At 42.6% G+C, this 115933-nt stretch overlaps 1 protein-coding gene across 3 annotated transcripts; it reads right to left on the reverse strand.

Annotated features, from left to right (window-relative positions):
• Positions 1 to 2379: 2379 nt before the first annotated feature.
• Positions 2380 to 114410, reverse strand: MYOM1 (myomesin 1). 3 transcript variants are annotated; one of them, XM_066622809.1, is made up of 40 exons: positions 114121 to 114403; positions 107069 to 107464; positions 99184 to 99306; positions 86940 to 87153; positions 84820 to 84977; positions 79463 to 79555; positions 69523 to 69611; positions 69314 to 69376; positions 67464 to 67628; positions 64045 to 64206; positions 61140 to 61281; positions 53297 to 53496; positions 51652 to 51708; positions 49542 to 49666; positions 47762 to 47945; positions 44063 to 44237; positions 43660 to 43781; positions 41638 to 41955; positions 39323 to 39519; positions 38384 to 38510; positions 37343 to 37527; positions 35430 to 35544; positions 33705 to 33861; positions 32644 to 32750; positions 32416 to 32460; positions 30446 to 30582; positions 29770 to 29914; positions 29310 to 29369; positions 28846 to 28913; positions 27788 to 27901; positions 27393 to 27480; positions 25868 to 25906; positions 25669 to 25774; positions 24136 to 24299; positions 22601 to 22637; positions 22221 to 22243; positions 20998 to 21053; positions 12911 to 13178; positions 7203 to 7304; positions 2380 to 4236 (listed from the first exon to the last, which is right to left on the reverse strand). In XM_066622809.1, exons 2-40 carry the CDS (start codon positions 107431 to 107433, stop codon positions 4100 to 4102), a joined length of 5232 nt encoding a protein of 1743 aa, XP_066478906.1. In that variant the 5' UTR covers positions 107434 to 107464; positions 114121 to 114403; the 3' UTR covers positions 2380 to 4099. The 3 variants fall into 3 exon arrangements, with proteins under 3 accessions (XP_066478906.1, XP_066478908.1, XP_066478907.1); XM_066622810.1 differs by lacking the exon at positions 2380 to 4236 and adding an exon at positions 4258 to 4451 and having other exon boundaries at positions 114121 to 114410; XM_066622811.1 differs by lacking the exon at positions 41638 to 41955 and having other exon boundaries at positions 114121 to 114400.
• Between the last annotated feature and the right edge of the window lie 1523 nt (positions 114411 to 115933).

Below are 115933 nucleotides of genomic sequence, written 5' to 3' on the forward strand. Positions count from 1 at the left end.
TTAAAAGAAGTATATAATGGCAAAGAATATGAGAGCTCCTTGCATCAAACTCTTGTTGCAATCTGTGCTGCAAATGCTGCTTAATACGGTCAACGCACGTAAGCATGCAAAATGATTAAATTATTCATTCTGTTTGATGCTAACGCATCATCCTATTGATATAAAATGAATGCTTGGGAATTTCAGCTTTTATTTATTGGAGTGTCCAGCCTGGCTCTCTCTCAAGTGCTGCTGTGGTACTTGCCTCTAATGTATCTGGGGCTTGAGCCAATGGAGCACTTTCAATATTACAGCATACATTTGTACCCGTCATAAATTTAGTGAAATCCTTGAAAAATGTCATTTTTTAAGGACTTTCTACCAAATGGAAAATAAAAATCAAAAGTGATGGATATTTTAAACCTTTGATTTTAAGCCAGTTTCCAGAATTTTAAATCTGACTCTTGAATTCTTAATACCTGCATTTGATAAGTACTTTACAGTTCTATTTTATAAGACTTCAGAAGACTGGATTTTAAATCTGGTCTTTATTATAGTGCTTCTTTAAAGAAAAACCCATATAGCATGGATGTTTTAGCTCAGTGTTTAGTCTTATTGCATCTCAGTTTCTTGATACTCAATGAAGCAGAACATTCCATAATGTAGGAAAGCAAGTTGATATAGTGGTGTGTGAAAAACTTTGCTGGGGACACAATTACATTATTTAAAAAAAAAAAAATCCTTTCTATGTGTAAATAAAAGTGAATGCATCCATTGATCAAGAGTCACCTTTTCTGTGAAACTTTAGGAAGAACTTCCCAAGCCCTGCAGGCCCATATGTGGCTAGCCCAGCTATGAAGTGGCATGATGTGGCTTGCTTCAAGGAGTGGCAGATTCAGGGTGCTCTTCACCCTGAGTCTGTCATTCTAGCCACTGCAGATGCAAGTGTCATTGATTCACTCCCTGCTTGCTTAAGTGTGAGCAGGAATCAGATCATTCCCTTCTCATACTTTATCCTTGCACAGAGTCTTAAAGGGAACACTGGAGGAAGATATGTTCCCTTTAAACTTCAAACTCTGCACAAGGACAGAGTGCAGTGAGAAGGTCAGGAGCCCCACTCCCATTCTCTCCAGCACTGCTGGAAGAAGAAAGAAATGGAAAAAAGTCTACCCACTCCTGATCACCTGTCCCCAGCTACTTGGTGGTTAGGAAGTACCAAGTAGGCAGGAACAGATGATTTGCAGTCTGCTCACCTTCCTTTTAGTCTGATTACCAGGAGCGCAGCCTCCCTGCTCCATGCTGCTGCAATTTGATATGAAGGGATGCAGGCTGGGAACCCACACTGACTGCTTTGATTCATATCAGGAAGAAGCAGCATGGAGCAGAGAATATTGTATACTGCAATATGGTACTTACCAATCTGCACTATTGGTAAGTAAAGGGAAGGAGCGATGGCCATTGTTTGCCCATTCACCCACCCAACCCCATCCATGGGAGTCTGCACATCTCAAAGGCAGCATTTGGGGGAGATTGGGGTAGTGCAGAGGCATGCTGCCTCAGGCACTGTGAGGTCTTAGGTGCCCTGTAAGTGCATGTAGCTGAAATAATTGCCATGAGCTTCAATATACATTTCTGTTATGAGAAAATGTGTTTTCCATAAATAATTGATTCAAATATTTGAATAAAATTAGAGGTATTGAGCCAGGCACAGACATTACAGGAAACCATGACTTCCTGCTACATGAATGAGTCCTGTAGAGCTGTGGTTATGCATACTTCCCCATTCTCTTACTTCTTGACTCCATTACGTCAATGTTTGTTTCAACTATAGTGCTACAGCTTGTGTTTCAACATCAAACTGTGGTGTCACATCCTGGCTTGTACACCAGAGTAAAACCATAGTTCTCAGCTATGCCAATGCTGACGAGCTGTGGTTTAAATACATCCTAATTCCCATCTGCAGAACCTAAGGGGTTACTAAGAGGGAGAAGAAAATGGACACAAACCTGAGGGTCTCAAGGGACATGTTTTCCTAGTGGGAAACTATGGGTTTTCATTTTATCTGAACCAGCCCATTATTATGTATGTGCAGTTCAGTATTATGGAGCAGAGATTCCTATGGGTTTAGGCACACTTAACTATGTACAGGATTGAACTTTGTTAGCCGAGATACCTAAAGCAGTGTCATGGCAAACATATCCAGTGAGAAAAACATGGCAGATCAGATTTCAAGTATACCAGTCTCCAACATTCTGTTTTTATCCCAAGTGTTCTGCGGCTATGGTCAGAGGGGCTTCAAGTGGAGTCCTAAGCAGCTTTGTTTGGAAGTAACTCACTAAGATCTGTAATATAGGATCAGAATGCCAACAAGCTTAAATGCAAAACTTGACTAGCGTGGAGTTCAGGATGTGACTCTTTATTGGAACAATGCTTTTTTAAAAATTTGGTACAAGCAAGCAACCGTCTCATAAATGGCTTGGTTAATGTTAACAGCACAAATATATTCCAGCTGTTGTAGATTTCAAACACAGCTACCAGTTCAAATTGGATGTGAAAGAACTTCTTTCTGCTTAACTGTTATTTCAGTGTTTACATATTCCTTGCACAGAAAACATTTACATATAGAAAAAAGCATTAAATTTAAACGTGTGATTATTGTATTTGCAGAAGTGAGATTGTCCCTAATCTATGCATTAATGTTGTGTTTTTTTAATTCCCACATGGTAGCATTTTCGGTATGAGAAATGTGTAATGTTTGAAACCATCCACTATAGCAACAATGGTCCTTCTAACCAACGGACAACCTTTACTGGCAGAAAGAATCAAATCCACTTTATCCAGGCTTTCTTAGTATTACTGTCTGAAATCCCATACTATTTCATTTATTATTTCTACTCTAGTTCCTGGCCAACATAGTCCAACATGTCTGTATGTGAGTTCCTCCAATCTGTGTCCAGCAAGCCAATCCTATGCATGTTTACTTGGATTGAAGTTCCACTTTTATCTGCTGTGCTTACTCATAGGTAAATGTGCATAGGATTGCACTGCTGATCCCACATATCCAAAACATGCTGCACTAACTGAACTAAGGCCTCTTCTATACAACCTGGATGTATTTGAATAATATCTTTCTATATACATAGCTGTATAAATCAGTTTATGGCTCATCTTTTCTTTCATTGGGAACCAAGTTAAATTTTAAACATTGGCAGACAAAAACAGTAGTGTATGGTCCCATGAAAGATTTTATTTCTCAGCCATGATTTCTTTCTAGCAGAAGGAGCTTTAATAGTTGACTGAAATCTCCTTTTTGCCTTATTTAGTAGGTGCCAGGGGGGAGGAAGGGTAAACTAGGTTCTCAAAAGTCATTCTTAAGCTAGATCCTATTAAAACATTAGCATCCACTGACTAGCTACTCAGAAGGCAGAAAAAGCTTTGCTGTCAGCTAGTACAATAATTTGCTTTCATCCACAGAAGGAGGTTTTCCTCAGCACATAGGTTTGTTTGAAAATACTGCAGATTCTTCATAGATTATCCTCTTAATTTCACCATCCAGATTGCTGAACTATTTGGAAAACAGGAAACTTTTCTCATGTTGTGCCTGTTTATGTTATAAAAGAGTGTGCATACACATATGTTTATGTATAATATTTCTGCTTCTCTTTCTTTCACCATTAAGTTGCCCCTAACGGTCTGATGCTATTTTATGTATCCTAATTAATGAATACAAATAATAACTGGCAAATTCTAAATACATTGCCATAAGTCCAATGTTGTAGCAATGTGTACAATCTTTGAGTTGCACAGGATCTTCTTAGCAGTAAATGGGAACTCCTACAACAATAGAAGTTGCTTTCAGAAAACCTTTTTCCAAATTTTTGTATCCCTTGTGCTTTCAGTCTGGCATAGCAACAGTTAACACCGTGGGTGATATATCCGAAATATAATGCAGTGTCAGTGAAGTCTTAGGTGGTAAAGTGCATTGTATTATACCATACTGTGGCATGAAATAATACCCTATCCATTTTGTAATAACAGTATAGACCACATTTTTACTTTTCTGCATCAACTTCTCTACACGAATCTCAAGAATTTGTCTGGCACGTTGTTCTGTCTCAAGCTAATGGGAATGTCCTATGATCTCTTTTGTTTGCCAGCTGTCTTTGGCATCATCTCCATCTTCCACAATTGGATTTTCATTTGGATCAGGAGTCTCCTCTGTAGCAATAATCTCTTCTACTTGCGGCTTAATGAAATCTGATTCAAGAGAAATAACATTTTTCCCTCACAGATGAATTCTTTGCAACAATGATGTACAACTGTACATAGTGTGAAAAGACCTAGACAGGTATTTTTAGATCATTGCAAGCATTCGTCTCAAGGTCAGGAGAGTGGGGGGAAGGGGAAGGCTGTTGTCATAGAGCAGGGGTGTCCAAAGTTTTTGGCAGGAGGGCCACATCGTCTCTCTGACACTGTGTCGGGGACCAGGGGAAAAAAGAATTAATTTACATTTAAAATTTGAATAAATTTACATAAGTTTACATAAATGAATTTATTAAAGATGAACTTATATGAATGAATGAAGGTCTTGCAATAGCTCAAGGCCTATAAAAGGCCTTGCACAAAGCAAGGCTTGCCTTTCCTTGCTGCCACTGCTGCATCACAGATGTGAAACAGCAAGCAATGGAGGGAGCCCTCATACCACAGCTCATGTGAAAGGTCGAACAGTTGGCCGTCATGCTGAGAGCAGTTGCATCGGGCCAGTGTGGGCTCCAACAAATCTCAGGAGGGCCAGAGGTTCATTGGAGACTGGGGGCTCCCTGAGGGCCGCATTGAGAGGCCTCAAGGGCCGCAAGTGGCCCCCGGGCCGGGGTTTGGGCACCCCTGTCATAGAGGTACAGGTTCTTCTCAGCTGCAATGTTGCCACAACCATGAAGAAATCAAGAGATAGGGTTGGCTTGGCTTGACTTGGCTTGGCTCTGCCTCTTATTTGCTGTATATGGCATTGTCAAGGTGGCATAAACGTTGCACCACTATTTGCCGTGCCAAGAGCCTTCCCCTTGCTAACACCATGAAAGTGATAGGCATTTAACTAGTACATAAATAGTAAGAATGCCCATGTCAGTCTGAATTAAAGATTAATTAAAATTTTAATTAAAATCTCCTAATTAAAAATTTTATCCAATTTTTGCCCAGCCCACAGGTGTACACATGTGGTCCCTGTTGCGTATATGCAACATTGGACAGAAATGGCTTAACTGGGCTTACAGGTGTAGTCTAGAAACCTCCATTTACATTTGTGATTTCAAATATCAAAAGCCCAATGCATTTCAGGAGTGTAACAGAATAAACTATGTGCTGGTACTATATAACAATAGAACAAACAACTTTCTGGACATTATTGTTCCTCTGCAAAAGGAGAATAGATGCCTTCATATAAAGTAATATTGAACAAGTTTCAATTTTACTTTTTTATAGACGTCGAATTGCTTCTTATTTGTATACTTTATTGCTCAAAACAAATTGAAGGTAAAAAGACGTTCAGTAAGAGCCAAAACTAGATATTACGAGGGACATGCACGAAGGCAGTGGTTCCCAAACTGTGGACCGGGACCCACTGGTGGGTTGCAATCAGATTTTTGGTGGGTTGCCTAAGGGTGATGGAAAGATCAGTTAACTAATTGCCTCAAGCCCTGAGGCTATTGAAAAATCAGATACTGTAACTGCTAATTACCAGGCTAAGAGCTCAGCTCTTGCAGTTTGCAAGATAGCTGCTAACTGCCTTGCAAGGAGCTGAGCTCCTGCAGTTTGCAAACATATAGAGAGAGACAAATGTTTGACGGTATTTTTTCTGGTTATTATTACTTACAAATAAATATTATTGTTCTAGATGTCCTTTTTTTAAAAGTCTGGTAAACCTAGGTGGGTCCTGATAGAGCATTGTTTTAAAAAGTGGGTCCTGGTGCTATAAAGTTTGGAAACCACTTTTAGTTTGGAAACTAAAAGGTTTTGCTTCTTTTAGGAGGGGGCTGATCTGTGAGAGAGGAATTAACTCTTTCCTGCCCAATGTTTTCCCAATGAAAGTTATTATCCTTATATATGTAAATAAAAAATTTGAGCACACACTGTGCCTACCCTATGGCTACTTCCTGGAACAGTTTCCAAGACAGACATGTAGTCATGTAACTTCCATTGTGTAGATGCAAACATGTAAATGGGTGCTAATTTCAACAGATTAATAGCTGGGGGGAAGAGTTAGATAGGACTGGGCTGTAAAGCAGATTAATTTACATCAACCCACAAACCATTTGAACAGGATTGAGGAGAGGAGCGGAGGCAAAATCACTGGGGCTGGGGCTTCCAGGGAACCCAGGCCATGACAAAGCAAACAATACAGTAACTATTTGGTAGGAAAATTAAGGAAGGGAGGCTGATCAGGCATCTTGCCCTGGGTCCATTTGAAACCATCCCTTTTTGAAGTGATTCTATTTCAACAACCATAATGTAAGTAATTTCCAAATTATAGGGCCTGCTAGGATATATTTAGCACAATGCAGGAAACAGCCAACTTGAAGGTTCTCTGGATGAATTTGATGTCATGAAGAACTTGGCAGACAACTACTTTTAAGGAAACACATACTACATGATGAGATACAGTGATATTTCCCACAATGTTTCCTTAGCACTGATTCATTACAGCACCCTTTGTTCCAGCATGATTGACAACTATTCCAGCCAATGCGTTCTGGGAAGCGTGGGGGCCAACCAGTGCCAGTTTTCTGCCTTTATTTCAATGATGTCTTCTACAGCACCCTTTCATACAGCATTCAACTTTCTGGAATAGGTCATTTGCATTATGAGGGGCAGAGCAAGTGGATAAAATGTCACCATTGAGAAATCGCAAGTTTTCCCCCACTATGCACTGCATTTATAATGAAGCTGCTAAGGGCAGAATCCAGGCAAAGTCAAGCAGTTTTAAATGGCTTGTTTCAGTGGAAGAGCAAAGCACGCATTGAACTTTGTCCCACTGAAATAACACAAGCTGCATTTAAGCTTTGCCTTGATTGTGCCCTAACAGCTTGTCAAAAGATTGGACTAAATGTGGTAGGCTTTTAACATCGGAAAGTACCTTAGACTACTTAGCTGGAAATAATCTGCAAGGGGCTTCAAAGGCATATTTTTCTTCTTGAAATTGGATCAGTTGTGCAGCGGAATATGCTTACCTTCTTTATTCCCAGAGGCATTTTTCTTCTTGCCCAGAGCTACTGTATCTAGATGAGCCCCCTGCACCTCAGCAACAAGTGTAGCCAAGTCGGTCTGCTCTTCTGTAAGAGATACAATAAGCTACAGCAAAGCAAAAAACAAAGACAGTGCAAACAAGAAGTGAAGAAATCCACAATTCTGCTTTGTTGTTCAAGGATAGACTCATAGCTCTTGGGTGCATGAATAGTCCTTTGAACCATGGCCTGGGTATAGAAACGTGTACAATGGCCTACATATAAAGCTGGGCAGCCCAATCATAAGGTGACTGAGTGTCGGTGCTGGTGCTAGGTTTCTTAAAAGTGCTGTAAAGCACTTTTTGAAACCTTGGGAGTAAGCAGCGCTGGTGGGAAAGCCCATGGCCAACAGGGTAAGTGAGTGCTGTGTCTGGTGTCTGTGTCTGGTAGTGGGGAGGGTAGTGGGGGACGGTGTTTCAGAGGCAAGGAGGGGGTGTTTTGGGTTGGGGGAGAGGGGAGGGACTTTGGAGCAGGCTTCCACTGCATACTAATCCTCTTCACAGGCCTGAAAGCCCTACATGGGGCTACTTAGCCAACATGGACCCAAGTAGCCCCAGATTTAGCTGGCATAGACCTAACTCCATTGAGCAGGCTGGAGTGTGACACGGGTAAGGGGATAAATGTTCCCTTTCCCAAGGAGACCTCCCGCCTGCACAGATTCAGTGCTGGATACATCATGGGCCTGGCGAGCCCACTACACCAGCATTGGATAGGACTGGGCTGAAAATTTCACTGAAATAAAGGAAAAAGAATATGGCCATTTAAAAAATATTCTGTGCATCTAATATAGCACTGATTGGTGTATAGTACAAAACATAACTGTTCTGAGGTTATGAGGCAGTATTTAATACTTTTTAAATGGCTTCATGCTGTATTAGTCAGAATATTACTTTTCTGACACGGATGGTGCAATCCTAATGAAGGCCTATACCAGTGATAATATATTGAAGTATTAGGTGATATATTGTGTGTGATGAACTGGAATATAAATGTTATTTTGTGTGCTCTGTGATATACTGGGTATGGTGTTTGTTTTTTTTGTTTTTTTAAAGAAATTTAGCATATTTCACCTTCCAACATCCTATCCCCATTATTCTCTCTCTGAATACTCAGAAAACAGAAGTGGAATACTCAAAACCATACAGGAAAAATTATATTGCACAATCACAATCCACTACTAAGATTAAAACTCATAATTGAATTTCTCTCATTTTGGGGGAGACCCGTAATGGATTTTTGTAACCCATAATTGATTTTTCCTCCAGAAACTTGTCCAATCCCCTTTTGAAGGCATCCAGGCCAGACACCATCACCACATCCTGTGGCAAGGAGTTCCACAGATCAACCACTTGCTGAGGAAAGAAATAATTTCTTTTGTCTGTTCTAACTCTCCCAACACTCAATTTTAGTGGATGTCCCCTGGTTCTGGTGCTATGTGAGATTGTAAAGAGCGTCTCTCTATCCACTCTTTCCATCCCATAATTTTGTATGTCTCAATCATATCCTGCCTCAGGCACCTCTTTTCTAGGCTGAAGAGACCCAAATGCCATAGCCTTTCCTCATAAGGAAGGTGCCCCAGCCCCGTAATCATCTTAGTCGCTCTCTTTTGCACCTTTTCCATTTCCACTATGTCTTTTTTGAGATGTGGCGACCAGAACTGGACACAATACTCCAGGTGTGGTCTTACCATCGATTTGTACAACAGCATTATAATATTAGCCGTTTTGTTCTCAATACCTTTTTTAATGATCCCAAGCATAGAATTGGCCTTCTTCACTGCTACCGCACATTGGGTCGACACTTTCATCGACCTGTCCACCACCCTAAGATCTCTCTCCTGATCTGTCACAGACAGCTCAGAACCCATCAGCCTTAAAGTTTTGATTTTTTTGCCCCAATGTGCATGACTTTACACTTACTGACATTGAAGTGCATCTGCCATTTTGCTGCCCACTCTGCCAGTCTGGAGAGATCCTTCTGGAGCTCCTCACAATCACTTCTGGTCTTCACCACTCGGAAAAGTTTGGTGTCGTCTGCAAACTTAGCCACCTCACTGCTCAACCCTGTCTCCAGGTCATTTATGAAGAGGTTGAAGAGCACCGGTCCTAGGACAGATCCTTGGGGCACACCGCTTTTCACCTCTCTCCATTGTGAAAATTGCCCATTGACACCCACTCTCTGTTTCCTGGACTTCAATCAGGTCTCAGTCCAGGAGAGGACCTGTCCTCTAATTCCCTGACTGTGGAGTTTTTTAGTAGCCTTTGGTGAGGGACTGTGTGGAATGCCTTCTGAAAGTCCAGATATATAATGTCCATGGGTTCTCCTGCATCCACATGCCTGTTGACCTTTACAAAGAATTCTATAAGGTTTGTGAGGCAAGACTTACCCTTACAGAAGCCATGCTGATTCTCCCTCAGCAAGGCCTGTTCGTCTATGTGTTTTGAGATTCTAAAGATTATGAGAGTTTGAGATTATGCATGTCTACTCAGAAGTAAGTCCCATTGTGTTTAGTGAGACTCACTCTTGGGTAAGTGTGCATGGGATTGCAGGCCCCTTGTGCTCATATTTATAGGGATATACACACCAAAGGAAGTTATTGAATATTTCCCTGTAGTACACTTACCTGTCCAATTGTCTCATATCTGCTATTATTATTTCAAGGATACACATGGATAATTCCAAAATCTAGGAACTCCTAATAGCTTAGACGTGTGCATAGAAGGATGTTAAATGTACAAAAAAGGACCAAACACAAGAGTGAAGTTATGCTTATTAAAATATTGAAAGTCATGTAAGTTCTAATGATATGGTGTGAAAGGCATGCTTACATAAGATATTGTTAAAAATCAGTTTAAGAGGATCTAGAGTTTAAAAATTCTATTCGTTTCTGAAATGTTGGAAAATAGCAACTTTGTCATCTATCCAAATCAGTCTGTTCTCCAAACAAATTTATGCCTGATTCCTTCAGCCTCTCTCTGCCTGAGCTCCCAATCTGTAAATCAGCCATTTTCAACCACTGTGCCATGGCACATTGGTGTACCGCAAATGGTCCCCAAGTGTTTTGCGGGAATTTGGGAGTGGGTAATTTATTAGTAGGCCCATTGGGGAATGTGAGCCCCCCCACCAGCAGCACAGCGTGTCTTGTCAAAAAACTGATGGTGTGCCTTGATCATTTTAGTGCCTTCCCAGGGTGTCGTGAGATGAAAAAGGTTGAAAATCACTGCTCTCCATAATCTTTGTTATTTCAAAATCTTCAATACTTGTAGTATTTTTAAAAATATGGTGACCCAAACTGGAAGATCAAAATTCCTACTGATGCCTAACCAGTTGAGTAGCGCAATACATTTACTTCCTATCTCCCTGATATAAAACTTTGCAGTTCACAGTGCAGATCAATGTACACTGTCACTCTTTCCCACTCCATTTCATAGCAGGAACATTGTAATTCAGTTTCAAGCAGACTTATGTCAAATGATTAAAGTACATAACATTGAATTTAATTTTAATTTACCAATGCTATATAGAGACTGACTAACTGAACTGACTGGCTGAGGTGACCTTAGTTCAAATTTTACCGCAGCCATTAGCTTATTAGCAAGTCAAAGTCAAAGCAAGTCACTCTCTATGAGCCTAATCCTATGTTGTCTACTAAGAAGTAAGTCACATTATAATAAATAGGGCTTGTAAGTGTCGATAGGACTGCAGCCTCAGGCATTACACAGTGCCATGGAATATTTTAACTGTCATTTGTTCAAGAAGCTAGGGTTAGCATCACAGAAAACCACCAAATCCTAGTTTGTTACATTGCATCCTAGTTTGCTTTGGTTCTGCTCCCACCTCCTGTTCTGCAATGAAGTTCCTGAATGAAATCTCAGCCCCCTCATTTCTTCCTAGGTGCTGGTACTCTCATCAGCTACATGCTTGCAATTGGTCAGAAGAGGAAAGAAAGGCATTATACACCAATCACTAGCTTCTTCAGAAGTACAGAGCATGGTTCTGGACCCCTGCCCCTTCAGAGAAACATTAAGTACTTCCTACCCATTCCCTGCAATGAATATATTAAAATTCTCTGAGGATAATGAAATTTTTGAAATGACAACTTTAATCAACTTTATTCACAAGTTACATCTACTTACCACTTTTGAATTATGCGGTTTAAAAGAATAAGACTTAGGGTGAGATGGTTTCAATTCCTTTGCATTTATTTGTTGGCAACTACAACTAAGTAGTGAGGTTGTGAAGGGATATGTATGAGTAAAGCTATCGCTAGGCAGACAAAGTGAACAGAAACCATTCATCAAGACTCCCAGCAAGACTCCCAGCAACTAACCTCCCAGTTAGGTTTCAACCTAGAGTGTCTCTCTTTCCCTGTTGATTTAGGCTAATGTCTCTGTAGAAACCAGTATTGTGAGGGCAGAGCAGCAGAAAAAAACCACATTGAAGCTAGGATTCTTGGTTTGGGTGTAGCATGGTACCACAGCTAAGGCAAAATCTGGTTAAGCAAGCCAGCTTCAAATCATGGTTTCAGATTGTGGCTTACAACACAAGTCTATGCATGTCTACTCAGAAGTAACACACACTAAGTTCAATGGACCTTACTCTCAGATAAATGTGTATAGAACTGCAGCTTTCATCCTGGTTTGTTTGTATGAAATAAACCACAGTTAGTTGAAGTTTCCAGTTCAATCAAACAAACCAGTTATATTAAACAAACTATGGCTCTGCATAATGTCTAAGTCTCAGGCCCCTGCAGCACTTCCCAGTAACAACAAGTTAATTGCCCATCATGTTTAGTGCAAGTTCCCAGGCAAGAATTACCAAATGCTAAGGTGTTTCTTAGTATTGAAAAGAAAGGCTACAATTTCACTTACAACTGTTCACAAGCTTAAAGGTGAAATGCTTCATCTGCTTTTTTAATGACCAGAGCAGGCAAAGGTTAGTACATAAATAAAATGACAGTGTTGAGGTAAAGACCAAAGTGAAGATTACTAGAGAGGAAAAAAAAAAAAACCCTAAGAAATTAGGTGAATGTGAGGAGTGAGCAAGTAAACATGACACAGATATACAAGGTGAAAGGAAAGTGTTTGTTTATTTCTGAACACTGAGGAGGGTCAACTTTTTTATTGACATTAACGTGTATTAATATCTTGGCAACACAGACATTTGTTTGCTTTAACACCCACCTTCTAGTACTATGCTACATACACTCAGTTGACACTAGATTACCAATAAGATCAAAACTAGACTCCTGGTAATAAAAGCATCTCCAGTATACCATCGTCATTACCTATCCTTTCACTCCCCTCTTTATTTCCCAAATATCTTGCTTGTGCCTCCTGAGCATTTGGACTATCAAAAATGGCCAAACTATGATTGTCATCTGTGCTCATTGACAATTTGCCATGACTTAAGATTGAGGGCTGAGATAAGTGTTACAAACACGTGTATCAAAAAAGGGGGGCACTTTAACTACTTTTGTTTGGTATGAATAAGCCACAATGACTCAGATAAAGGGAGTGGAAAGAATCTAGCTCAATCTTCTATGCAGAGGAAAAACAGTTTACACACACTTATTTCAACAGGTAGGATTCTAACTCTCCCCAACATTTGCCCTTAGTTTTAGTTTCATGCTTTCTTTTTCTTATCTCGTTTACCAAGTTCTGGTTGGGGGATCTCAGCCCCTTCCTCAGGTATGAACACACTTATAGTTAAATCGCTTGTCTCTGTGCCATACTGGTTTTTCACTACAAGGCTGTATTTCCCTGAGTCAGCTGTACTGACAGAAGTGATGGTGAAGCAGGCCTTTTTTCCAGATTCAAATTTCAGGATGATGTGGTCATTTGCCATCAGAAGCTTCTCATTCTTCAGCCATGAAATCTCTGGGACAGGATTTCCCCAGACATTGCAAGTAAGGTTAAGTGCCTGCAGAAAACACACCAAAGGTCTATTAAGTAGTGGCTGTAAATCGATACCTTGAATATGCTGTTTTTATCTGTTTTATATAGCAAAATAGATGCATACACAGATCCAAGATCTGCATAGACCTGACGTTATTCTAGGGAAGTGAAGGAACAGAGTTATGAATTGTTTATATAATCTTTCACTATTTTATAGATGGTATCCAATGGTTGTGAGTCATCACAAACTGCATACTGATTTATTATGCAAAGCTAGATGTAAGGGTTACTTGAAAATGTTGCTCTGTACAAAGCAATAGTCCTTTTTTCTTTTTAAGAGGCTACTTCTATAATAAATGCCACAAAAATGATTGCAAATCTACTTTCTAAATCCCAATAACAGTTCAGAATACAAGAAAACTGTGATTAAAGAACTCCTTATCAGTTTTGCTGGAATGAGTGGTTTTATAAATTTCTATTAAAGCTGCACATCTAATTGCTTTTCTTTAATTGGAAATCAATACTTTTTTCAGGGACAGTTTCTAGTTTCTGCTGCTGATATTGAAAGTTCAAGGACTATATGTGCCTGTGAGAGCAAAATATGGATCAAATAGGAAACAAAGCATTGTCATCACCCATTTGTTAAATAGCAAAACCTTCCAGCTGAAAGTTACTTCAGGAAGAGAAGAGAATTACATGACCTAGTTTCAAAATTCATGCCTTTTCTCTCCATCAGTGCTACCACAAGAATAGATTCTTGTAAAGTATTCAGGTACAAGTGCTTTCAGAATATTAGGATTAATTTAAATCATAAATACTAATTAAAACACTAGTGTCAAATTCAATTTAAACAAAGAGTTCATAAAATCTTTACTATAGAGTTGTAGCTCAGCCAGCATAATATTCAACATCCACCAAAGTAATCAATTGCTTACTGCTCTTGCTCCAAAGAGCTAGTGGTACTAGTGATTTACTCAACCCCTACTTCTAAATTATATACAAACTGTTGCATCTAAAAGTTCCCTTCCTCCAATGGAAAGAAGAGGAAGCTTCCTCCAGAGGAAGGTCTTTGGATGCAAGCCATGCAATTTCTTCAGTCATAAATCCTTTTCAGACGTTCTTTAACTACACAACCCCAGCATTACTGTCAGCTGAAAGCCTGCAGCTCACCCTAGAGCTGCCAGGACAAAGACATGGCAGCTGGTGAGGTTCCGTGGTGCTTGACAATGAAGCAAATGCCAAGCACTGGCAAGTCCAAAGAAGCTGCCGGCAGCTCAAGGGCTAGGAAAGTGGCAGCTGTCATGGAATTTTCCTGGGAGGGTTGGCGTGTTTGTACTACTCCGTAAAAGGGGAGGAGAAGAGGACAGACAAGAGAGCTAGAAAAGATGGATAGGAGAAGGTGAAAGGAGAAGACAAATGGAGGAAAGAAGATGGCAGAAAGGACAAGTGGAAGGAAGGCTGGGAAAACACAAAGGAAGGAGGAATCCCAAGAGGCAATGGTGGGGTGTTAAGGATGAACAGCAACCAGAGCAGGAATGGGAGACAAAAGAGAAGAACTGGAAAGCCAGAGGGCTCCTCAACCAGCCAACAGGAAGAACCACCTCTGATCTGGGCCCACTGGGGTTCTAGATGAGTCTAAGGAGATCAAAAACAATAGAGCACCAAACAAGAGGAGAGCATTGTGACAGACTGATTGGTGTGTAAGGCCTTGTTTACACATATGACATCCATGCAGAGTCTGTTATAAATCATTCCATACAATGACTGTTATCTGGTAAGCCCTTAGGGTAATTTACACACTTTTCTTTCTGGAGTTTGGATTTGCAAGTTGAAAACTGACAGTTGACATAGTGAGCCACTTTGCAAAATGCCTTACCATGTGATAAAAGCTGTTATACACTGCAAACACATTAATAATATAATCTACAGACATTTTGAACACATTGGTGCTTATGCTGTGCAGTGATGACCTTTGTATAAAAATGCCTTTATTTGGAGTTAGAAACAGCTCTAAAGTGCTCAGTGGAAGTAGACAAAGGCAGCATTTCAACCTTTGTTTCTAACTGGCCAGAAAGAAATGTGTTTCTAATTTGCTAACTGCATAAAAGCTCCCTGTCAATAGTCCTGAATGCCAAAAGCCAGGCTGGAGTGAATTTTTATTCACTAAGCAGGTGGTCCAAAGATGCACACTATAATGCCAACGGTATGGCCCTTGCTAAGTTTTCCATTACCACTAACATGATTTGGCTTAATGGTCTAAAAGAATTCCCCAATGCTGATGAATTTACTTTTGTATCCTCTCATGGCGCCAGCGTTGTGGATTACATTTTGGTATCCACTAAAATGAAGCACCATGTGAAGGATTTTACTATTGGGGATGTAACCTATAGTGACCATTTACCTTTAATCTTGGTCCTTGACCTCCATTCTGGGAGTGTTCCATCACAAGCTAAGGTAGAGCCAAATCTAGAGTGTAGGTATAAAATTGTGGCTAACAGTGCTCTTTCTTCAAACTTCCATCGTTTATGTACGGAACCAGCAAGCAGAGATTTTTTATCGGCCATTTGACAGGACTCTGATCCCTTTGTTCAAATCAAATCCTTTGAAGGTTTTATTGGATACATTTTTAAGGCCCTGAGTACCAGGCCCATGTCGGTTAAGACATGCAGTGCTTTTGACAAAAAGGAATGGTTTGACAGTGAATGTAGGGATCTTAAGATGTGTATCAGGGCTTCTTATTTAGATTTTAGAAAGTACAATGACCCCAGTTGTTTAGTTAAACACTCCATTCTCAAAAAACAACTCAGAGTTTTATTGACAGAGAAAAAGAAAAAGTTTGTTTTAACTCAATGGAACAGGCTGCATCAAGTGATTCAACACAAAAATAATAAACAATTTTGGGCAGTTGTAGCGGGTTCATGTAGATCAGAAACATATGACCCTGCTATTATCCTTTCGTCCACATGGGTTCAACACTTTACAGATCTTTTTTATGATAAGAGCAAATCCCCGGACACCTACCCAGACTTTACCTCTGTGGATCTGCCTATCTGGCCTTGTGTGACCCCTGATGAAATTAAAGAGCTAATTATGCAATTGAAGCCAGGGAAGGCCGCAGGGCCAGATGAAATACCACCCGAGCTTTTAAAAGGTGACCCAGAATGGTGGGCCCAGTTACTTGCCCACTTTTTTACAATGATCGACAACTCTGGCCTATTACCCAATGCCTGGCTTACAGCAACAGTCGTGCCTATTCATAAAAAGGGTGACCCTACCATACCAGGAAACTTTCGGCCTGTTAGTTTGCTTTCTGTACTAGGTAAGATCTATGCTAAATATCTTTGCAATAAACTCACTCTCTGGGTTACTTCGCAAGGCATCTTAGGCCCCGAGCAATCTGGCTTCTGTCGGGGCAAATCAACTTTGGATAATTGCCTGATCCTGTCTCATTTGGCCTATAAGCAGGTCAGGATATGTAAGGCTCGTCTTTTTGTAGCCTTCCTTGATTTGAAAGGAGCCTTTGATTCTGTGGATAGGGAGCTTCTTTGGGCCAAGTTGGAAGACATGGGGATTGATAAAAGATTACTGCTGCTGATTAGGTCCCTCCATCTAAATACCTCGTGCAGGGTTAGATGCTCCTGGAGGGGGAATCTAACTCACTCCATCATCACTAACAAAGGGGTCAAACAGGGCTGTGTCTTGGCCCCCATGCTTTTCAATCTATTTCTAAATGATCTTGCCCCTTCCCTGAAGGAAGTAGATGGCCATTGTCCAAAGCTTGGCGCAAGCCAAGTTCCGCTACTTCTGTACGCGGATGATGCAGTACTGATATCTCGTACTAGGATTGGCCTGAAACGTCTGCTCAATTGTGCCACAGAGTATTTTTTGACCAACAAATTGCAGATCAATTATGCTAAATCTAAGATAATGATATTTGTTAATTTCTAGGTCTAGCTAGGATGCAGGGCTGGGAGGATTCAACCATGCTTCAGTCTCTCCTTTCCACTCCTGATCCTGAGACTCTGGATAATGTTGCTTCCTTTTTATCTGGGGTAATAGCCAGGCAGAGCCCTGGGACTCTGGGCAGTGACTGATGTTTATGCTTATGTTGTGTTGTGTTGTCTTTGTATATTCCTGTTCTGTTCTTTCTCTGTATTTTATGCCAATAAAGGTCTTACTGAACTGAACTGAACTAATTTGCTAACTGCATAAAAGCTCCCTGTCTATAGTCCTGAATGCCAAAAGCCAGTCTGGAGTGAATTTTTATTACCCACTTATAGAGTTTTGAGAGCACTGTTTCATTATGTAAGTGCTGCCATAACTAGAATGAGACTAGCAAGGTAATGCATCTGTATAAAAGTATACAGTGCTGACTGGGGGAAGAGCAATGAATAAACATCAGGCTGTGTTCCTCTGTTCTGCTCCACAATCATTATCAATGAACTGATGAGCACCAAACTAGAAGTGACACATTTTTTACAGAATGCCAAGAAGGAGGAGGATCAGGGCAAAACAGCTGTGGGAGATCAGGTTAACCCTTTCTTTCCATGCCATTTCCCTGACTTAACCCATTTCTGCCGAGCCCACAGGTGTACATATTTGATCCCTGTTGCGTATATGCAATGTTGGGTAGAAATGGCTCAGGTAGCCTCCAAAGTTGCCATTATACCCCCCATAGTAAGGGGGAATGAAAGTACCTGTATCTATCAAATTGATTCTATCAATTTAATATAGGAAGTAAAACATGATGCATGCTTTAAAAACTACTTCTTTTTAACTAGGTATATCCTATGACAGTCACTCAGGCCCAGCAATGACTCCTGAGCTTTATGTATTTCTTCCATTTCTAACAGAAGCTATAGCTTAAAAAGGCAAAACCGCAGCTTGGGGGTTCTCCTGGACTTGCAGCTCCTCCTGGATGTCCAGGTGTCAGTTGTGGCCAGGGGTGCCTTTGCCCAGCTTCGGCTGGTGCGCCAGTTGCGGCCGTACCTGTCTTGGGCGGATCCGGCCACGGTGGTCCATGCCATAGTGACATCAAGATTAGATTATTGTAACGCGCTCTATGTGGGGCTGCCCCTGAAGACGGTCCGGAAGCTACAACTAGTGCAGAATGTGGCGGCTCAGGTAGTTGTTGGGGGTCGGTGGTTTGACTCCATCACGCCGCTACTCCTGTGGCTGCACTGGCTGCCCTTTCGTTTCCGGGCTGAATTCAAGGTGCTGGTTATGACCTTTAAAGCCCTAAACAGCTTGGGACCAGCGTATTTGAGAGACTGCCTTCTTCCATATAATCCGGTCATCAGAAGGGGCCCTGTTGGTTGTGCCATCACTGAGAGTGGTGAAGGGAATGGCGGCCAGAAGGGCCTTTTCGCTGGTGGCACCTGCACTATGGAATTCCCTCCCCTTTGAATTGAGAGCAGCTTCCTCATTATTAAAGTTCTGGCAGGGCCTGAAGACTTTTTTATTCAGGAAAGCCTTTGAGGCACTATAAGGGCTGTTTTTATAAATTTATAACTTATGTCTTTTACTGCGTGCTTTCAGTCTGCTGCTAGGTATTTTATCTTGTTTTAATTGTTTTAAGTGTTTTGCATTTTTAATGTTTATATGCTTTGTATTTTTTAACTGTTAGCCGCCCTGGGTGCCCTTCGGGGAGAAAGGCAGAATACAAATCCAATAAACAAACAAATAAACAAACAAATAAACAAACAAATAAACAAACAAATAAACAAACAAACAAACAAACAAACAGGTAGACATTCCATAATGTGCCTATTTGGGCATAATCTAAGCAACAATGATGTGTTTATGTTGCAAGAAGAACTAAAGTTACATGTTCAGCAGATTTTCTTCTGCTTTCCCTACAATGTGTCCTACTGTATCTTAGTTTCAACTCTGATTTCTCACAGGTCAGCAACACTGGGCAAAGGCCCAAGATTGGTGACAGGAAGTTCGTGTTCATAGATCTTATGTAAAGTAGACAGAAGGCAAAGAGAAGTACTAAGGACATCACTTGAAGATAAGTAAACATGTTGAATTATTTCTTTCAGGGCATTTGAAGGGTAACTCTATTACTGCAATCATAAAACACAGCTTATGTTTTGTACTTATGGGTCCTTAATTAATTTATTACTATAAAGAGTACTGAACTGTGGCTTGTCTTTTCTGTGCTAAATTGTTATTATTGATCATAATCAGAAGCAGGCAGTTGTATAACGATAGCCTGAGTTAATGCATGTGATGATGGAATCCAAAATCTTATCTAAAAAATGAGCAGTAAGCATTTTTTGAGATTGCCTTAATTGGATCACCAGCATATCTACTCTGTCCTCAGTAACTATACAATGTTTTGTCATGAGACTTTCCAAAACAGTTAACGCCTCCCTGTAAAACAAATTCAGATGTCAACAATTTTGGTGAATGGAATTAAAATCCATAAGAGAATATAGATTTCACCTGAGTTATTTGCTCCATCACAGTGTTGGACAAACCATTTCTCCTTGTATGTATGAATGCACAGAATGAAACTGGGCTTAATTTTCACTTAATGAAGCGCAAATCCTAACCAACTTTCCCAGCACTCACAGCTGTGCCAATGGGGCATGCGCTGCACCCTGTGGTGGTGGGGCAGTCCTGGAGGCCTCCTCAAGGTAAGGGAATGTTTGTTCCCTTACCTCGGAGCTGCTAGAAAGTTGATTATGTTTGCGACCTGAGCAGGATAGTGCAGTAGTTTTGTGCTGTTTACACTACAGTCTTAAACATAGTTCCTTGAAAGTAAAAATGGAACGTACTTCCAAATGAATATATTTAGGCCTGGAATGCTAGTCTCATTGTTTACATTGAGCTAACACTTCTATACATAGTTACTTGGGCTCAGAGCCTATTATACTGCATGCTATTTATTTCTGAATAAACCTGATTTCTGCAACTGTGCTGCAGATCAGCTTTAAATGCCAGAATAATTTTTTTAAAAGTTAGGCTGTATCTCAGAATTGTGTCTTATGTCACTTTATAAAGAACTTGTGTCATCACATATGAAATGTACATATGTGGCGGATTGGCAAGGAAAGATTTCAAACTAATGTAATGATTAACTTTATGCATAAAGTGTGATTTTTGTAAAGATGCAATTATTCATAAGTTTCCTATGGAGTTTATTCATAAGCTTGGAGGTCTAACACAGAGATAAGCACACTTGGGGTCCTATCCTGTCCAGCTTTCCAGTGCCAATGCGGTTGTGCCAATGGGGCATGTGCTGCATCCTGCAGTGCAGGGGCAGTCATGGAGGCCTCCTCAAGTACGAAAACATCTGTTCCCTTATCTGGGACTGCATTGGAGCTGTTTTGGCACTGGAAGGTTTGTTAGGATTGCATTGTTAAGGTAATCAGAATCACTGGACTTAAGTAGATACAGCTCTGTGTTGGACATTAGCCTGAATTGGCACCCTCATTGCTTTTTCATATCCTGCATAATAATGCATGTGCCCTAGACACATAAAGAAAGCCTGTTTTGTGCACTCAAACTCTGTTATCCACATAAAGGATAAATGAAAAATGATATCTCTTTATGAAAACCAGAGTCTAAGGACCAAATCCTATCCAATTTTCCAGGGCCAGTGCAGCTGTGCCAATGGGGCGTGCGCTGCATCCTGTGGTGGGGAGGCAGTCACAGAAGCATCCTCAAGGTATGGGAACATCTGTTCCCTTACCTTGGGGCTGCATTGTGACTCCACTGGCACTGGAGAGTTGGATAGGACTGGGCCCTAAGTAATTCACATTATCTGCTGGTTTGCAGGGAATTGCTGGTTTTTGGTTTTTGGTTTGTTTTTAATTTCAGTTAATTTACTGTACCTTGCCTTCTTGGATAGTGACAACATCGGGAAGACCTCCAAGCACCCGGGCACGATCTGAAAATACAATTGACATTTTTCACTTTGTTTTTTGCAAAATAAGCTCCAAGTTTCATTTCCCCTCTGGTGCCTTTCTTTTATCTTATTTTCACAGAAGCTGCCGTGATGCATGCAAACCGAGAATGATATTCAACATTTCTGTATCCACTCTACTTGAAGTTAAAATAATGTCAAAAATACTGTGAATTGTACATCATTAATATCTGCTGTCGGTTCATCTGTCTGCTCCACTGATGTACAATCATTGAAGCAAGATATATGTGATGCAAATAATATGGTTTTGGTTCCATGCCTTTAAATTTAACAGCTGACAATGCAGTAAGTGAAGGCTAGACTCACCAGAGTTATTGAAGTAAAGCTGTTTGAAAGGTCATTCATTCTCCATTGGTCTTCTTGGGGAACAACTACTCTTTCTGATAAAACAGTAGCAACTTCTTCTTCCTCTTTTAACATGTAGTGCAACTTACCCTATATCCTGGTGTCACAATGTTCTACATTTCCTCACCCCCACTTCATATCACTCACTGCCATTTGTGGTGCTGGAGGAATGCATAACATTGTGACCTCAGGACATGGGTAAGTTGTACTATACATTTAAAGAGAAAGGGCAAATAAATTGACACTGCCTTTAGGGGCTGCCAATTTAATGTTTACCATATGTAGTTTTCACTTGGTCTCAGAGTGAAATCATTTTCAACATATGCACAGCCTCTCCACTAGCATATTGTAATTTCAATAAAATATTGTTATAATCTTCATGCTGCTCCTTTGATGACTGGCCACTAATAATGATTAATGGGCAATCAAGATCAGTCAACAATGCTGGCTGCAAGCATCTTTTCTGCATGAGTGAAGAATGAAGGAAACAGATTTCCTTAATCTGATCAGAAAAAGAAAATGTGAGCTTCTTGCTGTTAGTTGGAAAGAAGCAGTTTTTGTGGGGTTGCTTTTGCTTCCAAGCTAGTTTTGCCTCTCTGGACACCTCCTGCCTTCTCCCCAGTCCACGAGTATATTTGTGAACAGGTATTACAAAACCTTACCCCATAACAAATTAGCCCTGTAAAAGGCTGCCCTGAAACTTACTACCATTCAGGGACATGGAAAACATGAACCAGTATATTCTGCTGATGGCATATACAGCAATGCAAATGAAAGTGCACTTACTTTTCTCTGCAACAGCAGCTGCTCTGTAATTGAAAAAGACAAAAAGAATATTCACTGCTATTTCATGCTAAGGTACATGATTAAAAAGCTAAGGTACATGCTAAGGTACATGATTAAAAACCAGTTGCTCCTTGTGCATGTCTTTAATTAATTGGTGAAATTCTTCCTACATAATACTTCACTCCGGTGATGTAATTATTTTTCTCTAAATGGTAGCATTAAATTCTAATCAAGATGAAAATGAATGCAGAAACTACCCTTAATTTCAATAGGAAAGAGAATTGCATACAATATGTGCTCAATAATGAATGAATTTCCTGCAACAAAAGCCTTATTACAGGTATCTAATTTAAACTGCAACTTCCATTTATGATACTTACTTTAACCTCTGGAATTCTGCAAAGGCTTCATCAAAGGCTTAAAAATAATAAGGTAGTATTAATATTAGTATATATATAGACAATTTGTGGCATTCTTTCTGTTTTAGTTTTGCATGAATTTCAAACCAATGAAAACATTTCTGAAAACAAAATGTTGAAATAGCTCAAAAGTAACAGTCTGATCTATTGTTATTGGTAGATAGGGTCACTCTATAATACATCCTAAGGAATGTCTATGCTTTCACCTTAATGAGATGGAAATATGTAACAAGAAATCACTGGAGTTTGGGGTGACTGAAAGGCAAGTGGGACAGAGCGGCATGGCTTAATGGTGAAATATAGAAGAGTCAGAAGTTTCTCTTTAAATAGAAGAAAGTAGAAATGTTCCTCCAGAAACTGGGCAAACTCAAAGGAGAACTTCATTTTTTACTTTCTGATAAGACATTTGCTAGGAATAAATCCAACTGAGCTAAATGGAATTTCCATCCACCTGCAAAAAAACTTCAAACCTATGCGCATTCTTTGGAGTAATCCCATTAAACAGTGAAAATTGCTTCTGTGTAAATATGCATGGGATTGGGCTACAAAATATGTCCACATCATTGATCAATTTTTCAAGTGATTCCGATCCCAGCAGATCAAAAACACAGAGTTCTTTAGCTTGTGCTGGTTCACACAACTGATAGTCCAGCTTGCCTTGGTTTCTATCTGCATGGCGGTCTTCTTGTGGGGTAAAAGGACAAAACCTTATGAAAAAAATATCTGTCTTCTTTCAAGAACACTTGGTTGTGGACAAAATCATGCAACATGTAGAATGGGGAAGGTGCTGAAAGCAAAATGGAAAGTCAAGAAGGCCTAAAGGCACAAAATACGGTGTGTTACTCCAAGAGATTAATCCTATGGTTGCCCTGCACTGCCAGAATTCACATTCTGGCAGCACAAGGCACTTTCTGACAGTCCAAAAGCCATGCCACTGCCGCACACTTACGAGCTGTTGCTGCAAACAGGCTGTGGTGTGGTGCACGAAGGTGGCCTACAAAACTTCTGTCAGCACCAGTACGTTGGTGGCAGAAGCATGACATAGGTGGGAAGGAGGAGGGAGGGGGAGTTTTGGGGAGAACTGAGGGAAGACAAGAGGAAGAAATGGGTTGATCTTGGTGGCACCAGCGTACACCAGATCTAATCCCCTCTTTCTCAAGCCACCCTGTTCCTTCTCTCTCTTCATACATACACCAGCAGAATGGCTGGTATGTGTCAAAGGAAACCAATAGGTGATCAGGTAGCCTATTGCACAGTAAACGAAAATTATTTTTACTTTCCTGGTGGCTGTCCAATCCTCCCCACTCCAACCATTGGATGCAGCATGTTCTCCATCAGCGCAGCTGCATCGGTGCCAGTGGAGGAGGATAGGTTTGGGAAGTTAAAATAATAAAACCAGAAGGATGAAAGATCTTGTAGCCAGTTCTCATGACTTTTCCCAGTTTTTGCATTAAAAGATATACTGGTGGGGCAATACAGGTAGTTAATCTATTTACCTTGTCCAGAAAGATCCACCATTTTTTTGTGTCCAGTTTTGCCATCAAAGAGCTCCAATATATACTTCCCCTTGTCATTGGGTGTTGGCTCATTGATTTGCAACCAGATTTGCTCTCCAGTGACACCAGTCTTAACTCTTTCTGTATATTTAATTTTGGCTCCACTGAAAAGAAGATACACCAGCATTATCTTATTTTGATAAAGCGCTATTGAATGAGGTGGCCTCTTCACTCAGGCATGTGTTGGCAATTTTAGTAAATAATTTTCAGAAGTATTACACTAGTGAAACATTAAATTGAATGTATTCATTCCTTGAATCAATAAGGAATTTTTACAGACACATCCTTGCTAAAGCAACCTAACTGTGGGTCAAGGCACAAAACAAGTTTAAGCAGCTTCCAGTACAGATAACGATCTGTCAAAACAACACTTCAATTTTAGTTGTGCTTTCTTCCACCAAGAGACAATACCATATGCTTCAAAGGAATTTTTTCTAGGACTGCTTCAAAAGATTGCTTTAAGCCTAAAGCAGCCCTGCTTGTTGAATTTCAGCACAGTTTATTCTCTCATTGGACCATGCACACCAAATCAAGAGTGATGATTAAAAGACTGACTTTTAGACTATGACAGTAGCATTGACTATGAGTAAACTGTAGGTTGCATAAAGGCTTTCAGGAACAAAGGCTTTGTCAGATTTCCCCCTTTCTGTGCGCCATGTGACAGGAAGTTTGCAGCAGGGTTATGATGGATATTTAGTATCTTGTAAGCTGCAGCTGTTGGCAGGAGTACAGCAAGGTGCAGATCCTGAACAGACGGCTTCCTTGCACAAAGTCTACACATAACCTCTCCACACAAAAATGTTTTTTGTTTGTACAAAATCAAAACTATTGGTCTACTCATACTTCTTGCTTCTCATTTTGTGAAGGAGGTAATGGGAATTTGTAGGCTGTTTTGTGTATAGAGTGCTAGTCCATTCCTTCAATGTAAGTGACATTTGCTGAGTTAACACTTTGGCCCAAAGGCATAATCTTTGAATTTTTACTGAAAAAGCTCTGGGGTCTTTCATAGTGGTGCTACTCTGACCCATGTGATTCCAAATTCTGATCCTATCTGTGAACTGCTTGTTTTAGAACTTGTCATCAGCAGGAGAACTGCCAGGTGATCTGATTTTGCCATGCTGATAGCAGCCTCCTTCCTTTGGAACTCTTCTTTTGGGACATGTTTCTGAAGCTCAAGGGAGAAGAGTTGGTTCAACCCCTTCTGTGTGTAAGGTGGTACACACACACACACACACACACACACACACACACACACACACACAAGTTAGATCTGGCTCAGACTTTGTGCAATAGCAGATAATCACTGAATATCTGAACCATCAAATGAGCGGCTGTATTGAGCCAATTCAAAACCAGGCTGTATGCATCAGTGTAGAAGTGATGCATTAAACCTCTATAGAATGTTCCTTAAACCTCTATAGAATGTTCCTGTTGAGTATTGTGTGTATCATTGGCAAGAGTTCGTTCACTTACTTGTGTTCCCAGTTTACTCGTAGATCTTCCAAATAGTAGTTAACAAAGGAATATAATCTGATACCCTCTTCTGTGCTCTGGATTTTCAGTTCTGTTGCAGACAGAGCTGAAAACACAACACATTTTTTTTATAGTCTTACATTCATTCATACAGTGGCACAAATGAGTCATTCATCAGGAGGGGGAATTAAATACTCACCAATCACTTTGCACACTTCCGTCATCAAATCTGCAAAAGCTGTGGAAACAAATCCAGAGACCGAGACTCACTGATCCCAGATCAAATGTTCCTGGTTATGACAGAATACTGCCCTAGAGTTCCCTGGCTAATCTGAAGCATGCCAGCAAATAGATTTTTTAGGAAATCTAAATACCTTTAAAAAATGTTGTAAAAGTATTCTCAAGAAGTTTACACATGCCCTGTCTGGTTTTAATATCATTACTGTTAGCTGCCAAAAGAGAACCTAATAGCCAAGAGAAACAAAGAATATATTCATTTATAGTACAGTTAGAATTGGAAATCTGTACATTCTATGTCTAGTGAATTATGTTAAGGAACAGATTATGGAATCTTTGTTTGAAACATTAATGCCTTCTTTAGGGCTGCAAAACAATCCAAGTGAACTACTGAGGACACCACAGCAACCAATCTTGGATCTGTCCTCCAGAATCCTCTGTAATGTTTCAGAGGACACTGAATTACAATTCTCAGATTGTGTGCTGAACTTGCCAACTGAATTATCAAATCTATGATGTGAATCTGAGGATCCCCTATGATTTCATTCCTTGGACTGAATGATACAGGCCCAGAAGGCACCAACAAAACTTATGTTTTCACAAACACCTTCGTTTTCTTCTAGGGCAGTACTTCTCAATCTGTAGGTTGCTACCCGAGGGCAGATGGGCTGCGAGTTGGGCCCACATGCCTATCCTTCATTTAGGTCCAAACTGGAGCCAAATGGACATGACCTGAAGCCACTTATGGGGTGTGACTTGCTCAGGATGGCCTCCAGAGACTTCCCTGGGCCTTGGAACGCCTCCGGAAGTGATTTCCAGGTCAGTTCTGGTTTCCTGGATGCAACCGAAAGTTGCATTCAGAGGCATCTCTGAGGCCCACAGAGGCCTATAGAGGCCGTCCCAGGCCCGTCACACCTCTGGGGGTGAGTCATGAGGCCAGCACCAGGAAACAAGATAGGTTGCAGCACAAAAAAGTTTTAGAACCACTGAATGATTATTTAAACCAAAAAACTACTAAAAGGTCTGAGACCACAAAAAGAACTGTAATTTTTCTTCTACAGTAGTAGATCTTAGTCAACCTGGGGCCCAGTCCTATCCAACTTTCCAGCACCAGTGCAGCCATACCAATAGGGTGTGTGTTGCATCCTGTGGGGGAGCACTCATGGAGGCCTCCTCAAGGTAGAGGAACGTTTGTTGACTTACCTTCGAGCTGCATTGTGGCTGTATCTGTGCAGGGAAGTTGGATAGGATTGGGGCCTTAGTAGGGATATTGAAATAATGTATTAATGCCAACACTTGCAATGATAATATGCAATCAGACAAATCCTGGGGGGGGGGGGGGTAGGAGACATGCAATTCATTATGACTGTAAGGCCATAATGCTATATATACTTATTTGGGAGTAAGCCAAACTGAATACAATGTGACTTACTTCCACGACAACATTCATGGGACTGAGCTGCACATTTTCAACCTGGCACTCTTACCTCCCTCCAAAAGCTTCAATATGCTCTTGTCCTTTCCTCTGTCATCTTTCAATATTACTTCATAAATGCCAGCATCTTTCTTAGAAAACTGAACAAAAGAATATCAGTTACTAAAACTAGGAAAAATATCATTCTGGACACTGTATGTTGGTTATGAAGACTGCAGAAAAGAATTGAAGAAGACATCAAAAGACACCATTCTAGGAGTACTGTTTTCCCATTATTATTTCTATACCACTGAAAAGGTTCCTTTTTGCTTGGCTTCATTGACAAAACAACCCCGTTGGATGGAGGTAGGATGAAATAGTGAGGGTGGACCTTCACATTTTCCTATATGACAGTGGATGGTCTTTTTAGAAAATCTGTCACATCTCAAAGTTGAAAGAATCACTCACCTCTGTTATCAGCAGAGTACATACACCATCCTGAAAGTCATGCTTTTCATCAACCATTATCTCTCTTTCATCTTTGTACCAAACAACGTGTGTTTCCTTCTTAATATTAGCCACCTAAAATGAAAGAAAGATACGCTAAGAGGGTCTTCTTAATTGCAGAAACACAATTAGCTATAGATCCGTCAGATAGCCAGCTCTGGGTAGCAAAGTTCCATTAAACTATGCAAGAGGTGGAGAAGGATGGTTTAGATCAATTGCTCACTCTATCTTTGACCTGTTTGTAAAGGATCTATCACCAGCTCATTTCATCATAAAGTGAAATACAGTCACCATAGGTTAAACATTACTTAACCCGTAAGAGCATGTTTTCCCTCTTTGCCATCTACTCTTTGAAGAGATGGAATATATTTCCAAGAATGGATTAATATTTTTGAAAATAATACTTACAACTTAATCCTAATTAAATTGCAGTGCAGTGTGTGAGTTACACTGTAACCAACAGGGGATTTTCAGCTGCTGGAGATCTCCTCAGGGTAAGGCAACATTTGTCCCCTTATCCTGGGGTAAGCCCCAGCAGCCGCAATGTGTCAGCTCAAACCTGTGCGAACAATATCTTTGGTGCAAGTTCATATTGATCCATGCAGGCAGATCAGGCCTGGGAAGGGAGTCAGAATTGGCATACGCCACCAGCACTACCGAACATGCCCCCTCCTCAACCAAATATGCCCACTCCTGCTCCATCTCCTCCCCATTCTGCTCGCCACACCAGTGGGCCTTCGTTGCCCCTTAGGTGTACACGGGAAGGCTCTGGCTTTTCTGATGATGTGCACTGCTGCAAAGCACTTTACAGTGCTTTTGCAGCAGTCAGTGCCAGCCAAACACACTTTCCTCAGGTGCTGCCCTAATCTGCGATTGTGATCATCAGAAATAACAGAAATGCAAGAAAAGACGTATCATTGAACCTTATCTATACCTAAGTGCAAACCGATCACTAACACCCCCCATAGCTACTTTTGAAGTCTCTGCTACACAGTGCTCAAAATGCAGAAGTTTCTTACCTTGCACTTCAATAATACATTGCATTCAGGAGTCACTTCCCATCCAAGATACTCAACAAAATGTGGACCTGTTTGAAATGATTTCAGAATAAATCCCCTCAGAAATGATAACACAGAACAAAATTAAATTGTCATCTTCACTATTTCACAAATATATTTATATCCTCTAGATTTTTGTTGTTGTTTGGGAAAAAGAATTAGGTTACCATTAAATCCAAAATAGACACTACCCCATACTAATAAAATCAAGTGATCTGTTTCTACAATGCTCTGCATAAAAACATAAGAAAAGCCCTATTGGATCAGGCCAACAGCCTATTTAGTCCAGCCTCCTGTATCTCACAGTGGCCCACCAGATGCCTCAGGGAGCATGCAACAGGAGACCTGCATCCCGGTGCCCTCCCTTGTATCTGGCATTCTGAGGTAATGTCTGAGGTAATTCTGAGCAATTTATGTAATGTCACCTTGTTTCCTGAACCATTCCTGCCTCTGGAATTCTGCTTCTTTCTGTAATTTCTGGAACACTAAGGATTAAAAAAAAATAAACAAAACTTGATCAGAATATAGCCATCTATGTAAGACTGTTGCATTTGTACAAATTCAACACCCCAAACCCACTAAGAAGATCCACACACTTAAGTGGGCTTCTGTAGACATATCACTTGCTAGATTAGGAACTGGGGCATAAATTAGACACACATCCAGATATATGTGTGTGAGGGTGTGAGAAACACACACAGGGGTGGTGACAGGCATGGGGAAGAGGGCAGAAAAAGGCAGCAGTGGGGCAGGGGATGGGCTGATCAGGTATGGGAAGGGGGTATGTTCAGTGGCACCACCAAATCCTAGCCCCCTTCTTCAATCCGATCCCATGGTGCAAGTTCATCCTATTTTCTAGTTCAAAAACTAAATTTCAGATCTTACCATCACCAATAAGAACAAGACTGGATTGGTTGGTTGCTTTTCCATCTTGAAGTTGAAAGGTGTAAGTGCCTTCATCCTCATCTTGAAGTCTATCCATTACCATTTCAACCAGACCACTACTATGGTCAATTTTCATTTTATATTTCTTCAAAAGGAATCATGAAAGTGAGCAGAAAAGTTTTCTTTCAAAGTCCCAAAGTTCAACAATATTTCCAAAACCTCCAAAATACTCTTCTGGTTTCCATGAAATCCAAGTTGGCGCAACAGTAATTGTCTGACCTTTGTGTCAATTATGAAGCCATATTCTACCTACTTGGAGTAGTTTTTAAAGTATGAACAATTGCATTAAAAATGTTTTAACAGCCCCATCCCTGCACCAAACATTTGAATAGATAAACATGTAAGGCAGAACAAGGCATACAGTCTACCTGAAACAAGAGGGAAGAACAGGAAGACACACTCATAATTTGATCTGGAAGCTGAATTGTGTCATCAGAGGAGGGGATATCTGCATCAGGAAAGCTCACACCTGTTCCTCCTGTTTCCAGGTATAACTGTATGTTTATTTAGATATTTTCCTCTATAGTATTTAAGTAGCATGCAATATTTTTCACTGTACACGCATTTAAATAGCAGCAACTAGTCATTTTCAGATGATAAGCAAGCATTGGCTTACCTCTCCATTAAAAATTTCCTTGTCATTAAACACGTAGTTGACTTTAGCATTCCCAGAAAGTTTCTCAGCCTGCAACCAGAATCGCACCTGTCCCTTCTCCAGAATTTCAACTGCCAATTCAGACTTAAGGGGAACAGCTGCAAAAAGAAAGGCTTAAAAGGATCTTTTTTTATATGTTCACAAGTTCTGCCTTTTTCAATAAGCCTCCTGGATAGATTGATATAAGCTCTGGCTTATTTTAGCTTACTTGCTCACTCAATGATGGAGGATAGTTGACAAAGAACTAAAGGCTTTTCAAAAGAACAAAAGGTTGCTAAGAAATAAGCACATACTATGTAGATGGTTTTACAGGAGTATGGTTTAGAGCAGTGAAATTATTTCTACAGTCAACCAGATATGCAGGATAAAATTGCCAACTTGCTATAGCTCTATCAGCAGATGATAGCTCTTTAAATAATAAGAACATAAGAACAGCCCCACTGGATCAGGCCACAGGCCCATCTAGTCCAGCTTCCTGTATGTCACAGTGGCCCACCAAATGCCCCAAGAAGCACACCAGATTCAGTATACAACATTTATCACAAGTTTCAGGTAGGCTACATAGAGAATTTTATCCTGCAGAAGTAGAACAAAGTAAACTGATGAAGTCCCCAAATTTAGATTCCACTCAACATCACATCTCCTTGGAAACTGTGAAGCACAGGCTGGGAAATCTGCCATAGCCCTGCTATTAAAACATCCAAGAGACTGAGGAAGTAGGACATTGGCAGATTATTATTTCACATTTGTTTGCTCTTCTTTGTGATCCTTTAGAAATCAAACATGAACCAAGAAGAACATGCATCTTAATTTGTGGTCTGGTTCTAAATAAGAATAACCCTATAAATAGAGTCCATGAGACAGAGGGGGAAACAAGGAAACTTCCATGACAGAAAGCAAGAAATTCTATGCTCTTTCCTTCTTGCCCATTTTGAAATGCCTCTTAGTGAAAGCTATGTGTTGTTATTATCCTATCTGAACTGGAATAGGAGGAGACAGTTCCAAGACCTTACATAATTTCTAAACCCAAACATGAATTAATGCCACGTGTGCCAGTGATGGCATCAGCACTTGGGTGTAAAAGAAGACATTCTGCTGCTGCTTTTGTCTTACTGACAAGTCTGTGGCAATTTTAGGTTCTTGTATGTAATTAGCTGTGAATATTTTAGCCTAAAATAGAACAGAAAGAAGCATAAGGCCCAGAGTCTAGGGTGGAAAGATTAGAATGACTTCAAGCCATTCACTGTTGTGGGGGAGCCTTTTCCACTTCAAAATGGAAAGGGCCCAGTCCCCTTCCACCCACCACCACTACAAATGTAAGGACGAGGAGGCTTCTTGGAATTTCATTCTGACACTGGGCCATGCTGATAGGGGAGCATACATTGACCACCCTAGCATCCCCTTCCAGATTCAGCTAGCAGATCCATTTGTTGAGTAAATTTAATCTCTCAAAAGATGCATCAAGCTAACCAGATTATTCCTTATGCTTACTTATGACATTTTAAAGATTTGATTTCAACCACTGTTTCCAAGTGTGTGTGACAGAATTTTTAAGATAATAACAAGTTAAAACAGCTTAAAAATAACATTAAAAAGGTACAATAGAGACGTTTATCTTCCCAAAAGCCCAGTGGAACAGAACTGTCCTTGTTTGTGAAACAGCAAGAGAGACAAGAAAATACCTAAGAAAGAGAGTCCTAGAGCTCTGTGGTGATTACAGAAAAAGCCCTGCTATACAAGAAACCATCTGGTGCCAACATAAAAGTTGAAACCAGCAAAAGTGCTTAATTGGATTATCTCCAATCATGGAGCAGAAGAGCTCATAACATTACCCTGGAGCTGTCATTTGACAACTCCTTTTCTAAGACATCCCAGAAACATTTATGCCACATTATATCCTCTTCCCACTGAATGCATTAGTTATCACTTACTTGGAAATTTGTGCTCATGACTGAGTGCAAGCAATCGCTTCATTTCTGCAAAACAATTCAATAAAAAGTATGAGAGAGACCAAACATATTCTGTTTTATATGTACATTCATATTTTATTTTATGCTCCTTCGGGGTCTTCCATTTATATTGCAGAATCTCTCATTTGTATATGAGATAAAAAGCAAATGGAACACTTGACTTACAGTTAAAATAACCTTAATGCTCACCTTCCTCATCTATTGTATAGCTTGATGAGACACCATCTGTATCTGTGACAGCACAAGAATAAATGCCCAAATCTTCTTCACTGAGATCTTTAAAGATAGCTTTCGACCTTTTAGACAAAACAGAGCTTGGATTAGACAAGAGAAATGACCCCCAAACAAATATCAGAGAAGGCCCCCATACACGCCTAATAACTGGTGCATATGTTCAGGGGTGCACTGCTAAGCTCAGCATTATAATGGATTCCAGTTGTTCTGAAAGAATATTCCAAGTAGTCAGAACACTATTATAGGCTTCACAAATTAAATCTAAATTGTAGCAAGTAACACAAAACTAGTGCTCAACTAGAGATCAAAGCAGTATTGCACTCACAGCATGTGTCACTGCATTCCAGCTGGGCTTCAGCTCTCTGAACTACCTATACCAGTGTTTCTCAATGTGTGTCTCCTGGAGCCCTGGGGCAGGGCCTAGGAGAGGGGGGTTAAGGGGGTAATTTGTACCCGGACCCAGGGTCTAAAGGGGGGCCCTGTAGCCAAAGGAGGGGGCCCAGAAATTTCCTGGGATGTTATATTTTCCTATCTACTCAGACATGTTGCCTGCACGGGATGCTGGACACTACTGGTGCCACATGGGTTGGTAGACCTAGGCTCCAAAGAGCTCCAGACAGCTCCGACTGTCTCTACTCTCCCCCTACCCTGTTTCGCCCCTCCCTGCCCCTATTCTGCTTGCCGTCACCACTCTCCCCTGCTCTGTTTCGCCCCTCTCTCTTTGAAAAGGGGCCCAAAAGAAACTTTGTACCCCCTGATAAAATTCCTCTCAGAGGCCCTGCCCTGGGGCTCTCCAAGACCATAGTTAAGAGTGGAAAGTACTCTACAGACCAAAAAGTTACACTAACTTACACTTTTTGAATATACAGACTGACATATAACTGGGGGAAAAACATCTAATTTGCACATGAAGAGAACGAGTAAATATTGTCTTGATGAGGTTTAAAAGATACCATATAATGATTCCTTTTGTTTTTAACTATAATACGTATGCTGTCTTTAAAATAATTTCTTACTTTCCACCTTTGGTGTCAATGGTCAATCGAGAGTCATCTTCAATTGGTTCATAATTCTTTGACCAGATAAATTTAGAGTCTGAAGTCATCTGATCACATTCGAAGTTTAATGAAATGACTCCATTGTCATCTACTTCAACCACAACTTCTTTTGTTCCTAGAAGATCAAAAGAATGCATAAAAATATTTCGTACAGACATTGTTCAGCTATTGAGCTCAAATAAGAATTTCTCTTACAAAAGCTGTAGAGAAATTGACTTTGGCTGCAATCCTAACCACACTTTCCTGAGAGTAAGTCCCACTGAACAAAATAGGACTTACTTCTGAGTAGTCCTGGTTAGAATTGCACCCTCCTTTTCTAACTCTGGTCAGACAATCTCACCACTATAAAGATCAGAAATGGGAAGCCTCTGAGCTAAACTTGGCCCCTGTTGTCAACTCAGAAGCAAAAAAAAAAAAAAGGAGCAAGGGTGGCATTACCCCTCCCCCTTTCCGTGACATATCCCAATCAGAGAAATGGAGTAAACTTGGAGGGCTCCTCTCAGTCAGTGCTGTCTGGGAACATGGAGAGCCATCCTTTGCTAACATTGCTCTCCAGCATTTCCAACATGGTTGGGGCTACAGAGAAGAGCAATCTGATATGATTGCTTATATCTGTGTACATAAGTGCATGCATACAAGGGTTGGGAGGAGCACACCCAGAATTAGCCTGGCCCACGGGCCCCCCAAACTCTAGTGCTGGCACTGGAATTGAGAGCAATATGAGGCTTTTCAGTAGCCTGTCTTGGGAGGTGAGATTCTGGGCCCTGGTGTTCCACCCTTTACTTTCAAAGTGGATCTCCAAGAAATAAAGTTGCTGACTACAGTTCTAGCCGAAATAAGTTGAAACCATAGGATTCAAAAGACCATGAGAGAGATGGAAGCATTTCAGTGTCATTTAGGATATATAAGTGAGTAGAAAGATCTGTAGTCAATCTAAATCTTAGAGGATTTTGTTTTGGTTTTTTTATGAAAGAGCATGTTCTTTCACTTGAGCACCTGGTGAATAATATATCAAATAACATTTTTCCACTTTTGCAACTGTGGGCGCAATCCTAACCCCTTATGTCAGTGCTTTCCAGCACTTTCTGAGCACTTTCCAGCACTGACTTAAGGGCAATGCAGCTCTGAGGTAAGAAAACAAACATTCCCTGACTTTGAAGAGGCCTCTGTGAGTGGTACCCAACTGCAGGATGCAGCACATGTCCCATTGGCACCGCTATGCCAGTGCTTGGAAGCACTGATGTAAGGGGTTAGGATTGTGCCCTTACAGCATGTGTGTTCACCCCACTTTATATTCTGAATATAATTTGAACAGATTAGAATGATCCCCCCTCCAAATAAGAAACTACTGATTTTTAGTGGAAGAGAATCCATGTAGGTCTGCCCTTCACTTTACACCACCATCTGATGAGGAATACATCAGATACATGAGAGGTGGAGTGTACTATATTTTTATGTGCCATCCTCTGTATGTGCCATACAATCGAAGAAAGAGAAGAGAGCACATACACTTAAGACGATACCATATGGTTACTGTCTGCTTGAGGGTAACCTCAATGCTCTGGCTTTTGCTTAATAAGTACAGGCTGATTGAATATTGAGCGTACTGCTTACAATCATGCTGATATATTTGAATGCTTTTATTTTCTTCACATGGGAAACAACAACAGTATACAAGCAAACCTGGTCGTGTTTCAGCTATTACAGGATCAGTGGAATCTGAAGGCTTCCCGACACCAGCTTTGTTTGTTGCCCGTACACGGAACACATAACTGGTACCTTTCTTTAAGCCACTGATCTAGATTTTAAAAATACAGAACACCAGTGAATAATTCCTTCTAGAGTGTGTCTATAGGTTAGTCATAAAGACATGATGGTGGTAATGTGTTTTAAAGTTTTGTTTTTAAGTTCTTAGTAAACTGATAAAACATTGCAGGCAAAGATTATGTGGTCACTTATGCTACCCATTGTCAATCACTGGGGGTGCAATCCTAATCCACTTTCTAGAACTGACATAACAGCAATGCAGCTCTGAGGTAAGGGAACAAACATTACCTTACCTTGAGGCGGCCTCCATGACTGCCACCCAACTGCAGGATGTACAGCTATGCCAGTGCCGGAAAGTTGGTTAGAATTGGACCTGGGTTTGTTTGGCAAAGCAAAGCAGGTGGATCTCCTATGCAATCTGGAAGCAGTATAATTGGGTCTTTGTTCCAAGTTAACCCTAATCATCTATTCTTCTAATCTATAATCCACGGGAGAAGTTGTACACAAAGGCAGACTCAACCCCATCATCTCATGTTCTCCACTGCACTTCTCACTGCAGTGTTCCTGTATTATTATTTATTATTATTATTATTAACAGTATTTATATACTGCTTTTCAACAAAAAGTTCACAAAGCAGTTTACAGAAAAAAAATCAAATAACTAATGGCTCCCTGTCTCAAAAGGACCTACAATCTAAAAAGATGTAACACCAGCAGACAGCCACTAGAAAAGACACAGACTTGGGGTGAGGTGGGCCAGTTACTCTCCCCCTGCTAAACAGAAGAGGAGCACCCACTTGAAAAAGTGCCTCTTAACCAGTTAGCAGTTAGTATGCAAGGGGATTAGATATTAATCTTTCTTGTTTCATTTTCCCCAATATTGAAGCTGATATTTTAGTGTTGAATCTGCAGTTATCTCCAGCTCAGGGTGGGTTATGAATATTCAGTGAATTACCTTATATTTGCTACTCCCTAGTTTGTTTAACTAGCAAGCTGCTCTTCAGGGACATTACACGTATCTTGCCTTTCAGAGCAATCCAAGGCTGGTCCACCCATGAGGACGATTGTCAGGGTCATGTCAGCTGATTGGTGTGAGATGCCCACATCCACTGCTCTTCCTTCTTCCACTTCCTGGACCTGCCCCCCTCCCAGGCCCGGTCCTCCCACCTGACCACCTACCTCCTGCCCTCTCCCCACCCTAGAACATCCCTGAAGAGCAGTTTGCTAGTTACACAAAGACCTCCATGCTGGCCTGATTTGGCCAGCATGAATTCGTTCATCACCGGCACAGCAGGGACAGATTTGGCCTCCAGAAGCTGATGCATGTCCATTTGCCAGCCTCCTAATTCCCATGGTAGCACAAAAATGCCTTATGGCACTTTTGTGACAAAAGTCTAGACTGAGAGCATGTCTGGATTGCGCTCCGAGTCCTCATGTCCATAAATGTTAGAGCAAACAAGTAGGAACTTGGAAGATGGGTACACTGAAGAAAGGACACTTCCAGGGTTCACACTGAAGTGCAAAGGAGACTGCTAATACTTAGCTCAAAACCTAGACAGATACCCTGTCTCAAAGCTCCAGTTCAGATACAACCATCCGTCAGAAATTAAAACTAAACTGCTGTGGAATCTTGAAAGAACCTGGCACCCCACACAGGTAAGCAAGGAAGCAAGAACCCATATCCTATATATCCTCCTAACCTTCTATCGCCATGCCAAGCACTGCAAGAGCATTCAAATATTCATGGTCACAAGTGCCTTCCCCTCCCCTACCTCACAATATGAGGAAACCTTGTAGGCTTAACAACATTGCTGCCTAAACTGGCTTACCTTCATGAATGTGTTTGAAGTTGGCTTCTCATTCACACTCTTCCAGTGCTGATCTGAAGCATTTGTTTCTTTTATGTCAATATAAAAGCCAGTTACAGGACTTCGGCCAGTGTAAATGGGTGGTTTCCAAAGTACAACCAAAGAATCTTTCCTGACTTCACTTACTGCCAAATCATGGGGTGGTCCTAGGAGAGAAACAAAAGGCAGAATATAACTGAATATAACAGAATATAACTGAAGCTGCAAGAGCAATTACTAAATACTGCAAAGGAAAGAGTCATCATACAAAAAAAGATTGTGAAGGATCACATTGGGACCTAAATGTATCCCACAATACAGAATAAAGGAAAGTAAGGTACTCCTGCAGTATTCCTCTGCCTTTGTCCACGCTTTGTCACCATGCAACATGGGCTTACCCTTTTTGAAATATGCACACCTCATTTGCTTGCACACACATACTGGATAGCAACAGGAATGTGTAGGTTAAAAAGAGCCCTTGGACAAATTTGTCTGGCATCTAAATTTAGTTAATGAGCTAATGTTAAATAGTCTTTTTGTACAAGATACTCTACATACTTAACAATATCAGAAGCTGACTTCCATGGGAGTTAACTTAAAACGCAACATTTCTAACAAGTGCTTGGCACACACAGAATTAAACATATCTAATGATTTCAGGAAGTAGCTTGTGGGAGCAGGTAAACTATTATCAAGGTCTGTTTATTTGTTTGCACTCTCTCTCCCTCTCTTGCTATGTTCCATTTGGCAAACCATACAAATGAAGGCTGTTATTGCCTGTAGCGGTATACCTAGGGTGGGCAGCTGAAAGTGACGGGTAGACCTCACTTCCTTCTCAAGATAGCCTTGTGGAGACCAGTCTACTATCCACTTGAAATGAAGGGTAGATTTGGCTCCCACCTCAAGATCCCTGGGAGAGTCTACTGGCTGCTCAGTAATGCATTTGACACCTGGGGCAGACCTCCCCCCTACCCTACCCACCCTTGGTAGTTACTGCTTCTAAGGAACCCTTTCAGTTCTGACCTGGAACAGCAATGGTCCACTCTTCACATTTGAAGGGTCTGCTAGCCGAAGAAGGTTCACCAAGCCCAGCTAGGTTAGCTGCAGCCACTTGAAACTGATATGTCATGTTTTCCTTCAAGTCATGTATCTGCAGAAAGAAGTTATTTGGCTATCACATTTTAATGAACAAATCATCCACAATGTTCCTAATCATGTTTGGATCTTGTTACTTATTGTCCATTAAAAAATAAATATTGAGAAGATAGTAGAAATGCTGTGTGCTTGATGTAGTATCAATAAGAACATTTATCTCTTCTGCAAACTGGCATAAGTGCCTATAAACATTACATCTTTTTCTTTTTTAAAAACCAAGTAGCTGCAAGCCACATCTGGCTATAAGCCTAAGGACATTTTTACAGTCAGTTCTCTTTATATGAAAGTATGCATTTGTGAGGGGCAAAACTGCTACCTTCTCTTGTTATCTGCACCTCTGTTTTCATTATCTGCTATATAGAAACCTTCTGGAGGCTGCAGGCACCATCGAAATGGTGCCTGTGACCAGCCAGACCCTTTTAAAATGACCGACAGACGCTTCTGCTTGTCATTTTAAAGGGGTCTGTGCTGGTTGCGGGTGCCATTCTGAAGGTCCCTGCAGTCTCTGGAAAGTCTCTGCAGCATTCAGAGATATTTTGGCCCTTCTTGTTGCACTCCGCTGGTTTCCTGAAGGTCTCTGTTGGATTTTTCTGATGGCAAGGAAGGTACCCCTTCCTCCCCTTGTACCTAATCCCATTGATTCCATAGGATCAGTGGTTCATTATCTGCAAATTCACGGTCCGCTAAATTTTCCAGGAACCTAACCCTAGTGGATGAGAACTGACCGTATTTATTTATACAGCTAGAGAAACTCATATATACTGCTGATATATGCAACTTTTTGCAACTAGAAGATCAGTCTCTTACCCTGTAGGCCCTCTCACTGACAGGTTTAATGTTGGCTTCTTTCCACTCTCCATGTACTCCATCAATCACTTCCCGGTAGTTGACGTAATAGCCAGTTATTTCAGCCCCACCAACAGTTTTTGGTTGTTTCCATCCAAGAACCATTGAGTCACGAACACTTTCAAGCATGGTTATGTCATATGGTGGAGAAGGAGCGGCTGTTATAGAGTGAATAGTATATTATTAGGATACAATGATTCAGTTAGTCAATCAAATATTTGTTTGGATTCAGATTAAAACACTGACATTTTTTCCTCTCCTAGCAAAATCCCAGCAGCCCATGGACGTATTTCCTAGGTTAATCTAGTTAACTAGATTTTACTAAATCTGTGCTACATAGAGAAAGACATTTGGTATGCTGTGTCATTTTTAAAAAGTGGAAGCGTGTCACGATTGTAACTTTTGAGACGTGGTGTGGACAGAAAACTAGTACTCTGATGGAATTGTTAAAACAAGAAAAACATTACAGGTATCAACGGTTTATAGTTGTTTTTTTTCCTGAAACTGAACATTTTTTTCTCAAAAATTTTGTTCACTATTTCCTCCTCTGTAACTCATTTCTCATACTTGCTATTGAATAATGGTCTGCATTTGCACTCCCAGGTAAACCTACTTTGCTGAACATATGTGCACATCTCAAGTCACAGCAGACCAACTGGTGGATGACCACAAATATTTGGAGCAATGTTTTAAAATATGATAATAGAATAATACCTGTCCAGCAGCAGCATTTACACTTAATGTTCCTTTACCAATATTCCTTTACTTAATGTACCAAGCTCTTGTTCGTACAGAGCTTAATATGCCAAGGCCAGTTTAACAATGATGAAAAGGACATTTCACCTTGGATGTTGTAATATGATGTCCATTTGTTGTGGAACTTTGTAAGCCACCGAAGGTGTGGGAAAAGTAGAATATTAATATTAATGTAGTTTAGTTAGAATTCCATTTCTCATTTGATAAATCTTCTTTCAGAAGTACATTTGAACACATTTTAGTTTTAAATGGAAAAGGAAACTTGCCAGTATGTCAAAATTGCCTTTATAATGCATCTGTACAACCAGATTCATCAGAGCAGGTCACCTGATCAGCAGATGCCTTGTGGTCATGTAAATAACACCCTGCTGTGGTAGGCAAATACTTCTTGCTGGGGTCTTCATGGAATAGGGCCCATTCAACTGGTTTTTTAGATGGAGACTTTCTTGAATGAGCCAAGGCAACAGTTGCAGGCAACTATCCACTCCTAATTCCTACTAGATAACAAACTGCTGATATGTACAATAATTAGGGCAGGCACATTTTCATATATGACCATCTTTCTCCACTCAACTAATTGAAAACATTGAACCATAACATATTAACATACCAATTTATGCAATGGAGCTGCGCTGCTGGAGTGCATGCTGCACACTATGGTGCAGGGGAGGGGCAACAAGATGGCCCAGGAGTGGGAAATAAAAAATATTTTACTTATCTCTCTGTACCTCCCTGGCTGCCACTGGGTCTCTTCAGACCTACACCAGCTATTTAGCTGATGTAAGTCCAGGGAGCCTTAGGGGGCATGTCAGGCTGGGAAATGGGAAATAGAATCTTGATGTGTGCTAGTGCTGCTGAGATTCTCCCCCCCCCCCCGCTCTCAAACCAACCTCTGCCAACCCCACTCCCCACCTTGCTCTTCCTCTGACCAGCTCCTGAACCACACTCTGCCCATCCACTCCCCACCCCTCTTCTCCTCCGATCCTCCACCAAACCGCTCACATCACCACCTTACCTGTTCTGGTAGGGCTTCTGCATGCTGCTGTCACACATGCAGGGCCTCTGGCCATTTGTGCTAGAAGTCCCATAGCACACAACAGTGGCACACTTTTTACAATATTAGGACCTACGGCAGCAGATTCCAAGATCCGCAGCCAAAGTTCCACAATAGGATTAGGCTTCCAAATATTGATTTACTAAAAAGTTGACTTTGATACTCCACATGGTTTTGAAATAAATAATAAAGCTTAAGCAATACTAATCTAATCCAATTAGCAAATGAATGCAACATGCAAGCTTGTTGTTAGATGCAACATATATATGTGCCACAGCCCTAATCATCAGTATGTATCTATAAATAAAATAACCTTTGATGGAAAGCTGAGCATTTATTAGATGGAGCTGGTGAAGGATGTAGTCATGACAAGAATGTTCATTTGAAGCTTGGATGATCAGAGATGAAAACTGTTTGATATGAGGGTGCTGGCATGGTGAAATCACTCTACATGATCAAAGCTCACCTATATCACTTTTCTTTTTCTTTTTCTCCAAAGCTGAGGAATCTCCAGGACGAGACTTACTTGCCTGCTTGGTAGTTGCCTTTTGTGATGAAGGAGTAGGGGCTGTTTCACTCACTTTATTCTCTGTTGGACTCCTCTGCTTACCAGAGCTAGTGGGCACTGTTTGTCTGTTAGGTTTAGCACTGCGTTTTAACAAAGCATCTGTGTCAAAGATTGGCTGGGAGGACTCATGCATGCCTTCCCAGTTGATAGGGTGGTCTGTTAGTCCATCAGCTTTACCACTTAGTCCAGGACACACATCATGAAGCAATCCTCCCCCTATAATTGCCAGAAAATAACAAAGACATTTTGGAATTAGAGTTCATTCACTCCCAGTTCTCCATTATTCAACTGAATGAAGAAATGGACACATAACAAGACACAGACAGAACATTAAAAAGTTACAGGTACAGGCGGTGCGGTATGGTTGGATTTATAGGAAATTCACATGTACTATACCATACCTCTCAGCAGTTAATACTTACATGCTGTTAATACCTTTCTGAATGTTACATTGAACACTGTCCATTGTCTTGAAAGACAGAAGAAAGGCAAGATTCTTCGGAGGAAGAATAGTCTGTTAATGTAACCTCAGAATTATGTGTTACATACATAATTGTTCTCTGATATTGAATAGTACAGTTAATAGGATTCTTAGTGCACTGACCATGTCAAATTTCTCTGCGACAACATACAGAACGGAGATATCAGAACATTTAGAGATGAGACTAGTGGCATTAGTGGGGTCAAACAAGGATGCAAATTAGGAATTAAGTTAATTATCTTATTTGAAAAAGTAGCATATTTTTGCAAACCATTAAAGGTGAAATATATACCACATTATGGGATCAGCCTGCCAGGTCATTTCACAAAGTGATGTAAGGTGAACATAAGAACAGCCCCACTGGATCAGGCCATAGGCCCATCTAGTCCAGCTTCCTGTATCTCACAGCGGCCCACCAAATGCCCCAGGGAGCACAACAGATAACAAGAGACCTACATCCTGGTGCCCTCCCTTGCATCTGGCATTCTGAAATAGCCCATTTCTAAAATCAGGAGGTTGCACATACACATCATGGCTTGTAACCCATAATGGATTTTTCCTCCAGAAACTTGTTCAATCCCCTTTTAAAGGCATCCAGGCCAGATGCCATCACCACATCCTGTGGCAAGGAGTTCCACAGACTGACCACATGCTGAGTAAAGAAATATTTTCTTTTGTCTATCCTAACCCTCCCAACACTCAATTTTAGTGGATGTCCCCTGGTTCTGGCGTTATGTGAGAGTGTAAAGAGCATCACTCTATCCACTTTATCCTTCCCATGCATAATTTTGTATGTCTCAATCATGTCCCCCCTCAGGTGTCTCTTTTCTAGGCTGAAGAGGCCCAAACGCTGTAGCCTTTCCTCAATAGGAAGGTACCCCGCCCAGTAATCATCTTAGTCGCTCTCTTTTGCACCTTTTCCATTTCCACTACATCCTTTTTGAGATGTGGCGACCAGAACTGGACACAATACTCCAGGTGTGGCCTTACCATCGATTTGTACAATGGCATTATAATATTAGCCGTTTTGTTCTCAATACCTATTCTAATTATCCCAAGCATAGAATTGGCGTTCTTTACTGCTGCCGCACATTGGGTCGACTCTTTAATAGACCTGTCCACCACCACCCCAAGATCTCTCTCCTGATCTGTCACAGATAGCTCTGAACCCATGTAAGGTGAACATACTTTTAATACAGTGTTACAGGGAACACACCCAAGGAAATCTGGGATGGTGAAGGTAAGAAGTCTGTAAGTGCACAGAAACTGGATGACTGTGAAATTATGAAAAGTGAAACATCAAATATTACAAATGCATAGTCAATATGATTAAACAATACTGTGAATCAATATTACTAGTCAATCACATCCCTAAAATGGTCTTATAATAATTATAGTACTATTTTCTACTTCTGTCACAGGAACAGAAGGCCACTTACCTATAGCTGCCTTGACTTCAATTGCTTCTGACTCTTGTGAAAATCCACTGAGTCCTGCTGCATTAACAGCTCTGACACGGAAAATGTAGTGCTCACCAGTACTAAGCCCATGGCAAGTGAATCTAATGTAAAATGTTGACAAGAACACCACTTGATCAGATTTCACAAATCTTAGCTTCAAAGCTACTATGGTAGACTGTACTTTTGTAAGGGGCACAGAAATTTTAAAAATGGGGAACTGCAAAGGATATCTATAATGGAAGCAGAAAGTGCTGCTCCAGAGCCAAGAAAATTCATTGGAAGTCATTTTCTAGTATGGTGTTTTGCAAAGGAACAAATCTATCCAGCCATATTCTAATGCACAATAAACTGTAAATCTGCTTTCAAGCAATTTCTCTATTACCGTGAGCCTTTCACTGGATTATTGTTGCATGGTTCCCAATGACCTGAACCAACTTTGCTTGCTTCAATGTAGTATCCAACCAGTTCTTTTGCATCTTTGGACTCGGTCCAAGTAAGAACGACTGAGGTGTCTGTATTCCTGGTTGGTATAACATGACTAGGAGGACTTGGGATATCTAGAGATAAAGAACAAAAGTAAACTAATGGCAGTCTTTAAGGCTGATATTATTAGCACAGTGGACTTTTGGGGTATCTAGAGAGGAAGAACAAAAGTAAATTAATGGCCAGACTTTAAAGCTGATATTAGCACAATGGACTTTTGGGAAGCAATCCTGAGTGCTCCCTTTGGGAGCCATGGCTTATATCTTCCCTGGTCTCTGGGGAAGACTCAGTTCAGTCAGCTACTGGTGGGTGCCAGCTGAGTGGATCCCCTTCCCTTATCATGATGGTAGATGTATGTTTGTTTCGTTCTTGGTCAACCAGCAGAAGCAAAAGTGTCCTAGCCAGTGGCTGCTATCCACCATGTCTGGTTGTCTGCTATATAATGCATTGTGGAAAGAAAAGTATGGTAGGGAGCAGCCACCAACTAGGATGCTGCTGCAGGTCAACCAAGAATGAAAGAAATTGACAGCTGCTGCCTTGGTAAGGAGAAGGGAGGCCTCTCAGGCAGGATGGAATCCACCAAAAGACATCTTGCCAAAGCACCCTCAAAGCTGGAGTTGGCCATGCTACAATTGTTTACTTAAAACATCAGTTCTAACAATCCGTTATACTAATATACACCGATGTTGTACAGTGGCTAAATTGTTGGACTAGGAATGCCTGGGATCAGTGTGCATGCATGTGTGTGTACGAGAGAGAGAGAGAGAGAGGAGGAGGAGGAGGAGGAGGACCAAACACAGTAGTAATTATCATAATCACCTGGGAGACTCTGCTGACTTTCATCAATTGACTAATTTGTGGCAAATCTGAGCAGATTTTGCAAAGTAGCCAATTTACTTTAGGGTACCACAGTGGGCACCAAGGGTACATGCCCCAGGTAGGGTTGACTGGTAGTAATGGAACCCAGTGTGCTTGTTGGGTGTTTTATTTGCCAGGTTCCCTTTTTCTGAATAAAGGATACCATAAGCCAGCCTTTAGGGTCCTGTTGTATTCCTTTTCCTTTGATTTTTGGTCAAAAATAAGCTCTGCCAGTTGAACAGCCTTTATTAATGACTCAAACAGCATTTCATGACATAGAGATAAGCCACTATGACACAGTTTGAGAACCCACACTCTGCAAGAAGTGGCTGTTTGAAGAATGTGACTGTCTTCACAGCTTGCTCATTTAATGCAACAATTCTCTTTTTGAAAGCAGAGAAAAATAATAATAATAATAATAATAATAATAATAATAATAATAATAATAATAATAATAATAATAATTAAAAAAAACTTTATTTTTATCCCGCCCTTCTCCCTAAAGGGACCCAGGGCGGCTAACAACATATTAAAAAAACAGATTTTAAAAACATTAATACATAGTAGATAAAAACATTTAAAAACACATTACAGAGGCCATAAAAACAGCAGTCAGATTAAAAGACAGAATAAAAGAGCAAGTCACCGAGGAATCAAGCCTGTAAAAAACTAAAAGATGTATAAAAATGTTAAGAAGGCCAGAAATCAGAAGGCTTGTTTAAACAACAGTGTTTTCAGGCCTCGCCGAAAACAATCAAGAGAGGGAGCCATTCTCAAATCAAGGGGAAGGGAGTTCCATAATGTTGGTGCCACTACTGAGAAGGCCCTATTTCTTGCAGCCGCCCCCCGGACCTCCTTGGGTGGCGGCACTTGCAAAAAGGCCTTCTCTGATGACCTGAGATGGCGAGCCGGATTGTACGGGAGTAGGCGGTCTCTAAGATATCCTGGCCCAGAGCAGTATAGGGCTTTAAAGGTCAAAACCAGCACCTTGAATTGGGCCCGGAAATGAATGGGCAGCCAATGTAGCCCCCGGAGAAGTGGACTGACAGAGTCAAACCGCCTGGCTCCGGTGACCACACGGGCCGCCGCATTCTGTACTAATTGTAGTTTCCAAACCGTCTTCAGGGGCAGCCCCACATAGAGCGCGTTACAGTAATCTAACCTTGATGTCACCGTGGTATGGATCACCGTGGCCAGGTCTGCACGATCCAAGTACGGCCGCAGCTGGCGCACCAGCCGAAGCTGAGCTAAGGCCCCCCTAGCCACAGCCGCCACCTGGGAATCCAGGAGCAGCTGCGAGTCCAGGAGGACCCCCAAGCTGCGAACCTGCTCCTTCAGAGGGAGTGCAACCCCATTCAGAGCAAGCCGATAGTCCAGAACCTGCATCGAGGATTTCCAAACCAGGAGAGCCTCTGTCTTATCCGGATTTAATTTCAGCTTGTTAGCCCCCATCCAGATCCTCACTGCTTCCAGACAGCGCTCCAGGCCCTCAACCGCCACCCTGGAGTCTGGAGGAAAGGAGAGATAGAGCTGGGTGTCATCAGCATATTGATGACACCTCACTCCAAACCCCCGGATGACCTCTCCCAGCGGTTTCATGTAGATATTAAATAGCATGGGGGACAGAATTGAACCCTGCGGCAACCCGCACCTCAAGGGCCAGGTAGTCGAACAGGGATCCCCCAGCACCACCATCTGGGACCGACCCTCCAAGTAGGAGCGGAATCACTGCAAAACAGTGCCTCCAACTCCCAGCTCGGCCAATCGGCCCAGAAGGATACCATGGTCGATGTTATCGAAAGCTGCCGAGAGGTCCAGCAGGACCAACAGGGACACACTGCCCCTGTCCAGTCCCCGGCATAGGTCATCCACCATACTTCCCATAATGCTTCTTCCTTCAGTGCCAACTCATTACAGCATTCTTTGTGCCAGAATGTTTGACAGCTATTCTAGTCAATGGGAGCAGTGAATTCTGACCAATGAGTGCCAGTTTCCTACATCATAGACCTTTAGTGCTGTTTCACATAGCACTTGACTTTCCGAATAGATCCCCCACATTACAAGAGGTATTACTATATCCTAAAGTTACAAACTATTTGCACCAGTCCAATTCTTACCATATACTAGTCTGAATCTTATTAGCCTGGTCATTTGAGAGGCAAAGTCAATATAAGTTTTATAAGAAGGCACATGATTACTAGTGTTCAAAAACTCCTGTGATAGAAAGAACTGAATGAGAACACAAGATACTTTGACACAGACTTGAGTTTTGCAACACTATCAGTATTTGGGACCAAGCACATCATTATGTAATTGGCAGCCCAATCCTATCCAGTGCTGGTGCAGCAGGGCCACATAGCCCACGCTGTATCCAGTGCTGGTTAGGAGCAGGTTGAAACTCCCTTTGGGGTAAGCCCCAGCCTGCTCAATGGGGCTACTTAGATCTGTGCCAGTGAAATCACACATCACGATCTTTCAGAGCAGCCATTTTCAACCACTGTGCCATGGCACACCGGTGTGCCACAAATGGTCCCCAGGTGTGCTGCGGGAATTTGGGAGATGGTCATTTATCAATAGGACCATTGGAGGATGTGAGCCCACATTGACAGCACAGTGTGCCTTGTCAATTGTCAAAAAGTTGATAGGGTGCCTTGACCATTTTAGTGCCTTGCCAGTATGCCGCGAGATGAAAAGGGTTGAAAATAACTGTTTTAGAGCATCCATTGCTGACTGAACTTACCAAGTTTGTCACCAACCACAGTGGCTTCAGTTGCTTCTGAGGGTTCACCAATTCCAGCTGAATTACAACAGCGAACACGGAATTGGTAGGATTTTCCCTCAGCCAAATCGAAAAGTGCAAAGCGAGGGGATTTTACGGGGATCTCAGTGTTCACTCTCTGCCAGTTTTCTGTTCCTGCAACACACTGAAATCAAAATGTCAGAACTGGGCAAAATCCATCTCTCTCAACAAGAAACCATGCAGATCTCCAGCAGCAACGCTGAAATCATTAATTTTGTCTCAGTTTCCTGGTGGCCTGTGAATTCTGAAGATGTATACTTGGAACTTTGGGCTGTGCCACCTGAAAAGAGTCTTGTTCTTTTCATCAAAAGATATTGGATGCTGGGTAATTGGATAATTAAAACATTCAATTATATCCAATAATTGAAACATTGGATAATGTTTCAGAAAATAAAAAATAAAAAAGCATACTTGGTGGATAATTACGATTATACCTGATTAGAAATGGGCAATGGAATTATACTACAGTCATCATAAAACTACCTATTTGTCTTCTGTGATTTCATCCTTAAACCTTGTAAGGAAAGAATATTGGATAGGGAAGGCAGAAAAAGAATTGTAGAAGCCACAATGCTCATTTATTGCAATACTGTTAAAATAAAGAAAACCGCTGAGGAACATGCCATTACCAAGAGGATGCAGAGTATTGTAAAAAGCCTACACAAGAATGAGCATAATGAAATTAGTAACAATTAATCAAAGAGGATAATTTTGCAGTTCGTATTTTTTATTGGTTTGAAAAAAAAATGTTTAAAAATTAAGTATAGGAAACATATCTCAGGAAACAAATAAAAAACATGAAAAACTAGAGTCATCCATCACAAGAGATGATACTAATCAGATAGGCCCCAATCCTACTGGAGGCTTGCACTGCCGGAATTAGTGTTCCAGCAGTGCAAGGACTTTTATAGCGGCATGAAAAGTGGGCTGCTGTCATGTACTGCCAGGCCACTAATGGAAATGCAAAAGTGCAACACACGTGGCAGCAGCTCTGGAAGGCTCTGCAGGTGTTATTAAGTTGGTGGCAGGAGGGTATGGTTCAGGGGCATTCCAAGGCAAATTGGGGGAGGGCAGGGACAGGGAACAATCTTGGCAGCAGTTGCACACCCTGGATCCTAACCTAATTTTTTGACCTGCCCTACCCCTTTTCCCTCTAGGACATACACCAGCAAAATGGTTGGCGTATGACTAAGGAAACCCATAGGCAATCAGGTAGTCTATCGGGATTAAAGTAAAAATTATTTTTATTTGCTTCCTACAGCCAGTAGTCCACAGACTCCATTGGTGTGGCTGCAAACTATAGTACGGTGGGGATAGCACAGGGCATGTGGCTAAATAGGACTAAGCACAGGATAGGATTGGGATATGATATGGTTAAATAACAACAGACTTTCCACAGCTGCTCTTATTTTTACAGGATTCAAGTTCCGAATCTAGTTCAGTACTGCATTAAGAAAGGGGGGAGTGTACAAAAGGGGCTTGCAGAAAGAAAATCCAAATATTCCTTTGATGGAGACCTTTGCTATCTTATTTCATTCTTTCCTATTCATTTAATGCCTCTTTCAATCTGTTGTGAGCATTATCAAGGTTTTTGATTTTGATGTGGAGTTAAAATAGACTAAAATGAAAGAAGTCACCAGTCTGAAGTTCTTAGCCTGGGGATAAAACAGAACTTGGGAAAAATGAATGAGAAAATGTTACATTGACACTTTGATTTTACCTTTTCAACAAAGTACATGACACCCTCATGGCCCCGTTCACATGGAGGTTTCCAGCTAAGGACAACATAGTTCTTTGTGGCTTCTGTAACATGGAGGTCTGAAGGTGGTCCAGGAACTATGCCCTCTGGATAATAAGAAGAAAGAAATGCCTTTCTATACATAATGCCACTTAGCTAAAGCTAGTACAACTAGAGACAGAAGAGCCTGTAAAACTATTATGGCAGACTTCTGTAAGCTAGAGCAGCAGTTCTCAAACTGTGAGCCCAGGACCCACCTGTGGGATGTGACCCAATTTTGACAGGGCAGAAACGGACAGGCCAGATTAGGCTATGTGATCAAAGGTTAAACAAGCAGCTAGTGGGGGGGGGGCACTGTTGCCCAATCACCATTATAGCCACACACACCCAATCAGGCAGAAGCCTCTAAAAAGTTTGAGAACCACTGAGCTAGAGCAATAGAAAGGGTGGAGGCTGAAAATAAATAGTTCTCTAGTCTAACTTGGATTTTGGAATATTGTTTTCCTTGAGAAGAATTTTAAAATATTTTCAGTCTATAATCATTTCCATAAACATGTCTATTATACACTATAAAACTCAATATTATTATTGTGTTCAAAGAAATGTAGTCATGACTAAGTTCCATTAATGACTCATGGCTCATTTATTTCAGTGGGACCTAGTAAGTGGTGCTAGGGTGGTGCGGGCCACACTGGGTGACGCGCACAGGGAGTGACACGCACTGGGGGGGGTGATGCGCTAAAATCGCCGTGGTTAGGAGTAACTCCATTATATTATTTCGAGTGGAATGCAATGCAAAAAGCCAGAGTGAAATAACTCCTTTCTATCAAAAGTTATGGCCAAAAAACTGTAGAACAAAAAATGCATGGATCCCTATGGAAAGTGAAAGTGAGTCGTATCGCGCGTTTACTCGTGAGTAGGCGAACTTGCCTTAGTCTGTTGGAAAGGGCAGGCTGAGAGGAATCCAATGACACCAGAATGGTCCTGTTCCAATGAATGCAGCCCCCAAATACACCTGAGAAGGAAGTCCCTCCCTCCAAGCAGATGAATGTATTGAGCCCTATGGAATTCACAGTCGCGTTTACTCGTGAGTAAGCAACCGTGCCTTGGTTGGTGTGCAAGATCAAGTGAAGGACAGTGCAAGGCTGCCAGAATGGTCCTGATCCTAAGCACCTGGAGCTAAACAAATGCTCCAGAAGACAGCCTCCCCCCCCCCCCCCCACTAAAAAGGATCAAAGCAGAGGCTTCCACTGATAAGGTGAACTTTTTTGAGACTTGCAAAGCCAGGTGGATCCTAACAGTGATCTGGTTTAAACAGAAGTTCTTAAATTGAACTGAGCACTGGGTAGGGCTGAAAACCTTACTGATTTTGGAGGGGGGGGGGTGTTATTGCAGGCAGGCTACAGAGCAAATTCACTTGGTGGGCTGGCTTCTGCTTATTTAATTATTTGTTTCACTTTAATTATTTATACTTATTTTAATTTGCCTGATGATGTCACTTCCACCATGACATCACTTCTGGTGGGTCTTGGATAGACTGTCATTCTAAAAAGTGGATCCCAGTGCTAAAAGTTTGAGAACTGCTGCAGTAAGGTGTTAGTAAGTTGACACCCTTGGGGGGGGGGTGACACCACTAGTGACCAAAATCACTAAAATCATAATTTGGAAGAATTATACCATCATGTTATATAACCGTCAATGCGTAATTTCATGCAGAATGTGTTCTATCTTTATTCTATCAAATGGTACAGCCAAAAAACCAGTGGAGGCAGAGTGATGGTACATCACCTCCCCCACCACCTGGGGTGTTGCCCCGCCCACTGCATGGGGGGTGATGCGCTGGCATCCTGCACCGGGTGACACGAACCCTAGTGATGCCACTGGACCTAGTCACTAACTTTCTATTGATACAACCCATAAGGATTTTAAATAGAAGAAGCATTCTCCATCCCCTTGCAAAATAGCTGTAAGTAAGATTCTTTGAGGGACACCATTGCAAAGCACATTTAAACCTATTGAAGTCTGCAAAGTAGGTGTGATCTAAAAGCCAAAAAAACCCCATTCAGATCTTTCAGAAAAAATGTTTACTTACCTGAAGGTTCCTCTTCAGTGACAATAATTTGTCCAGTCCAGGGGGCAGAAGGGTGACCTGAAACAGTGGCACAGATCAGCCAAGCTTGGATTTACCTGGCAATGCACAGTCACTTTTTAACACAGTAATTTCTTAAACTTCTTTATCTGAACAAAAAATCCTAGCTACGTTCACAACATTTCAATAAGGAAAACAGAACTTACAAAGAGAAGACTATATAATGAATTCTCATTCGCAGACTGGTAAAGATCCTGGCTAAATGCAGTGCATTAAAATAGTAACCAGTATGGCTGCTGTATTGTGTTAATGCTTTGAAGGTCTACAGCTCAACCCTATCCAATGCTGGCGCAGTGGGGTTGTTGAGCCCACACTTCATCCAGTGCGGGATTACAGCAGGCAGGAGGTCTTCCTGTGTAGTGCCCCAGCCTGTTCAATGGGGCTACTTGGATCTATGCCAGCCATTTAGCAGAAGAATTCTGTGGTGGCAATCAGATCCGTGCTTCTAATACAAACTCCTCTGCTGCTGCATTCTTCCTATTTGCAATGTGCCTGCTGTCACAATGTGCAGCAGGCCTTTCAATGGGCCTGCTGTCATCTCTGAGCCTCCAGAGAAGGGAGGTGGTGGTAGGCATATTGCGAAGCTGCCACCTTCTCTTCCTAGAACTGGATGTGATGTCATGACATCGTGCCAGTGTATGACAACATGATGTTGCTTCCAGGTCCCCCTGGGCAACTCTGCCCTGGGTTCCCAGGAGTATTGGTCTGCCCCTGAAACTACTGTATCTTGTAGTTTGATAAGATTATTGCCTTTTAAAAAATCATTTTTAGTATTCCTCAAATCAAGTTTTCAATCCAAAATCTGAACTTTACTGAACTCTAAAGCATCTAAGAAAGGGGAAATCTGAATGAGAAGGAAGTAATATTGTCACCTCTAGGATAAAAGCCCATATATGCAACAATGAGATAAAGTGCTGTTAACAAATTTCAAGGCAAATAGGTGGGGTCAGAATAAGCTCGGAGATCCAAAAGCTCATCCAAGACTAGCCAAGCTTCAGAGGGGTACCCTCCAGTTTCCTCCCTCCTTCCTCCCAGGTCCAATCCCTCTCATTTTCCAGTTCAAGCACTCAAGCAAGGTGCAATATCCCTCCTCGCCTTTTGATGACTCCCACCATGCTCTATTATTGGGTTAGCTTGCAGTTCACTCTGGTAATCCCCAGTCTTCAACAGCAGAGGGTATTCCACCTGATTCCATCACTCTCCTTCCAAGAGAACTATGGGAATCAAGCTCCAGCATACTTCCCCAGGACTACGCCATGAATGAGAGCCTCTGCTAGGCTGGAAAAAAGCCTCATGCTAAACTTTATAGAACAGAGCTCTCGATTAAAATGGGGACCCCATTATCGTGAAATTATTTGCCAGAGTTTCCTAGTTGAGAATGTTTCAATTTTAGCCCCTATGCTTGGTTTCTCAGATAATAAATGTAAGAACACTAACTTCTCTCCTGGGCAAATCCCACTTTCAATGGTAAAAACTTTGCTTTGTTATTGCTCCCTCTAGAGGAATCAACTCATATTTACTCTTTACTCCCATCTTCCCAAAATTAAGATTGCAAATCTTAGATAGGATATATTAAGAAGGTTCTTACTTCTAAGCCTAGCTCTATCAGCAGGGTCCAGGGCTGCCACAGGCTCTGAAACACGAGAAGGAATGCTGATTCCAGAATTATTCACAGCTCGGACTCGGAAGATATAGGAGCGTCCTTCTATTAAACCTGTGACAGGGAAACGAGCAAACTTCACTGGAGTCTCATTGCACTGGGACCACCGGGTAGTGCCAACTTCACATCTGAAAAAAAAAAAAAACATACAAGAATGTTTTACTGACTCAGGGAAATTATGAACATTTCTCCAAATCTTTTCAAATGCCTGCTCATGTACTGTTGGTTCGAAAACACCTGGAGCATTTCATGGAGTGCAAACACAAAAAAAGATGCAAAAAAGGTGCTAGAGATCACTTATCGTGTGTGAATGCTGGCATTTCACTGTCCTTGAGAATGCCTGCCTTTCCATAAAGTTAAAAAAGGGAAAGGAAATATCTCTTTCTTCAAAATAATTTAGAACTAAACTAGCTGTGTTGTCAGTCACATCATTAGCCTTGACGTGCTTTCTTTTTCTTGTGTAAATAGCACACATGGGAATCTCACACATGGTCCCAATTTAGCCTTCACATGCCAACACATTTAGCCAACACATGCTATTTACACAATAAAAGCTTTCTTTGGAGCCAACTGGAACTTTCTTCATCCCTTGTGTGAACAGCATGCACCAGGGTGCATGTGTGTCCTGATCCAAAGCACACCAGAAAAAATAAGTAAACTAGGGCTAATGATGTGATTAACATCACATCTAGATTGATTTTATGATTTTGATTTTATGTCAGGTGATTATAGCTGTCATAACATAAGAACATAAGAACAGCCCCACTGGATCAGGCCATAGGCCCATCTAGTCCAGCTTCCTGTATCTCACAGCGGCCCACCAAATGCCCCAGGGAGCACACCAGATAACAAGAGACCTCATCCTGGTGCTCTCCCCTACATCTGGCATTCTGACTTAACCCATTTCTAAAATCAGGAGGTTGCGCATACACATCATGGCTTGTACCCCATAATGGATTTTTCCTCCAGAAACTCGTCCAATCCCCTTTTAAAGGCGTCTAGGCTAGACGCCAGCACCACATCCTGTGGCAAGGAGTTCCACAGACCGACCACACGCCGAGTAAAGAAATATTTTCTTTTGTCTGTCCTAACCCTCCCAACACTCAATTTTAGTGGATGTTCCCTGGTTCTGGTATTATGTGAGAGTGTAAAGAGCATCTCCCTATCCACTCTGTCCATCCCCTGCATAATTTTGTATGTCTCAATCATGTCCCCCCTCAAGCGTCTCTTTTCTAGGCTGAAGAGGCCCAACGCCGTAGCCTTTCCTCATAAGGAAGGTGCCCCAGCCCCGTAATCATCTTAGTTGCTCTCTTTTGCACCTTTTCCATTTCCACTATGTCTTTTTTGAGATGCGGCGACCAGAACTGGACACAATACTCCAGGTGTGGCCTTACCATAGATTTGTACAACGGCATTATAATACTAACCGTTTTGTTCTCAATACCCTTCCTAATGATCCCAAGCATAGAATTGGCCTTCTTCACTGCCGCCGCACATTGGGTCGACACTTTCATCGACCTGTCCACCACCACCCCAAGATCTCTCTCCTGATCTGTCACAGACAGCTCAGAACCCATCAGCCTATATCTAAAGTTTTGATTTTTTGCCCCAATGTGCATGACTTTACACTTACTGACATTGAAGCGCATCTGCCATTTTGCTGCCCATTCTGCCAGTCTGGAGAGATCCTTCTGGAGCTCCTCACAATCACTTCTGGTCTTTACCACTCGGAAAAGTTTGGTGTCATCTGCAAACTTAGCCACTTCACTGCTCAACCCTATCTCCAGGTCATTTATGAAGAGGTTGAAAAGCACCGGTCCCAGGACAGATCCTTGGGGCACACCGCTTTTCACCTCTCTCCATTGTGAAAATTGCCCATTGACACCCACTCTCTGCTTCCTGGCCTCCAACCAGTTCTCAATCCAGGAGAGGACCTGTCCTCTAATTCCCTGACTGTGGAGTTTTTTCAGTAGCCTTTGGTGAGGGACCGTGTCAAACGCCTTCTGAAAGTCCAGATATATAATGTCCACGGGTTCTCCCGCATCCACATGCCTGTTGACCTTTTCAAAGAATTCTATAAGGTTCGTGAGGCAAGACCTACCCTTACAGAAGCCATGCTGATTCTCCCTCAGCAAGGCCTGTTCGTCTATGTGTTTTGAGATCCTATCTTTGATGAGGCATTCCACCATCTTACCCGGTATAGATGTTAGGCTGACCGGCCTATAGTTTCCCGGGTCCCCCCTCTTTCCCTTTTTAAAAATAGGCGTGACATTTGCTATCCTCCAATCTTCTGGCACCGTGGCCGTTTTGAGGGACAAGTTGCATACCTTAGTCAAGAGATCTGCAACTTCATTCTTCAATTCCTTAATAACCCTTGGGTGTATGCCATCAGGGCCCGGTGACTTATTGATCTTTAATTTATCAATGAGGTCTGAAACATCTTCTCTTTTAACCTCTATCTGACTTAACTCCTCGGTCAGGAGGGGCCGTTCGGGCAGCGGTATCTGCCCGAGGTCTTCTGCCGTGAAGACAGATGCAAAGAACTCATTTAATTTCTCTGCCATCTCTAAGTCTCCTTTTATCTCCCCTTTCCCTCCCTCACCATCCAGAGGGCCAACCGCTTCTCTGGCGGGTTTCCTGCTTCTAACATATTTGAAGAAGCTTTTATTATTCCCCTTAATGTTGCTGGCCATGCGTTCCTCATAGTCTCGCTTGGCCTCCCCTATCACCTTCTTACATTTCTTTTGCCACAGTTTATGTTCCTTTTTATTCTCTTCATTAGGGCAAGACTTCCATTTACGGAAGGAAGCTTCCTTGCCCTTCACAGCCTCTCTAACTTGGCTGGTTAGCCATGCGGGCACTCTCCTGGATTTAGTGGAACCCTTCTTTCTTTGCGGTATACACCTCTGCTGGGCCTCTATTACTGTTGTTTTAAGCAGCCTCCATGCACTCTGGAGAGACTGGACTCTTTTTACCCTCCCTTTCAACCTCCTTCTAACCAGCCTCCTCATTTGAGGGAAGTCCGCCCGTCGGAAGTCAAGGGTTTTTGTTAGAGATTTGCCTGGTATTCTTCCCCCAACGTGCACGTCAAAACGGATCGCAGCATGATCACTGTTCCCCAATGGCTCAGTAATGTTTACATCTCTAACCAGGTCCTGCGTACCGCACAAAATTAAATCCAGAGTCACCTGTCCTCTGGTGGGCTCCGTGACTAGCTGATCTAAGCCACAGTCATTTAGCACGTCAAGAAATCCGGTTTCCTTATCGTGACCAGAACACAAATTGACCCAGTCAATATGAGGATAATTGAAGTCCCCCATGATTACAACCCTGTCCTTCCTTGTCACCTCCCTGATCTGTTTCCTCATTTCAAGGTCCCCATCAGATTTCTGGTCTGGAGGACGATAGCACACCCCCAGTATTACATCGCTGCTCAAGCCTGGTAATTTAACCCACAGAGATTCTACGGTGGAGTCGGACCCACCTTCAATCTCTACTTTGCTGGATTCTATCCCTTCCTTAACATAAAGGGCCACCCCACCTCCAACACGCCCCTGCCTGTCCCTCCTGTAGAGTTTATAGCCCGGGATTGCGGTATCCCACTGATTCTCCGCATTCCACCAGGTTTCCGTTATGCCCACTATGTCAATATTTTCCCTTGTCACCAGACATTCCAGTTCTCCCACCTTTGCTCGTAGACTTCGGGCATTCGCATAAAAGCATTTATACACGGAATGCCCCAGGATGGGCTGCTTATTCGCTCCTTTGTCCCCGCATCCTCTCATTGTGCCAAACTGTCTATCACATCCCATCTCCCTACCTTTCCCAATTTCTTCTCCTACCCTGCCTTTGTCTTGTTGTTCTCTAACCTCCCCATCCTCATCCCATAGGGATGAGGAGTCCCGAACCGGATGCCCCTCGGCTCCTGTCGGCCTTCCCCCAGGGATCAGTTTAAAAGCTGCTCTGCCACCTTTTTAATGTTATGCGCCAGCAGTCTGGTTCCATTCTGGTTCAAATGGAGCCCGTCCCTCTTGTACAGGCCCCACTTGTCCCAAAACGTTCCCCAGTGCCTAACGAATCTAAACCCCTCCTCCCTACACCACCGTCTCATCCACGCATTGAGACCCCTGATCTCCGCCTGCCTAGCTGGCCCTGCGCGTGGAACAGGTAGCACTTCAGAGAACGCTACCTTTGAGGTCCTGGCTTTCAGCTTCCTGCCTAAAAGCCTAAATTTGGCCTCCAGGACCTCCCAGCTACACTTGCCCACGTCGTTGGTGCCGACATGCACCACAGCCGCTACCTCTCCCCCAGCACTGTCTACTAGCCTGTCTAGACGAGAAGTGATGTCCGCAACCTTCGCACCAGGCAGGCAAGTCACCATGCGGTCCTCACATCCGTCGCAAACCCCCCTCTCTATGTTTCTAATAATCGAATCCCCCACTACAAGAAGCCCCCGACCCCCCTCCCGCCGAGGAGTATCCCGAGTGCGCTCGGATACGGGCCCATCCCCTGGAGAAGGGATCCCCCCTAGGGGATTGTTTCCCTCCTCTCCAGGATGACGTCCTCCAGTCCCGAGACTTCCCACCCGGGCAGCCGAGGAGCTGCACGCCTGAGGTTGGGACGAAGCCTGATCGTCCCCAGAAGTCTCCCCACGGTCCTCCTCTGGCTGCCTGCGCTTCTCCAGGTTGGCCACCAAGGCTTCAAGGGAGCGGACGCGTTCCCTGAGAGCCTGGAGCTCCTTGCACCGAGGACACACCCATGACTTATGCCCCAGAGGCATATAATCATACATGTGGTACTCGATGCAGAACACTGGATAGCCCCCACTCTGCTGCTGGCTGTCTGACTGCATAGCTTTTTTGTTGTTGTTGTTGTTGTTTTATTTAGGGGTCCTTTTAAAAACCGTACACTGGATAGCAGCCCTTTTCTCTAGGGAAGAGGAAGGGCAGTGTATGGGGCCCTGGCCTCCTCGCCCTGCTGCTGAACTCGCCCAGATGCTAAACTCTTGTGCCTTACCTGGCACTTAGTTCCCAGAGGCACCTGGTTCCCAGAGGCCACATGCGTCTGCAGAGAGCCTCACGCGATGGCCTGCCTAGCTTTATACTCCTGGCTGGCTCCTCCCCCCTCCTTCCTTCCTGATTGAAAGGGGGCTGGCCTTCCCAGGTGAGTTTACAAAAGCTCAGGAAGGCAAATGGCTGCTGATGGGCGTGACCTACTCTGCAGGCTCCTGAATGGACTGCTTGGATTAGCCCAATGGGGCTCTTAATGGGTTGGGAATTGGCCCTTCCTAGGTCCTTTCCCTCCTAGTTCTGTTCTCTTAGGCTGGACTGTTTTTGTAACCTCAAGCTAGTTTTTATTTGGGTTAGTTTAATTATTTATTGCTCTCTAGATCCTGTGTCCCAATTTACTGACCTGTTTAGGTTATGTTCTAACTTAGATTAGGTTTAACCTGGGTTAAGTATAGGTTTAATTTAAACAAGTAGAAAACCTGCTTTTCACTTTATCCTCCTCCCTTCCTTCGATTAAGTGCTACCTTAGGTGCAGCTAACTTTCAATTTTGATTTAAATGCCTGACCCTTGGGCACTTACTCACGAGTAGGACTCTGCTCTTACTCACGAGTAGGACTCTGCTCCTGCTCAGAGTAGCCCTATGTACCTCCCTTAGGTGCTAACTTTCAACTTAGGTTAACTTAGGTGCTAACTGTCAGGTGATCATATCCTAATTAAAGCATTTCTCATTGTTTGTCCCCTGCCACTTTGCATGGCCCACCTATTAGAAGCACCACCAGAAGTAACTGGCAATGAAGTCATCGCCAGTAACTACCAGATTGGGAGGCCAGACACAATGAGACAAGCACCAGTAAATGGCTCAGAGTAGATGGAAAGACTTTTATGACTTACTCAGCCTCAGCCCAGCAAGCAGTGGGGAAAAGGAAAGGGAAAAAGGAAAGGAAAGGAAAGCGGAGAAGTTGTGGAGAGGGAAAGCCATGTTGGGGGGGGGGAGGCTGGACCACCCATGCACTATGTCTGTGCACAGAGGCACGAATTCTTCTGGCGCAATGTGATTTTGCACCAGTCTTGGCACTACTGCTGTAGATCCTATATAGATGCCCTGGAAGTTAATCAATCCCTGTTGAAGTTAATCAATCAGGTGAAACAGAGGCCTTCATAGGCCCTGGGCATCACACTAGTTTCTTCCCTAATTATTATTATTATTATTAACAGTATTTATATACAGCTTTTCAACTAAAAGTTCACAAAGCGGTTTACAGAGAAAAATCAAATAACTAATTCTCCTTCTAATGGAAGGTGCATGTTTACCACTATGTTTACACAGATACTCATAGCAGGGGGATGTGGCCAGTTCTGACTCTTTGATGAGTCTACTTGTATGAAGAATGCAGCAATCAATGTATATTTATCATATGCTGGCTGCCACTGCCACTGGGTTTTGATGTGTATTTTATAGCTTTATGTGTTTTTTATAGTTTATGTATTTTATCTTTGATGTATTTTACTTGGTTGTTAACTGCCTTGAGTGTCCATGGGGGAGAAAGAAGGGGTAAAAATCGAATGAATGAATGAATGAATGAATGAAATTTGCCCAGATTGGAAAAGCTGAATAGTCTGGCCTAGCTATGTGGGCAACTGTGGCAGGCTCAGGGTACCACAAAGCCAGAAGCAGAAGAACTCCACAGCTCCATTACCATGGCAACAGGAATATTCTTCAAACCCTTGACTGGCCTGGATGTTTCACAAAGAATCAGAGATAGTTGGGGAGCAAGTGAAGCCTGCAAGCCAAAGTAACAGGATAGGGAGAGTTTCCCCTGCAACTTGGCTAGCAGTCTGAGTGTGGGGGAGAAGAAGTCACAGATTTCATCCCACCTTTCCTCTTGAGATATACACATACAGACATGACAGTTCTGTGTATGTCTCAAACCAAGAGTGTCACCCTCATCCCCTGTCAGGAGTATATGGTTTTTATCACCCCAGGATAAAATATGACACAGTTAGATAATGTAACATTCCCTATGCACTGGCTTTGAACACATCTCAGCAACACTTGTACTCTTAACCACATGCAAATTTACCTCCATAGTAAGAATTTAAAAGGACAATACGAGAGACAACATGGCAAACTGAAAAAATTTACCAATGTGGCTTTTATGGTGATATAATCACAGAGACAACAGGCAACAGGCAACAGGCAACAAAAATTTACCAATGTGGCTTTTATGGTGATATAATCACAGAGACAACAGGCAACAGGCAACAGGCAGGCAAATCTGCCCCCCCCCCACTCCAGGAAAGCCTGAATGAGCCGGTTCTGAGCTGAAGTCTGGGAACAGCTGAGATAGCATTCTAGGGAAGTGGTCAACGCTCATAGCTCTGGAATGTGTTGTTATGGTATCGTTATCAAAGTAACCAAGAGCAAACTGGTAGATTGTTGCAAAAGAGAATAAAAAGCAGCTAGGAAGCTTGTAAAAAACAGCTTTCCTTCCTGCATTGAATCTTGAACCTGTTTCTCGTCTCTTCATTGCTTCTTTGACTCCTTATTCTAATATAGCAGTCATTTGGTACCAAGGCTCAGTAACAGCAGCGTTGCTTCCTGCACTCAACTTAGAAACCTGACTTCTGTGTTTCTTGATTTCCTTTCTGTCTCCTCACTGCTTTCACTCCTTGCACACTATCAAGCAACCTGGCCTCGAGTCAAGTTTGCTTCCCATATCATTGCTACAGGTAGTAACTTCATTCCAGCATAAATACTGACTTGTCAATGAAGTATCCCAAGACAGGACTTCCCCCATCAACAGCTGGTTGTTTCCAAGAGATGATGACATAATCCTTGTTAGCATCCAAACATTTCACATCCAGAGGTGAACCAGGGGCTCCAGGCATTTCAGCATCAGCATCTATACAGATGAAGACATGCATTTTAATGTTACACATTATGTCTCTATTAGCATCAAGAATGGGAGGAGCAGCAACTGTTACACTGCACATGCCCAATCTTGTCTGATCTCAGAAGCTGAGTAGGGTCAGGCCTGGTTAGTACTTGGATGGGAGACTGCCTGGGAACACCGGGTGCTATAGGCTTATACCATAGTCTTTGGAGACTGAAGGCTGCCAACCAAGAATGGGAATTTTTTTCAAATCTCCATGAATGTACTATATTAATAATGAATATTCACAGAAATCAGGAATTTAAAAAAATCTTATAAAAAAAGCAAATTATAATCTTATCATAACTGTTCATGATAAATTATGTTCCTCTATGTTCCTTTTAAATATTCTCAATTATCCCCTGGATTTTTTTCTCTTTCATTTTAAAAAATAAAGCTTAGTATACATTTGCAGCATTTCTTATAAGCCTGTGTACAAGAATTCTTATACAATATGATATCTATTTGTGTAAGGAAGTGGAACTATACTGTACAGGAAATCTAAGAAGCAAAATTGTTTGTGAAACAGCATCCTCAATTGTAGCAAACCATGTCACTTTGCTCTGCATTTTACAAGGTTTTCTTTTATAATAAAGGAGGGGTTCACAAACATTCCGAGAATTTTGTATGTTTTGTATGTATTTATCAGGTTGTGCCTCTCTCAATAAAACTTTCCAATTAGTCCTGGCATTTCACAACTTCTTGTGAAAATGATACAATCATGCTAACTAAATTTCAGCTGATGGGCAATTTCAGTCACCCCTAAAAGTTTAATTTGCAGGATGTTCTAGAATCATGTTACTTCCTGAAAATAGTTTTCTAACTTTCAAGCTTTGTGGTGCAAAAGGAAAATGCTTTAAAATGCTAGATAAGTTCTTTAGAGAAAACTAAGAATGACTTGCAAGCAGAATATTCAATAGCTGATTCAGTAGCTTCTGTTTCTGCGAGGTCACAAATAACCAGCCCTTGGGAATTTTCTTCAGTTTCTGGCTACAAATACTTTGGCTCTGTTCTGCAAGAGGGCAGCTATCTGCACTTCTCTCAGTTCTGCTGAACAGGGCAAACAGGCGCCATTCTGAGCTTGGCCGTGGAGCCAAGAATGTGAAGAGTTGGCATTACTCTCTTCAGCTGCCTTCAGCAGCCGAGATTGATATGGAGACCGATATAGCATAAGCCAGTGAAATGTGATCACTCAAACACTTGTTCAAAAGACATTCAAGCACTTGTTGAAGGGACATTCTCTCCATGAGGAACTGTATGACGTCTCCATTGTACAAAAATGTAACGTAAATTCAAGTATAATAAAACTAAGAAACGGTCAGTTCATTTTAAAATTTAATCTGGGACAAACTCTGCAATTTGCCTTCATAACAAATATTTCTATAAGAATTTCAGTGCACTTGATTTCAGCGTACTCTAATGTTGCAGGGTAGGCTATAGCATCAATAAAGTAGTGACATGTTAAAAGTCAAACACCAGATTCCCAGCCCTGTAAGTGTCTTCTAATGCAGATTTGAGGATGGAAAGAAGAATTTGCAGAGGATAATCAATGGGAGTGGGTGATCACTGGAGTATAGGACTTACACCCACCTTCCATCATTTTCTTCCTAACCATTCTGTTTTCTCTTCAGCCATCCCACCACAGGAAATAAGCCCAATTGATAGGAAAGCAAACTGAGAGAAAGGACTGCAAACACGAATCTGTGGGTGTAGGGTGGAGGCACCCTTCCTTCTGTCAATTCTTCCAAGCAAATACCCACCTACTTATTATCATTAATCATCAAACTCATGTATGGAATACATTTTTGGCAAAGTATAATTCTGCTAATAGTTAACAAAAAGTAACACAGTAAGTACATTTTATTTGCAAGTTGTGTTGATGAGTATAATGGAATTTCTTCAAATTAAGCAGAGGTGATTAAAACTGAGGCCAGAGAGTAGCTGCCAATGGCACTTTCCACTAATTTAATTATCTCAGGTCACTGTGATTCTTTGCATTATACACTGAAGACTAAAGTTGTGATGTAATTTGGTTACTTCACAATGGTTATTCCCCGTTTTGGATCTGCATTGTGTCTGGACAAAATCTCATGTTTCTGGAAGGACAATCCTCAGGCTGATGACAGATAAATTTTGTGAAACCTATTAAGTAGCTGATATCTGTAAAATAATGGTGATGGTTGTGATGATGATGGTGATGATGATGATGGGTTAAAAGCATGCATTCACGTGCACCAGTAACTCTGCCCTTCATTGAAAACTGTCACAGGGTGTCCCAAAACTGCTATTTGCCCCATTAAAAGAAGATATACAGGTACCTGTATGCTTTCCCCAGCAGGGCAAACAGGTTTGAGGAAGAGATTTAGATAAGGAAAACACCTGTCTTCTTCCACTGCACACTCACCAACCACCCAATGCCTTTCTTTTTGTGCAAAACTCAGAGCTCTGGTTCACCCAAGACAGCAAATGAGAGAACAGCCTCATACAGTGAGTAAAAGAACTTCCATGGAGAAGTTATGATTATTTCAAACCACTGGAACAAACAGGAGTCTTTAATCCTGCCTATTTTATATACATTTTAACACTGACTTCCAATGCAGTAACTTCCTATAACTTCCAATGCAATTATTGCCCCATAAAATGAGGGCTGTATGACGTGTTTTCTCTCTCTCTCTCTCTCTCTCTCAATAGCGCTCCCCTACCCACTCATACTTTGGCAAGGTCAAGTCTTACCTCTAACAAAAACGTAAGCACTGTACTGTTCATAGTAGTCTCCCATCACCACACGGAGGGTGTAAAGACCTTCATCCTCTTTGTTAGCATGAGTCAAGGTTAATGTAGCTCTCTCTCCACTCCAGTGCATCTTGACCCATTTGGATGGCGTAACCAAAACTCCTACAAGTAAAAGTGATGCGATTGAACAAAACCTAATCCCATATAATACATGAGCAGAACTGTTCAAGCTTTCACAACTTGCAATGTGAAGGAACTACCAAAATTTAATGATCCAATTTTTTCCTATCCTACTTGTTTACATATATGGTCTGCAAAGTTCTGATTCCTTGAACAGATTTGTATCAGTCCCTGGGTGCTCACTTGGAAGAGAATCCAGGGAGGGAAACTTGCCAGTTCCAACTAATTGCTTCTCAGAGTAGATATCCAGTAGATACCTGTGACCAAATTCTGTGCTGCAATTACAGTAAGAAATTAATGAACCATTTTTCTCAAAATTTGGTATGAAGTACTGCAGGGAAATAGCCCCTTTTGTCCTCTAGTGCTGCTGGAGGAAGAAAGCAGAAGAAATACCTTGCCACCTCCTCACTCTCCTTACCAATCTGACTGCTTAAAGCAGTAAAGTGGCCCAAGAGAGGAAGGAGCAAAGCCTCCTGCCCCACCCCTTCCCTTTTCCACTCCCTGCTCCACTGTTCCTATTCCAGCACAGACCAGCACATTGGAAGAGGCTATGCCAAGAGAAGCCAAAGGTAAGAGAACAAAAAGAGAAGCGGCAGGTGGGTGGGCCCCTTTCTCTATCTACCTGGGGTAGCGGTGGGCAGGCATGAAGGGGTTTTTTTGGGGGGGGAATTGCAATACAGCAATTCAGGGCAGCCTCAGGCATGGCTGGGCCTCACTAAGGGCCTCCTATCTTTCCAGGCTTCCACTTGCATGTCATCTTCAGTGCCTTGGGGTGTACCAGCAGCTCTTGATTTACACAGGGGTTGCCCTTTTGACTCTGGGCCCACAGCAGTGGCGTCACTAGGGTTCGCGTCACCCGGTGCGGGATGTCAGCGTGTCACCCCCCATGCAGTGGACGGGGCAACACCCCAGGTGGTGGGGGAGGTGATGTACCATCACTCTGCCCCCACTGGTTTTTTGGCTGTACCATTTGATAGAACAAAGATAGAACACATTCTGCATGAAATTGCGCATTGATTGATATATAACATGCTGGTGTTATTCCTCCAAACTGTGATTTTAGTGATTTTGGTCACTAGTGGTGTCTCACACACACACACACACACACACACACCCCGGGTGTAAACTTACTAACACCTTATTGCAGCAGCTCTCAAAATTTTAGCAGAAATAAGCAGAAGCCAGCCCTGTTCCACCAAGTGAATTTCCTCTGTGGCCTGCCTGCAATAACACCCCCCCCTCCAAAACCAGCAAGGTTTTCAGCCCTATCCAGTGCCCAGTTCAATTTAAGAACTTCTGTTTAAACCAGATCACTGTCAGGATCCATCTGGCTTTGCAAGTCTCAAAAAAGTTCAGCTTATCAGCTGAAGCCTCTGTTTTGATCCTTTTTAGTGGGAGGGAGGCTGCCTTCTGGAGAATTTTCTGAACTTCAGTTCCATCAGATCAGGACCATTCTGGTGGCTTCACATTTCTCTTTGCCTGCCTGACCACCAGTTACGGCACATTTGCTTACTCGCAAGTAAACACGACCGTGAGGTTTAGTTTCACTTTCCATAGGGCTCAATACATTCTTCTGCTTGGAGGGAGAGACTTCCTTCTCAGGTGTTTTTGGGGACTGCGTTCATCGGATCAGGACCATTCTGGTGTCATTGGATTCCTCTCAGCCTGCCCTTTCCAAAGGACTAAGGCAAGCTCACCTACTCATGAGTAAATGCACAATACAGCTCACTTTCACTTTGCATACAGCTCCATGCATTTTTAGTTCTCCGGTTTTTTGGCCATAACTTTTGATAGAAAGGATATATTTCACTGTGGTTTTTTGCATTGCATTCTGCTGGAAATTCCACTTCCAACAGTATATAACATGACATTATTACTCCTAACCACCGCAGTGTTAGTGTGTCACCCCCCCCAGTGCGCATTACACCTCCAGTGTGCGTCACCCGGTGCGGCCGGCACACCCGTAGCAATGCCACTGGTCCCCAGGCAATGCTGATGGAAGTTTTCCATCAGCATAGTTTCACATAGTTTCACACTGTATAGTTTCACACTGTAAAATGTGCCAGATATCTATGCAGCCAGCCCCAACATACAGAAGAGTATACGCTCTTGTTAATGTTTTTATCTGTTTTTTAATATTATGTTTTAATCTGTTTTTAACCTGTTGTAAGCCGCCCTGGGTCCCTTTGGGGAGAAGGGCGGGGTATAAATAAAGTTTATTATTATTATTATTAAGATTTATCACAATGATTCAAAAACTGCCACAATCAAATCAGTGTTCTGGTATTAATTGCAAATTATGCAGTTTTGAAAACTGAAAAAGTAAGTCCACATTAATTTAATCAAGAGCTGCCTGAGAGCTACACATATTAAAGTGTAGGCCATACACATTATGATGGTACAATGATGGCAATGTTAAGCTCCTATCCCCTTTTCCCCTGCTCAAAATGTCTCCTGAGTCTCCTCAAATTTATGCTAGCTAAACAGCTAGTATAAGTTCAGAGTAAAACCTTTGGCGACCAGGCAACCTACAGAAAGGTGTGTAAGGAAAATTTTTTACTAAGGATATGCAGCATGTGCTCCGGCAGCAACGCTAAGTGCTATGGGCTGACGGGATATGATTGGGCTGTAACTCCCATGTAAGTATGCATAAGATTGAAAACTAAGGGCACAGTCCTAACCAACTTTCCAGCACTGGCATAGCTGTGACAGTGGGGCATGTGCTGCAGCCTGCAGTTGGGGGGCAGTCATGGAGGCCTCCTCAAGGTAAGGCAATGTTTGTTCCCTTACCTAGGAGCTGCATTGCCCTTATGTCAGTGCTGGAAAGTTAGGTTAGGATTGTGGCCTAAAATTCTTAAATTGGGTGGCACCTCTAAAGAATGAAATGTAATTCATTCTTTTATAAATAAATGGCAATTATTCACAAGTGCGAACAGTGCATTTTCTAAAGGCCAGATGTATTAATTTAACATGCCCAATTCACACAAATCGTGTTGTACCTGGTGTTTAGCAAACATTGTGGAACCTTCTTATTTGCAGTACAGATGACAATAAGTTGGCATGGGCATAATCATGTAAGCATGCGAAGAGCTATATTTGAATAGAATTCAACTTTATCACATTTTCTTTTCTTTTCCTAGGCTTCTTCCAATCACTTTTCTACAAAACAGACCCATGAAATGTCCCATGAAGACATACTGTGTGAAAATAGCCAAATATGCCTTGCTACACATACTTACCATTCCTATACCACTGGATCTCTGGTTGGAAACGTTTAATCTCAGGGCGGATGATAACTGTGCAGCCTAGACTCATGGTCTCTCCTTCTCTTCCAAAGGAAGCTTCAAACTTATCAACAAAATGGATCTCAAACCTGGAAGCATAGCCATGTGGAGTAACACCAACTACAAGAAGAAAAAGTATGCTGATTTCTTTTACCTTCATCAAAGCGATATCACTCCAGATAGTTTCATACGGTTGTTTGCTTTTTCTACCAAAGGGTCAAATTTTCAACCTCTCAGCAATGACTTCCATGTGTAAATGGATCATATGAAGGCTTGAATGTGTCCGGCTTAAGATAACATGACAGAAGTGACATCGTCTCTCTGGATTTTAAAAAATTTGTCAAGTAACCAGATGGTAACCAAAACTGTACTTCCATGCACAGTTATCATTGTCATACTAGATGGGTTACTTGTGAGTTGTATCTCTGTCTGGCAAGTATGGAAGTACATCCCACATCGGAAAGTTACCACCACCATCACAGCAGTTCCTGAAAATCCACATCTGAGATAAGGAGTCCCTTTAAAGCAGGAAGGGTTGATGCACAGGCAAATCACCATGCACGTACAAATGATGTACTTCATACACACAAGAGCAGTTGGGATACAACCCCATATTTCTGAGTCCTAAAATGCCCACTGTGGACAGCTTTTTTTAATTGTATGTGAGCGTGTTTAATTTTCTTTGTTTTTCAGTGTCTGCTACTCAACAACAAAAACTCCATATTGGCCCCATAACCTATTTTCATTCTACTTTAATTCAAAATCGTGTTATACAAATGCTTCCCAGGGATCAACAACCTTTTCAGGCAAAAGGGCCAACGTTTGGCAAGTATGACATCGCCATACTTCTGAGCTGCCAAGCTCCCTGAAGTGGCTATGTGAATCTCGGAAGCTCAGTCCCAGAGCTCACCCAATTTGCTGCACACTGGACATGGCATGACATGACAGAGTCACCAGCCCAAGCTCACAAAGTCCCTGTGCTGCAGCAGGTAGCTCTGCCATGCCTTGTCTGGCGTGTGGCAGATTGGGCAGGTGTCTTCACCTCCTGAGCCAAGCCCTGCATGGGTCGGATGACATTGGGTGGTGGGTTAGCTGCCCACTAGCCATAGATTGCTAACACCTGCTAACACCTGCTTTAGAGGAACATACTGATCTTCCTGCCAGACTACTCCAAGGTGTTTATACCTACTCTAATGAGGTGTTCACAGATCTGCCTTTTTTTGTAAGGGGAAGGGCATAGTCAGGCAAAAGTAGCAAAGTAGAAGGCAGGAAGTTTTAAAAACTAACTCTGTGCCTTCATTTTGGCCACAAAAATCAAATTTGTTCAATTCTTGATGACTCACAGTCCCACTGAGTTTTGGATCCCTCCCACACTGACTTATGGTACTTTACAAAGGAGATGATTCAAAAATGAATCTCATAACACAATATTTATGCTAGAGAAAGGCAAAAACTATTATGGGACCTTGTTAAGAAAGAATTGCCCTCTGCAAAATATCTAATCTATGTTTACAAAGAGAATCAGAATACAGGGCTGCTAGCTGGAGTATCAAAGGTGTTATCAGCCTTACAGCACAAACCTGTACACAAATATACTGAAGTCTTACTGAATTCAGTGGGACTTATTCCCAGCAAAAATATTAAGAAATATTATACTTGATACTGTTTAAAGCAAATACTTTGTTGCCCCTGTAGATGGCACACAACGTTGTTAAATATCAGATGCAGAACTTTCAAAAATTAATGCCACTCAATCCCATTCTTTAGTTTTACTCACACAGCACTTCATCAATTTATCAACTTACAGCTGAGGGGTAGTGTTACAGTTCCTGCATGGAAAAAACTATCATCAACTTCTCCCTTGTACCCTAGGAAAGAAAAGGATATGAAATCTGATTACTCATCACCTAGCAGGGAGTGCTATCCTGGCTGATATCTGGATAATTTTAGAACACTTTTTAAACACTAATAGAACTCCAAGAAAACCAGAAGAATGCACTTCTGGCAAACGTACTCTTCACCACCACAGAAGCATAGGCTGAAAGCTCTCCTTTTACATTCATGGCAGAAGCACGATACTGAGCAGTGTCTTCAAAATCACATCTGAAAAGAATGGAAGGATTAGGAATAATGTCAGTGACCCCAGAAGTGATGTTTTTATATTTACATTTTTAAAATCCGTATCTTTCAACATTGCTAGACAAAATGCTGTAAGGTATCTAAAAGCAGGTTTTTGTTTTTATTTTTATTTATTTGAAATATTTCTATACTGCTTTTCTCACACTCAAAGCGATTACTTACTTACCTACCAACTGAAATTTCTAACTAGCAGGGCTGGACCCAGGAGCGGCAGGGCCCAATATGGGGTGTTTGCATGGGGCCTCCCACCCTCCCTGGGGAGCTCCACCACTCACCATGCAATCATGGCAACTGCAGCTGTGGCCAACCAAGCACTGATGGTGTCACTTGCAAAGCGTGGTACCTAGAACTAGTTGGCAGCGATGTGCTGCCGTCATCACCAACTGCTTCTGGGAGGCCCATTTTGAGCCATTCAGGGGGGATGGCAGGCAGGAGGGCTGACACAGCCACCTGCTCACAGCCCCTCGGCGTGAAAGATTCCATGCCAGGGTGGTGGCAGCTCAGGACCCCTCTAAAGCATGGGGCCTGATTCCACCAAATTACCCAAAGGCTGACCCTGCTAACTAGCATACAAATTTAAAAACAATAAGAACACAGACCCTGCTTGCAAGTTTACAATTTAAGAATGAAGGCAAAACGCAATAGGGAGAAAGAGGAAGGGGTAAAAGGAAGAGGAGTCAATCATTGATAAGCCGGGTTGAACAAATATGTTTTAAGGAGGTAACTTGAGCAGAGGAAGAGAATTGAATATCAGCTAAAAAGGCATGCCAGTAATAGAAAGCTGCAGGGGAAAGGGATGCAGGTGAGTTATCTGATGATGAGTAAGAAGACTGGCACCTGCAGAGTGAAGAGTCCAAGGAGGAACAGATAGAGAAAGAAGAGGAACTAGATGTAGAGGAGCAAGACCATGGAGACATTTGAAAGTAAGTACAAGAGTGAAATGAAGACAAGAAATGAGAGGAAGTCAATGGTACAGTGTTGAAATTAAGAGCTAAAAATACCAAGAGCAACTGCATTTAGGACAGAGTGACTTTATTAAGCAGGTGGAAATAATTAAATAATTCATTTTGATGCTTAAGTAACAATAAAGAATGTGTTTAATGATTACAAGTAACCAACAATAATTTCTATACTATATTCTACTAAACAAAAAGTTTAGCAGAAGAGGACTAGGGCTAACTTTAATGACTTTGAAGAAATTGTATAGTATCTGGGAGAGGTATATAAGTAGGCCTTATGACTGTTTTTAAAAAGCCAAATGAACAAGCAACTTGATGTTAAAAGATTTAAGGGTTTAAAATTTATCCTGTTGTCAAAGATGTTCTGGAAACATTTTATCGTGTTGCATTAATATTTCATAATACTCACCAGTAACTGAGATGACTGTTTGTTTGTACAATGTATGACTTTACACCAGATACTCCATTGCTTTCCTTCTTGTATTTAAACAGCATTTGTAACCCTAGTGTGTGCAAACACCTCATAGCTCTACTGAATCACTCACACATCACCAGTACGTCTCACTAATAAGCAATTCTACTTTCTTTGCTGAATCAGAGTTTTGTGCACTCCAAAGTGTTTATATTTCTATTTATCAGAGGCTGAATGTCAGACAAAACTCTTCTGAACTATGGGAGGGTAGCAGGGATATGCAAGGAATGCAGCAAAATAGTTAGAGAGCTGATAAATTGGAAGAACACTGGAGTGTGTTATTGAAGGGTTCAACAGAAAGAGAAAAGAGAAAAGTGGCTGTTAAAGGGTTTGTCTTTTAGTTCTTTCAGCCTTACCTCAGGTTCTTAATACTTCCTCTTGGGAACAAATTTCTCCACTAAAGCTGTTTCTTGTGGAACACTTTTTCTTCATGGAACAATTTATGAGACACAGTTGTCTTTTGCCAATGAAAAAATACCATGGCACCAGGAAAATGTTTTCACATGGTCTTGTATAGTAAGAGCATAGTAAGAGTCATGTTACACACTGTTCTGGAGGGTCCCTAAATCTCAGCAAGGCTTTTCAGGAGTACAAGGAGCCGCAGAGCACTGGTGTACCTGGGAGGGACCCTGGGGGCAAATGCACTGGTGCCATCTGACAGAGGGTGCTGCTGAGATCCCCTATCCCCCTGCTTTTTTTTTTTCTTAAGGCCATTTTACTTGGGCCCTCTGAGGGCCAGGGAGGCTGCTTGCGGCCCCAAAAAGACTTCTAAGGCCTCTGGAAGGCCTAAAAACATCACTTCTGGTTTTTGGTAGAGACCAGAAGTTATGTTTTTTGGCCTTCTGGAAACCTCGGAAGGCCTACTAAGGGCCAGGGAGGCCACACATGGACTCTCTGGCCTTCAGAGGGCCTTAAAATGTCACTTCTGATTTTTGCGAAAAACCAGAAATGATTTTTTAGATTGGAGGGTGGCAGTTTGTGGACCTGACCCTAAGCGGCACAGGGGCCAGGATTGCAATTGCTGCAGAGGAAAAAGGAGACAAAAAGCTACTATCCACATGTGGAACACTGCACATGGTACCCTGGATCCAAAGCAACAGTTGCAATGATGCTCAAATTAAAAAATTCAAGAGATTTTTTGTTGTTGTGTTTTCACAGTTCAGGTTTTTGATGGGAAGATAGTTGTCCAAATCCTATTGCAGAAGCATTTATTCACTTAACCTTTGGGACATATCCATATAAACAGCATCTTCATAGTACCAAAACAAAGTTATGTGGATAATGAATTTTGACATAACTGCATGTGTACTGAAACACAAAATATAGTGAACCTATGGGATAAGAATATCTATTTTAAAAAACAACAACCCTAAGGCTTTGATGAAAGAACTATAGAAATGATTCTAAACATGTCAACAAAATCATGTCTGGCACAGGGACAGTGTTGGCCTGAATGTCATGTTTAACCTCACTGTTAGTGTCTATTAAGTGCTTAAAAACTATGTTCAGGTTAGTAAGGAAATTATTTTCTAATGCCTCCTTCAGGAAAGGATTAGAAATTGCCACAAAGATAAGGATGAACCAGCAATTATGATGGCTTACTTAATAACTTACTTGTTAAGAATGATGTTGTAGAAACTGTTTGGAAAGATTTCTTTTTTTAACTAGGGGGCCTGAATATGATATCCCATATGAATTATATGTGGATTATATGTGGATGACTAGTTCAGAACATAGACACAAAGAAGGCATTTGGATGTCAAATGCTGAAACAATTTCCTGGTCATGCTCATAGCCTGTAAATAAGTGGTTCAGGTTGTGAAACAATACCAGCAAGGAAGTTCTATTTCCTGAACTTCTCATGGCAACATTCCCCGTACTAACATTGTTCAGAGACTCATGGACCCAACATGAACTAACCAGAACCTGTTATTGATGTCCTCCTGCTCCTCAGTATTTTTGAGCTCTGTCAGTGCAGGATGAATATCAAGAAGGTGAAAACCTACAGGGGAGGGTCTATTGCAAAAACAAGCATTGTGCTCAATCCCACGTCCAAATACTAGGTTATCCCTTATGTTACTGTGTTCTGGATAATTTCTACAGCTTCAAACTGTAGATACTTTCAAACTGGCTAAGCAAGAAGTCACTATTTGGGCATACAGTCAGGCATAATGCTGGCCTTCTGTTGGGAAAAAATGTACTGGTCCAAGTCTCCCTTTGCGGACAACTGCATGGTTTGGACTTTCACATAATATTGGGAAGGAAATGAATTATTTTGTTGGCAATGTGGGATACTGCAACCCAGCTGCTTTCACCTCCTCAGTTCTGTGAAGAAAAGGGTGATGACTCAGATGTCAACTCCTTTACCAAATATTTTATTTAAAACATCAAGAAATAAGTCATTAAAAATCCAAATCACACTTGTATGGCAACCAAAACAAAACTGGGCTAGTAAACATTAATTCAATCTCACTAATAAATTCTGTTTCACTGTAAAATTTCATGCAGTTAACTGATAAGTCAAATGAGCAGCCTCCATCATCAAAATAAATCCAAGAAAGAAAGGATTTGAAGGTAGGTCTTAATTCATTGATGGGCAACTATAATCATTTTGGTGGTTTTGCTAGAATAGTACATTAAAGGCACAATCCTAACCCGCAGTTATGCCGGCATAGGTGGCCCTGGAGGGTCACAAACGTGCCATAAAGCACATTTGCGCCTCTGTGAGCGGGAGCCACGTCGGCGCATTCAGATGCGCCAACGCGGACCAAGGCAGAAGCCTCCACCGCGGCTCACACGACGCCACTTGTGTCGGCACTGCCGACACAAGCAGCAAAGGTCGGCGTGGGGGGCGTGGGGCAGGGGCATTACTAGGCGGGGGGAGGGCAGGCCCGGGGGCGGACGTGTGGGGAGCCGGGGGCGGGGCCATGACCCGGCAGTTATGCCGGATCCCAACCCCCGTCCCCAGGGCGAGTGGAGTGGCTTCAAGCCACTCCGCTCTCCTCTGACTTGTGCCACCTCCAGAGGTGGCGCAGGTCTGAGGAGATCCATAGGATGCACAGTCCTTACCCACGGGTAAGGGGAAGAGCCTCCCCTTGCCCATGGCTGAGCCACTGCTCGCTGCAAACCTGCGTTGGATGCAGCACAATCCTGGCTTGCCTGTTCCAGCGCGGGTTTGGATTGAGCCCTAAAATAAATTTATAAAGCTCTCTTGTGGCTAAGGAGAAACTGTAAATTTCTGTCCATAATATACTTTGGAGACCTTGCAGTTAATCTGGGTGTATATGGGGACATGATACTGCATTATTATGGTGCGGCTTCTGGGTTAATTCTAGCTAAGTGGTAAAACTAAAACCTGTCTCCTTGTTATTTAAAAATACTCTCTGTCTACACCATCTCTTCTCCCAGTCTCACATCTGCTTCACACATTACAAAATAACCAATTTCTTGTAGGCCTCAAAGTACAAATTGCATGTTGGTATTTTACTGAGGATGAAACCTATCTTTCTGTCTCTCTTCTACCCAGCCTTCCCTTACATTTTCCCTCACGAGGACATAAGCAAACTCCCCAATAATTTGAATGTAACTATTAACTTTCTCTCTGCTGTCAGGTCTGATCGGCTAAATGTTACCTACACATGGAACATGCTGGCTTAGAAGCTTTTTGTCCCAACTGTTCCATTTCAGTCTTTGCACAAGAAAGAGCATCTCCAAAATACAAAGGTGCAATAGTGTTTTTCTGCCCACATCACTTCTTTTCCTGTTCAAAATTTAAATGTTTCTGCACCTGCCATGAAGGCAGGTGGAGGATCATAACTTGCTGATGATGCACCCCATTCCAAAAACATAAGAACATGAGAAAAGCCTGGCTGGATCAGGTCAAAAGCCCATCTAGTCCAGTCTCCTGAATCTCACAGTGGCCCACCAGTTGCTCAGGGAGTACACAAGATAACAAGAGACCTGCATCCTGGTGCCTCCCTTGCACCTGGCATTCTGAGGTAGCCTACTTTAAAATCAGGAGGTTGCACATACCTATCATAGCTTGTAACCTGTGATGGACTTTTCCTCCAGAAATTTGTCCAATTCCTTTTTAAAGGCATCCAGGCATCCTGTGACTATGTTTGGACATAATATCAGACCACAGTGTCGTGTTACAGCAAGAGCCTTGACAGAAGCTTGGGTTTACATATCCTCCCCCTACCACACCCCACATGCTCAGAATGATCAGTTAATTCATGGGTTTTGGCAAACCATAGTTTACCATTACAGCCAAACCACCAAAAATCATTTGTGTGTGTGTTGCAAATCAGGGTTTGATTGACCAAGGGGAAGCAGAGAATATGTGGACTGTAGACATCTTCCAGGTTCATCCCAGTACTGCTAAACTGTGATCCAGCACTGTCTGAACTCTCTCTCTCTCTCTCTCTCTCTCTCTCTCTCTCTCTCTCTCTGTATGTGTTGCCCATCATTGATGAAAATATTATCTACTGTATCATTATCCAATTAGAAAAGTTTTTAAGTTGCCTGAGTTAGTTTTAAACAGTGGTTTCTATGAAAATGAAATCTATTTTCATATAATAGGGACTCAAAATGCAGGGGGGAAAACCAATATTTTGCATAATAATACATTAAAAACAGATGGTTTAATTCTACTAAAAATATTACATCAGTATATTTTAGAGTGGTTTTTAATGGTGGTATGCAGAAATGTGACACGAAGGGCGCAATCCTAACCCTTTATGTCAGTGCTTTCCAGCACTGGCATAGCGGTGCCAATGGGACGTGTGCTGCACCTTGCAGTTGGGTGTCACTCACAGAGGCCTCCTCAAAGTAAGGGAATGTTTGTTCCCTTACCTTGGAGCTGCATTGCCCTTAAGTCAGTGCTGGAAAGCACTGACATAAGAAGTTGGAATTGCGCCCTAAGGTACTCATGAATGTTGTTCAACATGCATTTCAAAATAGAAAGAATTTCTAGAACAATGTTTCAACTCTCCCACAAAGATAGCCACCTTTCATTCTAAAGAAAATACTGATCTGGAACTAAAAAGACACAAACCCTGTTTTGATATGTTCCCCTTGCATCATTCCCAAGTGATTGTAAAAGTAGAATGTTACCTCTGAAAATTTATGAACTTTCTGTCCCTGGTGGCACATCTAGTTTGCTACCAAGTTTAGGGCCCAATCCTATCCAACTTTCTAGTGCTGATGCAGCTGTGCCAGCAGGGTGTGCACTACAGCCTGCCATGTCATGGCAGTCATGACAGTCATGGAGACCTCCTCAAGGTAAGGCAATGTTTTATCTTGGTGCTGCATTGTAGCTGCTTTGGTGCTGGAAAGTTGTATAGGATTGGGCCCTTATTGGGATAGGTTATGCACAGGACCAAATCCTAACCAACTCTCCAGCACTGACACAGCTGAACCAATGGGCACAGCCAATGTGCTGTATCCTGCAGTTGGGAGGCAGTAAAGGAGGCAGTAAAGTAAGGGAATGTTTGTTCCCTTGCCTCAGAGCTGCAGTGCCCTTACCTCACTGCCGGAAAGTTGATTAGGATTGCACCCACAGTGAGTTAATTTTTATATTTACACAGCTTAGGATCAAATTCACAAACTAAGCTAGCAATCCAATGCATACTTATTTGGGAATAACGGAATCTGGTGAAGCTAATTCTTGGGTAAATGTGCACAATGTTGGGATCAAAGAATATTGCCCTTTTGTTCCTGGTGCCATAAACTTACTTTATATGAATTGTTTCAGCTGCAAACTCCTAAAATTTACTAACATTATAACATCACACTCTACATGGACAATTTTCTATGCTATCATGTGAAATATTTTTTAAAAATCAATTTCATTCCATTTAATATGAGAGTCACACACTGTCTTTTAATAGGCTAAGATCACCAAGATTTTGGTAGCTTCTGACAAACAAGTTGTTATTGTCCCAGTAGGTCAAGATATCATTGAATGCAGATGTCCCACATTTTCCAGGGTTACATCCCATAAACATGAACATGTTTTGTTCTTCTAGCAACATCATCCCAGCAAAGGTAGCTTGAGTAGGACCGGCAGGTTCCCTTGTGACCCCTGCAGTCATGGGAAATCAAAATTTGTCAAGGCCCTAATAACCCACGGGATCTGCTGCTTGTTGATCGTACTGTGGTTCTCACACATTTAACACCGGGACCCACTTTTTAGAATGAGAGTCTGTCAGGACCCACCGGAAGTGATGTTATGACCAGAAATGACATCATCAAGCAGGAAAACTTTTAACATCCTAGGCTACAATCCTACCCACACTTACCCAGGAAGAAGTCCCATTTACTATCATTGTTAAAAGAATATACATAGTAGCTTGTTCAGAGTACAGGTCTGTAACATTTCTCCAAATGCAGTCACATGCCATGGTAGTATAAAGTCTAATACATTAAAAATAAAATATTGAAATGAATGGGGACCCACCTGAAATTAGCACGCAACCCACCTAGTGTGTCCCAACCCACAGTTTGAGAAACACTGGTGTAAAGGAATGCCTCTTTTGTATCTACCTTTTGTAAGTTAAGAAAGTATAGGATCCTGCCTAAAATCAAAATGGAGTCATGAAGGACAGTTGGCCTTAAAGGACAGTATGGTGAGAGATGCAGGGCTCTAGAAAGAAAGGACACCCCCCTTCAATGCTTTAATCACAAAGTGCTCAAAAGTTTGGCAAATTCAATTTCTTTTATAAAAATTCAATTTTCCATATGAGGATTGTGATACTTTAAAAAAAATAAGCCAAAGCGCATTCATTATACCTAAGAAGCTGACTAAATCTGAACTCATAAAAACATTATGCTCTGATGTCTCTTCTGTATCAAAACTACAGTAAAGCCTGGAGCATAAGGCAGAAGGAAGTCTCCTGATCTGTGACAGATCAGGAGAGAGATCTTGGGGTGGTGGTGGACAGGTCGATGAAAGTGTCGACCCAATGTGCGGCGGCAGTGAAGAAGGCCAATTCTATGCTTGGGATCATTAGGAAGGGTATTGAGAACAAAACGGCTAGTATTATAATGCCGTTGTACAAATCTATGGTAAGGCCACACCTGGAGTATTGTGTCCAGTTCTGGTCGCCGCATCTCAAAAAAGACATAGTGGAAATGGAAAAGTTGCAAAAGAGAGCAACTAAGATGATTACGGGGCTGGGGCACCTTCCTTATGAGGAAAGGCTACGGCGTTTGGGCCTCTTCAGCCTAGAAAAGAGACGCCTGAGGGGGGACATGATTGAGACATACAAAATTATGCAGGGGATGGACAGAGTGGATAGGGAGATGCTCGTTACACTCTCACATAATACCAGAACCAGGGGACATCTACTAAAATTGAGTGTTGGGCGGGTTAGGACAGACAAAAGAAAATATTTCTTTACTCAGCGTGTGGTCGGTCTGTGGAACTCCTTGCCACAGGATGTGGTGCTGGCGTCTATCCTAGACGCCTTTAAAAGGGGATTGGACAAGTTTCTGGAGGAAAAATCCATTATGGGGTACAAGCCTTGATGTGTATGCGCAACCTCCTGATTTTAGAAATGGGTTATGTCAGAATGCCAGATGCGGGCGAGGGCACCAGGATGAGGTCTCTTGTTATCTGGTGTGCTCCCTGGGGCATTTGGTGGGCCACTGTGAGATACTGGAAGCTGGACTAGATGGGCCTATGGCCTGATCCAGTGGGGCTGTTCTTATGTTCTTATGCTATTTTCCAGGAATGCAGCAGTCAATGGCTCCACTATATCGGAAATGCAACAAACTACATGCTCAAATACCATATAAATGACAAATTTAGGTCAGAGCAATGTAATTCATCATGATTACTAGGGCTAGCCCAAGACCTTCTAGCACCTGAGGCAGCATGCCAAATGCTGCCTCCCTTACTCAATGATGTGCCAGCCTCTGCTCATTCCCCTTTCCAAAATTCTCCAACCCTGAACACTCTCTAACCCTCCACCTTTCCTCTTTCTCTCTCTTCCCCTTCCTTTTCCAATCCAGATAGTGGAAGGTGGACAGAGTTGGGCGCCCACCATTCTGCTTCCTAAGGTGACCACGTCGGTTGGGCTCATGGATGGGCCACCCCTGAGGATTTAAGTGGAAACAGATCAAGCAGGCGGTGGCAGAGGCCATCAAATCTAGCAAAGCATTTGTGATAATCATCAATAGAATCCACAGTATAGCAATAATTCACATGAGATTAATCAACATCCTGCACAGGTGAAGACCAGAATAATTTACCTTTTTGACATTGCTAGCTTTATAGCACCACCTCCAAAGGGGCATGAGTATATATCTACATTCATATATATTGAACAATATTAAACAAGTATAGAAACAGGAACAATGGCTATCAGCTATTCCCTTACGTGTTAATTTCCAGAGAGTGCATTCCATACCGACTTTCAATTGCATATTTGCCAGGATGAGTGTGGACATTGATGGGCACCTGGTTTTTATACCTATGAAACAACAGAAAATGCATGTATGATAAAATAAAACATAAAATATGTAAGAGTATTAATAAATGCATAACTTGTGATCCAAACTTTGAAGTGTGTAGCCCCAGTTAGATATTTTGCATATCAATCAGCTGTTTGACTGAAAAGAGTAGAAGACTAAATCCAACCACCTGCTTCTGAACATTCTGAACAGCTGATTGGCAATATTTAGAATATCTATCCAAACTATGCATGTCCAGAGGAATCAGGTAGAAGAACTGCATTCACAGAAGCCATTGATGTGCATGATTCCCTGTCTAGCTAGGGATATATATGGCCTCTAGCCAGAGAAGGGCAACAATGTGTTTGGCAAAACCTTAATGAGTGATGTTATCTTAATGTCAGTCATGGATACACTAACTGTGAGGTTTACTCAAATCAGTTATGCAATGGGAATGTTGTATAATGCAGAGCCCAATCCTATCCACAGTCCAGAATGTGACAGAAAGTATTTCAACCAGAGGCTTGTCACAGACTGCTTTTATCAGCATCATTGGCTTCCAGATTGTTTCTGGACCCAGTTCAATGTCCTAGTACAGAACTGAAGTCCTACGGACTTTAAGTTCTTAAGACCAATTTCTCTCATCTGAACAGGCTTATGGCCCAATTCTATCCCCCTCCCCTGCTGGTTGCACCAGTGGGGAGTTGTACCAGTGGAGAGTGTTTTACAGTAGTCACAAGGCAGCTTCTACCGACAAGCGTCTGCAGAGGTAAGTCTCCACAGGGTGTTGGAAGGAGGCAAGGGGTAGGAGTGGGCAGAACAGGGTGATGATGGGGGCAGAGAGGAGGGTGGATCAGGCCCAGAAGGGGGGTGGGATCAGTGATAGCGGCACGTGCCAAATCTCAACCCCATTTCTGGGCCTAATCCACTGATTTTAATGTTACTTGTTTTTATTTTTAAATAAGTTGGAAAACTGGGATATACATTTTTAAATATGTAAAATAGTAAATAGGGAAGATATGTCAATAAGATACATTTTATCTTATTTTTTATTTACAACCCAATCCTCTAGGGCAGCAGCGCTGGTCTCAAGTGTGCGAAACTGGCAACGGCCATCACAAAAATGCCATGAAGCACTTTTTGGAGACCAGGAGATGCCAGTGCGGACACTGGGCGTCCTCATCAGTTGGAGAGGCCCCAAGAGCCTAAGGCAGTGAGTTTGTCACTGAGCGGCATGTAGGTTTTCTAAGGCGGGGGAGGGGTGAAACTGAGCAGAGGGAGGGTAGTGCAGGGGTGAGAAAACCAGGCCCAGGACGGGAGTGGGGATTGCATCAAAACCTGCCACCAGATCCAATCCCCCCTCCTGGGCCTGAAAGCCATACACAGGGCTGGTTGGTTCTGCACCAGAGATTTATCTGGTGTGAATTCAAGTAGACCTATAGCAGCTTCCCTTACCTTGAGCAGACCTCCAGCTGCCTCTCTGCCTGCAAAGGACACAGCGGCAGCCATTTCGGCATCACTGTATCATAGCACAGGCAGTCCATTTAGGATTGGGCTGTTAATCTCTTAAGTTATTTTTAAAATGTCAGATACTCACTTTCATATATATATAAAACAATGAAGTAACACCTAGTTGGACAACAGTCAACAGGATTAAATTTATCTCTTCTAAAATAAAGTCACAGCTAAAGGTCTTCTATCAATCTTTCCACTAAAGGTTGTCAGCTCCTTCCATTATGGAGGATGAACAGCAGTCTACCCAGGTGCTTGTGTTAAATACAAATGGTGCAAAATTTTGACACACAAAAAGGAGATGATTCTATTAGCAAATTGTTTATCATTTAGTAATTATATTCAATTAATTCTTAGTTCATGCACATAAAACAGCAAGGCGTGAGTGAGGTGAGTGAGGTGAGTGAGTGAGTGAGTGAGTGAGTGAGTGAACGTCTTTAAACATAGAAAACTGGAAACTCTGCTTTGTGTGTCTTCCTCAACATGGGAGTGTGGAACCACTGCAGAAACATTAGACCTTCCTCTCCTACCTTTTAGTCTGCTCCATATGCTGCAGTGTATCTATATTCAAGTTAAGGAAATTTGTAGGGAAATAGTGCTGATAATCGAGAAGTATGCTTACATTAGACAGAGAAAATATGCTTGCATCAAATTTGCAAGCATATAATTTTTTTATTAATATAAGTCTTGTGCTTGGGATGCAAACTTCCATGCAGATAAAGAAGTTACAGAATGCCAACCTAAACTAGTCAATATTCAAAATCATTCAACATCAGTTATGAAGGTTTTTCCTTTTAACATATAACTTTTTAAAATGTAATCAGTAGGACACAAAGTACCAGAGGGTGTGGTTTTCACTGAGAAAATGGCAGAGAGGAAAGGGTTAATTTTATGTGATCCAAAACACCCAGCAGAAGCTTCCACTTGCTCTGCCCAATGATGATGTCTTCACCAGGCAGCAAACTGTCCCAAGATGCAGTCAGCAACACAAACCAATTGTGATTTCAGATTGAGAAGAGAATAGGGGGGGGGGGGACTTTAAAAGAGAGAAGGAAAAGTTCAGTAGGAGAAGTGAGATAAAGGAGAAGAACCAAGCAAATCTGGAAGAACAAGATAGGAGAAGAGACCAAAGATCTAAGTGTGGAGAAAGGGGCACAGAAGAGGGCTTGTAGAGAACAGAACTAAGGATGGGTGAATGAAAGAAGGGATTAACCCCTGCTAATTGGGTAAGAGGCACTTTTTCAAGTGGGTGCTCCTTTTTTTTAGCAGGGGGAGAGTAACTGGCCCACCTCACCCCAGCACTGTCTGTTCTAGTGGCTGTCTGCTGGTATTCTTTTGCATCTTTTTAGATTGTGAGCCCTTTTGGGACAGGGAGCCATTTAGTTATTTGATTTTTCTCTGTAAACCGCTTTGTGAACTATTAGCTGAAAAGCAGTATATAAATACTGTTAATAATAATAATAATAATAATAATAATAATAATTAATAACAACAACAGGATGATACTTTGCAAGGAGAAAAAGAAAAGGGGAAAGGCTGAAGGGGGAAACAACAGTAAAGGTTAAAAGACCAAAGTCATGGATAGGTAGGAAATGATCAGAGATCCCCAAGCCAACCCCACTGATTATCAAAGTATGGCTAATTCGGACCCTTGACCAGCTGCCACCTGAACTTGTGTTCCTAAGGACAGTCTGGTAGCTGTCAGGGAACACATTCTGAAAGGCAGAACCCTGAGCCAACGAAGGGGATCCACGTGAGTCAAACCAAAAGAAACCACCCCAAAGTCTCTACTGCATGAAGGTCAATGACAACAAATCTCCTGTCTTCCTCATCCAGTTAATCCTTATCCTGGCACCTCTGGAAAAATCATTCCCCACTACATTTTGCTCATAGTGGCAACATGAAGGTTCTCTGTGCCTCCATGTATCTTACCATGTCATTTCTCTCTCCTTATAATATGGAGCTATCTCTGTGGGGTTTATTTAGAAATAAGACCTACTGTGTTAGGACTTGCTTAGCTTACTTCCAGCTAACTGTGTATAGGTGTAGTTTCAACAACTATCACATGACATTTTAGTGTGAAAGCTTACCTAGGCATAAAAGGTAAACCATGCCATACAGTTACAAAAATGCTTATCACATTTTTACTTTGTCCTGGCTGCATCTAACACAGCCTTGCCTGTCTCGATCAGGTGGTGTTCACACATTTGCAGAGCAGCAGTTTGCATATAGGGCAGAATCTTCCTCACTCTGCTCCTCCCCAGAAACCTTTTCTAGCTTTGCTATTTACACAGTGCAGTACAGGTATTTCTTAGCATAAACAATTTAGGGCGCAATCCTAACCCCTTATGTCAGTACTTTCCAGCACTGGCATAGCGGTGTCAATGGGACATGTGCTGCATCCTGCAGTTGGGTGTCACTCACGGATGCCTCCTCAGAGTAAGGGAATGTTTGTTCCCTTACCTTGGAGCTGCATTGCCCTTAAGTCAGTGCTGGAAATCACTGACATAAGGGGTTAGGATTGCACCCTTAGGTAAACATCTAATGCTTCAGATACCTTTTATTAGTTGTTTTCCAATTAGAAAGAAATTGACATCTATTTATATGAAGAAATAAAAAGCCTCTTATTTAGGGACTATCTAACTATTGTATAGGCAACTTTCCAAGGAGACGCAAGTCATCTACTATGCAAGATGGCAATGCTTCCACTATAATTATGTGCTAATAGTTTAGACATATTGCTGAAGATCTCAAATAACCTGGGGTTTTCCATATCTTCTTTTCAGTGATGCCAGTAAAATGGCATGCTTAAATGAACTAGGCCACCATATGAGGATTTCTGTAGAAGAAGTTGCTGAAGCTTTCTTCATTCACAGCATTTGATTTCTCCATGTTCATATACATTTGCTTTAAGCAGGTTAATGATATTTGTTTAACAAATGATGAATGTTAGATCAGGTTCATTGCATTTGGTGTTCCAGAGCAAAATACTTGCTCAGAGACATTTTCTCATTCTTTCCATTGGAGGCTAAATCCAGATGTAATGGAAAACCAACTTTCAGTACATTATTGTGCTGAATGCTAGCACTTAACATTTATCATTGTTTAAATCTAGTGCAAGATCAGTTTATGACCTTGGATGCATCTGGACAAGGACAATTTAGGGATCATAAGGGTGGACATTTGAAAACACTCTCTCTTAGTAACTACACCTCCTGCAAGCAACAAGATCAATAGCATTAGAAGGTTTACTGGAACTAATCTATTCACCCTGTCCAGTGATTTGCATGCATTTGAATTTCAATATACATTTCAATGAGGAAGCTTATCTTCACACACCAATAATGTACATATACATATGCTTCCTTTACTGAGATGAATGGGGAAGATATTCTGTGCCTTCATTGTAGCTCCTTCACTTGGAATAGACTGCTATGTTGGAGCAATTGTGCTTTGCCTATGAATACACACAGTACTTTTGATCTAACTCCATCAAAGGTATTTTGCAGACCCTGGCAGGAACTGGAGTCAACTACAAATCATCCAACCACTAAAATCAAAGCATGAAATATAAAGAATTCAAATTCAGCACGGTGTGCAGCTTTGTACATTAAAAAAACAAATTGGGTAATGACCAAATAGGATACCTGAGACTTGAACCAGCCAAGGCTCTTTCAATGAATATGAGCAAACAGTTTTATTTTCAGCTTATGAATTCTGAATATATGTATACAACCAATGACTTTTAATGTCAGAAAAAAAGCAAGCCTACCATGTCACTCGAGGCTCTGGCCAGCCAGTCACAGTGCAATGTAATTTGACATTCTGTTTTTCCCAGACAGTGTGAGAACGAGGCTTGATAACAAATTCAGGAGCATGTAACAGACTATCCTCATTCAATTTTCTCCGAAATTCCTCTGTCTCTATTAACTGCAAGAAAATATTTCAACTTAAAATGCATTATCTGCAGTAGCACACAGTAACTTCATAACAGAGGGGAAAATGTGATCTGGGGCATCAATAAAATATATTGAAAATTTACATACATTTTACTTCTATTTCATAGATGGGTAATTAGATGTTACTGCAAAATGCAATTTTAAACTATTAAGAACGCAATCCTAACGGCACCCAGGGCTGCACAAGTCCCTTGCGCTGGCCTGGGAGGTCACTAATGTGCTGTAAAGCATGCTTGCGCCTTCCTCGGAGTAAGCTGTGCTGGCACACCGAGGTGTGCCGATCCACAGAGATCAGATCAAGCCTCTGCAGGGGCGGCCACAGGTGAGTTTGTGCTGGCCAAGCTTGGCCAGGACAATGGTTTGGGGTGTGTGTGGGGAGAGTGGGAGGTGTTTTGAGGCAGGGGGAGGGTGGGCAGCGAGCAGGAGGCAGTTATGCCGAATCCTAGCCCGTTCCTGAGCGGTGTGGAGCGGCACCAGGCTGCTCCGTTCTGCTAAAATCTGCACCACCTTATAAGGTGGCATAGATCCAATTAGACCCATTGGGGCCACTGCTGCTCTCCTTGGGGTAAGGGGAAATTTTTCCCTTTGCCTTGGTCTGAGCCTCAGCCAGCCCCAAATTTGCGCTGGATACAGCACAGGCCTCCTGGCCTGCCTGTTCCACCATAAGTTAGGATTGCACCCTAAGATGATTTTTCTCCCTTTTAAACAACACATAAGTATTACAGTAGTCAATATAACATATACATTGGAAGACAAAGAAAGCTTTTCTTTTTTGGCTTTGGATTTTTTCTTCCCCAACAGAGGGGTCAGGTTCTGTTTCTTCAATACAAAAATCCTGTGGCTTCTTCTACAGTTACCTGTATAACTGGGGAAATGGGAATGGGAAAAAATCTACACAAGCAGTGCTAGTGCCTTGTGTAACAGATGTGTGACATTCCCTATGGGTTTTTAAAAAAAAAAAAAAAATCTATTACTCTTTTGTATACATAGCTATTGCAATATGGATCCCTAATGACTTCAGAGCAGCAATAAGATCACAAAGAAGATGTATGAATTTGGTTTTAAGCAAGAGCTCTCCGCAATTAAAATGGCATCCCAGATTGCTTCAGCCCACTTTTTTTGCATATGGAAAAGTTCATGTAAATTGAACTTTAGTTTGAGGAGGCCACAAGGCCAGCCCATCCATGAGGCCAACTGAAACAGTTGCCTCAGGCAGCAGATTGGTGCAGGAGTTGCCCATCTGCTCCTCCTTCTCCCAGTCCCTATATTAAAAAAGTAAGAAGGGGACAGAGAGAAAGAGGAAATGGGGAGGGGACTGCTGAACTAGAACACTGAAGAGTGGGAACAGACGCTGGCACATCATTGGGCAGGCAAGGGTAACAGTTGGCAGCTGCTTCAGTGGGACTCAGGTTGGCCCTTGGTGGCCATACTAGTTTGACGCTAACATTTCCAACACCTGAGAAAGTACACTCTGCACAAAAAATTTAATTTTTCTAAAAAATGTTTTAGTCTTTAGGATGCCACAGTACTTTAGGTTATCTGATAACAAAGAACAGACACAGTGTTTACAAAATGAGAGGTGGATATACTGGTGAAATTATTACATTTTTACTAGTAAAGCAAATACAGACACTTTTTTTCTTGAGAAATGACACTCTCCATATTAGGTTAACTGAATAAAATAAACAATAGGCATGATCCAGCCACAGGAAAGGATTTTTATGTCCCATTTATTTCAATAAGCAAATCAAATGCATTCTTTTGTCCTTTGTATTGAAATCAGTAAGACACAAAGAGCACAAGCCTATGCATATTTACTTAGATGTAAGTCCCAGGAAAGTGCGTATAGAACTGCAGCCAAAATAATTAACTGTGGCTGGATCACACCTTTAAAAAACCACATGATCAAATGGATAAATTTGTGGTTTAGTACCGTTTTCTTTAGGGCTGTTCGTTCTGCTGTCTCTCTTATTGCTACTTTTCTTGACTTCTTCTCATGTGTTTCTTCTTCCACAGAAGATGAAGTTGCTTTTTTAGATACACTAATTCCTTCCCCAGTTGCAAAAAGGTTCCTTCTGGCAATATATGCAGCACTTTCCTTAATTCTTTCTTCTTCTGTGTCTGTAATTCCACTAACATGAATTTGTCTGGAAGAAGAAGAAGAAGAAGAAGAGAAGGAGGAGGAGGAGGAGGTTCATTATACACTGGAAGAAAGACAAAAGATTTTACATTTATAATACCTGAGCGTTATGGCCCATATTCTATGCCTAAAGAAATGGCCTTCCACCTAATTGCCTCTATGGCAGTGGTTCCCAAACTTGTTAGCACTGGGACCCACTTTTTAAAATGGCAATCCAACCCACATAGCTTTACTAGACAAAAACAGAAATCTAGAAAATAATAATTAATAAATTATTAATTAATAATAATCAGGGCACTGTGCTCCCAAGGCTGCTAGAGCCTTGACATATATTATGTGTGTGTAGACATTTGCTAACTCTCCCTAGAAATGGAGTTCAAGGGCTGCTCCTCCAAACCTTTACAGTCATTCCAGGGAACCAAAAAGGCTGCACTAGAGAGCAAGATATGCAGTTAGGGACTTTCAGGCTAGACAAAAGGCTGAAACTGGGTTCACATGTGAACTTAGGCATGCCAATTACTAGAGAAAATCAGAAACTGTGACATTTTAATTTGGGGATATGAAGAGTACCTCATACCACAGTTAGCATTCCAGCCACAAGAACAGTCTCTCCAGCCAGATTGCCTTCTGCTGCAATTATCTTCTACAAACTGGGCAAGCATGCTCACAATTTTTTTTAATATTTCAGAAATTTTTGCAGCCCACCAAAAATCAGCTCACAACCCAGTGGTGAATCTGGACCCACAGTTTGGGAAACACTGCTCTAAGAATTTCAGTTACAATAGGCCTTAATATTGCATTATTCTGAAGCACAGAGAGATACATTAGGGATAGCGGACTACTGTATATGACACTGGTAGAGGTGCTTATTTCTGGGGAATAAGATAGGTTTACAGCCTAAGTCTTAATGAACACAATGGGCTGACTTCTGAGTAAAATAAATAACATTGTTTTCAAACACCTCTATACATTGATCAATGTTTCCCACATTTTCAGTGCTGTACAAGTTTTATCCACAGCATTTACAGTGATAAAGTAGTAGATCAACAGATTGTGTTTAAGAAATCACACATATTTCAACTATAGCTTGTCATTAATATTATTAATGATATTTATATACCACTCTTCAACCAAGGAAGTTTCCAAAGCATTTATGTAGCAAAAGAAATGAGAAAATGATTCTCTGTCCCAAAGGAGCTCACAATGTGAAAAAAAAGACACAAGGAGATTCCAGCAAATATGCACTAGGAGGGACTCTACCCCAGGGATGAATAGGAACTTTTGCTCCCCCCCTGCTAAATAAAGAGTTACCACTTCAAGAAGTACCTCTTTGCACAGTTAACAGGGACCAGTATTAAAGGAAGTATTAAAGGAAGTGGCCCGATTCAATATTTATAAGCCTTCCTTTTATCCCTGGATTCCTGCTAACAACCGCTGAGAAAAATGCACTCTCACATTGTTTGGGGCGGTTTCATCTATACTGATTTCATATATTCCAGAGTTAAGCCCTAGCAATGGAAACGCATGTCAAAAGTGAGCCCCAACACAAGTTACCCTAAGTCATTCATTCATTCATTCATTCATTCATTCTTTCATCTATCTATCTATCTATCTATCTATCTATCTATCTATCTATCTATCTATCTATCTATCTATCTATCTATCTATCTATCTATCACATTTTTATACCTCCCTGGAATGTGCTGGAATCCCTAGCATGTATGCACTGCTGAAATAGAGATGCCTGCGTTGGCTCGGTCATGTCGTGAGAATGAATGATGGCCGGATCCCAAAGGATCTCCTCTATGGAGAACTCTTGCAAGGAAAGTGCCCTGCAGGTAGACCACAGCTGCGATACAAGGACATCTGCAAGAGGGATCTGAAGGCCTTAGGAGTGGACCTCAACAGGTGGGAAACCCTGGCCTCTGAGCGGCCCGCTTGGAGGCAGGCTGTGCAGCATGGCCTTTCCCAGTATGAAGAGACACTTGGCCAACAGTCTGAGGCTAAGAGGCAAAGAAGGAAGGCCCATAGCCAGGGAGACAGACCAGGGACAGACTGCACTTGTTCCCGGTGTGGAAGGGATTGTCACTCCCGAATTGGCCTTTTCAGCCACACTAGACGCTGTTCCAGAACCACCATTCAGAGCGCGATACCATAGTCTTTTGAGACTGAAAGTTGCCAACAACTCATACCACCCCTCCTCCAAAGAGCTCAGGGCGGTGTACATGGCTGCTCCCTTTTTTCCTCACAACAACGCTGTGAGGTAGGTGAGGCTGAGAGAAAGTGACTGGCCCAAGGTCACCCAGGGTGCTTCATGGCTGAGGGGGGATTTGAACCTGGATCTTCCAGGTCTGAGTCTACCTCCCAAAGCACTACACCACCCTGTCTACCAGGGCCTCTGAGATAAATTTTATCAGGGGGTACAAAGTTCCTTTTGGGCCCCTTTGCAAAGGGGGGGGTGACAGGCAAGCAGAATAGGGGCATGGAGGGGCAAAACAGGGTGGGAGGTGTATTGGAACCTCAGAAGATCTGGCGAGGAGGTAGAATGTGGTATCTGCAGTGTCCCCTTTAAGAGTTAAGGCCTGGCCTGTCAGCAAAGGGTGTGCTGCAGACCTGCAGCCACTAGAGGCAATGAGATCCCTAAGGATATAAGGAGCACTGAGGCAGGAAGTGGGTTGTAGAAGGAGTGCAGGTTGGAGAGGAGACTGACTGGGTTTATTGACTTGGATACTCTGACTGATTTACCTGGAATCTGACTGTGACTTGGCTTATTGACTTTGATACTCTGCCTTTCGGACTGACCTTTTGGCTAATTGATTATCTGGCTCACTGACTAATGGGCTACTCAAACAGGCTGTGGAGAGCTAAGGTGTGCTGCTATACCTGGAAGGACTGCTGCCTTAGGAACTGGGAGGAGGGGTCCCTGCAGTTTAAACAGGCAAGCTATCCTGGTGGTGGAGTCTAGCAGTACTGCTGTAGAGAACTGGGGCCATTGTTGGGGGAACGAGAGGGGAGCTAATTACCTTAGAGTGGGCATAAGTTCCCTAAGTGAGGCTTGGATCGGGAATCTGGCAGAACAGGAGGGAGGGTAGAGACAGCTGGAAAAGTCTTTGGTGCCCAGGTCTACCAACCTAGGTGGCATCAGTAGTGTCCCCAGCATCTCCCGTTGTGGTTGTTTTGCCTACATCCCATGCGGGCAACAAGTCTGAGTAGATAGGAAAATGTAAGATCCCAAGAACTTTCAGGGCCCTCACCTTTGGCTGCTGGGCCCTCCCTTTTGACCCTCAGCCTGTGTAAAAATTACCCCATTTACCCCCCCCAGGCCCTGATGTTTACTACAAACGTGTGATTACCAGTATGAAAGATGTCACTGAGTTATGAACACAATCCCCTTCATTTTATGACTTGAAGGACAAATAACCACATAGCTACAAAAAGAGTGGCACATCAATCCTATCCAGGGCAAATCTTGAGACTTCAACTGATGCTGTGAAAGCCACACCACCACCATGTGCTTCAGAGCTGCTGGCACAAACAGCCCAGAAACGCCTCCTCCCTTCCAACAGCTCCACTCTCCCTCCACTCCTCTGTTGCCCAGCGGATCAGTGCTGGCAGTGCTGGCAGCGCTTCTGCTGCAGACCAATCTTCTGAATGCAGTGTCAGTGGGGTGGTGCAGGCCTCCCCCCGCCCCGGCACTGCTTGCTTTGTGGGTGCTGCAAATGTACTTTATGGCATGTCTGTGACATTCTTGGCTGGCGCAGCAGCCGCTGCGCAGCAGAACCCGTGATTAGATTGTGCTGTGAGTCTGTGGCCTCTGTGAAAAAGGCAAATTCCATGCTAAAGGACATTAGGAAAGAGACTGAGGGCACAATCCTAACCAGGTCTACTCAGAAGTAAGTCCTATTTTGTTCAATGGGGCTTACTCTCAGGAAAGTGTGGTTAGAATTTCAGTCTGAGAATAAGACTGCCAGTAAGAATAGCAGTAGTAGAAGGTACTCATTGGGAACCCTCTATGCTCATTAATATCCAGTGTCAGTATTTCTTAAAGTGATAAAAAGCCCCTTTGATCCATTGTCACGTTTGGGTAAACATCACTGGCATAAAATCCAAGCTTTTGTGCCAGCACAGAATGTGCTATGTAATACCAATGCCAGCTATTTATTCTCTGAAGGATAATAGTCCAGACTCACTCAGCCATGTGCAAGTTATAAATCATATCTAAATTCTCCTGCAGGATCAGCTTGCAGCTTTCCATTGGCAGCTTATTTATAGAAGAAAGACAGTATGTTTTTAAAAATAAATACATCAGAGGGGTGTCTAGAGCTAAGACATTTGCTGCTCACTGTTCTGTCTGAGAGCCAGAAGGCTTGGATCAGAGATATGTGGGTTCAAAAGTGTAGGAACGCTCTGACAGTTCTAAGATCAAGGTTTTGGATATCTTCTTCTTGGTCTGAATCTGACCTCTTGGATCGACTGTAACAAGTGTGGTTATAGGACCCAATCCTATCCAACTTTCCAGTGCCAGTGCAGCCACAATTCAGCCCTGAGGAAAGGGAACAAATGTTCCCTTACCTTACTGGGACTGCTCCCCTACTGCTGGATGCAGCACACGCCTCATTGGTATGGCTGCACCAGTGCTGGAAAATTGGATAGGATTTGGTCCACAATCCTCTCTTCCCTATGGCAAGTGGTGGCTTCAGTGTTGTTACTCTACTGCCTCCTTGCCTATTTACAGGTAAGAGTATCCAATTTGTGCCAGCTGTTTTTACCATGCCAGCTACTGCAGGAGGGGAAGCCCAAGCAGAAAGAAACAAGGATGTAAATTGCTTTACTCAAATAAAGGTGTACAGATAAAGTGATTTTCATAGAAATGTGTGTTAATGAAAACATATATTAACTATACATATTCATCCTAATCTAACCAATTTCCCTTGTCTTTTGCTTTCCTGACCCTCAGGAACTGCCACTCAACTGCCATTGCTGACAACTGGGCCTTTCTAAAATTTCACATGGTCTAGAAGGCCAAACCTCTGGACCAATAAGCACCTGATATTTCCTACCAAGGAGGTTGGCTCCTTTCCTGCTGTCCCTGTAAGTAAAACAGAAAGTGCAAGGCATGCTGGGAATTATCATCATGACCTGAATTTTCTGTTTGATCAAGACCAGGGGTGTCCAAACTTTTTGTCAGGAGGGCCACATCATCTTTCTGACACTGTGTCCAGGGCCAGGAAAAAAAGAATTAATTTACATTTCAAATTTGAATAAATTTACAATAATGAATATATTAGAGATGGAACTCATATGAATGAATGAAGGTCTCGCAATAGCTCAAGGCCTTTAAAAGGCCTTTCACAAAGCAAGGCCAGACTTTCTTTTGCTGCCACTGCTGCATCACAGATGTGGAACAGCAAGCAATGGAGGAAGCCCTTGTCCCACAGGTCACGAGAGAGGTCGAACAGTTGACCGTCACACTGAGGGCAGTTGCATCAGGCCTGCATGAGCTCCAGCAAGTCTCTGGAGGGCCAGAGGCTCATTGGAGACTGGAGGCTCCCTGAGGGCCAGATTGGGAGTCCTCGAGGGCCGCAAGTGGCCCCAGGGCCGGGGTTTGGGCACCCCTGATCAAGACAATCATGTGGGAAGGAGCTGAGGTAAGTACAGGTATAACCCAATTATCCATGGATTTTTCACCCATGATTTTATCTCAAAGCGATAAGAAGGGCCCTTTAAATTAAAGGAAGAAAGTTGCTTAACAGTAGCCTCCTTAATGTGAGAGTGAGCAGCCAGCTGACAATCCATCAATCATTCTCTCTCCAGGCACTTAGAACAGCTTCACTCCAAGGCAAGCCACCCCTCCTTTTCCCCTGAGCACTTGAAAGAAAGATAATCACTTTGCATTCTTTCCCACTGCTGCACTCTGGGTGAAGGGAGGGGTCGCTGCCTTAGAGTTAAGCCTTTCTAATCACCTGGAGAGAGACTGATTGATGAATTGTCTGCTTAATGACTGTCTTACATAACAAAGGTAGCAAGGCTGTTTTTAAATCACCTAGCAAAGGGACATTGATTTAAAGCAATTTTTGCCATCCATGTGAGTTCTGAGGATGGAACCCTCACAAACTGCCCCAGCAAGGACTTACTGTGGGTTTCAAACTCTGGAAGAGTTTGAAAACTGCAGCTGAAAAGGTTTTCAAAAGGAGCAATCCAAAGCACTCAACAATCATTAGACCATATTGATTGTGAAAGATTTTTAAAGCACAAGTGACCAGTTATATGGAAGTGGTAGCCTTCTTGGTTATCCTCTGATTCTTGGAAGTGGACCTCCATAGTGCCTTAGGGTAAAATTTAATAAGATCAAAATTACTATACTCTCAGAGTATTCCTAATTAATAACCCCCCTTGTATATTTGAAGAAGCAATACAAAATATTTAGCTGCACAAGAGTTCTGTTCATACCTTGGCCTTTCACAAAGTTCCATCTACTAGTCTCTATGGGAAGATTCTGTTTCCAGGCTGCTGTAATTCCTATGCAAGTTTCACGTTCAGCCAAACTGCATTACGTCTTTAGGCACTCACTAAGCAAGTAACAGTGGATTCTAGAAGAGCCGGTGATAATTACTGTATTAGGCTCAGCACTCTAGCATTCCAGCAGAAGAGAAACTCATGCAGCAGTAGCAGCCTTTTAAGCCTGATTACACTTAATATGGTAATTTTGACTTCATATGTCTTCCTACACAAAAGTACATCTTGGAAGGAACTGTTTTAGAACACCCCTAACATTGGGGTGCAAAGTGTGTATCTTTGTACCCAGAATTAATACCAATCATTGTATGAAACCATGGGATTTCATACCCCATGAAACCAAAAACATGGTTTCAACCATGAAACCAAAGACATTTCTGCTCTTCTTGCTCCCATCCTTCCTCCCCCCTACATAAGAACAGCCCCACTGGATCAGGCCATAGGCCTATCTAGTCCAGCTTCCTGTATCTCACAGTGGTTCACCAAATGCCCCAGGGAGCACACCAGATAAGAAGAGACCTGCATCCTGGTGCCCTCCCTTGCATCTGGCATTCTGAAATAGCCCATTTCTAAAATCAGGAGCTTGCACGTACACATCATGACTTGTAACCCATAATGGATTTTTCCTCCAGAAACTTGTCCAATCCCCTTTTAAAGGCTTCCAGGCCAGATGCCATTACCACATCCTGTGGCAAGGAATTCCACAGACCAATCACATGCTGAGTAAAGAAATATTTTCTTTCCTCTGTTCTAACTCTCCCAACACACAATTTTAGTGGATGTCCCCTGGTTCTGGTGTTATGTGAGAGTGTAAAGAGCATCTCTCTATCTACTTTATCTTTCCCATGCATAATTTTGTATGTCTCAATCATGTCCCCCCTCAAGCGTCTCTTTTCTAGGCTGAAGAGGCCCAAACGCCATAGCCTTTCCTCATAAGGAATGTGCCCCACCCCAGTAATCATCACTCTCTTTTGCACCTTTTCCATTTCCACTATGTCTTTTTTGAGATGTGGCAACCAGGATGCAATACTCCAGGTGTGGCCTTACCATCGATTTGTACAACGGCATTATAATATTAGCCATTTTGTTCTCAATATCTTTTCTAATGATCCCAAGCATAGAATTGGCCTTCTTCACTGCTGCCGCACTTTGGGTCGACACTTTCATCAAGCTGTCCACCACCATCCTAAGATCTTTCTCCTGATCTGTCACAGAGAGCTCAGAACCCATCAGCCTATATGTGAAGTATTGATTTTTTGCCCCAATGTGCATGACCTTACACTTACTGACATTGAAGTGCATCTGCCATTTTGCTGCCCATTCTGCCAGTCTGGAGAGATCCTTCTGGAGCTCCTCACAATCACTTCTGGTCTTCACCACTCAGAAAAGTTTGGTGTCGTCTGAAAACTTAGCTACCTCACTGCTCAACCCTATCTCCAGGTCATTTATGAAGAGGTTGAAGAGCACCGGTCCAAGGACAGAACCTTGGGGCACACCGCTTTTCACCTCTCTCCATTGTGAAAATTGCTCATTGACACCCACTCTGTTTCCTGGTCTTCTACCAGTTCTCAATCCATGAGGGGACCTGTCCTCTAATTCCCTGACTGTGGAGTTTTTTAGTAGCTTTTGGTGAGGGACCGTGTCGAACGTCTTCTGAAAGTCCAGAGATATGTCTACATGCATCCACATGCCTGTTGACCTTTTCAAAGAATTCTATAAGGTTCGTGAGGCAAGACTTACCCTTACAGGAGCCATGCTGTTTCTCCCTCAGCAAGGCCTGTTCATCTAAGTGTTTTGAGATCCTATTTTTGATGAGGCATTCTACCATCTTACTAGGTATAGATGTTAGGCTGACAGGCCTATAGTTTCCCGGTCCCCCCCCCCACTTTCCCTTTTTAAAGATAGGCGTGACATTTGCTATCCTCCAATCTTCTGGCACCGTGGCGTTTTGAGGGACAAGCTGCATATTTTAGTCAAGAGATCAGCAACTTCATTCTTCAATTCCTTAACTCTTGGGTGGATGCCCGGTGACTTATTGATCTTTAATTCATCAATGAGGTCTGAAACATCTTCTCTTTTAACCTCTCTGACTTAATTCCTGACTTAACCTCCCTGATTTAATTCGTTCGGGCAGTGGTATCTGCCCGAGGTCTTCTGCTATGAAGACAGATGCAAAGAACTCATTCAATTTCTCTGCCATCTCCTAAGTCTCCCCTTTCCCTCCCTCACCATCCAGAGGGCCAACTGCTTTTTTGGCAGGTTTCCTGCTTCTAACATATTTGAAGAAGCTTTTATTATTCCCCTTAATGTTGCTGGCCGTGCATTCCTCATAGTCTCTCTTGGCCTCCTGTATCATCTTCTTACATTTCTTTTGCCACAGTTTATGTTCCTTTTTATTCTCCTCATTAGGGCAAGACTTCCATTTACGGAAGGAAGCTTTCTTGCCCTTTACAGCCTCTCTAGCTGTTAGCCATGCGGACACCCTCCTGGATTTAGTGGAGCCCTTCTTTCTTTGTGGTATACACCTCTGCTGGGCCTCTATTACTGTTGTTTTAAGTAGCCTCCATGCACTCTGGAGAGATTGGACTCTTTTTACCTTCCCTTTCAACCTCCTTCTAACCAGCCTCCTCATTTGAGGGAAGTCCGCCCATCGGAAGTCAAGGGTTTTGGTGAGAGATTTGTCCAGTATTCTTCCCCCAATGTCAAAACGGATTGCAGCATGATCACTGTTCCCCAATGGCTCCGTGACATTGACATCTCTAACCAGGTCCTGTGTACCACACAATATTAAATCCAGAGTCACCTGTCCTCTGGTGGGCTCCATGACTAGCTGCTCTAAGACACAGTCATTTAGCATGTCAAGGAATCCGGTCTCCTCTTCATGACTGGAACACAAATTGACCCAGTCTATATGAGGATAATTGAAGTCCCCCATGATTACAATCCTGTCCCTCGTCACCTCCCTGATCTGTTTCCTCATTTCAAGGACCCCGTCCGATTTCTGGTCTGGAGGACGATAGCACGCCCCCAGTATTACATCGCTCCACAGGCCTGGTAATTTAACCCACAGAGATTCTACGATAGAGTTGGACCCACCTTTAATTTCTACTTTGCTGGATTCTATCCCTTCCTTAACATAAATGGGCACCCCACCTCCAACACGCCCCTGCCTGTCCCTCCTGTAGAGTTTATAGCCCAGGATTGTGATATCCCACTGATTCTCGGCATTCCACCAGGTTTTTGTTATGTCCACTATGTCAATGTTTTCCCTTGTCACCAGAAATTCCAATTCTCCCATCTTTGCTCAGAGACTTCGGGCATTCACATAAAAGCATTTGTACATGGAATGCACCAGGATGGGCTGCTTATTCGCTCCTTTGTCCCCGCATCCTCTCACTGTGCCAAACCGTCTATCATAGCCCATCACGCTACCATTCCCAATTTCTTCTCCTACTCTGCCTTTGTCTTGTTGTTCTCTAACCTCCCCATCCTTGCCCCATAGGGATGAGGAATCCCGAACCGGATGCCCCTCGGCTCCTGTCGACCTTCCCCCAGGGATCAGTTTAAAAGCTGCTCTGCCACCTTTTTAATGTTATGCGCCAGCAGTCTGGTTCCATTCTGGTTCAAGTGAAGCCCGCCCCTCCTGTACAGGCCCCACTTGTCCCAAAACGTTTCCCAGTGCCTAACAAATCTAAACCCCTCCTCCCTACACCACCGTCTCATCCACGCATTGAGACCCCTGATCTCCGCCTGCCTAGCTGGCCCTGTGCGTGGAACAGGTAGCACTTCAGAGAAGGCTACCTTTGAGGTCCTGGCTTTCAGCTTCCTACCTAAAAGCCTAAATTTGGCCTCCAGTACCTCCTGGCTACACTTGCCCACGTCGTTGGTGCCAACATGCACCACAACCGCTACCTCCTCCCCAGCACTGTCTACCAGCCAGTCTAGACGACAGCCTGTCTGACAGCCACAGGCAGGATGGAATTTCCAAAAAGTGATTGTGGCTATACTGAGTTTTGCCCAAATCCAAAAAACAATGGAATAAAACATTGTGACATCATGACCTTGCCAAAATTAACAGTCAAATCCTATGCTTGTTTACTCAGAAGTGCCACTGTATTTGAATGAATTAAAAACAAAAGTTCTTTGACTTTGGAGTGACCCTAAGCAATGCTAGGCTAATATCATGAAATGGTAGTCTTAAATGTTGATTTTCTTCATTTTTTATTTAGGCATTTGGTATTTCGCAGAGGAAAGGCGGAATATACTGAGATTTAAATTCCAGTAGAGATCAATCTACTGAGATTGTTTAAATCTACTAAAATCAAAATGTTATTTCAGCCTTTATGCATCTGTTGAATTGTCTCTGATTTTCTATAAAGTATGTTACTAGACTCAATGAACATCATAGGCTTAACATGCATGTGGTCCAGATTTCATCCCTGGCTACAACCTCCCCGGGGACAAAGGGCAATGAAAAGACACGCATACACATGCACCCCGGAGGAAGTGCTACATTCAATTAGAGTGACTGGCACACAGACCAATGGCCTCTGATAATTGTCTGCTTTCATTTTAGCCAGCCCCTTTCATTCCACACTTCGTTTTGCCAGCCATTTCACCTTCATGTCAGTTTGGTTGAATGCCAATGATTATTTTCCCAGAAAATCTTGTCAATCTCTCTCACAGAAATAGACGGTTTCATAGTATACTCTGCCACAATGTGGAGAACAGTAAAGAAATGTTATCTGGTTTCATTGGTGGTTTCTCACTTCTACAGCAACACAAGTTTTATCATATCACATATGTATATTTGAATGTATATGGTATGTTTATCATATCAATATGTATATTGTTCCCCTGGGGGCTGGGGGATAAGAATAGGCCCTCGGTTTGGCTGTACTTGTCGTTAAGAGGCGACTAAACAGCCACCGGGCAGATGGGACTCGTTAGCCTGGGAAGGCAGCTCATCTGAGAGAAGGAAAACTCTGATCCCAAACCTCCACTGCCTTGTAGCTACATCCAGTCATGGAAAAGGCTTCAGGAGTCAACCTTGAGGCAAAATCCAGAGCCAGAGTCCCTGAGGCAGTTCATGGCTGAACACAGTCACATTCTGGCAACTCCTGCGACGCTGCTGGAACCAACCGTATTGGCCTCTGCCTTTCCATTGGACGATTTCAGCAACGTGGAGAGGGGGGATTTGCTGCATGGGTAACAGCCTATCCTCCATACCTACTTTACCCAGGCTTCACGCACTGGAGAGGACACTCTGTTCCAGAACCACCATTCAGAGCGCGATACCAGAGTCTTCCGAGACTGAAGGATGCCAACATGGATGTATATTGTTGTGTGTGTGTTTTTGGGCAAATTAATTTTTTACCCTTCAATTTCTATGAAATTGAGAGACCAACATAAAAACTGTGTTATATCTTAACAAAGTTTTTATCAAGGTATAAGTTCAGACCTTTCCCTTTATCTCTCTTTTTTTCCATCCGAGTCGCAATATAGCTAAAAGGAGACATACCTTCCTGTGAACACGGGTACTACATATTCAACAACTGTGTTTTCTTTTTCCTCAGCCAGTAGACTTTGTTTAGCACGCTTTGCTTTGGGACTCAACTTTAGAGGCTGATCTTCTATCATTTTTCTGAAAGAGAGGTCATAATATTAGATTCACCAAGACAATTGATTTGAAGAGATGTTGAAAAGCATGTCTTTAAAAAAAAATAACTATATTACGATAACAGTATATTTACAGTTATACAAACTGAACACTGGGGGATGAAGTGAAAACAAGCTGACAGTACTCATTAAATCGGCATCAGTTCCCCACAAGCAACAACATGCACTGGCCGCAGCAACACCCTGAAGTTGTCTATTGCCAGCCACAGGCAAAACATGCAATCCAAGCCTGAGCAGGTTTACTCAGAAGTAAGACCTGTAGGTTGAAAGGGTCTCACTTCCATGTAATTATGTGTAGGTTTGCAGGCATCAGTCTTCTTCCCAAATTCAAATTGCTTCTCTCTCTCTCATGTACACAAATGTCCCCTTACCCAGAGGAGACCTCCAGCAGCCACAGTTCCCACACTGGATGTGGTCGAGGCTGTACAGGCACCACTGCATCGCAGCCTGGGCCTTTTGCTAGGATTGAGCTGTTAGTATTTTTTCAAAATTAGAGCCAGTATTTTCAGGCTATCAGTCCCAAACCTTAACAGTTTTCTCTGCATCATGACCAGTATTAAAAGTGGAAATGGGACAAACTGGAACTATTCATGTCAGACCCTGAATCTGGGGAGTCTACCTGACAAATGTTTGACCTGGAAAAGACTCATGCAGTTTGGCCAAAAGCAGTTGAAATGTCATGAGGCAGTTCTCCTTGAAACCAAAGAGCAAAGTGTGATAGAGCCTACTCTGGGGAGATTCCGTTCCCTTTACATAAGGTAAGAAGCTCTGGTTGCAACATCCTCAACTGAAGGGCAAGATTTTGGAATCTGCTTTACTGAAGCTAGAAGCCTCTCTGTCTATGGACACCTAGTGCCCATAGACCCAAGGTACTATTAGAGATATGCTTTAGAATATCGAGGTCATAAGAAGTGAAGACAAATTGGTATTAGTGAGAACAAATTGATATTAGGCATAGGAACAAATGGCATCCAAGAGAATAGCTATTCATGTGTAAAATTAGATCTGAATAGAATTATCTTTATTCCTTGGGAGAGAGAATTTTAATATGGACTAGCCTAGTTCAGACATTACATGTACCACTCATGCTAGCACTCCTAGTCATTCCCAAGTACACACCTACAAGTACAGACATAATGTAGGAGCCAGAAACTCACAGTTACAGACTAACAATAACATTTGCAATTGTGAATGAAAAGTACCCCTCAATAATGGAAATCGCATGTCAATTGCCATTATCATAAGAACATAAGAACAGCCCCACTGGATCAGGCCATAGGCCCATCTAGTCCAGCTTCCTGTATCTCACAGCGGCCCACCAAATGTCCCAGGGAGCACACCAGATAACAAGAGACCTCATCCTGGTGCACTCCCCCACATCTGGCATTCTGACTTAACCCATTTCTAAAATCAGGAGGTTGCGCATACACATCATGGCTTGTACCCCATAATGGATTTTTCCTCCAGAAACTCGTCCAATCCCCTTTTAAAGGCATCTAGGCTAGACGCCAGCACCACATCCTGTGGCAAGGAGTTCCACATACCGACCACACGCTGAGTAAAGAAATATTTTCTTTTGTCTGTCCTAACCCGCCCAACACTCAATTTTAGTGGATGTCCCCTGGTTCTGGTATTATGTGAGAGTGTAAAGAGCATCTCCCTATCCACTCTGTCCATTCCCTGCATAATTTTGTATGTCTCAATCATGTCCCCCCTCAAGCGTCTCTTTTCTAGGCTGAAGAGGCCCAAACGCCGTAGCCTTTCCTCATAAGGAAGGTGCCCCAGCCCCATAATCATCTTAGTTGCTCTCTTTTGCATCTTTTCCATTTCCACTATGTCTTTTTTGAGATGCGGCGACCAGAACTGGACACAATACTCCAGGTGTGGCCTTACCATAGATTTGTACAACGGCATTATAATACTAGCCGTTTTGTTCTCAATACCCTTCCTAATGATCCCAAGCATAGAATTGGCCTTCTTCACTGCCGCCGCACATTGGGTCGACACTTTCATCGACCTGTCCACCACCACTCCAAGATCTCTCTCCTGATCTGTCACAGACAGCTCAGAACCCATCAGCCTATATCTAAAGTTTTGATTTTTTGCCCCAATGTGCATGACTTTACACTTACTGACATTGAAGCGCATCTGCCATTTTGCTGCCCATTCTGCCAGTCTGGAGAGATCCTTCTGGAGCTCCTCACAATCACTTCTGGTCTTTACCACTCGGAAAAGTTTGGTGTCGTCTGCAAACTTAGCCACTTCACTGCTCAACCCTGTCTCCAGGTCATTTATGAAGAGGTTGAAAAGCACCGGTCCCAGGACAGATCCTTGGGGGACCGCTTTTCACCTCTCTCCATTGTGAAAATTGCCCATTGACACCCACTCTCTGCTTCCTGGCCTCCAACCAGTTCTCAATCCACGAGAGGACCTGTCCTCTAATTCCCTGACTGTGGAGTTTTTTCAGTAGCCTTTGGTGAGGGACCGTGTCAAACGCCTTCTGAAAGTCCAGATATATAATGTCCGCGGGTTCTCCCGCATCCACATGCCTGTTGACCTTTTCAAAGAATTCTATAAGGTTCGTGAGGCAAGACTTACCCTTACAGAAGCCATGCTGACTCTCCCTCAGCAAGGCCTGTTCGTCATTCTGGTATCATTCTGTTACCACATCATAGTGATATTCAGGGATCAGCAGAATGTAATGTTTTTTATATTTTAGTGTTAAATAATGTTTTAATGCTCAGTATTGATGATTTTACTTACTGTTGTCACACATTGTACTTTACTATGGAGCTTTGTAAGCCGCCATGGGCAATTGCTCTGGCATAGGAAAGGCGAATATGAACAAACAACAAATGTATGAAACAGTAATGTGCCACTTTAGAAATTTGTCATAGATGTGATTATCATAGGAAAGTGGCAAATAGTTGGACTGCTTTGATATCTCAAAAGCGTTTGGAAGGCAGAGGAATCATGGTTTCACACAATGTCATTGGCTTGGCTCCTCTGATGTCAGGCAACCTGGAATTAAGCAGCTAAATTCTAAAGATTAACAGCCCAATCTAGCTAAATCTCAGCACAGTGATGCAGCTCTGCCAGTACGACTTTGCTACATCTTTTGGGGGAAGTAGCCTGGGATAAGCCACTCAACTGCTATGGGGCAACTCACACCTGTGTTAGCGATATCACTGCTCAAGTCTGGGTTGGCCACTGCAGATGGATCCGGCCTGAGAAGTTGCTAAGGATTCAGCAAGAGCCACTGCCACTGATCCTGTCCTGTCCTGGCCCAAACTGTCCATCCCTGCCCTACCTCCTCCTGGAACACACACACACAAACAAAAGAGAGTTGGGACTTGAGTTGTCAAAATCAGTGTTTTTGTGCGACTCCATTTGAGTACTCATCCCTGCTACATACTATGGGCCTTTGAATACAGTGTGCTAATAATGAATATTGGCTATACAATTAAAACCCTTTGATGGAAAGCCATGGGTCACAAAAGGACAAATGATACTTGCTGTTTACAAAATGAGATGAGATGTAAAAAATGGAAAAAAAATGAATGTGTTTATATATCATTGGAAAGTTAATCCATCTGCACAATACTGCATTATGCATCTGAAGTATGGTTAGGTGGAGATGGTTCTCATAAATTAACAGTGCATGTGAATGCATAACCAAAACAAATTACTCAGATTACCCTATGTAATGGATCCTAGACTCCTACCAGTGTTGGCTTATTATGGGATTAACCCTGAATAAGATGCATGATTGACACATTCCTACAACATGCTTTCAACATGCATCTACAAAAATCAATTAAAAAGTCACTGCAAAAAGGTGTATCAAGTCAAAATTTATCTATATACCAGCATTGTGGTTCAAGGTGCAGTGCTGGAAGTGACAGATCAACATAGAAAAGACTGATAACCTACATCTGCCAATTGCCTGAAGACTATGTTGCTGCAGAATTAAAGTCAACTATCTCTACTTTACAACTGTTTTCCTGCATTTAAACAGAACAGGTGTATGTGGTAGAAAAGAAAATCAATGGCCATTTCAACCCATGAATATTTAGAACCTGATCACTTAAGAGGTGGATGTTTCAAAGCAAGTCTTCCAGGTGAACAAGAAGTCCCATCTCTTTTCATTCCATTTGAACTTTCTGTTGTGAGTCAACAAAATGCCAGACTACATTGCAAAACACATAACCTGCATAATCAACATTACATATGGGGCACATATCCGTCATAAAGCAAGATCCATGAAAGCATTTTCCATTCCTCCTTGTGACTTTTAAATCCTCACCTGCAGTAAAGCAGTGGATGAGCACATACAAGATGGGTACAAATATTACTCATCGGCATTAATTAGCTCTTTACAGACACCTGGACAGAGGTGTGTTTCATAATATTACAACTTAGTTCAAGGACATTAGTCACAATGTTTTGTTTTACGGTTGACAGTGGCAGTCATTCAAAATATTCATCAAATAAATGCTGTTTTTCTTTTCATTTGGCTTCCTTGAATTGTATGCATAACATTATATAGGCATCCCCCCACTTATTCGCAGGGGATAGGATACTGGAAACTGTGGATAGGAGCAAAATCTATGAAAGGTTCACAAGTGATGCTAGCACTGAATGATTTTTTTAGCCCTCCAACCCACTTCCTATTAGCATTTGCAGACTGCACAGAGACAACCAGACAGAAGGAGATAGCAACAGAAGGGCTGCAGTCAGACACAGATACGTCATTTGCACGAGGGGGAGGAATTTGTGAACCATGGGTAAGTGAAACGGGATATGGGACCCACGGATATGGGGTGACGCCTGTAAATACATTGCAAGAACATATCAGGCATATATCTTTAAAAGTATTTTAAGTGGGCATTTCTCTCACTATGTCGGGGCCCAGTCATAATATGGATTATGCTGCCAGGTCAAGCAGGGTAACAGGAGACAGCAGAGGAGTATCTTGGATGGCGCAGGAGGGGCAAGAGCTCCAGGCACCAGTTGAGGAGGAGTGCCGGGTGCAACTTATAAATGAAGAGTGGTGGTGGCAAAGATAATGATGACGGGGAAAAAAATACGCCAAAAGCACCAGGAATGTTAGGTTCTCCCACCCGCCCCTGTGTCTATTTGCCTCCGAAATGGAGCCATTCCTGGTCATTGGGGGGCATGGTGGGGTGGCACAAGGGCCGTGTGATGATGCAGGGGTGCGCTGGCACAGGGAGCGACATCACTGTGCCACCCCACCCCAGGCACAATTAGGTCCTGGATTATATTAGGATATAGTCCTGCTAGGATGAGATTAGTGCCCAGTGTCTTACTTTGCAATTGAAAGCTCTGGACTATCAGTTTTCTGTTCTTCAAAGACACATATTTGGACAGTTCTGATCTACCAATGGAGAAGAATTGAATAGAATATTCAATTCTATTGAATACATAACTCTGAAATTTTTCAACACATATTTTTGATCTGCTACATAAAGATTAATGTAGGAGCCCATCTCTATTCCATCCACTGGATTGGGTAGGATTATCTAATAGAAGGGTGTCCTCAACTTTGCAAGGTCAAGTTCAGTACTTTCCAAATATTGGCTACAATCCATAAACAGGTTTAGGGCACATAAAGAGCTGAACAAGACATTCAGTACATTGAGAAATTTGCTGAATAAGCTGTCATCAACAAAATCTTGACATACACTTTATATAAAGTCCAGATTATTCCTCTGACCACTTCATAGTTTGTGGGCAGCACATAAGAAAGGGCAAGCTTCTATTGAGTGTGGGGCATACTTTGCTCATGGACTATGTTACGTACACCTGCTAAAGATATCACTAAAGATTATAGCCTGGACTTTTTTAATTGGACTATTATTACATTGATTCATCAAAGCTGGTCTGCATACAAAAGCAGGCTTTTGTGCACATTACTCCTGAACGATCTCTGTATGCAAAACCTCTCTGTTTAGATTTTAAAAGACCACAATCTTTACATGTGGCCATGAACACAATGATTCTTGTTAAACTGTGCCCTTGCAGACATCCCCTCTCAAAAGCATTGGTGCTCTCAGATCTGACATTGATGACATTGATAGAACTGAATCCCGCCTTCAACAGAGGATCAGTTCTGCCAGAGCGATGCCGGGCCCACTGGTCAGAGGGCCTTCCAGACATGACCGGAAGCTATTTCCAATCATGTCCAGGCGGGGGAAGGCCTGTAGAGTGGGCCATGGGCCTTCCTGGCCTCAGAAGGCCTCCTGGAAGCAACCAGAAGCTTTTGATGATAAACTCGATAATTTAATTTTTTCAAAAAGAATATAGTAGACAAGCATAGGATTGCACTGTCAAACACTAGAAAGGATAAGGGTACTGCTCCCAACAGTCTGAGTGAAGGAGCAGCCAATCACCATGTGCATAACATGAATACCCCCACTTCACTATAAACTTTTCTTTTTGGATGAATGCAATGCTTACCACATTACTGCAGCCACCAAATAGAGTAATTTAAAGCAATCTCCACGTGCAAGATATAACACATAAACAGACTCTGAGCTTTAAGGATGAGTTAGTCAAATGACCAAATTCTCTGCACCTACACCACAATCATTACACACCACAATCATTATACAACTGACAAGTAGATGCAGAGCCATAACAAGTGCAGATAATGAGGTAATTACTTCTGACAAGATTCTCTTTTAAATCTGATGACAGACTGGACATTTGAATGGAATTTCCCAATGGTATTGGGTTTCAACTACCAACACCACTTTCTTCCAATTACCAGAACAAGGTAAGTACATCCAAGCATCATAACTGGTCCTTGCTTGTCCTCAGGTACCACAGCAAGCCGCTGTGACTTGCTGTTGACATAATTTAAGATAAATTTATAAATTTATATATTAGTATTTCTCCAATGCAACAATTAGAAATTGTACTGATACATCATCTCCGCTTCCAGTTTTCTGATCATTATATTACAGGGATGAAGCACAGCATTAAACCTTCCAAAGTCAGGGCTACTCTAGAATTACATGAAATATACATAGGCATATACTAACTCCCTGAGTTACGGGGTGTCTGACTTACAGACAGCTGCATCTGCATTTTTGCGCAGGCAGGCTGTCGCACAGACATGATAGCAATGGACCAGCAAGAACCAGCAGTTTTGACTTCTGTACATTTCAACATCCATACAAACTCTCGGAACCCAACATAGGTAGGAGACACAGCATATGCAACAGCCTTCCGCTTTTCTTCTTGAAAAGCAGGCATGGTGCGCTATGAATCTGAGCTGAGGAACAACTGAGAAAGTAAATAAAACCTTGCTTTTCTAGCCATTATTCCGTTCAAAATCATACACCCATGTATGATTAACCCCTCCACTCACAATCACAGCCTCCTGCAACTACTTTCCATTTGAAAACAAATAGGTCAGGAGTCCGTTACACACATCTGCTATGCAACATCTAGCTTGCTCCTCAGAAGACTTACAAAGGTAATGTTACAGACCAAATTCTTTTTAGCTGATTTCTCAGGTGGAAGGTGCAAGTGTAAAAGTGAAATCATTACACCCTTGAAGAATTAATTATTGCAACAAATACATGCAGTTAGAGATCATAGAAGCTCTCCTCCAGTTGAAGCCAATGGTAGTCTGGCCATCAAATTCAGTGGAAGAGAACAGACAGCTGTTCCACTACCCATCAAAAGCCTCACCCTACCCTCGACTGTATGTTTCATATCCAAGGCGATAGGCTTCAGCTTTCTTGTTCACCAACTCAGAACCAAGATGGTAGGCTTCAGCTTTCTTGCTGATCAATTCAGATCCAAGACTATAAGCTGCAGATCTTTTGCTGTGAGCTGACGATTCATGGGCATAGGCTTCAGCAGACTGTTGGTCATAAGATTCCAACCCATGGCGGTAGGCTGATGCTGCTTCCTTACTATAGGCAGTAGATCCATGAGTATAAATGGCAGATTTGCGCTTCTCCTCCTTTTGATATTGACTTAGTGTAGACTCTAGCTCCTTGTGGCGATATTCACGGTCAAAATGTTGGTGGTGCCTCTGGTAGAATGGTAAAGACATTCTGGGTTCCTCCTATCTCAGTTTCACCACACTTCAGACAAAGAAAGAGAATACAAGGTTAACTAGAAGAAACTCTGAATTCGTATTACAAGTGCAATAAGTTTTCAGCACACATAGATGATCCTACCACTATTGAGTCTGTATTAGCTGAATACTCTAGGACAGGGGTGTCAAACATTAGGCCCGGGGGCCAGATGCGGCCCGCGGAAGCTTTTTATCTGGCCCTCAGGCGCTCAGCTGCTGAAGTGTTACTTCTGAGAGGGTGACCCACAAGATAATTGGGCTCTCCCATTTCTTGAAATATGATAAAGATTTGCGTGTTTTCTCTTCTGTCATCTGCAGTTAAGTGAGAAGAAGTGCTTATTTTTGGTTATGACCTGTTTAATGACATTACTTTCTGCCTAATGACATCCCTTCCGGCCCTCAGCAGGCATCATGAATGCCATTCAGCCTTTGGCATGAAATGAGTTTGACACCCCTGCTCTAGGACACTGGTACTCAGACTTCTTGGGAGTAAATCTCCTGAAATAAGTCTTTGCGGGGGAGGGGGGAAAGGTAGTAATGCGATGCCCAGGATCGCAATGCTGCGGGGGAAGGGGGGCTATTTTGAAACTTAATGTACCTGCTGCCGGGGTGCGGCAACAAATACATTCTTTCACTTTCTACAAGCCGTGGGAAGCCCTGCAGAGCACTCTGTGGGGCTCCCTGCACCCCTGGACCTTGGCAGCAGATACGTTAATTTTAAAAATAGCCCTCTTCCCCCACAGCAGCATGATCCTGGGGATTGTGTCGCTGCTCTCCCCCTTCCCCGCCCCTTAAAGGGAAAGGGGGCAGAGATTCTCAGGCAGGACCACTGTTCTAGGAGATAATGTGTCATAAAAATATGTAAGAAGAACGGAGAGGAGAGGGAAAGAAGATGGGGTGGGGGTGGTCAGATCAGACCCCTGATGGGGGCAGTGGCAGTGCCCACCAAATCCAAACCCCCTTCCTGGGCCTATACTGGTCATCACCTGCACTGGATAACATCACTGGCACAGGCCTGAGTTGACCCATAGTGGCTGCTGGGGTTTACCCTGGGCAAGGGGCAAATGTTCCCTTACCCCAAGGAGATCTCCAGCATACAAAATTCCCCCGGGGGATGCAATGGAGATAGGAGCCATGTAGGAGTTTAGGTAGGATTGGGCTGTATGTCCCTAATGGTTTTCCAGCTGGTGTTTTCCAGCTGTTACAGTTGTAGAATTTTGTATTTTAGCACAAAAAGTAATGGAACAGGGATTATTTGTTTTTAGGTTTAAAATGGAATTTATCCTATATTCAGAATATGAGTACTGTTCCAAATCAGAAAGTGTGAAATTAATAGTTTCTTTTTTTTAACGACATTAAAAGTTCTAATGCTGAAATCACAATTTTTCCCCAGATTTGTAATTTTAAAATACACTTGTGTGTGATTCTGAAACACAACTTCATTTGGAAATATAAAATATGCAAAATTCATTATCAGAATCCACAGTTTGTACTACAATTTGACATTCAAATAGTGACATTTGGAAGTCAGGTATTTTGAACTTTAGCATTCTCATTTTTAACAAGTGTGAATTCAAATTTTAACTCCAAACTATTTCAGAGCTATACTACCATTGTCTGTTAGGCCAGCTTCTGCAATGATATTTGTAACTGACAGATGTATAGGAGGGTTACACCCAGTGGTGGGATTCAAATAAATTAACAACAGGTTCTATGTCCTAATGAGCAATGAGCAACTCAGCTTCAATTGTCTGCCGCAAAGGAAGTTGAAAGACTACAGCTGCACTCCTATACTGTACAGTACACACTTTCCTGGGAGTAAGTCCCATTGAACATAATGGGACTTACTTCTGAGTAGACAGTCATAGGTTTGCACTGTAACTTTAACCAAGTTACTGTAACTTTAACCCAATGTTTAAATCCAAATTGCAAGGCTGCAATACTGTCCTCTATAGTCATACTTACAGGCCTCTGGCCACTAGTTTCCAAGGAGGATAAACATGCGGCTGAAATGCACACTTCAAATGGACATTTTTTCTTGAATTCTCAAGGCAGTTGTATAATGAAATCAGGAAGGCATCAAGAAGAGGAGGTGGGAACTGCCAGGGCTCCAGGTTACCAACCTCTGGAGACACCACAGCAGCATAGCACCTTCACATCTGCACAAACCAACTTGCTGCACTGGGCTTTGAGCTGGGCCACCTTCCTTCTCAGTGGGAACTTGGTGATTTTTACCAGAGCAGTCAATCCTCTCAAGGATCTGGTTCACTTTTAGTGGTGAACATCTGGTCAGCAAAAGTGCACCGAGCACATAGTCTGACACCTCACCATCAACCAAAAGCAACAACAGTATAGTAACATCTTTACATCTCCCCTTCTTTTTTGTTCTATTACAGTATTCCTCAGCATCTGCCTCTCACCCGCTGTACCATTTTGCATGGCCCACCTCTGGGAAGTACAACTGGAAGTAACTGGAATGACTTTATCACGTTATTTCCATACTAAGAGGCCAGACATGATGCAACAAACCATGGTAAGAGGCTCAGGCTACAATTCTATCCACTTTTTCCTGATAGTAAGTCCCATTGACTATAATGGAACTTACTTCTGAGTAGACATGCATAGGATTGGGCTCCCAGGGTAGATGGGAGGGCTTTTTTGAGTGCAAGAAAAGCAGAACTGAGCCTCCTACCACTGTTTGTTGCATTGTACTACTGGTCTCACTGCCAGGCAGTGGAGGTTCGCGGGGGGGGGGGGGGGGTCCTGCCATGAGTACCACTGGGCACCACCTCAAGTACCACTGGTGGTATGAGTACTACTGGTTGAGAAATGCTGCTCTATTGCTTTTACCACCCAGCCCCAAAAAGAATTCCAGTGAACTCTAAAGTTTCCCTTCCAACTCTGCAATCCAATGCACGTCTACTCAGAAGCCCAACAAGTTCAAGGGGAGTTGTTGACTTCCAGGGTTTGAGAGAGAATGGCAGCCTTGAAGGACAGTTTCACTAATGAGCAAAAAAGTACTATGAGGGGACTGTTCTTCTAGGTTGCTTTCTGACAGGCAACAGCAGATACCCATCACTTTAGTCTACTCTCGTGGCGAGTCTCCCACAAGTTTGAGGGCTGCTACTGACCAGGGGGTGCAAAGCAGGGGCCTGCAGTGGGTGGGGAGGCAGGTGAGGCAGAACCTCCCCACCACAGTCCTTTGAAAGTGTTGCAGCTGTGTAGGTGCCCAAACACCCACAACCCAGCCTAAATATGAAAATTAACAGCACATGTAACAAGCCTTGCAGGTTTTGAGGTTCACCCTGATCACAAGTTCTTCCCAGTGCTTCTCCAGTTCTTCTTCATTAGGTGATAAGACCTAAACCCAATTTGCAAACTTGTTCAAAAAATCTTCAATTTCTAGTCAGCCTGCCATTTCACTTGCATGGGGGTGGGGTGGGGTGGAGAATAACCTAAAGGAACTTTTCTGCTAGAGAAGGAGCAATGCTAACTGTACCATCCTCAGCACACTTGCCTGGGAATAGCAGCCCAATCCTATGCAAGCCTACACAGGAGTAAATCACATTATATAGTCAATTGGGCTTGCTTCCCAGGTGTGAGTAGGATTGCAGCCTAAGGGCTATCCAACTTTCCAGAGCCAATGCAGCCACATTGCAGTCCCGAGGTAAGGGAACAAACATTCCCTTGTCACAAGGAGACCTCCAGGACTTGGTGCTGGAAAGTTACAGTTAAGAGGACTTAGGACCCAATCCTATCCAATTTTCCAATGCCAGTGCAGCTATACCAATAGCGCATGCACTGCATCCTGTGGTGGGGGGCAGGGAACATTTGTTCCCTTACCTCAGGGCTGCATTGTGACTGCACAGGTGCTAGAAGAAAGCCTCACTGAGCACAATAGGACTTACTTCTGAGTAGACATGCATAGGATTGTGCCCTAAGGCTGCAATCCTACTTCCACTTTCCTGGGAATAAGCCCCATTGGCTATAATGAGATTTACTTCTGAGTAGATATGCATAGGATTCTGGTCAAAGGCTGCAATCCTATCCACACTTTCCTGGGAGTAAGACCAACTGAACTCTTTGGGCGGGAGCTGCTCTGGCGCCTTCCTCTTTGTCCCGCCTGCACCCCTGACCCACCGAGAGAGCTGAGCCCAAGGAGCCTCCAGGTGGAGGAGCAGTCTACTCGCCAGTCAGCCAGCTCAGCCAGGGAGGGGAGGCGCGGGGCGGGCGGCTGGGCTGCTTCTCTCGCCCTTGTCAGCAGGCTGCATCTGCGGGCACGCCAGCCGTTCGCGCCCTTTCGCAGGAGCTGTGAAAGCAAGCTCGCAAGGGCTGGTGAGCGGCAGCCACGTTGCGGGAGACTCCAGTTGGCCGCGTCTGGCTCACCCCTTCAGCCCCAGCAGCCTCGGCACCCGCTGGGAGCGACCCCCTTTCCCCCGGGACAGGTTGGCCCTGCACGGCTGCTCCCCCCATGAGGGTTAGCCTTGACATTTCAAGGTGCGAGCTCCCTGGCCAGCAAACGGTTCTTAGAACCAACAGCTGGATTAGGTAGGGGTTCTATAGAATAGGTGAGAACCTGCTGAATCCCACCACTGGTTACACCATAGCAAGGAAACCCAACAGTTCAGCCTTATGTCACTGCTTTTCAGCTCTGAAGGTCTATCAATGCAAATACAAATACCCATATGTGAAATACAACATGAAAGTGAACTCCTTCTCAAGGCTCTGTTACTTCATTTCTTGAAGTACCTGCTGTTGGTGGCTCACAGTTCAATCCTATGGGCTCTGGACAGCAGTGGAACACTGATTCCACTGCTGGTTGCTGCTGAAAAAGTGTCAAAAAGCATTTTCCAGCAGCATGCTCAGTAGATGCTGGTGGATGCTGGTGGGAAGGCCGGAGCCTTCATGCCCATGTCATTGGAGCTCCAGCTTTCTGTAGGAGCAGGTAAGGCACTGTGGGAGTGGGGAAGGGGGGCAGAACGGGGGCAGGGAGGGGTGAAACTGGGCAGGAAGGAGGCATTACATGGGTGGGGAGGCTGAGGGTGGATCTGATGGTGATGATGTGCACCGGATCCTACCCTCCATTTCTACTGCCTCCCCAGCCCCTTTCTCTCCTCGGACTTGCAGTAGTGAAATCACTAGCACAGGTCCAAGGAGACCCAGTGTGGGTTAGGAGGCTTATGTGAGTGTAAGGGGATTTACAACCCCTTTTCCTGCTGAAGCCTCACAATCCACTCCCCCCACTAGATACAGAGTGCCTGTTTTTTGTGTAGCTGCACCAGGTGGGGGGGGGGGAGAATAGAGTTGGGCTCTCATTTGTTAACTTGCAAGACTCCCACGGTCTTCAGCTGGAAAAACATTACTCTATGAATGTCCAGTAGCTCAGTGGCATAGCTAAGGGGGTGCAGGGGGCACCAGTTGCACTGGGCAACAAGCTTTAGGGGGGCAACAAGTTGAGCTTGACACTAGTGGACAAAAATTGTGAAAAAAAATTGGTATGTACGAATAATACCATCATGTTATAAATCATTGGAAAGGTAATTTAATTAGGAATGGAATGCAACAAACCTCATTGGAATAGCTGTATTCTACCAAAAGTTATGGCCAATTAACCAGAAAATGAAAAGACACCAGCTTTATGGAACAAAAAGTGGATTTCTACAACTCAAAACTGATCTGTGAGACTGATTGTTATGAGAGCCAATGAGATGTTATTATGGTACAGCATCAAACCAATAAGGTCTTAATATGAGTCATCTCTCATTTCCTTGTATTATAACACAGTTACCCCTTACTGAGTAAAGAGACCCTTTTTCAAGTGAGGCTCCTCTTATATTTAGCAGGGGGAGAATTAGTTAGAAGACACCCCAGCACAGTATCTTTAACCAATGAGTGGCACACTTTGTATTTATTTGCTTAATTAATTAAATTTGATTTTGTTGTTGGGGGGGCTACAAAATCTTCTTTGAGCCCAGGTAGCAGATGGATGCCTTAGCTATGCCACTGGCTGGGAGGAAGCGACAGAGCACAGAAGAGAGCAAGATTACTGTGGTCTGTGTTCACAAACCTATCTGTATTCATTAGAATTTTTGCAGAGAAACTTCCATGCGCACATGTGGGGCTCCCTGCAGACATTCTAATAAATGTACACAGGCCAGGGGAAGAACCCCCAACTGTTATATTGCTCCACTTCCACAAATATTCATTTAGTCCTATCTTTGGTTCTGAACAAGACTATACAGGTACTATTTAAGAAAAAACTAAATCTCAAAACTCACAGAGAATCTTCACACTGTCCTTCACCACTAGTTATATGTAACCAAATATTGCACACACAAATACAAAACACTTTAGAGTATTTGTTACACAACAAATTTTTATAGTACAGCCATTATCTCACATATCATTTGAAAAGCACTTCAGGTATCTTCTAGGACAACTGAACCGCTAAGTATTGAGATTCAGCATTACTTTGATTTGTCCCTGAAGCTTCTAATATTCCCCCCAACCCCCCCCCCCCCGGGCTGGATATCCTATCACGACTCATTCAGTCCAACTGATGAGTCTACAAGAACAGAAAATAAGTGGATGTTGGCCCACTTTTTTGACATATAAGAAGCAAGTTTATTTGAAAAATCATGTCTCTGAACTGAGCACACTTACCAATAGCCAAATGCAGAATGTCAGAAGCCCAGTGCTGAGGTGGATGAATGAGAGGGAGAAACAAATCAGGCAAAAGTTGAATCCAGCAAAGTGGCTGAGAGGACCAGGGTTGAGGACGAAGCTCCCCGGGGCCAGAACAAAAATAATGCCTGTAGTCAGTGGAATGTAAAAGTCGCACTCCCAACCTTTTATGGCTGGGAAGCCTGTTAAAAATAGCCGCAGCAAAGAGGGAGAGAGACAGAGCGCTATCTTGGTGCAAATATATGATGACAGCAGCTTCAAGGTACAAGATTTCTCTGTTGGAAGCCTCACCAAGTCCTATCTTAAAGCTTTCTGTCAGTTCAGAAACAATGTCAACATGACTGTGCCACAGAAATTGGTTTAAGCAAGGAAGGAAAATGTGCTGCCCCATAAACCTAATTGAGAAATAAATTGTTTCCACACTGATGGAAGCCAAATGACAGTAGTGTGACATGAACACAGGCTCCAGAGTGTTCTTGGCCCAACTGCATCACAGGATGCTAACGCACCGAGCACTGATATATCCCTCTGTGAATAGTAACTGGTTTCAGCCAAATGATAAGAGGACTCTGAAGAGGTAATTAGTGATAAAGCTCTATAATCAAAGCTAAGCTATGAGTTCCATTTGGAAGAAAAAAACATAGTACTGTAAATGCTTTTCATAATCTCTTGACATGTTTTAAATCTCCACGAAGATAAACTTATAAATTAAGGGCATAATCTCAGTGCAATGAAGGCTAGAAGTCAAGCAACTAGTTGCTGGTTAGTTCTTTAAATGTGAGATTCAACCCTTCTTTCCAGCACTCCTTGGCTAATATTTAGAGGCTGATATTGACCAGTGCAAAATCCCAGTTCAGCCCAAAGGGAGGGGGATTTGCTTTTGGACCACTTTATAGGAATGCAAGGGGATAAGGCCAAGATTCTCTTCAGTCACTTATTTTAAAAATGTATAATTAGGTGGATAAAAGCATTTTGTGCTAAGCTTTGCCCCTGAAGCTGCCCAAAACAGCTAGATTCTGCCCCAGACTTCAGCTCCCAATCCAGGCGGCTGGTTCCCAGGCACCAGGATTTTTTGGTTGCTTGTTGGTAACCATACCCGCAATGCCTTAAGGTCACAAGAACACAATAATGGTGACAGTAGAAGCCACAACAAGCATAATTTTGCATTTCAGCAATTCCTCAAGGCACAGCAGCGCTGCTAAAGTCTAGACTCTTCAGCAGAAACAGGCACCTGATCTAGCCAGGCTCCAATCTGATTGGTTTTTTTGCCTCCACCACCCTTCCCCATGGTACCTTTGGAGTGTACGGCACAGTGACACTTCGTACCTGGTAGGCTCCTATCTTATTTCCTAGACAAGGTGCTTGAAAGGTATTTGCTGTGCTTTGAACTCCATCCAGCACAGGGAAAAATGATAGAAGTTGGGAAATAGCAGCCAGTTTCTTACTTATTGGCATAGAGATGAGAGCTTTCCCTAGCAGATAATCTTTGATTTCCTGAAGAGAGGAGTACCTGCCTGCCTGTTGGATGAAAACAACTTCTTTCTCACACACATACACACACACTGTGAACAAAGGCTCAGGGATAGATGCAAAGAGAAGTGCGTAAGAGACATGTGTGCTGTGGGCAGCCTGGCAAGAGCCCCTCTTTTTGGGAAGCAAGAGACGAAGCTAGAGGCCTTTGAGTGACCTCAGTGGGATGATCCCCCATTTCCCGACTGGGGGGGTATCTGCAAAATAAGAAGCAAAGCAGTTCATTGCTGGTCCTGTTTCTCTCTTTCACACACTCATCACC

Source organism: Tiliqua scincoides, chromosome 4 (genome assembly GCF_035046505.1).
Source record: "Tiliqua scincoides isolate rTilSci1 chromosome 4, rTilSci1.hap2, whole genome shotgun sequence".
In the NCBI taxonomy this organism is placed as follows: domain Eukaryota; kingdom Metazoa; phylum Chordata; class Lepidosauria; order Squamata; family Scincidae; genus Tiliqua; species Tiliqua scincoides.

Bases quoted from the DNA above. Each gene is read 5' to 3' on its own strand.
- MYOM1 (XM_066622809.1), bottom strand. From the start codon at position 107,433: ATGTCTTTACCATTCTACCAGAGGCACCACCAACATTTTGACCGTGAA. The intron at 47,946-49,541 runs GTAAAATCAAAG...TTTTGATTTCAG, and splicing joins TCATGTACTTTGTTGAAAAG to TGTGTTGCAGGAACAGAAAA. The intron at 38,511-39,322 runs GTAAGAGACTGA...TTCTTTCTGCAG, and splicing joins TCAGTGAGAGGGCCTACAGG to ATACATGACTTGAAGGAAAA.